We start from the raw sequence: 141,484 nt of genomic DNA, 5'->3' as shown, positions 1-141,484 counted from the left end.
AGATCAGGGTCATCCATTGTGCTAGGCACTGTACAAACACACAGTGACAGTCCCTCCCCAAAAGAGCTTACAATGTAAATTGACATGGCAGACAAAGGGTAGGAGGGGGAACCGAGGCACAGAGAGGTGAAGTGACTTGCCAAGAAGCCGGTCAGTAGCAGAGAAGCAACGGAGTCCAGGTCTTTCAGTGCCTTATCCAGGGCTTAATTTGTGCCCGGGCTTGCCGAGGCTGAGCCCCGGCACCTCTGGGCTTGGCAGGTCATAGCCACAACACCTCTTCACACTAGCCCACACTGCCTCGCATGCTTTTTAAAATTCGACCTAGGATGACTTCCCTTGTTCAAAGAAGAAAAGGAGTACTTGTGGCACCTTAGAGACTAACCAATTTATTTGAGCATAAGCTTTCATGATGAAGTGAGCTGTAGCTCACGAAAGCTCATGCTCAAATAAATTGGTTAGTCTCTAAGGTGCCACAAGTACTCCTTCTCTTTTTGCGGATACAGACTAACACGGCTGTTACTCTGAAACTTGTTCAAAGAGTTTATAATCTGAGGGTTTGTGATACTGAATCAAGGGGCCAGCATGCTGCTAGGAGGTGCCCGGCTGCTCGGAGTGCGTCTTTGGGATGAGAGGTAAGACCAAGATCTGGATTGATTTGTGATCATTAAAGATCTCATGGCACCAGGCAGGACAAGCTGCTGCCACTGGAAAGCCTAGAATACCAGCTCCACAAAGGGATAAAGGCAACAATGTTTCTAGGGATGATGAGCTTCAAGATACCAGCCCATAAATCTGGGACTAGTCCAGGACCGATCTTGAGCCAGTGTGATCTGAGGGTGAGCAGGGACGAAGAAAACATTTTTGTGGCAACCTCTAATGGAAGCCAAAGGGCAAAGTTCTTCTCTCAGTTACACTGGGTGGACTTCAGTGGAGTCACTGTGGATTGACACATGTGTAACTGGCAGCACGCACTAGTACACTTTGTTCCTTCCGCCTACCTCAGGCTATTACCGAACAGGCTAATTTATAGCCAGAGATTAATTGCACTCAGTACATCCACTTCTTGTGCTTGCTCACGAGCTATTTACCCTCTCCTGCCTCTAAGCAATCACTTATGTTCCCGTGTCTTGCGTCTGCTCCCTTTGGAAAGAGGGGTCGTCAGTGCAGGTATTAAATAAATAAATAAAACGAAACAAGGTCTTAATATCGATATGGGCTAAAAAGCCTGGACAGCATGATCTGCTGGCAGGAGGCCTTCTGGGCCAGACGAGGAACCTGCCAAGGCAAGGAGGAACGCGGAGCTGAATTTCACTGTGAGCTTTGCTCACCACAGCCCGAGACCCGCTGTTGAGTCTTCACCGGGTGGGCCGTGGAAGCTGAAATCATCTCAGTTGGGGCTTTGGCCTCTTACTCCTTTTCATCTGAACCCCTCCAAGGATCTCCAAGCCTCACACCATGGGATAGTCAGCCCCATTTCACACAGGGGAAAGTGACGCACAGAGAGGTGATATGACTTGTCCATGGTCGTGCACAGAATCTGTAGCGGAGCCAGGAATAGAACCCAGGAGTCCTGACTCCCAGGACAACGGAATGAGATGACTTGATGCTTGCCACATCTTAGTGCTCAGGATAAATCACTGTCAGCTTCATGTCCGCTGTGACTGAATCCTGGTCCCAGAAGCTCCCCTGTTCTAACTGCTAAGTCACACTCCATTCTGGATCTTTCCCTTGCTCAGCACAAGTGCGACTAGTTGGCTAGAACTAAAAGTCAAAGTCTGGCTCTCCTTACACAGTTCTAGAGAGGAGGTGGAATCTTCATCCTCTCTGGGAAGTTCTGAGGGCCCTTCATTCTCATCGACTCAAGGGGCTAAGTTCTACCCATGAGTGGAGGGGAGATTGTGTTCATGGGTTCCAGGTGGTGGTTCAGAGACAGGAGAGACGCTCCCACAACATGTTCCCCGCAATGCTGATGAACCCCCTCTGCTAGGATCCATGGGGCTGGGGCTGTATTCCCTGGAGGGGGCAGCGCTGGCTGGGAGACACTGCTCTTTGGATGGAAGCTACTCTGGTAAATCACTGACTGTGGACGGCTCATGGAGCCGGGAGGAAGGAATGTCTATTTCCCTTTGATGGCGAGGCACTGGGCGGAGTTGCAACTGAGCTACTGCAATCTGTCCCGGACAGAATTCACCTTGTGCATGGCTTTCTGATTGCAGATCTCTCTCCCTCACACACACACACTCCTAGAAATGATAAGCCCTTTATATTTGAGCCTCTCTTTGGAGCATTTTTAATTCCCCTCTCTTACCTGGGCAGCCTGGATTTAGAGGGAAACTAAAAAATGCAGCAGCATCTCTCCTTGGAGCCCCGTTAAATCGGCCACACAGTATTTCTTGGGCTCCCGATGTGCCATTGCTCCCTGCCCCGACAGACGCTTTAATTGCCCCTCTATATGCCTGCTCCTTGATTGCAGGTCCAGAGCTGTTGCCTCCATTATCTCTGCTTGCGCATCCATTTCCTGCCTATTTTGCAGGAGAAAGGATGAGAGCCAGAATAGTGAACCGTGTGCGTACTCTCTTGCCCAGGTCCGGCCCAAGGTTATCGGACACCATCACAAGCCATTCATACCTGCAGCGCCTGGCCATGGTTCGGACAGATATGTCTCATCCTCGCTCTTGCAGCCTCATTTCCTCTCTGACTGGCCAGTTATCTTTTCTCATTAACATTTCCATTTTCTCCAGGCTTTATTGCCTGTCTCTGGCACAGGCCCTAATGCATGTTGCTGATTCCAGGCCTGCAGGGCACTCTCAGGGGAAACTGAATGGTGGCCTATTTAAAACCAAGCAGGGGTGATGCTGTTTTTCCACAGCACAGTGCAACAAAACGGAGAGACGCAGCGGGAAACACAAGGCTAAAAGTTTATACGATCCCATGTCCGAGACCAGAGATCAAGTTGCAATAATAACATCCCAGTTACTCATTATTTTGGCCTTTGCATATGTTCTTGCAGGTTGGCTTGGGAGGCAAAGGTAAATTCAGGGAGGTGATAATTAATGGCGGGGGCTGTGAGGAGCTGGTTGGATCCCTTACAGTAATATGGTGCTCTCCATGTTATCCCATGATCCCACTTTCTTAGCAGCGGGTGTAAATCCTGCTGTGAGATGTTAAGCAGGCTCTGCTGACTCATTATCCCAGCCAGGAATAAGGAAGATGGGAGTGATTCTCTAGGGAGTGCGAGGATCTAGGGTATGGGCTGAGCTGTCCTGCAGGAGAGGAGCCCTATGAGCAGCCAAGCCTAGGGAGGAGGCCTGAGCTGGACTCTATGTTTAAATTTAATTTCTTTTGGGGTGCATTGCTCAACTGCTCTGATCCAGGAGCAGCTTCAGGAAGGAGTTATGACTCTCAATCACAATTCCTGTCCTGCTCCCTTCTGGTCCAGGGGTGGAAATAAGCTACTGTAGCCCTTGAAAGTGTTGTCTCTCCTCCGTGGTCCCAGGGAGGAGTATTCAGAAACGGGCTGCTCTCTGCCTCAGACAAGTCCTAAGATCTGGTAGGCTGTGCAAGGGGGTACAGGGGCCTTGCTTCCCTTCCTGGTGTAGTAAGACTAGGGCACAATCTAACCCTTTGTGAAAAAGGCCAACACCCCAGGAGGGATGCCTGACCCTACACGGTGGGTGGACAGCGTTTTAGAGCAGGCTGGGAGAGGCTCCAGTTCTGACGCTTTCACTCAGGAAGCCAGATGGCTTTGCACGTTGCTGGTGTCTCTGCAGGAGGATTCAGCTCTGCCTGGTTCAGGTAATTGATGGGACCTGTAACTCTGCTTCACATCCTCTCTCTCCTTCATCAGTCTAACCCTAGTGGGTTTGTTCATGTACTTTTTCGCTCATCAGTAATGTATCCTGGGAGGATTTTTATCTCCTTCCTCTGGAGCATCAGGAATGGCCCCGACTGGAGTTGTGGAGGGGGTGAGCTCTGAGGTGGTATCGAGCAGTGTCTGTCTTGGGTGCTTGTCTGGCTGATGCTTGTTCACATGCTCGGGGCCTGGCTGATGGCCATATGTGGGGTCAGGAAGGAATTGCTCCCCAGGTCAGATGGGCAGTGACCTTGGGGTTTTTCACCATCCTCTGCAGCGTGTGGGTGCGGGTCACTTGCCAGGATTATCTGGGTATATCTCACTTAATCATTTTCCTGTCGCTGCCGGGGCCTCGGGCACTGGTGCACCTCCATCCCTCCTACTCTCTGCCTGTGGCATGTACTAGCCTAGGCTCCGGTGAGTCCCATTTCCTTCACTGGGTTTGGTGCGGGACTGCAGGATGTGTGTGGCTGATATTATAGATAGTCAGACTTGATGATCTAATGGTCATAGAATCATAGAAGAATCATAGAAGATTAGGGTTGGAAGAGACCTCAGGAGGTCATCTAGTCCAACCCCCTGCTCAAAGCAAGACCAACCCCAACTAAATCATCCCAGCCAGGGCTTTGTCCGGCTGGGCCTCAAAAACCTCTAAGGATGGAGATTCCACCACCTCCCTAGGTAACCTATTCCAGTGCTTCACCAGCCTCCTAGTGAAATAGTTTTTCCTAATATCCAACCTAGACCTCCCACACTGCAACTTGAGACCATTACTCCTTGTTCTGCCCTCTGCCACCACTGAGAATAGTCTAGAACCATCCTCTCTGGAACCCCTCTTCAGGTAGTTGAAGGCTGCTATTAAATCCCACCTCGCTCTTCTGTTCTGCAGACTAAATAATCCCAGTTCCCTCAGCCTCTCCTCATAAATCATGTGCCTCAGGCCCCTGATCATTTTCGTTGCTCTTCGCTGGACTCTCTCCAATTTGTCCACATCCTTTCTGTAGTGGGAGGCCCAAAACTGGACGCAATACTCCAGGTGTGGCCTCACCAGTGCCGAATAGAGGGGAATAATCACTTCCCTCGATCTGCTGGCAACGCTCCTACTAATGCAGCCCAGTATGCCGTTAGCCTTCTTGACAACAAGGGCACACTGCTGACTCATATCCAGCTTCTCATCCACTGCAATCCCCAGGTCCTTTTCTGCAGAACGGCTGCTTAGTCAGTCGGTCCCCAGCCTGTAGCAGTGCATGGGATTCTTCCGTCCTAAGTGCAGGACTCTGCACTTGTCCTTGTTGAACCTCATCAAATTTCTTTTGGCCCAATCCCCCAATTTGTCCAGGTCACTCTGGACCTTATCCATACCCTCCAGCGTATCTACCTCTCCCCCCAATGTAGTGTCATCTGCGAACTTGCTGGGGGTGCAATCCACACCATCCTCCAGATCATTAATCAAGATGTTGAACAAAACCGGCCCAAGGACCGACCCCTGGGCACTTGGCTTGATACCGGCTGCCAACTAGACATTGAGCCGTTGATCACTACCGGTTGAACCCGATGATCTAGCCAGCTTTCTGTCCACCTTATAGTCCATTCATCCAATCCATCTGAGGTCCCTTTCGACCTTAAACCCTATGACTGACTCTATGAGTTACAAAAGATTAAAACTGCACAGCGTTTCCATTGCAGGCTCACACAGAGTCACAACCACAAGCATCATGTTCAGTAAGGCCTGGCGATAGCCACAGGACATGGATGGGGGTTTGTTTTGAGGGGGGGGTGGTATTGATACAATGTATGCCCCTTGGGGACCACTGCCAGGAAATGCAAGAGGGACTATTACAGTGGAAATAGGCAGGGGGAGGAGAGATCCTGTCACCTTTCAGAAAAGCAAAACAAAACTTAGGGGAAGAACGGCCAAGCTGGGTCGCATTTACTGGTGTTAGCCACCTTCGCTGCTTTGATTTCATATCAGGCTTTAGCAAACATTAGTTTAAAAAAATGACGCGGAATCCCTGGTATTGTTTATGATTATTTGTATTTCAACAGTGTGTAGAGGCCTCATGGTGCTAGGGGGCCACACAGTGAGAGATAGAGCAAACAACCTAAATAGCCAGGCAAAGGGCAGGAAGCAAACCAGAGGCACAGGGAGGGAGTGACCGAGATCTCTTAATTGCTTGGTGTCTCTCACTGTTTAAAAATACAGAAGACTGGCTAACTAGAGAGATGCAATTAGCCACTGAGTCTTGGCTCCTGGCAGTGCTACGTACATGGCACTTGGCGTTGGTTACTGTATGTTTGTGTCTGGCTCTATACTTAGATTGGAAGCTCTTTGGGGCATTTTGTTCGGGGTTTGTGAAGTGCCTAGTGCAATGGGGTGATGGGCCATGACTGGGACTCCTGGCTAGTGCAATAATACAAATAATTAACAACAATATTAATAACACTTATGTTTCTTTTATCAAGCCACATAACTTACACTCACTCAGTGTCTTGCCAACCAAGTCCCCTTCGTCCCAGGGAGCTGGGACGGAGGGGACTGGGTTGGCAGGACATGGCCCCCTGTCAGTGTGGGGCATTGTGGGACGAAAGCCAGTAACAGTCAGTGTAAGCAATGCAGTGTTGCCCTTGACTCTATGCCACTCATGGAGGTGGAGTTATTAAGTTGGCGTAGCAGGGCAATTACGTCGGCAGGAGTGAATTTTAAGTGTAGACACTTCCAGAGTTAGGATGACATAAGCTGCCTTGTGTTGACCTAGCTCTGTAGTGTAGACTAGGCCTTGGAAAGCCTTGACTGTTCCCTCTGCAAACCGCCCCAAGGCAGCACAAGGACTGCAGCCCCATCTCTTTGTTTTTGGCTCGGCAGGTTGACACGGATGATGTTCTCACCAAGGAAGAGCAGATTTATCTGCTGGGTGAAGCGAAGGAGAAATGTCAAACAAATGTCAACACCCAGCTGGAGAAAATCAAAGGTACCGTCCCAGTTTGTGTCCTTTGTGCTCAGTCAGTGCCGAGAGAGCTGGTTAAACCACACAGAACAAATCCTGCCTTTGTTGAAGTCAGTGGCAAAACTCCTGTTGAAGGCAGGATTTCACCTGGGGGCTTTACTCCAGGCCCTCGGAAGTGAGTGGGAATCTGTCCATCACCTTCAGTGAACACTGGGCCAGATTCTTTAGGCTGCAGGTTCTTTGAGGGCAGGGACCATCTTTTTGTTCTGTTTCTGTACAGCTCTGCAGGGCTCTTAGCCATCACGATGCTACAAATAAATAACAGTAATGCTAGGCTGGCCATCTGTAGCTTGCTGGCCTCATCCTGAAATCACCAGTTGTGATGCCACAAACAAACCCCAGCAGGGGGAGTCCTGCTGGAAGCCTTTCCCTCATCGGAGTGAGACGCTTGTAAGCAGATGTGCTGTGATGCCCCCTGCCTGTAGTAATTGCCTAGAAACCAGTGTTTCTGTATAAGAAACCTACAGCATCTGGAAGTGTCCTGGTCTGGGTCATTTCTAGGCAGCTGATCTATAGCACCGGGTGCCCGGGGCAGTAGCATGTGGAGGCTAGAGTTAGCCAGGTGAATTAGCTTGTGGTGCAAGGGGCTGACATGTGGTGTGTACACTTCAAACACTAACCTCTGCTGGAGGCAAGATGCTGGGCCAGGTGCTCCAGAGGACTAGTCCAGCATGGCAAGTTGCATGTGCTTAGTCAGCTCTGAATAGGAAGGTGGGGCCCCTTGACTTTCTCACGGACACACTAATGCAAAATTAAATAATACATACAGTAAAGGTTTCAGAGTGGTAGCCATGTTAGTCTGTATCAGCAAAAACAATGAGGAGTCCTTGTGGCGCCTTAGAGACTAACAAATTTATTTGGTCATAAGCTTTTGTGGGCACAAACCCACTTCATCAGATGCATGGAGTGAAAATACAGGAGCAGCTTTAAATACATGAAAGGATGGGGGTTGCTTTACCAAGTGTGAGGTCAGTCTAATGAGAGAAATCAATTAACAGCAGGATACCAAGGGAGGAAAAATAACTTTTGAAGTGGTAAGGAGTGGCCCATTACAGACAGCTGACAAGAAGATGTGAGTAACAGTAGGGAGAAATTACTATTGGGGAAATTAAGTTTAGCTTTTGTAAAGACCCAACCCAACTCAATAACAGACCTAAAAGTGGCAATTCTTCAACAACAAAACTTCAAAACCAGACTCCAACATGAAGTTGCAGAACTGGAATTAATTTGCAAACCGGATACCATCTATTAGGCCTGAATAGACACTGGGAGTGGTTGGGTCATTACAAAACCTAAACTTAATTTCCCCAATACTAATTTCTCCCTACTGTTACTCACACCTTCTTGTCAGCTGTCTGTAATGGGCCACTCTCTTACCTCTTCAGAAGTTATTTTTCCTCCCTTGGTATCCTGCTGTTAATTGATTTTTCTCGTTAGACTGACCTCACACTTGGTAAAGCAACCCCCATCCTTTCATGTATTTATACCTGCTCCTGTATTTTCCACTCCATGCATCTGATGAAGTGGGTTCTAGCCCACGAAAGCTTATGCCCAAATAAATATGCTAGTCTTTTAGGTGCCACAAGGACTCCTCGTTGGCTTTACACACAGTAAAGGACAGCCTGCTAATGGGCAGGCAGGAGGTGAGCTGGGATTACTGCTGCTGAGCAGCTAAGAACTGAGGCCATCCCGTTCTATTTATTTGTTATCTTGTCTCTCTCACCCCACCCCAGCCTGCTTGTTTGCCTCATCTAGCTGCTCCAGCTTGTCTAGTTACACCGTAAGGTCTTTGGAGCAGGGATTGCCACTTATTATGTTTGTCCAGCACCTTGCGTCATGGGGTCCAAGCTTGCTGTGGCCAGAGCATGCAACATAAACGTGAAATAATAATGATACCAGTAATGAGCCGGGTCTTTGCTTATTTGGCTAGATGCCAGCTGCTTTCCGGAATGGGATGGAATTATCTGCTGGCCCGAGGGCTCCCCAAGCCAACAGGTGTCTGTCCCATGTCCAGAGTACATCTACGACTTCAACCATAAAGGTACACTTGGAAAACATCCCTGCCTGCCCCAGCTTCACCTCACTGGCTTTGCAAGTTCAACAGATGGTTTTCAAAGACGTCTCAGAGAGAGTAGCTCAAATCACTTCGATTTCACCCCTATGAACATCCCAGACAAGGTGCTTTGATACTGCTATGATGAGCACAACCTAGCTCAGCTGAGGACAGGCTCAGACCAGTCCTAGTTAGTTAACAGGGATGAGCAACACCTAAGCATATTATCCTGGATTAGTGCCCATGAACATGTCTCTCCCTAACACTCAACCCCCAGCCACTGTTGCAGCCTGCTGCCGTCTCTAACAGCTAACGGTGATTGTGGTGTGTGCCTGTGATTGATGGTTTGATCCCACCTGAGGTCTGGAGCCATGGGTTGTTGCAGGAACATGGGATTAAAAGGCTGTTACAAGGAGGAGGGTGAAAAAATTGTTCTCGTTCACCTCTGAGGATAGGACAAGAAGCAATGGGTTTAAATTGCAGAAAGGGAGGTTTAGGCTGGACAGTAGGAAAAACTTCCTGTCAGGGTGGTTAAACCCTGGAATAAATTGCCCAGGGAGGTTGTGGAATCTCTGTCATTGGAGTTTTTGAAGAAGAGGTTAGACAAACCCCTGTCAGGGATGGTCTAGATAATATTTAGTCCTGTCTTGAGTGCAGGGAACTGGACTAAATGATCTATTGTGGTCCCTTCCAGTCCTATGATTTGCTCTGCAATGGCTTGGCCCATTGGGTTTCTTGGAGGTCCAACCGCCCTGACCCTGTCCTTGTTTTCAGGCCATGCCTACAGACACTGTGATGCCTATGGGAATTGGGAGCTAGCGCTCAACATCAACAAGACGTGGGCGAACTACACGGAATGCACTGAGTTTCTCACCCCTGAGCGCCGGAGCCGAGAGAAGGTGAACTACAGCCAGAGGGAAGGGACGTGGGGTGGGGTAACTGAGGAGAGGTGCCGCTGGAGGCTGGGGAAGCCCCTGAGCTCAGAATGACTGCTGGCAGCAAAGCAACCTTCTACTGTAGGGGGATAGAGGCAGCTCCAGACTCTTCACTGGGGGAGGGATAGCTCAGTGGTTTGAGCATTGGCCTGCTAAACCCAGGGTTGTGAGTTCAATCCTTGAGGGGGCCATTTGGGATCTGGGACAAAAATTGGGGATTGGTCCTGCTTTGAGCAGGGGGTGGGATTAGATGACCTCCTGAGGTCCCTTCCAACGCTGATATTCTATGATTCTATGAACCTGGTGCTCATCACATGTCCTGATTAAATGCCTTTGCCACCTTCTCCCGTGTGCTGGTGGGAGCTTCTATTTGCTCATCTTCCTCCAGCGACAGCCAAAGGGATCAGCTTGCTGATTCTACCCCTCCAACTACTCAAAACCAGAGGTGGGGGAAGGTGAAGATTTCCTCCTCTGCCCCCAGTAGTTTGGGGAGGGGTGGAGGGTGGGAAGCGGGCTTGTTGTGTCTGCCCCCTGCTGTCCAGATGCCAGAGCTGATTCAGCAGAATCCCAGGCCTGGCCCGCTGCTTGGCCTCATGTGCATCCTGCTTCTGAGTGCAGTCAAAGCTCCAAGTCTGAAAGCCCATGAGCGGTAGGCAGCAGCCGTGCCCAGGCAGGCAGATGAGAACCTCCCCCTTGGTGGAGTCACACAGGAGCTGAGCTGGGAGCCTCCTCCCATGGTGAGCTGGCCTTGGCTAGAAGTCACCTTTCCATGACTGAGCCGGCAGGAGATGTGCCAGGTTGGTCTCACCTGGTGGCCATCTCCGTTGTCCAAGCTGGTAGGGTACATTAGGGCTCTGCATGTCCTACTTTGCTTCCTGTGATGTAGCTGTGAGCATGGGCCGTCAGGGACCATCCTGTATCCTTCCCTTCCAGGAGGTGTTTGACCGCCTGCACATGATGTACACCATCGGCTACTCCATCTCCCTGGCCTCCCTCATCGTTGCCGTGGGCATCCTCTGCTACTTCAAGTAAGAAGGAGCAATTGACCACTCCCCTTTCATCCTCTAGCCCCTGCACTCACCCTGTGTTCCAGGAGAGCCCCACAGAGTCACCAGCCAGCAGGGATGGGTAGCCAGATTAGATCAAAGAAAGCCCAACCCAAACAGTGGCTCAAGTCTCAGGCCAAACCACAGACCATTTCCTAAAGTCCAGAAACATCCGGATCCATTTTATTCTGCATTTCTCATAGAGCTGGGCCAGATGGCCAGAGCCAAACAGCCCTACTTTCTGGGGGCTTGACATGCAAAGCTCAAGCCAGATCCAGCTTTTTATAAATGGAGCCTTGTCAAGGTTCCTCCCCCACTCTGAACTCTAGGGTACAGATGTGGGGACCTACATGAAAACCTGCTAAGCTTACTTTCACCAGCTTAGGTTAAAACTTCCCCAAGGTACAAATTAATTTTATCCTTTGTCCCTGGATCTCCACTGCCACCACCAAACTCTAACGGGGTTTACTGGGAAACGTAGTTTGGACATGTCTTTCCCCCCAAAATCCTCCCAACCCTTGGACCCCACTTCCTGGGAAAGGTTTGGTAAAGATCCTCACCAATTTGCATAGGTGACCACAGACCCAAACCCTTAGATCTGAGAACAATGAAAAAGCATTCAGTTTTCTTACAAGAAGACTTTTAATAGAAGTAAAGAAATCCCCTCTGTAAAATCAGGATGGTAGATACCTTAAAGGGTAATTAGATTCAAAACATAGAGAATCCCTCTAGGCAAAACCTTAAGTTACAAAAAAGACACACAGACAGGAATAGTCATTCTATTCAGCACAGTTCCTTTCTCAGCCATTTAAAGAAATCATAATCTAACACGTACCTAGCTAGATTACTTACTAAAAGTTCTAAGACTCTATCCCCGGCAAAAGCAGCATACAGACAGACACAGACCCTTTGTTTCTCTCCCTCCTCCCAGCTTTTGAAAGTATCTTGTCTCCTCATTGGTCATTTTGGTCAGGTGCCAGCGAGGTTACCTTTAGCTTCTTAACCCTTTACGGGTGAGAGGATTTTTCCTCTGGCCAGGAGGGATTTTAAAGGGGTTTACCCTTCCCTTTATATTTATGACAAGCCTATATTTACAATGGGCCAGCCCCAAAACCTTGGTTCCGCCCCCCTCTCCATGCCCCCAAACTCACTGAGCCTCATGGCTCCTGGTTCAGTTCCTCAGCTGTTTGTGAGGACAGGCAGGTGTTTGACACTGACGCGTTGCTGACTGGGTGGGTGTTTGTCACTGACGTGCTTCCTCTCCTGGGGGCAGGCACCTGCACTGTACACGGAACTTCATCCACATTCACCTCTTTGCCTCCTTCATCTGCCGGGCCGCCAGCATCTTCGTGAAGGATGTGGTGCTTTACTCCGGCTCGCTGCCAGAGGAGCCGGAGAAGATGCGAGTAGATGATTTAAAGGGCGAGTTGGGCCCCTTTCTGGGACACCGGACCCAGCTGGCAAGTAGCTGAAAAACTCATCTTCCCTCTTCATTTTCCCCAAGCCCACAGGGAATAAAGGGGAGGGAAAGAGGAGTTAGGAATCCTGGAGAAGTGTGAAGAGATGTGGGGGGAGGGAGGGAATTCTGGGCTGCACCTCGTGGAGGAAGGCGCAGACCAGGAAGAGGGTGGGGAGAGGGGGCTTTAAGCTACTTTTGAGCTGTCCAGATTCTGCACAGCCCCCGCTATAAAGTAGAGCAGCCTCTGGGGTCGCTCTAATTTATGGCAGCTTTACCCGGGCTGTGTCATTATGGGCTCTTGCGGGGACAATGTAGGACCACCTGTCACTGCCCTACACTTTGCCTGAGTCTGAGGGAATTTCTCCTCCGCCCATTGCAGTGCCTTGGCCACCCCTGTACGCCACTGAAGCATTGTCTGTACAGAGTCTGGGGTTGCGGGGGGACAATCTCTCCCTGGAAGGCCGAGAAGCAGAGAGATGCAGCTGTGTCTATTATCTTGCAAGAGATGAGTGTGGAGGATTGCAGCTCCCGCTTTAACAAAAGGGTGAATTAATGAGCAAAGAGCTCGTCCAAGGAGAGTGTAGATCAGCACAGCTGCCCGCTGTCATTCACAGTAGTGCTCAGCACAGCTCAGGGAAGCCAGTGCTGTGATATGGCTTAAAAGGCTTCTGTTAATCCTTAAGGGGCTGGGGGGAGGGGGAGGGAAGGGGCAACACCTACACAATTTGGCCCTAGCCTTTCCAGCTAAGAGGAACACAGCACATACCTGTTACCCCAATAAAACCATGAGCTGTGTGACTGAGTGCAGATGACCCTTTGGTTGCTGGATTGCATGCTATTTCACGACACTGGGCATCACACTGGTTTTGTGCCGGCCCTGCCCCCTCCATTCCAACCTCTTAGTGGGTGGGAACTTCCCCCATTCCTACTCCGACAACTTCCTCCCTTACGGGCAGGAGGCAGGTCAAAGCCAGAGTAACCGCTGCCAGGCGGGACCTAAAGGAGAGTAGCGAGGGGGCCTCCCTGTCTAAGATCATGGCCCTGATCTCTCAGGAGGGGGGACGTGTAGAGGAATTGAGGCCCTAATGTGTTTCCCATTTCTCCATGACCACAGGTGGGCTGCAAGGTGGTTGTGACGCTTTTCCTTTATTTCCTGGCCACCAACCACTACTGGATTCTGGTGGAGGGGCTCTACCTGCACAGCTTGATCTTCATGGCCTTCCTCTCCAACAAGAACTACCTGTGGGTCCTCACCATCATTGGCTGGGGTAAGCACAGACACTGCTCCCACCAAAAGCGCATCCACCTGCCATGCTGACTGGGAGCTCCAGAGCATCAAAGCGCACTGTGAAATTTGTAGCGAATGGTAAAGCAGGGTCCAGACGGCTAGTTAGTGCACTGCAAGGGAGTACTCTGTGTTGCGGTCCAAATACAAGACAGAACAAGGCTTTAAGCAAGCAAGCAGGCTGGTCTGCCGACGGGCTGGTCTGCCTGTCAGCTTTCCACCCTCTCTTTTATTTCTCTCTCTCCTCCTGCGCATTACATACTCCAACAGATAAAAGGAATGCACTGGCTTTGTTTAATATTCTTATTTACCAATTTCTATCTACCGCATTCCTTGCTCTCGGGCCTTGAGCCCAGTCCTGGGAGGTTTCCCACGGTTTATATCATCTGGGCAAGTTTCCAAGGTTCATGCCCTTGAGAGGAGCCGTGTGTGCACTGCTCCTACACAACACTCAAGGTGTGCCCTGAATGTTGCCAAGCGCATGAACCCTGTATGAATCCTACAACTCTGTAGAGTCGCACCTTGGTTTGACACACACTAAGTCTCTGTGGAGACCAGCCCTAAAGGAGAATCTATTTTAAGCAGCACAGGGCATATGTCACACAGGTCAGCAGTTCTGATTCCAGCTAGGAGAGGGCAGTGGGACACCTAAATTCCTGGCGTTGGTTCATTTTGCAAACCTGATGCTTCAACCATACTACCTGTTCTGTTTCCCTCCAGGTCTCCCTGCTGTATTTGTGTCTGTTTGGGCCAGTGTCAGGGCCTCCCTGGCGGATACACAGTACGTAGGTTCAACTTCTTTTCCAAAGGACCATTTGGGAGGGTGAGAATTGGCCTGTAGTGCAAATCTCTCTGCCTGATCCTATTGAATTGGGTGGTTGCAATCTGCAGATGACCAAATCTCTGAATTGCTAGACTGAGGCTTTTATGGAGGAGAGGGAGATTAGAACATATACATACCAGAAGGTTAAAAATGCAGGCAATTGATAAGGGAAGCTAAAGGTATCAACAAAAATCTATGGCCAACAGGGTTATGGAGAATAAAAAGGAATTTTTTAAACATATCAGGAACAAAAGGAATCTGAACAAAATTAGGATAAAATTTTCAGTAATGATATAGAAAAGGCAGGTGTTCCATAAATATTTTTGGTTTGTATTTAGAATGAAGCTAGATGATGTTTTCATATCATATAAGGATGATGAAATACAGTAAGGAGGATGTTAAAAGGCATCTACTAAAATTAAACATTTTAAAGTAACCAAATCTAGATAACTTGTACCTAAGAGTTTTAAAAATAAAGAGTTGGCCAAGATGTTCTAAGGACATTAATTTTTAAACTACTTATAAAAAACTGTGAAAACTCCAGATGACTGGAAGAAATTGTGCCAAAATTTACAGAAGGCAAATATAGGGCAGTTTGTCTGACATTGACCGTGGGCAGAATACTGGAACAAGTGATAAGTGAATCAGTTACTAAAGAATTAAAGCCAATCAGCATAATTTTGTGGATTAGGCCTTGTCAAATAAACATGATATTGTTCACTGAGATTAGAAGTTTGATTTATAAAGGTATCTGTTGGTGTAATATTCTTCTGTAAGGTTTTTGACAATGTACAGCATAACATTCTGATAAAAAAATTAGCACTATACAAAGTCAATATGGCCCATATTCAATGTATTAGATTCACACCATAATTGTTAATGGAAAATCATCAGTGAGGGTGTGTGTTTCTGGTGGGGTCCCACAAGGATTGGTTCTGGGCCCAACGCCATTGACTACTTTTCTTAATGATCTGCTAGAAAATATAACGTAATTGCTGATAAGAGTTTGCAGCTGACAGATGGGTGGTGGTGTGTGGGGTAAATAATGAAGACAGGTCACTGATACAAAGCAGTCTTATTATTATGAAAAAGCCCCCTCCTTTTTCCTGCAGCATGCAGAACAGAGTTCTGCCATGGGAGAGATCTGACCCAGGATCTGGATTTTGTTGACTTCTTTTAAAGTAACATATGTGACTCTCATTGGTTATGTTTTGGGGTGCAAATGTGCGTGGCAGAATCACCCCAGCTGTAGGACCAGCCTTCTGCCCACCCAGGCTCAGTCCAAGATGGAAAGGGGGAGCCATCAACGGGCTATATTCCTCACCCCTTATTTCAGGTTTCTCCAAAGCATTTCTTACTGGTCTCCTCAGATGCTGGGACCTCAGCGCTGGGAATATGAAGTGGATTTATCAAGTCCCTATCTTAGCAGCCATCGTGGTAAGAATTCTCTGGTAGACTTGTCCTGATCCCAGTCACCTAAAAAACCCAGCTGGATTCAGTAGATATAGAAATGGGCTAATCTCCTTTCTCCAATCCGTGCATTGTTTGCCATAGTATCTTGGCAATGTCTGCTTTGTCATCTCTTACAGGGCTCAGTCCTGAGAGATGCTGATCCCTGGGGCCTGATTCAACAAAGCATGTAGGGCCAGATTTACAAAGGTTCATAGGAGCTTAACTGCCACTGAAATCAGTGGGAGTTGGGCATCTAAGCAACATTGAGGATCTGAGCCTTACAGTCTAAAGATACAGATACGCACCTAACTTGCTTGGGGACTTTTGTACACCCCGCCCCCCCTTAGCACTTACCTGCATCCTTCAGTGCCTAAAGATCTTTCTAAACCTGACCCTTAATCACACACTTGCTGAAGCCCATCGCCCCTAGCAGGACTAAGCCCATGCTCTCTGTTTAACAGGCAGGTGTCCCACTCTCGTGGTTAGAAGTTGTGCATGCTACAGGTTTACTTACCCTGAGAAAATTCTTATCACCCTTTCATTTATATTTGAAAGAGGCGCTGTTTAGTGCTCTGAGCCACACATGTTGGCTTCGTAACCAGAAGCTTTCACAGACGTATTTTCATAAGCTTAAGAAAAGAGGGTCATTTGAAAGAACGTAATTAGAAAAAGAAAAGGGTCTTAGCACCTAGGCCAGTGGGGCCCTGGGCCAGGACTGGGGCTCCTAGGAACTACCAGGATCAGCGCTAAGTGGAGGCACTGGTGGCCACTTGAGGGCTCACCGTCCCAGCTACGTGACGAACAAGACTATCAAACGAGGATCATTTTCAATGAGGAGGGTTATTAGCCACCCAGACACGGGGTTTATTTTCAAAAACATTGTGGCCTGATTCTTTGTTGCCCCTCTGTGTGTGTGTGTGTAGTCACCTACGTTGGTGCAAAGGGAGTGCAAAATACCACCCTTGCAATTGGGTAGCATTCCGATTTCACTGGTATAAGTGCAGGGCAACAGAGAATCAGGCCCTGAATTTAATCTTGACAGTGTCCCAATATAAGATCCTCCCTGAGGACATTTATATCCAGTCCTTAGCTAGAGGAGATCACTTAGGGTGCGTCTACACAGGGAACTTATTCTGGGTATGAATTCAAAGCACTATAGCTGTTCTGGAATAGCTCCCTATGTGGACACTCAGCTACAATAGTTACGCTGGTCACTTTCCCCTCACGGACAAGCCCTTAGCTGGCCACATTCTGCGTGCATGGCTTGTAAGGTGATTGTGGGTGTGTGTCGGCAGGTGAATTTCGTCCTCTTCCTCAACATTGTGCGGGTTCTGGCGTCGAAGCTCTGGGAGACAAACACGGGGAAGCTAGACCCTCGGCAGCAGTACAGGTGAGCAACAATGTGCAGCTGCCACTTGACTTGATGAACCTTCTGCTTGAGTGGAGATAGCATCTCGGCCCAGACTATGGTGCAGCAGAGGAAACGGTACTAATAGCTGGCTCTTAACATAGCACGTCCCATGCATAGATCTCAAAGTGCTTTCAAAAGGAGGTCAGGATCTCTATTCCCCATTCTACAGAAGGGAATTGACTTGGCCAAGGTCACCCTGCTGGCAAACAGTAGAGGCAAGATCAGAACCTCTGTCTCCCACACACTGTCCTATCCACTGCCATGTAGCATTCAGCCTCCAGCACTGGCCAGTAGACGAGGCCTCTAGAGTGGGGTGGGACATGCCCATTCAGCCACCTGAGCGATGCATTTTTATTCCGGGCAAAGGGAGGTGTGAATTTTTCCCAGCCCCCCACAGCCAATCTGCTTTCCCTTGAAGAACAAAGTGCTTTGTCACTTTTTGCTGTAGCAAATATCACACCCCCAAAAGCTTTTTATTTTGCTCCATATAGTGCCACTTAGGATTTGGGTTAGATGCACATCCTGCCTTGGACTGGAAACTCAGCAGCGCTCCCAAGATAAGTAAGCAATGGGAGATTGTAAGGAAAACCCAATGGTGCTAGTGTTCTCTGACCCTGCTAGGGGGCACTGTGCCATAAATCAGATGCTGAACACTCATGGGCATTAAACATCCCCGAGTCCTCTCTGTGAGATTAGGGGCAGCCTCAGCATCCTAGTCTTCTTTTCGAACCCCACCTCCCTGCAGTTTCACCTGGAGACAGGATTCACTTCCTTTTTTAACCTAAACTGTTGTCTGTTGCTGCTGTGTGTTGTCAATCAGCTGCCATGTTCCACCTGAGAGGTGGCTGCCTTGCAGTGGCAGGTGAAGTACTTGCAAAGAGCATTTGGGGTGGAAAAATGCTATAAGAAATGTAAGGTTGTTACTATTTTATCCAGGGTATTGTAGGATAAATCCTAGGCGGTGGCTGAAAAGCTGAGGACAGAGGGTTAGAGAGAGCAGCTGCAGACAAACCTGTGGAATGGTTTTACCTTTCAGGAAGCTGCTGAAGTCCACCCTGGTGCTGATGCCACTCTTTGGGGTCCATTACGTGGTGTTCATGGCAATGCCCTACACTGAAGTCTCCGGCATCTTATGGCAAATACAGATGCACTACGAGATGCTGTTCAACTCCTCGCAGGTACGTCTGCAGCCCTCCCGCTCTCGCCCAGCTCTCCTCTTGCTGCATGGTCCAGTGCTGGCTCCAAAGGCAGAAAGATGATCTGTGAGGCACTTGGCAGAGGTAGCGGTAGGCATGTTCTGAGGGGCCCTGAAATGCACCTTCGCTTCCCATGTGCTCATGGGTTAAGGGCCCTTTTGAAAGCCCCCCTCAATCCCCTGCTGTGGCTGCCAAGCGGTTCAGTGCGTCTCCTGGAGCCTGTGATAGGAGCATTGCAGGGCGCCTTCCTGTGGAGCAACACAGCCCTGAAGGTGCACTGCCCTCAGCTCCCTCTTCTAGCACTTGTCAGAGCTCCGCCCAATTCCCCCTTTACGGGTCTCTTTTATTAAGTCTCTTACAGTGTATTAACAAAGCTGTTCCTTCACCCCTCAAATCCAACCCTTGTTCTCCTCTTGATTGAGGGGTCCCACAGCCCTCCTCCTAGGGACTGTGCTGATAACTCAGGCTGGCTGTAGCCCTCATTCACCATCTCCAAGCTAGCACCTTGGAAGTCCAGCCATTTGCTCTAGACTGGGAGAAGCAGGCACCTCCCTTCTCTTTCTTTGCATCTCTGGAGGCTTCCCTTTTATCTCCAGCCCTGGACTGAGTTAAGCACATGACCTGCCCATCAGGTGGCTGAATTCATTTTCCCCACCTGGGCAGAGGTGGCACCATTACCCCTTAAAGGGACAGTCACCCCGTGACAGAGTCCCCTCCTGGGACACGCACCACAGTCTGGCTGTAGCTGCCCTGCATAGATGGTGCCCGTGGAAGAGCTGGTCTGTTAAACAAGCTGGGACCAGTGCACGGAGTGGGGAGAAAGCCATGTGGGGGCCAAGTGGGGCTGTTGTCCTGGTGGAATGGCCACAGACATGCATAAAACAAATAGAAATGGGGCCAAGGTGCCTGGAGCCCTGAGCTCTCTGGACCTGCCAGGGAGTGAGCAGCACTGGGCACATGCTGGGAGTTTGTTTCCAGCACCCCCAGGTGAAAACTCGCTCTTTCTTGGTCTCTCGGCAGGGTTTCTTTGTGGCTTTTATCTATTGCTTTTGCAACGGGGAGGTAAGTGAGATGGGCTCAGCCCTGCAGCTTGTCCCTGGCTCTGGTAGGTACATGGGTGCCTTTCCAATCCTGTCATCTTATGTGGGAGCTCAGCCTGGGCTGTGGGAAGCGCAGATCAGAGCTACTATCCTGAGCCCAAGGGGACCCATGGGATTTCTCCCTCTGGGGCTGTTCAGGGGGGAGGCAGCTCCTTTTCCCTCTGACCTTGTGGAACCCCTGTCCTTGGAACAGATTGTGAAATAACCTTTGACTCTTACGTGACTTGGCACAGTCCTCATGGAGCAGGAGGGAAACTGTCCTTGCCTTGCACTGAGGTGCGGAGCACCAGCCTAAGCCCAGGCCCTACTGGGGGTAGTGTGTATGTCACCCTAACTTGGCCCTCATTGGCCCCCTTGCTGATAGTCTCAGGCTAAGGACTGTAGAGGCTGAGTGCCCCCCTCTAGCCCTATAGGAGATCAATCAGGAACAGAGGTGAGTCAAGTCAGCCAGGCAGCCTAAGGACCGTGTTTGCGGCCCCTGCCTATAGGGTGCCTGGTCTGTGGGAGAAGAGGTCTAGTCCCCGGGCCATTAACCGGGGGCCATCCAGCTTCATGCAATTCACTCTCAGTGTGAACGGAAACACCAGACTTGCTGCCTGGCTGGAGAACACTCCTGTGCCCACCCTGGCCCCAATCCTGTGCCCACCCTGGCCCCAATCCTGTGCCCACCCTGGCCCCAATCCTGTGCCCCTGGCCATCACTGGGAGTGAGACTGGACCCACGCTGAGCTCTCTGGATCTGAGTCCCTGCTTTGACCCGAAGCCAAGGGGTGATGAAGGCAGTCGGCTCCTCCTCGGAGATGCTCAGCACCTTGCAGCATTTTCTCTGGCGCTGTGTTGCCTGATGTTCGCTTGCCCAGTGATCCCTAAAGCTGAGCCCGTGTGGAGTGCAGGCTGGACTCTGTGCCGGCTGAGTCCACTGACCAGCCTCCTCCTGGTCACCAGTATGGGAGAGAGATCCCCTGAGTAACCCCCCTCCCTCAATGTAGCTTGGAAGGGAAGGTCAAGGGATGGATGGAGCAGACACTGAGGAGATGGGTGGGGCTGCAGAGAAATGCCCCTTTCCCCACAGCAAACCCCGTCGGGGGGCCCTGGAATCTTATTGCCATCTCTGTACTCAGGCTTGGGGTATTGTGAGGTGTGTGCCGAGAGGCCTGGTGGCTGGCAATGCCTGTGCAATTTTCTTGTTCTATTGCCCTGCCCTGACAGGCCGGCTCTCTCCCTCAGGTGCAGGCGGAGATTAAGAAAGCTCGTTTCCGGAGGAGCCTGGCGCTGGACTTCAAGCAGAAAACACGAGTCACCAGCACAGGGGGGAGCTGCTATTATGGTGGGCTGGTGTCACACACCACCAACAGCGTCAGCATGAGCATCACTGGACGGGGGGCAGCAGGGGCAGGGATGCAGCAGAGTGCCAAGCATCGGGTCCTGCCACTGTCCCCACATACCAGCCTGCTGGGATATATCCCAAGCTCCTCTGCTTCCGACAACTCTGTGCCCTCCCCAACCCAAGAGATTCCCCAGAAGGCCCCTGGGGAGAATGCCAAGGACGTTGTGTGTTTCCCAGACCTGGGTCAAAGTCATTCCAGCCTGAGTAAAGAGGTGGAGACTATGCTATGAAGAGAGCAAGCATGTCTCCAACCAGACCCTCCAGACGGGTCTGGAAAGAGTTTGTAGTGTCATGTGGCTGCCAAAAGGGTGACTGTAGTTTTGGGCTGTCTGTGAACAGGCATTATGCCAAGCAGAATGGTTGCAATGGTCCCTCTGGCTGTAGCTCTGTTGTGACTGAACCTGGAGTACAAGGTTCAGTGCTAGGCAACATGCTACCACATAAAAAAGTGGGGAAATTGGATGGTCAAAGAAGAGCAAGAGAAATGATCAAGGGACTGGCAAAGGAGAAAAGATGTAAAGAGCTCAAACTGGACAGCTTAGCTAAGAGGCAACGTGGGGATGGGAATCTGCTGGTTTGGGGCCATAGGGCCTAAAGAAGTAGTCCTCTTCTGCACTGTACTTTTAACTTTAGGCACAAGCAGGCCCCTTGAAATCCACTGAACTACTGTGATTTTAAAGGGAAGCATGTGTTTAAATGCTTTGCTGGATCAGGGCCTTTGAGAGCAAATTAGTAAAGCTTGGTCATTCCCCACCATGTTGGCTTTCAGAGGAATGATTGACAGGGTGGAGGGTAATCCCAGAACAGTTGGTAGCTAAGTTTCACACTACAAAACTCAAAGAAAGGAGGCGGCAGGCTGTCAGCTCAAGCCCACAAACAAGGGCAGTCAGACAGGTCAGTCCGGTGGAATGGACGTGGCTTGGACCATCGTGCCAGGCCAACGAGCTGTGCACTGTTTCGCTGCAAGCTGGAGCGTGCTTGGGGAGGAGTTCAGTATCAGTCTGTCAGCCAACCCAAGTGAGTACTGGGTTTTGCTGAACGGTGACCCCCCACCCCCCGCTCCTCCAACTGACATGCTAGTAAGGGCAAGTGCTGTGGGCGCTGCTCTGGGGGTGGAAGCCCACAGACATTCTCACCTGGAAGCTTTTATTGAAACCAGGCACAAATAGTGACTCCTTTAGTGCTTTCTATTAGGAAGAGGCAGCGTTGTCTAGTGGGTAGGGCACTGCACTAGGAGTCAAGAGATGTGGTTATGTTCACATCTCGGCCACTGACTTGCTGCTGGGTGATCCTGAGCAAGTCGCTCCCTCGCCCCTGTGCCTTTTCCCCTCTGTCTAGTCTATTTGGACTGCAAAATTGCTGGGGCAGGGAGTCTCTGTGTTTCTACTGTGCCTAGCACAATGGGGCCCTGATCACTGTTGGGGGCTTCTACCTATCACCAACATATAACTACAAAACTGAGCCGGGCCCTCTTCTAATGCAGTTAATTGCCCCGTCTTGCTAAATGACACTTGCTGATTCAATTGGACACAGGAATGTTCTTTCCTTGAGGTGTACGTTGTAAATGTTCCATCCTGCCCGTGGTGGCACATCAGTAGTAATTCCTTACCTGTCTCCTAAGTGATGAGGGGAGGTTCAATTGACAGCAACGGCACATAGTGCTTTGAGATGCTTTGATGAGAGGTGGTCCTTTAATCTGGCTGCACAAGTGGAATGATGGGGCCTATTTTCATGAGTGCTAAGCAACCACAACTGCAGTTAAATGGTCAAAGTTTGCTCAGTACCTCTTAAAATCACGCACATGTGTATCGCCTTCCATAGGAGGATCCAATTGCTATACGAATAGCTGCAGAGCCTTCACATCACATCTAGCAGCTAGAAGAGTTTATCCCCATTTTACAGAAAGGGAAACTGAGGCACAGTGAGGGGAAGTGACTTGCCTGATGTCACAGAGGCAGAAATAGAATCCTAGCACCCTGATTTAGACATCGAACCATGCTCCTAAGCAAGTGTTTTCTTCTAACATGGATCATGCTCCCACTCTCCTGGAAGAAACAAGTTCCTAGAGCGACTCCAGCAAGGCCTCCTGTCTTACACGCACATTCTTTTCTTGACTGGCCAACACGCAACGCACTAAACACACTGACACTTTGTTCTCTGGAGAAGGCACCAGCCCCTTTGTGGATCTAACACAAGCCTGCGAGCTGACTTTTATAGTTCCCTGGCACTGCTCGGTATTTGCTCGTTAAAATCTGAGAGGCCTCTGGTAGCTTAGAGACCACAGTGAGGAATTTCAATAGTGGTATCAAAAAAGCGAAGGGGCAGGATGAAACAGGAGAGAAACAAAAGGCCCTGACAGATCCACGGCTTGGTCCTCCAACCACAAGCTGAGCCAAATGAAGGGACGGTAACAGATCGGGGGGATGCAGATGGAAACTTCATAGCACCGAGCTGCCACGGTTTGTTCAGTACTCCAAAGATGCAGAGTGGGATGAGACGCTGAGTAGCATAAGGGAACGCAAATCATGGCAAGAGCTCCTGCACTCCAGCCATCGTGCCCACCCACCCCTGGAGTGCCAGATCTTCTCATTCTCCATACCGAACCTTTGACATGCCAATTTCCTCCAGGCAGCTGGAACCTGGCAGAGCGCAGCTTGAGACAATGCAAAGCTTTGTGCTTAGATTCATGGTGTGTAGACTTCAGAGATTCCATTTAAGTGGTCTGGGAGACTACCCCCATACTGGTGCTCCCTTTCAACCAGAGCCATCAGCTCCTAGGCAGAGCACCAAAGAGGGGCTCAGCTCAGTGTTTTGGTTGAGTCTGATCTGCTCTTTTAGATGGCAGCTCTGAGGAAAGCTTTGTGAACTCTGCTTGTCTTGATGAAAGAGAACGGTGGTTAGATGACATATCAATCAGAAACTACTCTGAATGCCAGGCCAGACTAAGATACTAAGGTGCCTAGGTAATAAGACAGGTGTCTTAGCTTAAACTGTCTACAAGCTAGAGCAGGGAAGTGGGAGCTAGGATGCTGGTGTTCTGCTCCCAGCTGACTTGATGCATGGCTTGGGCAAGTCAAAGCCACTCCGTGCCTCTATTTCCCCAGCTGTAAAATGGAAACAAGGCCTATCCTAGCTCACAGGCTTTGAATCTTAATTAATGTTTGTAAAGCGATTAGCACCTTTCATCAGAATATTGCAGGAGAAACACAAAAACTCCTCTCACCCTTTACTAAAACCCAGTGGACTTTTGGGGAATAAGGGGGAACATATAAATAGCCATACTGGGTCAGACCAAGGGCCCATCTAGCTCAGTATCTGGTCACCCACAGTGGCCAATGCTAGATACTTCTAAGGGAATGAACAGAACAGGGCAGTTTCAAGTGCTCCATCTCCTATCATCCAGTCCCAACTTCTGGCTGTGGAAGATTTAGGGACACCTCCGCGGAGCATCCCTGACCATCTTAGCTAATAGCCACAGATGAATCTATCCTCTGTGAACTTACCTAATTCTTTTTTTAAGCCATTTATATTTTTGGCCCTCACACCATTCCATGGCAATGAGTTCCACAGGCTGCATGTGTATTGTGTGAAGTACTTCCCTATGCTTGTTTAAAACCTGTTGCCTATTAATTTAATCAGGTGCCACGTAGTTCTCAGGATACCTGAAGGGGTAACCCCTCCCTAGTCACTTTCTCCAGACCATTCTTGATTTTATAGACCTCTATCCCATCCGCCCTTAAATGTCTCTTTTCGAAACTGAACAGATTTCCTTTTAATCTCTCCAGCTATGTTCCATCTTTCTAATGATTTTTGTTGCCCTTCTCTGCATCTTTTCCAATGCAAATCTCTCTTTTTGGGGGAATCAGAACAGAACGCAGTATTCAAGGTGTAGGCGTACCATGGATTTATATAGCAACATTAGGATATTTTCTGCTTTATCATCTATTCCTCTCCTAATAGCTACTAACACTGTTAGCTTTTTGAACTGCTGCTGCACATTGAGTGGATGTTTTCAGAGAACTATCCATGACAATGCCACGATCTGTTTCTTGAGCAGTAACAGCTAATTTAGACCCCATCATTTTGTATTTATCGTCGGGATTCTTTTTTCCCCAACGTGCATTACTTTGCCTTTATCCACACAGACTTTCATCTACCATTTTGTTGCCCCATCACCCAGTTTTATGAGATCCCTTTGCCATCAGCTTTGGACTGAACAATTTTGAGTAATTCTATGTTGTTTGCAAATTTTGCCACCTCACTGCTCACCCCCTTTTCCAGCAAAAAGAAAAGGAGGACTTGTGGCACCTTAGAGCCTAAGAAATGTATTTGAGCATAAGCTTTCGTGAGTAGCTCACGAAAGCTTATGCTCAAATACATTTCTTAGGCTCTAAGGTGCCACAAGTACTCCTTTTCTTTTTGCAGATACAGACTAACACGGCTGCTACTCTGAAACCCCTTTTCCAGATAATTTATAAATACATTGAACAACACAGATCCAAGTACCGATGCTTTGGGGACCCCACTATTTAACTCTCTCCATTGTGAAAACTGACCATTTATTCCGACCCTTTGTTTCCTATCTTTTAACCAGTTCCTGATCTATGAAAGGACCTTCCCTCTTATCCGTTGACTGCTTAGTTTGCCTAAGAGCCTTTGGTGAGGGACCTTGTCAAAGGTTTCTGAAAGTCCAAGAACACTGTATGAACTGGATCACCCTGTTTCACATGCTTGTTGATTTCCTCAAAGAATTCTAGTAGATTGGTGAGATGTGATTTCCCTTTACAAAAGCCATGTTGACTTTCCCAACATACTGTGTTCATCTGTGTGTCTGATAATTTTGTTCTTTACTATAGTTTCAACCAATTTGCCTGGTACTGAAGTTTGGCTTATTAGCCTGTAATTGCCAGGATCACCTCTGAAGCCTTGTTTAAAAATAGCCATTACATTAGCTATGCTCTTGTCACCTGGTACAGAGGCTGATTTAAGCAATAGGTTACATACCAGAGTTAGTAGTCCTGCAATTTCATATCTGAGTTCCTTCAGAACTCTCTGGTGAATGCCATGTGGTCCTAGTGACTTATTACTCTTTAATTTCTCAATTTGTTCCAAAATCTCCTCTACTGACACCTCAGTGTCACTGGGACAGTTCCTCAGATGCGTCACCTAAAAAGAATGGTTGGGTGTGGGGATCTCCCTCCCAACCTCTGCAATGAAGACTGATGCAAAGAATTCATTTAGCTTCTCTGCAAAAGCCTTGTCTGCCTTGAGTGCTCCTTTTGCAGCTTGATGGCCCAGTGGGCTCACTGACCGTTTGGCAGGCTTCCTGCTTCTGGGGTTCTTAAAAAAAATTGCTGTTAGAATTTGAAAATCAACTACTGAAGGACATGAAAACTTTCTTGGCCTGCCTTATTATACTTTTACACCTGACTTGCCAGAGTTTATGCTCCTTTATATTTTCCTCAATATGCTTTGACTTCCAATTTTAAAAGGATGCCTCTGTCTCTAATCAATGTTTACTCTGCTGTTTAGCCATGGTAGCATTCTTTTGGTCCTTTAGTTTTTATTTGGGGTATACATTTAGTTTGAGCCTCTATGATGGTGTTTTTAAATAGTCTCCATGCAGTCTGCAGGCATTTCATCCTTATGACTGGTTCCTTTTAATTTCCATTTAACTAGCTTCCTCATTTTGTGTGTCATTCCCCCTTTTGAAGTTAAATGCTACTGTGATGGTTTTGTGGCATTTTTCCCTCCCCAAGGATGTTAAATTTAATTACATTATGGTTTCTATTACTGAGTGGCTCAGCTTTATTCACTTCCTGGACCAGATCCTGTGTTCCACTTAGGACTAAATCAAGCATTGTCTCCCTTTATGGGTTCCAAGAAAAGCTGCTCCAAGAAGCAGTCATCAATGGTGTCAAGAAATTTTATCTCTGCATCCCTTCCAGATGTGCAGTCAATATGAGGTTAGTTGAAATCCCCTATTATTATTATGTTTTCTGCCTTTGTAGCCTCTCTAATCTCCCTGAGCATTTCACAATCACTATCACCATCCTGGTCAGGTGATTGGTAGTATATTCCTACTGCTATACTCTTATTGTTTAAGCATGAAATTTCTATCCATAGAGACACTGTGGTACAATTTTTAGACTCAGACTTTAAGGTCAGAAAGGACCGCCATGATTATCTAGTCGGATCTCCTGCACATTGCAGGCCACAGAACCTCACCCACCCACTCTTGTAAGAGACCCCTAACCGCTGGCTGAGTTACCGAAGTCCTTAAATCATGATTTAAAGACTTCTAGTTACAGCGAATCCACCATTTAAAACCTGACCCATGGCCCCTGCTGCAGAGGAAGGCAACCCCCTGCCCCAGTTTCTGCCAATCGGACCTGGGGGAAAATTCCTTCCCAAACCCAAATACGGCAATCAGCTAGACCCTAGGTATGTGAGTGAGACCCACCAGCCAGACACCTGAGAAAGAATTTGATTCATTTTGGATTTTGACTTTGACCTTATGCTTTCTACAATGCCACTCCTTCACCAGCGTGACCTACTCTGTCATTTCTATATATTTTGTATCCTGATATTACCCTGTCCCATTGATTATCCTCATGCCACCAAGTTTCTGCGATGCCTATTACATATCAATATCCTCATTTAATGCCAGGCACTCTAGTTCATCCATTTTAGGATTTAGATGAGAAGGGTGTATAGTCTGCAGTTCTGCTAGGTCTCTATCCAAATCCCAAAACAGCTGAAGAGGAACAGATGGGTCGGAGAGAAAAAAAGAGGCACATGCTAGGTATGTATCCCAGTAATAAAACGTTTACTAGAGCAAGCAGAAAGTAAATGAACAGCTGATAAAGAAAATGTCACAATGTCACAAAAACCTGACAGTTTCCGATACTTCTCTTTGTAGAAACAAGATTGAGATGAGAACAGAACTGTTTCAGCAAAAAGGGATTTTTTCTACCATTATGGCAAAAAAAAAAAAAAGAAAAGAAAAAAAAAAGAAAAAGGAAGGAAAAAACCCAGGGAATACACACAACAGCAGTTAAGAGTTAAAATCAGTCAAGCGAGATTTTACATTTTTACTACACGTCTCCGATATTGGGCGATTTTTGACCCATCCCACTTTACTACTTACTATGTTCTTCCTAAAGGCTTATCAGCAGCAGGTCCCTGGATTTAAGAATGAGTTCCCCTCCCCTGTGGTTAGTCTTGTCTCATAAGGGGACACTGGACCATGATTAAAGTGGCATATCTCAAAGGGCTTCCCTTTTCTCTGAGAAAGCATTTAGCCCTCTCACAGTGAGCAAACAGCCACAGCAGAGATATACGCTCGCTATGCAGGCTTCCACCAAGATGAAGGTTGTTACATAAGAGGGGTTCTTTAAAAAAATAAAAGCCAGCTGGTGCAAAGGCAACAGAGTATTTGCTACAAACTGGCTAGGGATTCTGTCCTACATTACACGTAGAATTATGGTAAATTGGACCAGACAAAAATCCCTTGAACTGCTTGATGAAATAAACCTTTTATATCTGGCCATTAGCGACACATGGATACATTCTTAATTGGGGTGTGTGTGTGTGTGATTTTGAGACCAAATTCTGTGGGGGCTCGAAGAGAATATGGGGGAGGAATAGATCGGAGACCTTGGTATCACGCAACTCATTGAAAGATTATGCTTAAACAGGTGGATCCTGAGCATCTCTAGATGGACTGGCTTTTAACATCTACATTGATTAAAGAAAACAGACTACCTTAAACTTTTCTGGACGACAGTTTCTTAATGTTCTCAGTGTGTGGAACAAATGGCCTCTTTCCTCCTAACGAGATCTGTTTTTAAATCCAGCAGAAAGTCACTTGAGTGGACGAATATTTAAATGCAGAACCCAGGAGCTTTATCAAAATGATTTCTCCCTGACAGAAGCATTGTGTTTACACGTCATTAGAGTGAAGCTGTCTGCAGATGTACCAACTCCGACTCATATGGGAAGTTTGCATGTTTCCTTCCCGTCTCCCCACTCCTCAATAACCAGTTATCAAAACCCAAGATCTTCCTTAAAAAGACATCACTGCCTGTGTGGATCCCAGGTTACGATGCATCAGCTTTTAACTGTCCCATCGGCTCTTCTTGCGCTTTGGGGGCTCGGGGACAGCAAAACCATCAGTCTTGCTGTCCCGGTTGCTGCCATCTTTCTTGTTCTCATTGATCCTGCTCTCGTTGTTTCTACCCTCGTTGTTCCTACCGTCACCATTATTGCGGCCGTCACCATTATTGCGGCCGTCACCATGTCGGCTACTGTTGCTTCCACCACTAGAATGGCGGCTTTCACCGTGGCGGTGGCTGTCCCCATGGCGGTTATCTCCCTGGCGGTAGCCATCGCTGTGGCGACCACCACCATCTCCATGGCGCTGACTGTCACCGTGGCGACCACTACCATCTCCATGGCGCGCAGGACTGTCATTGTGGCGGTTGCTTCTGTTGTCACTGTATCGTTCTCTGCCGCCACCACCGCCGCCTCCACCACCACCACCGCCGCCGTTGCCACCTTCTCTGCTGTTGATGCTGGCACTTGTGCTGTTGTATCCCTGAATTCCCATCCCTGGATAGGCAGGCACACTGCTCAGGTTCCCAGCACTGGTAAAGCCTGGGATTCCCTTTACTGCAGCAGCAGCAATCGGACTGTCAGGACTTGCAGCATTCTGCTGTGCTGAATTTGTTGGTACTGAATTCAAGCTCCCAGCGCTGGTCCATCCACTGGCCCCAGCAGCAGAGCTACCAGTCTTCTGGTTGTTTAAGCTGGCAGCAACAAAGTGGCTCTTGTATTGTGACTGCAGGAAATAGAAAAGAGTGTTAGCCAATACACAGCACCAGGGGAACTCGCAAACCAACGCGCACATAGCTCTGGCCTGAACTCTGGGGAGGTCCCATGTGAAAAGGGCTCCTCTAAGAAGCCGGTCTTTGAGAGAGAATATTAGTTCTGTGCTTCTGAACAAGAGTGAATTAAGTACACACCTGTTGGCAGTACATACAAATATACGTTGAGCTAAAGAAGGGGACTCTATTATGGAGTTTGTTTGTATACCCTGTCGCGAAGGGACTGTCTATCTCATTAACTCTTAAAACTCCCAGTACAACACTGGTGCCAAGCAATCTACACAGAAGACAGGAAAGAAAGGGGACTCCTTTAATGATGCAGGACATGTCTGATACTGGGGAACAGAGCCCAGATGGAGAATGGAAAGCAAGGGCCATCCTGTAATGCAGCTGCACTGGTCAGATGACTACTAGCAAACAGGAGATGCATGGCAAAGTTGCTTTGTATAACTTGCCATTCAGAATCCTGAATTAACTCTTCTACTCAGGACTGCAACAGGACGCCAGAGTGTTCCCAAGAATTTAGTTATATGTGGACGATACGCCAAAGACTCCAATTCCCTGACAGCAATCAAACCGCGGGATTGTGCTACTGAGGAATAGTTCCTGAAGGGATGCGAAGAGCACCCACACCACAGAACAAAATGCAGGGAATGGAAGTTTTCACTACACAAGCAATATTAATAAGCTGCAAGAGGAACTGAATTGTAAAAGCATATTTTAAAGTTTCCAGAACAGGTTGCTGGTGAAGTCTCTCAATCCATGATAGCTTCACAATTTTACTGCACAGGGAAACTAGAGCCAAGAAGAGGTCGTGTGAATAGCACAGGACATGTATTCTGTTTGTATGACGGCCAGCGTAGCCACTCAGAATTAAAAACAGAGAAAGGTATGATTTTCAGGTGTTAAAGTACCCAACTCATACTGAAGCCAACAAGGTCTCTGCCCCTCCAGAAAACTAAGCCCATAGCTTTGTCTCTGATCAGTAGTAAAAAGTCCAGTGTTTACTTGATGAGCTCTTCTTTTGATCTAGGGAACACAAGTGATCAAACAAACCTGAAACGCTGCTTTCATTGCAGACAATCTGTCTCCCATTGCCCCAGTGGATGGTTTGTACGCCTCATAGTTACTCATCACATTGCTGCTGCTCCCACGGTCCTGAGGAGAAAGCAAAGGGGAAACTGAACTGATCTCTCTAAACTACACACTTTTCACCTCGTCCTACCTCCAAACTCAGGGACTGGATGCTACTCTGCTGTACTAGAGTGCCTTTTCCCTGAAGATCGCAAAGCCTCACAACAGCCCTGAGACTGTATGCAGTATAGTTGTAGTGGTGTCAGTATATTAGAAAGACAGGGGTGGGGTGGGGTAATACCTTTTATTGGACCAACTTCTGCTCTCTCACCAACAGAAGATGCTCCTATAAAAGATATTACCTCACCCACGATGTCTCCCTAACAGCCGTGAGAGGCAGGGTCATTCCCACTTTACTGATGGGGAAATAGCCAAGATTAGAACTCAGAAGTCTGGTCCCCTGCTCTAACCTCTAGGCAACATTACCCCAGATGCAGCAGTCCATAAAGAAAGAAGAGTTAATAGCGGGGAGGGAAAGAAAAGAAAATTTATATCTGAAGGTGCACCCTTAACTCAGGTAAACAGGCATTTGTGGGATAGTCTCATTTCCACATCTGGAGAGGTGAGCATGAATCCAGAACAGAAGAGTCCCCTTAAAACCGGTCCCTGCCTGTCACATGGACCCTGTCTACAAGCCTACATAAGAACCTAAGAATGGCCATACTGGTTCACACCAAAGGTCCATCTAGCCCAGTATCCTGTCTTCTGACAATGGCCAATGCCAGGTGCCAAAGACGGAATGAACAGAACAGGTCATCATCAAGTGATCCATCCCCTGTCACCCATTCCCAGCTTCTGGAAAACAGAGGCTAGGGACACCATCCCTGCCCATCCTGGCTAATAGCCATCGATGGACCTATCCTCCATGAATTTATCTAGTTCTTTTTTGAACCCTGTTATAGTCTTGGCCTTCACAACATCCTCTGGCAAGGAGTTCCACAGGTTGACTGTGCGTTGTGTGAAGAAATACTTCCTTTTGTTTGTTTTAAGCCTGCTGCCTATAATTTCATTTGGTGACCCCTACTTCTTGTGTTATGAAGAGTAAATAACACTTCCTTATTTACTTTCTCCACACCAGTCATGATTTTATAGACCTCCATCATATCCCCCTTTAGTCGTCTCTTTTCCAAGCTGAAAAGTCCCAGTCTTTTTAATTTTTCTTCACATGGAAGCCGTTCCATACCCCTAATCACTTTTGTTGCCCTTTTCTGAACCTTTTCCAATTCCAATAGATCTTTTCTGAGATGGGGCGACCACATCTGCACACAGTATTCAAGATGTGGGCATACTATGGATTTATATAGAGGCAATATGATACACTCTGTCTTCTTATCTATCCCTTTCTTGATGATTCCCAACATTCTGTTCGCTTTTTTGACTGCTGCTGCCCATTGGGTGGACGTTTTCAGAGAACTGTCCACAATGACTCCAAGATCTCTTTCTTGAGTGGTCACAGCTAATTTAGACCCCATCGTTTTATATGTATAGTTGGGCTTATGTATGCCTGAGCAACAGCTGCAGCTGAACCAGGGCTGAATATGATTTAGCTGGAAGAGCAGACGAAAACAAAAATCTGCAGTAGCTAAGGTTAAATGCTGACCCGGCCTTGACCCTGGTTATTGTACTGGTGCTGCACATGGTACATCATCAATACTTTTCAAGCTAAACTGTGCTCTGTGCCGGCTCAGCTACACTTGTTGCAGACCCTCTGGGCAGCAACGAGTAGTTTTTCTAGCAAAGACAGAGCTCTAATGACTCTTCCCAGCCAGTCTAACTGAATTCCATACATTTTTTGGTGTCAGGAACCAACCTGTGCAGAGCTTCTTGGCTCAACTATATCCTGTTATCGTGGCGCAGTCACCACTCCCAGGACCAGTTAGGATGTACAGGTTTTGTGCTGAATGTCGATTTCAGGAAAAGGCAAGTCGAATTAGAATCACATCCCTCTCAGACCTACTCTGTGGCTCTAAACAAAGTCACCAAGGCTAGCACAAGGAGTTTTCTATGATCCGTTTAAATCTCAAAGATTCTGATCTGTGCAACAGTCTGAAATCAGATAAGCTGAATCCTGTGTAGAGGCCCTGTGGCGTTACGCTCCTATGTTAGCCTGGATTTTCATGGTAAGAGATGCTAATTCTAAGTTTAACGTTTTCAGGGCTCTGAAATTAGCCCCCTAAAGTTCTCTACTTACAGAGCCATCTGAACCCAGGCCAGGCCGCTCACGGTACCCTAAGCCACCACCGCCGATGTTCAGCTTCTTGCCTTTTCCTCCCTTGAAACGGGATTTCCGGAACCAGGCATTCTGTACGAAACAAAGACAACTCCTTGAAATGCAAAAAAACAGCTCAGTAATGCAAGTGTGGGAAGAGAAAGGTTTAGTTTGATCGTTTTGAAAGAAATACAGAGATGTTTTATTTCCTGCCCCAAAACAGACCTTGTCACAAGCTGATGGGATAGGGGAAACAGCGGTACTGAAACTAAACTGCAGATGGACTCATGCCATATTTGTGACTGGATGCTTCCTCTATGTTATGCATCTTGTGAGCACTGGTTTTGTTTATTAAACGCTTATGCCATGTTCACGGTTTGTTTTTTCTCCTGTAAAAATACAGGAACAAAGGCATTCTCTAATGACCTTCATCATGGGAGGTCTATGGCCTTCCACACGTCACTGTTGGGATCCACTGATCCCATCAATTCACCCCAGCAACAGGCTAAGCAGAAACTACGGTCCCGAAGGCAAAAAGATGCTGCCACAGTTACTTGGAACATTCTGAGTTTGCAAAGTTTTACGTCTACACACAAGCACCGTCCCAGGGTTTTATGAGCATTGGTTGCACCTGCCAAATGCCTGGCTTGGTTTGCTCAGATCTGGTGGAATCAGTGAGGTAAAATTTTCAAAAGTGCCTAAGCGATTTAAGAGCCTAAGTCCCATTTTCAAAAGTGATCCCAGGAACCTGAGCCTCATTGAAAGTCAGTGGACTTACTCCCCCTACTCCAGTGGTCCACAAACTGTTGGGGGGGGGGGGGGGAGGAGAAGGGCAGGGGGAGCATAGAGGAACATCCAGGGGGGCATGGCAGGACACAGGCCAACCCCCATGAGGGAGTGGGAAGGGAGCATCACCCGGCCCTGCTCTGCCCCCAGCCCTGCTCCCAGCCCCTGGCTGCAGCTGCAGCCATGGTTCTGCTCTTGGCCCCTACTCCCAGCTGCGACTTGGCTCCTGGCCCCCACTCTTTGCCACTCCCGGACACTGCCTTCAGCCTGGCCACAACTCCGCTCTGGAACTGGGGAGTGGTGGGGCAGGGGCGCCAAGAGAAAAAGATTGGTGACCACTGCCCTACTCTAAGTCACACTGGAAATTGGGCCTTTCAGACATTTCCAAAATATTTACCCATACAATGTGTAACCTATGTAGAGATGAAGTCATGAGAATACTAACTCCATCCCCAAATCTCCTGCTCCCCAGCTGATGTGCTGGGCAGTATGGGAAAAGTACTTAAGGAATCCTAGAATGCGATGGTACAACCCTAACTATCAAGCATGCTTCCTGTGGAAATGCCAGAATAGCTTGGACAGACAGTGTTGCTGAGCAGATACCAGGAACAGGTAAGAACTATTTCACAGAGCAGATGTCTCAGCAATGGCTGCCTTGCACAACTCTCAATTAAGCCACATTTTCTAGGTCCCTGCCATAAAGACAGAAAGTGCGTGAGGATTTGATCGTAATAAGCCTCTTTAAACCCATGCAGTGCTCAGCTGGAATCAGCAGGTCCTAGCTTCCTTGGCACTGTCCGTCTTTTTAGGCCTCACAAACCCCAGAAAGGTGGACAAGTATGAGGTTTACATTTTACAGTACGGAAATTGAAACATAGTGAGACAAAAGATAATAGAGCAAGTTTGTGATGCAGCTAGGACTATATTCCTGAACTCATCTCCCCCTTGCCCAGCTCTACCCACTGAATGACGATGCTCCCCCTAGCCGAGAGATGTTTTTGTTTGTACCTGCATTGCAAGGTCCAAGAGTTCTTTTGAAACATGCTGATTGGCTCCTTCCATATTTCTGACAAGATCACCAGCAAAATTACTATCCTTGGGAGTCAGTAAAGTGTAAGCTATTCCCTTCTCACCAGCCCTGCCCGTACGTCCAATTCTGTGCGTGTGAGTGTCTATGTCACGGGCCACATCGTAATTGACCACGGTCTTAATGGAAGGAATATCCAGACCACGAGCTGTAACATAGAGCAACATGACGATCAGCTTGATTATCTTGAATTAACACGAAGAAATCCCATCCAGATGGACCTGGGCCACTTTACACAGCTCAAACAAGAGAGCGTTTTGCACTAGACAACAACCCATTTAAGCCAACCCTGTTGTAGCTGAAACCACTGGTTAGCTGAAGTTAAATGACAGCCAGTCGGACAACACTGCACATCAGGTTAACAGGATCATGGACATTAGAGATGGAAGAGACCCGTTCAGTCAAGTATGTCCCCTATAAGGGTGGGGAAGAGTGCCTTACTAGAGAATACAGCAGATAAAACAACACGTTGTTTTAGTCAAAAGTCCAGGATCTAAAAACTGTTTTCCTGAAAGTTTCTGATGTCGGTTTCCCCACTCCTAGAAGACTATTTAATGTCCCAACTGATTTTAAGCTACCAGACAGTCAATACTTCATAAGGGAGCAGTTAACCTTTTCTAAGAGCAGCTGGCAAGCAGATCCGTAGTCTAGTATTGCTAGAACTGAAAATAAAATGCCTCTCCTAGTACAGCGTTCTTTTGAAAAAACATCTGACTATTGTTCCTAAGGCTACAGAAGCCAACCCTGCTACCTTTTGTTTACTTCCATTTCTATGCACGGAAAAGTAACATCATCAGCAATGCACATAACTGCAAGGTGCTGTGCTTCCCTCAGTGAAGACTCTGTGTGTGTGTGCGCGTGTGTGTGAGAGAGAGAGAGTTAGTATTAATACTTTGCAGTTTTCTATCCCCCTTCATCGGACTTTCTCAGAGAGCTCACAATCCCGTGACGTGGGCAGTAGCCATTTTATAGATGCAGAAACTGAGGCACAGAAAGGCAAAGTGACTTGCTCAAGGTCACATAAGCCAGTAGATCAGAACCCAAAGCTTGCTGACCTCAGCTTAGTCCAAACTCCCTCTTTAGCTACATCCTGAAACAGAGCAATAGGGAAAGCCTAACAGGTAGCACACATGGATTTGTATGTAGAGGTGGTTGGAGTATTTTTGCCTAAATGAAATTTCGATGAAGCCAAAATGTTTGAGGGATTAGGGTACTGGTCTGGGATGCAGGAGATGTGAGAGACCCAGGTTCAAGTCCCAGCTCAGCCTGATTTGAAGTGATCTGGGATGAAAATCTCTGCTCTGAATTAGGCAGACCAGGGACTTGAATCTGTTTCTCTCATCCCAAGCCAGTGGCCTAACCTCGGGCCTATAACTTGACACCCTTTCCCGCCCCCCGCAACACAATTCATTTTTAAGAAAACACTCCAAAGGTTTTGTTTTCATTAAATGGGGAACAAAAAACAAAAGCTGCTGCAAAAACAGAATGCTAGTACTCTGGTTAACTTGTTTTTCATGTGATCATATTAAAATGTCCATCTTGTGTAAGACACTAGGTGATAGGCTGGAAAAAAAGTCTTTTGTTTAGCTGCAGTATAGTCAGTCAGCTGCCATGCAAGTTTCCCTCATGTTGCTCTCACCAGGGTCAACTGTGCACATGGCAGCATTTAGTTTCTATGCTGATTCATTAGCCTCTCTGTTGAGGCTGCCAGCTTGTATATATTAACTCTAATGAGAAATGTGTTCCCTACCTGCCACATCAGTAGCAACCAGAATTGGGATCCCCTTTTTCTTAAAGTCTGAAATGACTTTATTCCTTTCGCTCTGGTCCATGTCACCATGAAGCAGCCCTAGGTTATGATCCTCCTGCTTAAGGTTATTGGCCAGCTCCTCTGCATTTGCTTTCTTGGTGACAAAGAGAAGAACACTCCCAGAAGAAGTGAACTCCACCAGGTGCCTGGTCAGCCAGTTCCACTTGCTAGGACCAGAGGGGAGAATCTCCACAATTTGTGTAACATCTTCATTTGCCTATTGGAAGGAAAGAGAAGACAACAGTTATAACCTAGAGTGGTAAAGGATGGCACAACAAGTACAAGGCAGACACTGAATGCAGCACAGGGATTCAAATCAGAAGTGTAGAGGCGAGGGGGAGGAGTAGGATGAAATGGGGTGAAGTTCCCCTTTTGAAGAAGTTTCAATTTCAGTTTGTATTTATTCCCTTGCCTTGTCTCTGAATACACTGACCCAATGGGGCACAGAAGGCTGGGACTGGCTGAACCATCAGTGTGGGAGAGGCAAAGCGCAGACCTTGCGAGGATGCTTCTAATGTTCTACAGCACCACATTTACCATTTGAAACAGACAGATTAAGCAAGACAAGGATCAGAGAGCAAGGGAATAATCAGGCCTAAGGACATGAAGAGAGGGGCACTCATCAGAAAAATCACTGGTGCAGGATCTGAGGAAGAAGGTTCCTCTAGGAGTTATGACATTTCACCTGAACCAGGGTAAATCGTGGTGTTGGTGGGGTTCACTGTACAAACTCTACATTGAACCAATAGGAGTGGGGGACATGGCACCTTTTGGGGTGTGTGTGTGTGCTCTGATACAAATTGTCCCAAGGAGGAGAATGTTTTCAAAACAGTCATAATTTTGCCCAAAGAAACCAGAATATCTGCATTGCCCTGCAGCAACAGAAGGGGCACTGTCTGGCTGAGCTAGCAAAGAGGTTCCTTTTCTCAAAGGCAGAACGCTTGACCAGGAAGCTGAAAACCAAAGGGCTTTAATCAGCCATTAATTTTCTTTATTAATAAAACATAAGGCAGGATGTGTTGCCTTAGAAGGCATGTGTACAGATTTCCGTAGGGAAGGATTCTCTTATAAATGTCCTGCTGTACAGTTAGATCTCAGCAATTTGCATATATTACTTGCAAAATTTCTTCAAAGCAGATGTATGCCTGTCACCTGTTTGCACAATTAGCTGACACGTAGCTGTTATGCTGTTGCCAAGCGAGTAAGTAGCCAAAATCCCCACATAAACCAGCTGGAAGCTTTTATATTACTAGTTTCATGAGGAGCCTTACAATTGTAAAACCAGTGCATAGGTTTAATTGATTCTTTACATTTTCAGGGCAAAACACAGGAATTCATCCATATGAGTCTCAGAGTAACAAACTGAAATGCTAAACTGCCATGCACTGTGCTGAAAATGTACTTGTGTTGTGTTGCCAGGATTAGACATATACTAACTTAAGAGAAAGAAAAAAAAAAAGACTTATTAGAACAAAATGTAATGAAGTTCTAAGTTAAAAAAAAGGGGTCTAGATCTTTTCTAGCTGAGTAACAAGGCTAGTAACCTGTTAATCTCCAGGCAATCAGAGGCTACACCAGGAACTAAGGGCCTGAGCCACTGAAGGTAATGGCAGAATTATCAACTTTGATGGAAGCAGTACTGAACCTTAAGACAGTATTGGGATACACCCACAAAGACCAAATACTATCATTTATTTATTACTTGTATTATGTTTTCATTAAACGCCTGTATCTAAACCTTAGGCACCTAGATCTATGATGGTGAATACAATCAATGGCCAAACTGGGAAAGACTTTAACTTAGCAATTTATGAGTTATTTTTTCTCTAGAGTAATTTTCTTAGTATCAGTGTTGCTCCAGGCATTAATAAAAGCTCCTATCACAGTAAGGATGCTTAGTTCTACAGAGAATTACTACAGATAATTCTTTCCCAGTAGTCTGGCTGGTGGGTCTTGCCCACATGCTCAGAATCTAACGCCACCATATTTGAAGTCAGGAAGGAATTTTCCCCCAGGTCAGACTGGTAGAGATCCTGGGGTTTTTTTGCCTTCCTCTGGAGCATGAGTCACTTACTGGTTTGAACTGGAGTAAATGGCTGTAACCTGAACTCTTTAGATCAAGATTTGAGGACTTCAGTAAATGAGCCAGAGGTTACGGGTCTACTACAAGAGTGGGTGGGTGAGATTCTGTGGCCTGCGACATGCAGGAGGTCAGACTAGATGATCATGATGGTCCCTCTGGCCTTAAAGTTTCTGAGTTATCGTAAAATTAGAATATAAGTTTTTTTTAATTACATTACTTATTTTTTCCAGACCTCGTGTTCAAGAATGCAAAATATTTCCTCCTGGCAATCAGTGACCACAGCTGTAGTCTAAGCTTTAATGTAAATAACATAAGACGACAGAATAAGATGGTTTTCTCTACCATCTTTGAATTCTCTTTCAGAAACAATGTTGCAGGATTACCTCTCCAATGTCTCCCTGCACCACTCGAATCGGGTCGATCAGGATATCTCTGGCCAACTTCTCAATCTTTTTACGAAAAGTGGCACTGAACAAGAGAGCTGGAAGGAAAAGTCTATTTGAACTCTCTGAAGAGTACACTCCCTTTCTGTACTATGAAAACACTTCTGTATAGATCTAATTAACAAGCTCTGTACAAAAGAAATAAAAAAACTGTGCTAGGTATTAGGGATTCTGAGTCATAGTCAATCTTTTACCAAGTTTAAGGCAAATTTCCATCAAATCCCTTAGCACAAACAGCGCAGGCTTGTATTAATTTTCCAGAACACTTTAAATACATACACAGGAAAATGGCTAGAATAAGAGCATTTATTCAGTTATCCAAAAACAAGATGTGGAAAGACGGTAATGCCGCATTGTATTCCCATGGCGGCTTCCATCAGAGGATCTCACAGCAAATCAAATATTACGTCTGTCTATCAACTCCTCTCTGAGCTAGGTATTAAACAACACTGAAAACAACTGGAGCTGAACTCTTGAAAGTCTTGCCCCAAGTGACTTATCGAAGGTCAGAGAATGAGTCAGTGGCAAAGCTGGAAATAGAATCCAGGAATCCTGGCTCCAAGACTCTTGCTCTAACTACTAAATATCAACGCCTCTTCCTAGCTTTTACCCTGTGGTAGTTTGTTTTGAAACATGCTTGTACTTACTTTGTCTGTCAGGGCGCACATGGCTGGCAACTGATCTCACTTGGTATTCTGAAAAAGGAAAGAAAAAAACAGCATATAATCAAAACCTAGTACTATTTCACTAGTGAGTGGAAGAAAATCTAGTCAAGCTTTTTGTGCGTTCAACGGATTTAAAAAAAATAAAATAAAGGATCCATAGTACTTTTTATACATACAAACATATTTATCTATTTTGCCCTAGCAAACAAAAATCTGAAGAGGTTTCTTGCTGTTCACACTCACTAATCATTGGTTTATTAGAGGTTTCAGAGTAGCAGCCGTGTTAGTCTGTATCCGTAAAAAGAAAAGGAGTACTTGTGGCACCTTAGAGACTAACAAATTTATTAGAGCATAAGCTTTCGTGAGCTACAGCTCACTTCATCGGATGCATTCAGTGGAAAAATATAGTGGGGAGATTTTATATACACAGAGAACATGAAACAATGGGTGTTACCATACAAACTGTAACAAGAGTGACCAGGAAAGGTGAGCTATTTTCCCCTCCCCTCCCACCCCCGCTCTCCTGCTGGTAATAGCTCACCTTTCCTGGTCACTCTTGTTACAGTCTGTATGGTAACACCCACTGTTTCATGTTCTCTGTGTATATAAAATCTCCCCACTATATTTTCCACTGTATGCATCCGATGAAGTGAGCTGTAGCTCACGAAAGCTTATGCTCTAATAAATTTGTTAGTCTTTAAGGTGCCACAAGTACTCCTTTTCTTTTTATGGTTTATTAGAAGCCAGCTTACTCCACCTGAGACTTCAGTAGGCAAGTGTTTCAGGCCAGCTGATGAAACAGATGAAGATAGCACAGTAAATGGTTTTTGGCAGAAAGATACAGAAAATTGATGCACTTTGCAAAGCAACTTTGGTTGTGAAACAGCATTCATTACAGCTTCTGAGAGGGCTGATTGACTTCCAGGCTAAGTGTTAGTGCCATGACTGTAGAGCTAACCTGAGATACAGACTAAGCAAGGCTGCTTCCCAAAAATGAGGGAACAGTGTGTGTAGTGCTCCAATTCCTTCCACTCCTAACTCTGAATGGCCCTAATACAACAGGCACTGGCTTGGGAAGGTAAGCATTCCAGTTCAATAATCTTTGATGGGGGGCACAAAGCAACAGCAATCCCATGCTTGAAGTTGCAATATAAAAAGAAAAACAAACAAGAACTATCTAGGGCACATTTAAAAAAAAAAGGTAATTCATACTTACCAAATTATCATGGAAATTTACAAGCACAAAACCTTGCCTACTCGTTTCCATGATGATTATCACAGAAAAAAATTAATGACATTGTATTCACCCAGCAAAAAAAACAGTTATTAGTAAAAATGTGAGGCTATCAAAATGCTCTAATTTACTTTATTTGCTCAACAATGAGCAGAACAGCTCAGACAGCAATTCCATAGCAAATTTTATGCCCCATATTTCATATTTAAGTTAAACACATCGAAGAGTTGTTTACTTTATTATTGCTTCCAGGTTGCATTTGTTTGTTGCCAAAATGCTGTTTCATAGCTCCCTTCAATTGTGCTCCTAATTAATCTGAGTGCACATCCCTGCACCTCTTACAGTACACTAGCAAGCCTCTGTCCTCTTTGGTTTGCTTCGGCCACTGGAGAGTCAAAGCTGTGCTACATCAAGGCAAGGACCTTCTTTAACGACACTGCAAAGCTGTACACAAATTCAATGCACTGATCAAGCATGTAACATCTCAGTGAAGTAGGCAGGTGTTACTACAGCATCCCAACTTATCCATGCATAACTGAGGCACGGGGTGAAGGGACTGGCACGACGCCACTCAGAAAGTTGGAGGTAAAAGTCAGGATTAGAACCTAGCAGTTCCTGAATCCCATTCCCATGATCATTTTGCTAGACCTGCCTGGCCCCTTTTCATCAATGCTAAAAGGTCATGCCCTTTAAATGCATACCTAGCCAGGGTTCTGTCCAAACAGACTTTTCTCAATGGATTTCAAAGTTCTGGTAAGCTACAGGAGTTCCATGCAGCCAATTCAGATTGAAAATTGCGTACTCCTACTTTATGCTGTATGGAGGCTTTCATTCAATACATACCAAAACCCATGTCAAACATTCTGTCTGCTTCATCAAACACAAGATAGGAGACTCTTTGAAGATTGGTAGCTTTCTTCTTCACATGATCAATCAAGCGACCCTATGAGAAAACAAAAATTAAAATCCACAAGCCTTTAAGTGTAACGTAGGGGTTCTCAAACTGGGGGCTGGGACCCCTCAGGGGGTCATAGGTTCTTACATGGGGGGGTCGCAAGCTGTAAGCCTCCACCCCAAACCCTGCTTTGCCTCCAGCATTTATAATGGTGTTAAATATATAAAAAGTGTTTTTAATTTACAAGGAGGGGTCGCACTCTGAGGCCTTCTATGCGAAAGGGGTCACTGGTACAAAAGTTTGAGAACCACTGGTGTAACAAGCGGCATCTTTGAGGAAAGTGGCTACTGCTCTGGTATTTAATCCTCACTCAGTATAAATCATCATGATACTAAAAAAGAGACTTGTAATAGAAAATGTCTCAATGCTTCAGTCTATAACAGACCATTGCTATTCATACAGCAGTTCTGTATCAATTATATTTTCAAGTCAGCGGAAGTAAGATTCCAAATACATCCAGTTAGTGTGCCTGGTAGACTAAGTTTTAAGGCCGGGATTTTCAAAAGAGCCTTTGGAATTAGGGACCCAATTCTTTGAAATTCCCATCCCAGCATTTAGGGGCAACAATACAAAATGATCCTCTACTCTTAGTTTCATTCATGTTTGAAGTGAAACATGCACTAGAGACCCCACATCCAACAGACAACCCAGTGTTTAAACTGGTCACTACCTTGTCACTAGACACATACCAGTATAATTTTCTTAGATCTTAAAGGCATAGCTACCTGGAACACTAAATTTTGCTGGGGCCCTGTACAAAATAGGTCTCTTTGGTGGGCAATGCAAAAGTGCTCCCATCCAGTATATTTCAGTACTTTGTACACTCTAGTTTTAAATGACTCATATTAAATGATTTCTACCACTTCCACAATCTAACAGATCTCCCAGTTAGGAAATGTTCCCTGATATTCCACCTACAGTTTCCTTCGCTTAGCTGCCTCTCTTTAGACTTAGTTATACCACCTTGGATCACTGTAGAGTACATTTCTACTCTTCTTACTTTTCAAATTGTAGACATGTAGCTTTATTAGATAGATTAGATAGAGGTCAAATACCCTGTGCTTTTCCTCAATAATTGGTCCAGAAATTTTTCATGTTTTGTTTTCACTCTGGTTGTCCATAACAGATAATCACTAGTGTTTCTTTCAGTTTGTCCTTTCTCATTTACCCACAGAATACTGATCTTAATTATCAAAATGTAAATCACTGGACTTGTGAATATTTTTGACATATAATGGTTACCCACTTATTTCTTTCTCCCAGGAATCAGTGTAAACTATGTGGTGGGTACGCTGCTCAAGTTCTGCCCACAGTTACAAAATAGCTGGCTGTTTCTAACTGGTCAGCAGTGAATCAAAGTTAACAATGTAACTTCAAATTACTATCATTAGATTTCAGAGTTAACACACAAGCAAGGTAATGGACTGTTCACGCCTTTCAGTATTATTGTTGCACGTTGTCTGCTGATTCAGGAACACAACACTGGAGCTGGTCACTTTCAAAAGGTTTTCATCACAATCTCAAGGATAAGAAATCAAGTGCTGGTACCAAGCATGCCTCTTACTGACTCAATCTGACCATGTTCTTTCTCATCTGTCCTATTTAGAGATTACCCCCTCAAAGTTTCCAGATTCAACAATGTTTTCGGCATGTTTGTTAAAGCACCTCCTAAGCTGTTGGTACTAAGGAAAGCTGCAGGGCTTGAATAGTTAAAGAAAGAGTTCCCCATCACCAGGTTTCAAAAATATGTCTCTCAATTTCAACTTAAATGAAAGCCAGGACCCTAAGCCGCAGTGCAGGCAAAAGAGAAAGGTTCCATCATCGTTAAGATATACTTACTGGTGTACAGACGACTATCTCTGCCCCTTCCTGCAGAGCTTTGGCTTGTTCCCACATACTTCCTCCTCCATACACAGCTACCGAGCGCAGGTTATACGCTTTACCAAAGCGTTTACATTCAGCATGGATCTGAAAGTTGCAAAGAAAGCAAAGCACAGCTCAGATTAGACACTCAAACGAAAGGCCTCTCACTCTTGGAAATATCATCTAATTCTTAAATCCCACCATCTCAAATTTGGGCTTAATGTAACTCAAGGGAACATATTACAAATCCTCAAGCTTGAATTCTGAGCTCAAATACATATGTGAAGCTTCCATTAACTTTACTTGGAAACCTATCCATGCATCCAGCTGCAGAATTTGGACCATAGCATTTAAACAGAACTTTTCGACTTCAGATAATTTTACAAACATTAACTAACCTCAGCAATGTCCATTTGAGGCATATATTGCTATATTGTATATTTAGCATTCAGGAAAAACATAGCTAACATTATTATTAGTTATTATGACATTAGTAGTATTAGGGCATGCCAATATCAATATGATACAGCATAGGTCAGCATTGTACCAATCCGTAATTAACATACACGTTTTTTTATAGATTTGACGCCTGCTTCCTGGGGCTACTCACTCCAAAATACTGCAAACAAATATTTCCATGACAAGAAGAGTGCTGTCTAGATATGAGAGTTCAGAGCTCAGATTCCCACGTTCTAGTCCTAGCTTTCACTGACTTGGGTGACCTCAAGCAAGTAATTTTACCTCTTTATACTTGTTTCCTCTTCTGTAAAAGAGAGGTAATATCAACCCACTTCATAGGTATATTAGATAATTAGTTAATATCTATAAAGTTGGTTGAGATCCCAGGATGAAAGGAGTTACAAGTGTAGAGCATTATCTTAAATTATAAACTAGTTATAACACACAGTTCCATCTTTTTCAACAGACTATTGCAGTTTATCTGCTAATTTCTCTTGCACAGAGATCTGCCATGTTCTATGAGGAAACAGTGCTAACAAACATACTATGTACCTACCTGTTGGCAAAGCTCTCTGGTTGGGCACACGATCACTGCAATGGGACCATCCCCTGGCTCCAGCTCCTTTTGATCCATGATGTGGATCAACATTGGCCAGATGAAGGCTGCGGTTTTCCCACTGCCAGTCTTAGCTATGCCAATCATGTCTCTGCCACTTAATGCAACTGGAACACCCTGAAAATAAAAACACATTCTAAGCCCATGTGTCAGCTAACACATATATAGCCTGATAAAGCAGAAAGATTGAAAGCCCATACAATCAGGGGGACAAGATGGCACAAGGGATTGGTAACAGGCTATACACACTTCCATATCTAGGTTGCCAAGTTCAGTCTGGATGAACTTGTTAGAGGACTGAAGTCATTAGCACTTCAGGGCTGTTTTGGCCTATGTGAAATAAATGGCAAGGGTTCAGTACAGTACACAGTGCATAAATATGCATATCACAAACACAACTGAAATTCCTTTTGAATCGTAGCAGAGGGGTCAAGAGACTGAACAACGCTCTCTAGGATGTGTCCCCTCCCTCTTGGTCCAGATGTAGGCACACTGGTGGGGTGGTGAAGAGAAACTTTCACTGCTCCTGACCATACTACACCAGTACTAATCTTTGATGTACTCACTTTACCCCTAAGCGCTGCCAATCCAGCATTTTTCAGCAGCAGAGACTTTTATACGCCGCAATATAGACTAATCTGGCATACACCAACTCCTAAACACAGCAAAGTCTGAGGAATTTTATCAATGTTAGACATAACTTTAAAAAAATCCCATATATTTACTAAAAAAGGAACAGGAGGACTTGTGGCACCTTAGACACTAACAAATTTATTAGAGCATAAGCTTTCATGGGCTACAGCCCACTTCATCGGATCTATCTATGCTCTAATAAATTTGTTAGTCTCTAAGGTGCCACAAGTACTCCTGTTCTTTTTGCGGATACAGACTAACACGGCTGCTACTCTGAAACCATATATTTACTGCGTTCTTAAAATATAAAAAAATGCAACCACAGCAAGGTTCGCTATAACCTTACACTACTGACTCACAGTCTCGCTCTCCTGTTCTAACCGGCTGTGTATGCAGTAGAATCCCTTGCACATGCACTGCAATACAGGTGGGCCCACTTCACTGAGGCAATGAGATACAATTTCAATAGCCAAAAAACCCAAAACAAAACCAAAAAACCCACTTGTCATGTAGCCTACCAATCCTGCTCATGGTGCTAGTTAGGTGTGAACTGTTCGCTAGTATGAGGTTCTCCATGTGCTGTTCTTTGTTCATTTTGTGCAACACTTATTTTTAAAGCAACATAGTAAATATAAAAAGGGAACATCTGGCAGTGCTATATATTCCCCTGAGCAACAGGATAATGGCTCACACCTGCTACAAATCCTCCTGGGGGGGCCAATTAAAAAAAAGACTGGGGACTTTATTTACAGTTGATATTTAAAGTAACAGGTAAACCTATTTTTAAAAATAAGATTAAAGTGACTTGCAAGGATGTACGTGAATTATTCCTTAGGATAGCTTAATATAGGTGATCACAATTGCTCACAGCTTCATGTGGACTAAGGGTCATTTTTGCCCACATCTCTTCTGCTTTTAATGCTAGAGGAATAGGAAGTAACAGTACTCACCTGACATTGTATAGGAGTGGGCTGGGTATACTCAGATTTCCGAATTTGATGCATAAGCTGTTCATCAAATCCAAAATGAGCAAAACTACTGCCAGGTCTGGGGGGAGCGGCACCAGAGACCTAGAAATAAAGAGATAAATGTACAATACAAAATAAAAACTAGGAATTGGAAAGAAAAAATCAGAGAAGTCTTTACACAAAATTAACATAACATTTTTGTATCAGAAGGTGGCACATTTTCATTTTGACAGACATAAGGTTAATGCAGTGTAAAAGCCATAAGATACAAGTTTGGAGCACTGTGGACTACAGGAACATGAATAGCAGCGTACACCAAAGCTTTGTCTTGTAACTCTTCCAGGTAGATGTTGCAGGAGCAAAGTACAAGATTTCCTAAGTTTGCACTAAAGTGTCCACTGGAGGAGTTACAGCGCAGCACTTTGGTGGTATGCTGCTATGCACAACCCCATAGTCCAGAACCGAGGGGCAGCACAGACAAGCCCCGAGACTCTCAAACCCCTGTGTGGTAGCTGGATAATACAACTTTTTTACAAACGGGGAAACTAATGAGAAAGAGAAACTAATAAATAGTCTGCCTAACTCATACAGTGATTTACTTGGGACTCATATCCAGGCATTCTGACTCTCAGAGGTAGATCATCTCAGTTATTTTTTATTTACTGCATAGGATAAAAAACTGCGGAACTGGGCATACACAGCATGAAAAAGATTACTGCTCTGGATTCAACACAGAACTATTATTGCATAATGAAGGAATGAGTTTGAACAATTAAATTAGGTTTGAAATGGTTAATTGTATTTAAAATTTTACCATTACAAAAAAAACCAAACCTCAAAATAAATGACAGTGAGCATCTGAATTCCAAAGGTGTCCCAGGACAGAGCACGGATTCCCTTATCAAACATTACTATAGTTTCACTTCTCCACAACACAATACCTTAGTCTAATTGTACTACTACTGTTTTTGTTTTCTATGGCAAGCAAACTGCTTCCTCGGGAACCAGAGTTATTAAATTCCCAGATTTATAAACACAAAGCAACATCCCTAAACTTAACTATGACACTAAACTAGTGTGGAACTTCTGAAAGCATATACTAATACATTTTACTTTATTCCTCTATGCATAGGTTGAGTGAGCTAGACAGAGTTTTAATGTTGTTAGATAAATGAGATGGGTTTTTTATAATGTGCCTAGACCAATGGGCAAGCATGTTTAATATAAATGAAGGACACTGTTTTCCTCGTATTTGCAGACATGTACCATATCCATACTGAGTACATACAAACCCTTTAGGAAATGTAAACTGCACTTGAAATACATTGGCTAAGATTTTCAGATGTAACTGATGGTCTTGGGTGTCCAAAGGGCCCTAACTTTCAGGAAGTGCTGAGCACCTGCTCTCTGAAAATCAGACCCCGTTAGGTTCTCAAGTGGTCTCAAAATCACTGTCCTTTGTGAAAGTCTTGGGCATAACAACTACTAAAGTAATCCCAAAGGGTGAAAGTGAGGGGCCCTGGGAATATGGTCTTGTTTCCAGCTTACCCGTAGATTCAATTTATGTCGTAGTTCCACTATCTGCTGTGGGGTGAGGCTGCTGATTTCTTCGTGCTCCTCGTAGAAGTTTTTCTCAAATGGAGGGTATTCAATCTGCAGGTTCAAATACTCACAGTTAGTCAAGAATCCATTCTGTACACTAGATTTTGGCAGGAAGGTTTGTCCTTTTCTGAGCAAAGTCTTAATCATCCCTGAAGTTAGCCCACAGCTGGGCTGGGAGGATGACTGTTTATTTGAATTAATTTCAAATTCTTGACTCCACTACTGCCCTGGACATCCCTGCCACTTATTCATCATTCTGTAAAATACTACCTTAATTTCTTACCACTCTGTTCCTTTTAACTCTCACCGGTAATCCCCTAGTTCTTTTCTGCTCAATTACCTCAAACAGATCAAGATGAATTTTATAATAACTGTTAGCTAACTTAAACCTTTCAATCAGGTAGCTATTTTGAGGTGCTCCACAAATCTGGCTCATTAGGCTGAGGAACACACAAATTCCTTAAGTTAAAACCCAGTAGAAGAAACTCCATCCCTACCTCTGAATGATCAATAGGTGGAAGAGGATCTATGACTTTTTTGGATGGCGCAATTGGATTCCCATCACTATCATATTCCAAGTTATCCTCTTCCTCTTCTGGGACCACACCAGCAGTAGGATTTTCTGCCATGTAGCGAAAATAAGCTTCCTGCAGCAAAACACATCAGTAAAATCACACCCAAATACAATGGGAGAAATACTACTGTATTTTTGCTTAACTGGTGCATATATTAGATGGTCGCTCACTTTAACACCTACCATTGAAGAACAACATGTTCACTAGAACTGGCTCTTCTAGTAAACAGCAATAGTAGTAAAATCCAGAGGAAAGAATCAGAAGAAATGAAGAAAGCTGCTATAATGTTCACTTAGTACCACAAAATGCTTTAAAAACTTTTTTCTTCTTCAAAAGACTGATTAAGAACTGTTTGTACCAAGAACTGTCATGCGTTATGCTTTATTAAATGGCAGGGTCTATTCTTACATCCATAAAGACTACAGAACAAATGCTGCCGCCTTTTAAACATGGAATTTTGAACAAAAAGTCACTATACGTTCAATTATTTTTTTTAAACACCCCCCCTAAAATGCCTCAAATGTTTATTTTTCACCTCCCCCAACCATCCTCTGAGTGAGGAAAAGGTGTTTTGCTTCAATGTACTAATGGACCGTCAACACCCCATTTAAATGGGAAAGAAACAATTCCAAAAGAGAGGCACAAACTGGAATTCACTGAAGGCACTGGAAGATCCCACCCTACACATCTAACAAAGATGCACATCTACTGTAGAGACTCATTTAGCTCTCACTGTTAATCTGCAAACCAAAACATTCTCATGGGGAAATGAGCGTCTCATCTGACTTCTCAGCAAAGATTCAGGGGCCAGATTTCCAAAGTCCAGTGCATGTACCTGCGTGCAAATGTTTGCACTTGTCTAACTTTCGCATGTGCATTCAACAGGCCAGTTAGCTGCTTAACTAACCATCTGTGCATATAATTTGCATAGTCTCAGGTATTTGCATGCATAAATTAGCTTCACTCAAATGTATATAGTTACAGCACATTGGTGTGGTCCTACATTACTGAAACTAACAGAATAGTTACTAACAAATCACAAAGTATCAAATAATTAGGACATGTCAAATAAATGAATAAAGTACATTTTGAAATCAAGTCTCTTTTCTTCATTTATTATCTGTGTTAGGGCACATCTACAAGTACACTTACTGTACGGCAAGCTAGGGTGTAAAACTGCAGCAGTCCCAGCATGCTGCACAGTAAGTGTCCATGTCGACCCTACTGCAAAGCATAGCAGGGAACTTTTAGGACATTCCAGCAGAGTTCACCCAAAGACTTAGTAAGCAGCATGCTGGTGTGTTGTTGACTCAAACTCCAGCTTGCTGCACAGTAAGCGTAAGTGTAGACATGACCTTATTGTATTGCCTAATTCGGGACTGGGGCCCTAATTATGCATAAAGAGGAAAAGATGATCTCTGCCCCCAAAGAGTGACAAAATTTGGCTGACAAGTCATCAGAGTGACTTCCCATGATTCCACTGTAGCTCTGTATTAGATGACTATGATCTAGATGGAAGAACAAACTGCCTCCAGGCATAGAAGCTCAGCACAGCAACTTGGCTGACCTAGCAGCTGATGAGTGGGTAATGTTTCTGGGAAGAGGGATCTCAGACAAATTGAAAAAGATTTGGTCTAACTTTCTAGAAACCTTTCATTTATTCCTAACAGATGGAAACCGAGACATCACTCTCCTCTCCCTCCCATTTCTTTTCCTTTCTGTTCTTCTCTTTTTTGGGGGGGGGCGGGGGGAGGTTGTGGAACCAATATAAATAAAAGATATTACTATAACCAGTTTAGATGAGGCCCAGAGGTATTGAAAACTATGTGTATTTTAAACCATATCAGCTGAAAGATCCTCTCACATACAAGTTAAGGAACTGTGAGATTTTTCTCCCAATATTCTTTATTTCTTTTCTAAAGCATCTGGAAAGGCAGGGACAACAGGGAAACTAGTAGACTCTCTCGATGAACTTCCAAGTTTGTTTCAAATGGTATTCAAGTTTTGCTTGTACCTAAGTAGTTAGATTTTGGGGGGATAAAATAGATAGAAAGACTGCATAGGAACTCACTTGGTCATCTTCCTCTTCAATGTCATCTCGAATACCCCTGGAAAAACAAGCGGAGAAACAAACTTCCCTGCAAATGTTCCACATACCCAGCTCTGTATTGTCACTTGAGTAGTGATGAGCTCCATGCTTTAGTGGAAGACACAACACTAACAATATCAAGCAGCAATTAAATCAGTGTATAATCCCAACCCACAGGAGCTTTCATAATACATAATCCTGCACAAGCGTCTTTTACTTCCACTAGCATGGCTGAAGATTAGGAATTCTTTGATGTGGATTCTACTGTGAAAGTTTTTGAAAAGTGAGCATTTTGGTTTAAGTCCCTGGCATTACCAAAAGATGTTATTACAAGCCCATAACTAGAGAGGGACAGGAACCAGGAAGTTTGAATCCAGTTCAGGGCTTCCCCAAAGTCGGTGGTGATTTGGATCCAGTGTTCTGTTTCAGGCCTATGAACAACCTGATCAACGCCATGCAATATAGACTATATTAACACATCTGATGTTCACAACAAGTATCAATGGTACATAGTTATTTCACTTGATCAAGACAGACAAGCAATCTCCCCCCTTGTAAATCTGCTTCTGAGCTCAAAATTTCCCAACTGTGGGGAGCAGCATGTGGCACTGTTCTTAACCTCTGAACTAGGTTTAGAAGAATCACAGTATTTACTGCAAAATTGTGTTTATTTCTAAATTTGTCTGTGCTGCAATGGTTCTTTCACCAGATGATCCCAAAGGAGCCATCTATTCTAATAAATATGGTTTTAGGCAAAACCAAACATTCCTAATCACTGGGGAACAAATAGCTTCATCTGGGCCAGTCTGGCAAGCTAGTAGCAATGAAATGCATTGACATGCAAGGATCTCAGTTTAATCCCTCAGTCTCTAGGTTTGCCTGGCCTGGGATTGCTGGGCAAAGAGTACCTGAATCATACTTGGGAACAATGTCCTTTGGATATTGCTCAGGAAGGCAGCGACTGGTTTGTAGGGAGCTATACCCAGTTTTCCTTGGCTTGTGTAGATGGTTGCTGCAATGTAGGGACTTTGAGTACAGGGAGGGAAGAAAAGGCGTTGGTGATCCTTCCCAAATAAAATAAAAGCCTGGTTTGTTTTCTTATAAGTGAATCTTCCAGTATGTTTTGTTTTGGGGTGCCTCAAAGGATTCTGCTAATCTATCATCTGATGCTATTTTACTGTACAAAAATTTACAGCCACTGGAAGGGATTCTATGCTCTGGTTATTCACTATATTTACATGACATGGATCTAAAGAACCAATTAAGTTTAATGTAAAATGGAGAAGATGGTTTTTATAAGCCTTGAAATGCTCTAAACACCCTTACAAGGCAGGATCTGAGAGATACAGAAGAGAGCTTACTTTGTATTCTTTCTTTCCTTGTCTTTCTCTTCAAGTCTCTTCATGTCTCGGGCTGCTTGATCCTAAGAGGACACAGAATTGTATCACATAACAACCACAAGGATAAAGCTTGGAAAGGAAAAATCCTTATTGCAATGTTGTTTATACAAAGTGATGAATGACCTTGCAAAACATGATGATAAATCTGAAGCGGGAAACAGGAGTCAGTCATATTGTAATAGGACCGAAGTAATCAGAGCTAGGTTATTCCATCATGCCACAGGAACAGCACTTTTGGGATTCAACAGTCTCTCATTCCATGTCCTATTATGCTAACCATATCATGCCACTGACTAATCCTTTGGGAGTTCTCAGGCCAACGTTTTCCAATGCTGTTCTTAAAAACAGTTTTCTTCGCACATCGATCAGGAAAGCTGTGCCAGCACCAATTGTCTTTAAACATAATTGCAGCTAGCAGAGTTGATGCCAAGGCATAAGTCATTAAGATCAAAGTAACAAAAAAGCTTAAAATACTATCTTTATTATGAATGGCGTTGTACTGCCTGGTTAGATCTTTGGCGATGTTATAGTTCATCTGAAGGTTGAAGGCAATTTGGGTGAAAGTAATCATGAAATGATAGATTCCATGATTCTAAGGAAAGGAAGGACAGGAGCAGAATAAAGACAATGGATTTCAAAAAAGCAGATGTTAAACTCAGAGAATTGGTAGGTAAGGTCCCATGGGAAGAAAATCTAAGGGAAAAAGGAGTTCATGAGAGCTGGCAGTTTCTCAAAGAGAGAATATTAAAGGTGCAACAGCAAGCTACCCTGATGCAAAGAAAAGACTGGAAGAATAGAAGGGAAAGATAGGAAGAAGGAAAGAAGACGCCAATATGGCTCCAATCAGAAGCTCTTTAATGCCTGAAAATCAAAAAGGAATCCTACAAAAAGTGGAAACATGGACAAATTGCTAAAGAGGCGTACAAAAGAACAGCATAAGCACGTATGGGACAAAATCATAAAGGCTAGGGCACAAAAAGAATTACACTCAGCAAAGGACATAAAAGGCAATAAGAAGAGGTTCTATAACTACATTAACAGCAAGAGAAGGATGAAGAAAAGTAGAGGTCCTCTACTTAGAGGGGAAGGAGAACAAACAACTTGTGACATCAAGAAGGCTATGATGTTTAATGCCTATTTTGCTTCAGTCTTCACTATAAGAGGTTAATTGTGATCAGAAACGTAACAATTAATATTAACAACAAGGACGACGGAATGGAAGCCAAAATAGGGAAAGATCATGCTAAAGAATATTTAAAGAAGTTAGATGTATTTAAGTCAGCAGGAGTTGATGAAATTCACCCTAGGGTACTTAAGGAACTAGCTAAAGCTTTCTCAGAACCTATAGCGATTACTTTTGAAAACCCTTACAGGGCAGGTGAAATCACAGAGGCCTGGAGAATTGCAAACAATCTACCTATCTTTAAAAAGGGGAACAAAAAGGACTCAAGGCATGACAGACCAGTCAGCCCTAACTTCAATACCTGGAAAGATACTGGAACAAATTATTAAACAATTCATTTGTAAATACCAAGAGGATAATAGGGTTACAAATAACCACCAAGATAGATTTGTCAAGAACAAATCATGCCAAACCAGCCTAATTTCCTTCTTTGACACAGTAACTGTTCTAGTGGGGGGCCTATAGACATGATGTCTTGATTTTAGTAAGGTTTCTGACACAGGTTTTAGTAAGGTTTTTTACATGACATTCTCATAAGCAAAATAGGGAAATGTGATCTAAATGAAATTACTGTAAGGTGGGTGCAGAACTGGCTGAAAGGCTGTACTCAAAGAGTAGTCATCAATGGTCCACTGTCAAATTGGGGGGACATATTTAGTGGGATCCTGCAGGGGACTGTCCTGAGTTCAGCACTATTCAGCATTTTTATTAATGACTTGGATAATAGAGTGGAAAGTATGCTTATAAAATTTGCAGATAGCAGCAAGCCGGAAGGGGTTGCTAACACTTTGGAGGACAGGATTAGAATTCAGACTGCCCTTGACAAATTGGAGAACAGGTCTGAATTCAACAAGATGATTTTCAATAAACACAAGCGTAAAAAACTCAGGAAGAAAAAAATCAGATGCGCAACTACAAAATGGGGATAAACTGGCTAGGAGGTAGTGAAAAAGTTGTGAAAAAGGCTCATATTTTTCTGGGATGCATTAAGAGGAATGTCATACATAAGACATAGAAAGTAACTGTCCTGCTCTACTCAGCACTGGTGAGACCTCCATTGGAGTACTGTAACCAGTACTTGGTGCAACACTTCAGGAAAGATTGACAGATTGGAGAGAGTCCAGAAGAGAGAACAAAAATGATAAAAGGTATAGAAAACTTCACCTATGAAGAAAGATTGAAAAAAAACAGGGCATGTTTAGTCTTGAGAAAAGAAAATTGTGGGGGGACCTGATAACAGTGTTCATATATGTTAAGGGCTGTTACAAAGAGAACAGGAATGAACTGTTCTCTATGTCCACTGAAGGTAGGACAAGAAGTAATGCACTTAATCTGCAGCAAGAGAGATTTAGGTTAGATATTAGGAAAAACGTTCTAACTATAAGGGTAGTTAATCTCTGAAATAGGTTTCCAAGGGAGGTTGTGGAATCCGCACCATTGGAAGTTTCTAAGAACAGGCTGGACAAACACCTGTCAGGGATGATACGCTAGGTATACTTTTGACCTTCCTCAGTGCAGCGGGCTGGACTAGATGTCCTCTCAAGTTCCCTTCCAGAATTACATGTCTATGATTCTTTCGGTAATTTTTTTTGGCTTTACTCACTCTTAAATGGTTTTTACACATATTGGGATTTTTAAAAAATTCTCATGAAGATAATAGACAAGGACTCCGATATACAAAGTACAGCCTTATCCATGTCAACAGGTAATAATATTATTGTAAACAGCACCTTGAAGAGCACTAATATAACCCTTAACCTTTTGTATATTTATCTATGTTTCCTGCTCTTAAAAGAGGAGTTTAACACCTAAATTCATAAACACTTAATGAGCTGGGGCTTGCCTCCACTTCAGCCATGAATGCTTCCAAGGGATCATCTTCACTGTCAGAGTCTCCGGATTTGGAATTAAACTGCTGGCGCGTGGGGGAATTCTCTGCAGGAATGTATGGCAAATCAACATTGCTGGAATCTTCCTCTTCATCCTCAAAGTATCTGACAGGTAAGAGAGAGTAGTTTATAGCACAGTAATGGGCCAGGTCAGCACACAGCTATAACAAGTCATGCAGTGGGTCTATCTGTTTGTAGAGCCATTGGTTTGAGTCTCTGTATAACTGACTGGAGTGAATAACAAAACTTTGTATTCATCTAGTTTTTTCCATTGAAGGACATTGAGGTGTGATATGGGTACAAATGCATTAAGCTAGTAACTGAAGTAAGGCAGGCAGCTATGGACAACTGTTCCTCTTCCCAAGCCCTCTCCAGAGTCAGGTTCTGCTACAAAGCAGTATTCTTTTACCTCCTCAATGTGTGTATAGGACTATAAGAAGGGTTAGTAAGGAGGCCAATGTTTTCAGGATGCTGGCAACACCCAACTGTATCTTGTTCGACTTGGATGATGCTGATCAGTGCCTCAGCCAGTGTCTAGCTGAGACTGAAGTATAGATGAAAGTGAGCTAGTTGAAACTCAACCCAAACAAGATAGGAGCAAGGGGAAGCAAGTGGTGATCCATCTATCAATCACTGTCGCGTCTGACAGCCTCACAATCTTTTTAATATGTTTAAATACGTTCTACAAACAACAAACTGCAGCACAGAGATTAAATGACTTGCCAAAGGTCACATAGGACGTCTGTGGCAGAGCAGGGAATTGAACCTGGGTCGCCAAAGTCCCAGACTAGTGCCCTAAGGAATGGACCACCCTCTCTCTTTATAGACGAGGCAACTTCAGATCATTTGACAGAAGGAGTATATCTTGCTAGGGTTTGTAACATAGGGGTAATTTTAGACTCCCAGCTGCTATTTGACAATTGTGCGACAGAAGTATTCCAGTCAGTTTTTTACCATGTGTATATGGCTAAGAGGTTGTGACTTTTCATTCTGGATGGAGACTTTGCCACTGTTATCTATGCTGTTATTACCTCAGTTTAGACTACTGCGAGTGCTCAACATGGAGCCACACCTTAAAACCATTGAGAGATGCCGTAGGTGCAGAATGCAGTGGCTTCCTTACTGAATGGGGCATCTTGCTGGGAACATGTGATAGCGGTGCTGCAGGAGCTGCACTGTCTGACTGGAATTTTGGGTGCTGGTTATGATCTATAAAGCCCTGTATGGCCTGTGACTGGCCTACTGGAGGAATCGCCTCTCTCCCCATGCCATTCTGCCATACCTGAAGTCAGCACGGATGCTCAAGCTGGATTCCCCTCACTGTAAAAAATAGAGGGGGAAGCTGGCAGGACACGGGAGCTCCAAGACTTTGGAACTTGGTCCCCCTGTTGGTCTAAAATAGCCTGAATTTGGTGACCTTTTGAACATGCTGCAAAAGACGTTCAATTTGGGCTTTTGGAGGAGGCGACAGGCATACTTCCCACAATGATGAAAGGATGGAAAGGAGTTTTTGTAGGTGGCTGGTTGACTCAGTTCCTACTGAAATGATTACTTAAAATGTACTGGGATTTTATTATATCCACTAATGACGTGTTACTGTGCCTAGATCCTTGAATAGGCATCTTCTTATTATTTTAAATCTAAATAATTAAAATAAGCTTCACAAACAACTCTCAACATAGACAAGGGTATTATTCCCCTTTCACTGAGAAGAAAACCCAGGCTCAGACAGTTTAAACTATTTCTCTGCTTGTTAGTTTCAATCAATGAAATTTGCTCCTTGAAACCTGTAAAACAACCAAATCTAAAACAGGACACACAAAAAAAAAGTAGCACAGCTTACGCATTCTCCTCATCAAAGTTTGCTCGCTTTGATCCAATTTTATAGAAAGAAGGGAGCTGAGGCGGTGCTGACTTCCCAAACGCAGCTGAAGAGCCAGGTGTTCCAAAAGCACTATGGGACTGTGAAGGGAGTTTTGGTTCCTCTTTCTTTCCAGGGGCTATGGCAAATCCTCCAAAACCAAAGCCTCTTTTGGTGCCAGGCCCACCTTTGTTCCAGTTCATGATGTCAGCAATCTCTCTGTTACGGTCAGAATATACAAGTTAACATCCCCTCTGTTATAGTTTGCCAGATACAAAAGGCACAAATTCCTTTGACCAGGGCTTCCTACAGTCATCTGGAGATGGATGTTTGAGAAGATAACCCCAACTAGGATTTTGGCTTTGTTCCTCTACTGAAAATTTTAATATATTCACTTTTCATTAAAGAAAAATGAACAGGTTGCTGTCCAAAATATTACATCGCTCAAAAAGTTCCATCAATCAAAAAGAAATACATGTTACCAGGTTTATAGATAGAAAAGCCTATCACCCGTTAACACAATGCTTAACAAACATTCCTGTCCTGTAGATTTTACAATCCAAGATAGACAAATAAACCCAAGGCGAGGTCCCTGAACACAAGAACCGATATGGGAGAAGAAGTGGAAAGTCAACTGAATAAATATTTTGCATTTTTATACAGTCCCATCCCTGAATGTGTTATAGCTTTGTAAATACTGCACAGCTGAAATCCAGCCACCTTTAGAGAGGAGGGCAGATAGCACATAGCAAACCACACAACCGTAGGGGGAGGGGAAATGTTGGTCAAGAACAAAAAGTCAAGCCTCACTTAAGAGGTGTGCCTTAGGATATTTAAGATACACACAGAGTAGACAGCACCTCAGTTCTTGAGGTCACATTTGAAAGACTCCCACCCAATCTGTTTGCACAGAACTCACTTTTCCATGTCAGGAGGATGAAGGGCTCAGTTGTTGATGCTGCTAGGATTTGACCCTGATTCCATGAAGTTTAGTATTTTCCCAATGCTTGGGCAACTAAAGTCATACCTTCAAGGCACAAAAAAAAAAGGGGGGGGGGCATGATGCACAGCCCTTTCAAGTGTGTTACAGTCAGAAGGCTCCTAGTTTAGCAGTCTTATTAGACAATTCTCTGCATTCACTGGGACCCCTTCAATGACATTAAGGTGCATAGCTAAGAGAAATAACTGGCAAATCTGAGAGTAAATTCTGTACACTACCTCCTACACAAAGCATTTACCAATTTGGAATCTGCTCAACAAATCTAAAAGTCTAGAATATGGAGCTCTCTAGGTCATTTTTGGAAAAAAATCATTCCTCTGCTCTCCATGGTAGAAGCTTGACTCCAATAATCTGTTCTTCCCACTTGCACCAACACAGTTCTCAAGCTTCAAACCTGCTGATATGTGACAAACGCCTGAATTGTGGAACACTGGGCTCTTGTTGCTTGTGCTGTACTTCATGAATTGTAATATTTTTTAATATTAAATCAGTTTGTAAGGCTGTTTTCTCACTGTGTGAATAAAAGAAAACTGGAAAAGCATATATCAAGTACAATCAGAAACACAACACTCTGCAGAACAATCTGCTACACTTGATTATGAAGTCTACTCAAGTCTTTGCTATTGATTTTTTTATGTGGATGGTGCTCAGACATCACAGTGACAAGCTGCAGTAGAAAACCCTAAAGATAGACAGAGGTGTGTGCAGATTTCCCCAGTTAACATAATTTTGGGAAAAGAGACGCTGATGACCACATCTTCTCTGGAGGCCACCTTGCCTTTAAGAGCAGGAACACCACAGCAGTCTCCACACCCCCAGTTCACCACACTTTAGAAAATGTACTGGTTAAGAGAAGAGAGGGTGAAACTTTGTCCCTTTGGGATTATATGCCTTGAGGATTGGGAAGGGGACAGACACTCTGGCCTCCTAACTCCTAAGATCATTTTGCCTTGTGAAAGATCCCACACTGGGTGGGTGGACAGAGAATGGGATTGCAGCAGTATCCCCCCGCCAGATCATTCTGCCTTGAAAAGACAGGAAGGAAGGAACACTGCAGCCTTCCTTCTCATGGATCATCCTAAATTTGAGGAAGGAGTGGGACAACAAACTGCACCCACCTGTTCTCCCTGTCATCCAGTTTGGGATGGTGTGTACATGGGGAAAGAGAGGAAAACCACACTGCAGTCTCCTTCTGCCAGAAATCACCCAATTGGGGATGGTGTCTGTATGGGGGGAGGGTCAAAAAAGAGAAGAGAACCACACTGCACCCCTCCACCTCCCCGCAGTAAAGATTGCCCAGTCAGGTACTGGGTGTGGATGGGGGAGAAATAGGATGGGGGAAGAGAGCAAAACTACACTTGCAGCATCCTTTCCCACAGTGGGGAAGGCTAAACGCATCACCTGTCTCCCCCTCCCTACCCCATGATCCAAGCTTGTGGGGCAAGCGAGTGAGAATATCCTACATCCCCCCCACCTAAGCGATCATGCTGCCCTGCATGGGGTCTGTTGGACATTGTAGCTTGGTTTGGGGAGGAGATCCACGCTATTCTGGGAGAAAGGGGGACATTGTAGCTCGATTTGGCATGAGGTAGGTACTGTTCAGGAGGGAGAGGGCTGCTGTAGCTCCGTGTGGGGGTGAGATCCATGCCGCCCTGGGTGGGAGAAGGGCTGCCCTAGCTCAAGCTGGGGATGAGACCTGCACTGCCCTGGGGGATAAAGGGCACAGCTATAGCTCATAAAAAGAAAAGGAGGACTTGTGGCACCTTAGAGACTACTAACTAATTTATCAGAGCATAAGCTTTCGTGAGCTACAGCTCACTTCATTGGATCTGATGAAGTGAGCTCTATCGCTCAGGAAAGCTTATGCTCTGATAAATTTGTTAGTCTCTAAGGTGCCGCAAGTCCTCCTTTTCTTTTTGCAGATATAGACTAACACGGCTGCTACTCTGAAACCCACTATAGGTCAATGCGGGGGGGGGGGTGAGACCCGCGCTGCCCTGGGAGGGAGGAGGTGGCCACTGTAGCTCGGTGCGGGGGGGGGGCGGGGAGGAAGGTGAGACCCGCGCTGCCCGGGGGGGGGGGGGAGCGGCCGCTGTAGCTCGGGGCGGGGGGGTGTGAGACCCGCGCTGCCCCGGGGGGGGGGGAGCGGCCGCTGTAGCTCGGGGCGGGGGGGTGTGAGACCCGCGCTGCCCCGGGGGGGGGGGGGGAGCGGCCGCTGTAGCTCGGGGCGGGGGGGTGTGAGACCCGCGCTGCCCCGGGGGGGGGGGGGAGCGGCCGCTGTAGCTCGGGGCGGGGGGGTGTGAGACCCGCGCTGCCCCGGGGGGGGGGGGGAGCGGCCGCTGTAGCTCGGGGCGGGGGGGGTGTGAGACCCGCGCTGCCCCGGGGGGGGGGAGCGGCCGCTGTAGCTCGGGGCGGGGGGGGGTGAGACCCGCGCTGCCCCGGGGGGGGGGAGCGGCCGCTGTAGCTCGGGGCGGGGGGGTGAGTCCCGCGCTGCCCCGGGGGGGCGCTGTAGCTCGGTACGGGGGTGGCGGGACAGGGAGGGGGCCGCTATAGCTCGGGGTGGGAGGGGGAGGGAGGAGGCCGCTATAGCTCACGGGGGGGGGGGGGGAAGAGACCCGCGCTGCCCCGGGGGGGGGTGGCTGAGCTGAAGCAGCAGCAGGAGGCCCCGCCCCCTCTCCTGGGGGCCCTGCGCCCGGGGGCAGAGGGGGCAGCTCACCCCCACACGCCGCCCGCCAAGGCTGAGGGACGCGGGGAGCCTCGAGCAGGGGGCGGGCCCTTTGTCCGGGGCAGGCCCGGGCGCCGCCAGCCGCCCTAGGCCGCGGCCCCCCACCCGCCAGAAGCAGGCCCCGCTCGCCGGGCCCCGCGGGGAAACGCGACGTGGGGCCGCCCCGCGGCTCTCCCCTCCCCCCGACTCACTCGCCGCTCGGGCTCCGCCGGCTCCAGCCGCCTCTTCCCCCGTTACCGGGAGGGGGAGGGGAACGTGCGTGCGGATGGGACGGGATGACGTCACCGCGCTGCTGCGTGGCATGCGCACTGGGGTCGGCTGAGGCTGCGCGAGAGGATGGGCGGAGGTGACCTCGGACTCAGTGGAGCCACCCAGCCCCCATGGACGCTCTCCAGGGGTTCTCAAAGTGGGGGTCGGGACCCCTCGGGGATCACAAGGTTCTTACATGGGGGGGGGGGGTCGTGAGTTGTCAGCCTCCACCCCAAACCCTGCTTTGCCGCCAGCATTTACAATGGTGTTAACACATAAAAAGTGTGTTTAATGTTAAGGGGGGGGGGGGTCACACGCAGAGGCTCGCTATGTGACAGGGGCCACCAGCAACCGGCCGTCGAATATTTGACAGGCCGTGTGCGCAAAAAATTTCTTCTGTTCAAATTTCTGAAGCAGAGTTCAAAGTTGTGCGCCATGAGGCAAATGTGCCCAAGCGAGTAAAATGCTTATACATTTAAAAAGTTTTAATTTGCAATTTGTGTCAATTTACATGGGTTTTCAGATAGAGACATCATAAGGAAAAGAAAAACAAGTTTGTGTTTTAAATTTAAAATTTTCCTAAAACATATCAATAAATGATTATCCGCCAAGAATAAGATATGTAATTACACATGCATTTTAATTTCCTTATTGGTCGAAATGTCAAAGACTGCTGAACTAACCTTACTGTTTTTCCCTGCGATCTTTTTCATTTGCCCATTCAATAGAAACTCTGTCCAGATCTATCAGTCCTCCATCCAGCTGGTAACTCTTAATACACATCAGCATGTCCAAATGATCTACTTGTAAACGATTCCATAGTTTGTTTTTTAGAGTGTTCATTAAGCTAAAGCCACACTCACAGTCTGCACTTGATGCTAGGAATGTTCCTCCAATATCCATCAACTTTGCAAGATCCTGAAACTGTTAGTTCTGGTGAGCAAATGTCACCATATCCGGTAAACTTAAAACCAACTGGCTTTTGATTCTTTGGGCTACTGCAAACTTGAAGGCATTGTACTGACTGACTATAACAATCTCTTCAGCAAGAAAGTCTTTGTATTTTGAACATAAGGATTTGGCCTGATGAGTTCCAAAACTGAAGTCACACTTAACTATTGCTGCACAATCAAAAGCGGACCACTCCTGGCCTTCATCCTCTGGAAATCTGTCTGCCAAATGTGCTCACAAGATGTTTATGAAAGTTATTATGGAACTGGTATCAATTTCATTATTTTTTTGAGAGCTTATATCCAAGAGAGCCTTAACTTTGTCATTCCATAAGACTGAATCTCCAAGGTACTGTCTTCTGATCTTGTTCAGTTTACCTTGGCAAGGTGAAATGCTTCAAGAGGTGTAAGGCCCCGTTTCTGGAACAGCGTGGATAGTGAAGCCAGCTCCGACAAAACATCATTCAAAACTTCTAATGTTATTTGGTATTCCATGGTATTCAGCTTTTTGTGGCAGTATTTAGAAACTGGATCAGTATCTTTGTCTTGCTCAAAATATTCCAGAAGAGGATTATAGCTGTGAATAATTGCTCAAAGTGCAAAGTGCCTAGATAACCAGCACACTTCATTGAGTGGCCTGAAAGCCACTGACTCACATTCAGAAGCATCCTAAATTTTTTTCTGAAATTTGCATTTTCTCCTGGATGACTGACAGAACACCATGTTGACAGTTCTCATTAAGGTTTCGATGTTTCTTATCATCTTGACCTCTTTCAATGCATCGGAAATCCCCAAGTCTTCCCGGTGTGCAACTCAATGTTGCTGGACTAAGTGTGGAATATCACATTTCAGCTGAGCCGCCACACCATTGAGTTTGCCCAACATCACAGAGGCACCATCAGATGTGAACACCACCATTTTCATTAGATCAAGTTGTTTTTTATAAAACTCTTTGACTGCAGACACTATTGAAACAGCCTCACATTCTTGCAATCGTAATAGTCCACCAAACAAAGTTTTATAGTCTGCAGAATTTATGGATCTATATTTAAAGTAGAGTATCAAGTATCTGCTAATGGATATATCAGTGCTTTCATCAACAGATAGAGTATGAAACATTGCCAATGCTATTTCATGCATGAGGTCATTTTGAACAATGCAGTTGATAATTTCAAGAAATTCAAAAGCATAATTTTTACTTCTCCAGCTTGCTGGTATGTGCACATACTTTTCCATATGGTCATTAATATCCTGAACAGAAAGCTTTGAGCTGTTCATTTTAATAGCCAACAACACACTGTCAATAAGTACTTTGATTTCTTCTGGGTTTGAGGGCTTGTGTTCAAGATTAATTTGCCTCCTCTGCTTTTCAGCTGGACTTTCAAGAATCATGCTAAGCAATCCGCTCCATAATGAAGGGTTTTTGTTTCTAAGTCTTGTTACACCATCCCCGTCAGCGATTCAGAGCCCTAAGGTGGAAACCAGATGTGTCATTTACCCGATATGCCTACCACATTGTGAAACATTGAGATGCCTGGATATCAGGAGCAAGTGTTGAATCTCCAGTAGATTTGCCCTTCCTAATGCAAATGGAACAGTTCTTAGAGGGTGTTCCTGAGGAGATAGAAAGATAAATCCTAGTTGGGAAACCCAAAACTGTAATCGAGGCGGGGGAGATTGGAGCCAAATGGGTGGAGGTGGCAGAGAAGAAAAAAACTGGTCGCAGTTGGAGCGGATACCAGAAGGGACAACCTCAGACCACACCCTACTACCGGGGGCCGCCCAAGGCCCCACCTACCCCCCAAGGAACCCTCCAGCCACCTTATCGTCCCGCCACACCATTCTCCAGCAACCCACCTCACCCCAGTGACCCGTCAGCTGGACGATGTTTTAAATGTAACGAGCCGGGGCATGTAAAGACCAACTGCCCCAAGAACCCCAACAGATTACAGTTCATTGCACCGGAATCACACCAGAGGTCCTCAGGCCCAGATACCTCCCAGATACCCTCGGAGCGGAGGGAAACTGTGAGTGTGGGCGGGAAGAAGGTCACCGCATGGAGGGACACTGGAGCACAAGTGTCGGCTATCCATGCTTCCTTAGTGGACCCCAATTTAATCAACCCGGAGAGCCAAGTGACGATTCAACCCTTCAAATCCAACTCTTTCAATTTGCCTACTGCCAAGTTGCCTGTCCAGTACCGGGGCTGGTCAGGAACGTGGACTTTTGCAGTCTCTGATGATTATCCCGTCCCCATGCTGCTGGGGGAAGACTTGGCCAGTCATATGAAGTCAGCCAAGGGGGTGGGAATGGTCACCCGCAGCGAGACTAAACCAACCATCACGCCTAGCGCTGTTCTGGAAACTTCTACCAGGACCTGGTCAGAGGTGATGGACCCGGACCCCGGGCCAATGTCTGCAACAGCAGTAGTGGATAGTGAGCTGTAGCTCACGAAAGCTTATGCTCAAATAAATTGGTTAGTTTCTAAGGTGCCACTAGTACTCCTTTTCTTTTTGCGAATACAGACTAACACGGCTGCTACTCTGAAACCCATCTATATGAGACTTACTTGACAGATGACACTTTAAGAAATCCAACTTCCATATATCATTCCACATTCTTCCTGTTGAAAATTCTCCCGAAGCTCTGGCATCTCGACAATATACACAAACCACTCTGTTGTCCTCATCATATGTGAATATTTCATGAAGTTTAACAAGCATTACACTATGTGACCTCGGTGTAACTATCTCTATAGTCTCATCCAGCCATCCAGATTTAAATGAAGTCGCGGTTCTTTTACGCTTTAGACCTCTAGACAGTGACATTTTGGGATTGATTTTTTACCAGATTGGTTTATTTAAAATTAATACTTTTATTATATGGCTACTATTTCAATGCGCTTAACAGCGCGACTCGACAAAAGGGCAAACGGGAAGTTTGTGCATAGCTCCGATCATGTCCATGCATCTGTGGCAAAAAACCACGGGAAAATGGTAAAACATCATGAGTAAATGTATGAAGTCCAATGCCTTTGAAAGATTTCAATCACGAAAACAATGTTTACCTTTGTTCATTTCTGGGAAATCTTTGCAATTCCTTGGCCTGAGTCTGTGGACCCATGCTGAGAGACTTGCTGCTGCCCTTACTGCCCTGGCCCAAAATAGGGCAGTAACATAGTGTGTCCAAATCTCAATTTATCTTGAAAAAAGAAAAGGAGTACTTGTGGCACCTTAGAGACTAACCAATTTATTTGAGCATGAGCTTTTGTGAGAAGTGAGCTGTAGCTCACGAAAGCTCATGCTCAAATAAATTGGTTAGTCTCTAAGGTGCCACAGGTACTCCTTTTCTTTTTGCGAATACAGACTAACACGGCTGTTACTCTGAAATTTATCTTGAGTGTCACGAGATTTAGCATTTTTCTCACAGCCCCAGATCCTGAAATTACGCAAATATGTGACCAAGTATCAGAGGGGTAGCCGTGTTAGTCTGTATCCACAAAAACAACGAGGAGTCCGGTGGCACCTTAAAGACTAACAGGTTTATTTGGGTATAAGCTTTCATGGGTAAAAAACCCACTTCTCCATGCACCTGAAGAAGTGGGTTTTTTTACCCACGAAAGCTTATGCCCAAATAAATCTGTTAGTCTTTAAGGTGCCACTGGACTCCTCGTTGTTTTTGTAAATATGTGAGAATCTCAGCTTTTGTTTTAAAGATGTTCTTATCCCTCATGGTTGCAAAGAAATGTGAACCCTAAAGGATTAAAACTAGAAGACAAATAAAAAGACACAAAAGCGATTAAAAAAAATTCTTGATTTTTGAGGCCTGACTCATGATATTTGACAGGTAGGCAATACTGAATACCGTTGTTTTTTACAGAATGAGAGTAGGAGAACCACAAGACTCTATGTCATTCAGCCTTGACTTAAATAATAATAATAATAATATTAACTTCCCTTTATGGCCCGATATGATTATCGCAGGGCAAGCCAACAATATTAATAAATAATGAATTAATTAGAATAAACAATAAAAATTAACACCTAGCTGTTATAGTCAGGTTAGGATCCCTACACACACAAAGACACTCCTAACCAAAAATAGGAGTGATGAGGAGCAATTATGTTGCAGGAATAAATTCTGCCTGGCTGTACCACAAAAACCAGTGAAAATAAATTAAAATCATATTGATTTATTATGCTGTCCTATAGATTTTCAAAGTGTTTTTACAAACTTTACTTAATTAATCTGAACAGAAAATGTAACTGTGAGATTTTAATACATGATGAGCAGGATTCTGCATGGTAAGGCTACCACCTATCTTTGCTGCTGGTGGGTGTCATCATTCTTCTCCCTGGGGATATATCACATTCCCTGATCAATGAGAGAGTCAACAAGCATGTGGACAAGGGTGATCCAGTTGATATAGTGTATTTGGACTTTCAGAAAGCCTAACTAAGCAGTCATGAGTCAAAAGGTTGTTACAAGGAGGAGGGAGAAAAATTGTTTTTCTTAACCTCCAAGGATAGGACAAGAAGCAATGGGCTTAAATTGCAGCAAGGGAGATTTAGGTTGGACGTTAGGAAAAACTTTCTGTCAGGGTGGTTAAGCACTGGAATAAATTGCCTAGGGAGGTCATAGAATCCCCATCATTAGAGATTTTTAAGAGCAGGTTAGACAAACACCTGTCAGGAATGGTCTAGATAATACTTAGTCCTGCCGTGAGTGCAGGGGACTGGACTAAATGACCTCTCAAGGTCCCTTTCAGTCCTCCAATTCTATGAGATAGGAGGGAAGGTCCTGTTATGAATTAGTAACTGGTTACAAGATAGGAAACAAAGGTCAATAAGGGAAATAAAGGGTCAGTTTTCACAAGGAAAGAAAGTAAATAGTAGGGTCCCTCAAGGATCTTCAGAGATGACTAAGTGGGGGTGTAACAGGGTGCTGGCCAGGAGGTCCTGAGCCAGGCCCCTGTTAGCCCAGCTCCAATTAATAAGCATTAATTGGGCCTGGCTGAGTATGCCACACCTAATTGCTAGAAGAGAAGCACCTGCGGGCCTTATTAGCCAGGGGGCTATATAAGGCAGGCAGGCAGGGGGAGGAGAGGAGCATCACATCCCTGCCCTGCAGGCTGGAGATGCTAGCTGTCCCCCAGGTTGCTGGTTTGGAGCAGACTGTAAATAGAAGAAGGTGGTGGGAGCTGACACTGAAAATAAAAAGCACTGGTGATTGCACTCAGAAGGGGTCTCTGGCTGATTTGTTGTAAGGGCAAGTGAACACCTCGTTACACGTGGGGGCTTGTCCAGGATCCAAGAGCCAGCGAACTTGGTTGGCAGCCCGGATATGGAGGAGACACTGCAATGGCTGGTCAAACAGCAGGAGCAGATGCAGCAGGTCCTGCAAAGTTTTCAGCAGTCCCACCAGGCTGAGAGACAGGCCTTACTGACCTGGTAAATTGAGCAACAGCAGAGTCTGCGAGAATTCATACAGCAGACCGGCGTACAACAACAGCTTCTACAACGAGTGGTGAGTCCTGCGGGAGGGGATGGCACCCGGCTGCCGGGCTGGGGACTTTGTAAAATGAGCCCAGCAGATGATCCAGACGCCTTTCTCAGGACCTTCGAGCAGCTAGCCACAGGCACCAGGTGAGAGAAGGCAACCTGGGCCCTCTGACTGGCTCCATACCTGACAGGAGAGGCTCAAGTGGCCTATATGGCCTTGAGCGATGAGCAAGCCCAGAACTATGAGGTGGTGCGGGGGGCCATTCTAGACTGGGTGGGCCTGTCGACGGAGCGGTACCGCCAAAAGTTCCGGGCCGCCCAATGAACGGCGGCAGTGTGGCCCCAGGTGTACGCCCAGAGACTAATTGACTGGGCCGCACGCTGGCTGAGGCCAGAAATGCGCACGGTGGGAGAAATGATGGACACATTGGTCCCAGAACAATTGCTGCAGAGCTTCCCCGAGAACATACGCGTCTGGGTGAGGCGTCACCAGCCTGTCACCGTTGACGCAGCCGTCAGGTTGACCGAGGAATATATCGAGGCAGAGGGTCCCCGGAGGGAGGACCGACCCCAGAAAGACAAGGAGTCGGGGAAGAAACTGGCGGAACCCTTTTCCCGGAAAGGCCCAGAGAGAAAGGGGGAGCCCCAAAAAGCACCTGAGAGGTCCGCCAAGCTTGTTTGCTGGCAGTGTGGGAGACCTGGACACACAAAACATGACTGCCTTGATATGGAGTGTGGGTGGGCTGAGTTTTGTGGCTGGACTCAAGTTGGGGAGCGAAAAGGGGGGCAGAAACTGTACACCATCCCAGTGAGGATTGGGTAGAACCCCCAAACAGGCCCCAAGCGTCAGCCTGTTCGCTTGTACAGAGGGAGCTGGTGAAGCCGCACTGGCTGAGTGTGGGGGCAAGGATGGCCCTTGAGTGTATCCATGGGGACAAGAGGTCCTCCTCGGGCCGAAGTGAGGGGCCACTTCAAATGGAAGTGGTTTGTGGTGCTGGAGGGGCTACCATACTCAGTGGTATTAGGTAAGGACTGGGCCCCACTACCTAGAAAGAAGTGGAGGGGTGCCCTGAAGGAGGGGGCAGATATCCCTAAATCAAGGATCCCAAGTGGGGAAGACGAGCAAAGTCCCAGAAATAACAAAGAAGTGAACCCTAGACAACAGAGCCCAGAGCAAGCAGACCCACGGGAAGGGTGTACGGGGGTGCAACTGGTGTGACATCCTGCAGGCAGAGGTGGAACCAGGGGGGCAGCCACTCCCCGAGCAGTATACGTTTTGCGGGAGGGGGACGGAGAAAACCGCAGGAGAGGATGCCGGGGATCACCTGGCCAAGAGTGGGGAACTTCCCTGGAGGAGCCCCCCGGGCAGAGGGGCCCCCCAGGCAGAGGGGCCGAGGTCAGCCGGACCTTGTGGCTCTTAAGTGGGGAGGCGGGTATCAGGGTGCTGGCCAGGAAGTCCTGAACCAGGCCCGTTAGCCCAGCTCCAAATAAGAAGGCAAGCGAACGCCTCGTTACAGGGGGTTACGATAAAAGGCCTACAGAATCATAAACAGTACGGAGAAAGTGAACAGGGAAGTGTTCTTTCCCCTTCACATAACAGCTGGTCCTGGATGACAGGGCATGGCTCACACGCTCTTGCCCTGTTCTGTTTGTTCCCTGTGATGCATCTGGCACTGGCCAATGTCGGAGCCAAGACAGCAGGACCAACAGTCTGACCCACCCAGTATCTTCTGAATGGGTTCACGTGCGACAAAGCCAGCGTGGGGCCTACGACCTCTCACCAGGCCGTGAGGCTGCATCACCGTGTGACACTGCTGCCCTGCAACCTGGTGACCTCTCAAAGTGACATCACGCCACTGATGGGACGTCACCGCATTCCCTTACGTCACAGCCCTGCCTTGACGTGACGTCACAGCGCCACGGGGATTGCGCAGCGTGGGGATTGGGGGTTGCCCTGATACCAAGGGGCCGCGCCGTTGCTTGGCAACCTGAAGGGGGGGGTCTGAAGAGGAGGGGGCAGCGCGCGTGGTGGTTTGTGTGCGGGGCCGGCAGGAGCTGGGGTCACCCGGCCCCAGGCACCATCCCCCGCTCCCTCGAGGCAGCTGTTCCCCGGCCGCGGGGCAGGGCGGGAGCGGCGGCGGACCCGGAACCCCGCCTCCCCGCTCGCACTGCGCCTGCGCTCACTTACGCAAAGCGCGCAGGGTGCGCGGCTGGCGGAGTGGGGAGCTGAGTGGCGGGTTGCACTGGATTCAGGTAAAGGCGGCGGCGGGGACTGGCTGACGCGGCTTCCCCGCCCCCGGGACCCCTCCCCCCGCCCCGCGTTGGGACTCGGCCCCGGGGGTTCACCCCGGAGCGGCTCTGGGCCCCCCCTCCCTGCGGGGGGAGCCCTTTGGACTTGCATCAGGCCTGTGGGGTCCAGTGGGGACCCCCCAGCCCCGCCCCTGGCGCGGTCTCCCGGCGAGGCGGGGTCGACAGGCCCCATGTTGACCCCCGTTGCGCTCTCCTCGGGAGCAGGTGGTTTTCAGAACTTGTTTTCTGGGGACCCAGTTGAAGAAAATGGTTGATGCCCGCGACCCAACGGAGCTGGGGCTGAGGGGCTCGGGGTGCGGGAGGGGGCTCCGGGCCGGGGCTGAGGGGCTCGGGGTGCGGGAGGGGGTGTAGGCTGGGGGTGCAGCCTTGGCTGGGGCTGGGGGGGGGTTGGGTTGCAGGAAGGGGTTCTGGGTTTGGGGGGGTGCCTAGGGCTGAGGCAGGAGGATAGGGTGCGGGAGGGGGTCTGGGCTGGGGGTCCAGACTCTGGGGTGGAGGGTTTGGGGTACAGGAGGGGGTTCCAGCTTGGGGGGGCTGGGGCAGGGGATTGGGGCATGGACTTACTTCCGGCAGCTCCCGGTCAGCGGCGCAGCTAGGGTGCAAAGGCAGGCTTCCCGCCTGTCCTGGCACCGTGGACCGCACTGCGCCCCGGAAGCGGCCAGCAACAGGTCCAGCTCCTAGGTGGAGGCACGCAAGTGGCTTCATGTAACTCTCACCTGCAAGTACTGCTCTCTTCCACTCCCATTGGCCGGTTTCCAGCCAGTGGGAGTGTGGAGCCAGTACTCAGGGCGCGGGCAGCGTGTGGAGCCCTGTGGCCCTCCTGCCGAGAGGCTGGACCTGCTGTTGGCTGCTTCCGGGGCGCAGTGCGGTGTCCGAACAGGTAGGCATTAGCCTACCTTAGCTGGGCAGCACGGCCGATGGGACTTTTAACGTCCCAGTTGGCGGTGCTGACTAGGGCAAGGCGACCTAGTGCCTTACAGAACTGGGTCGTGACCCACATTTTGAAAAACACTGCTCTGGAGAAATCTCTTCTCCTCCCCCCACCACTTCCAATGATGCTGACTTCCAAACTCCTGATTTCTCTTGCTGGGCCGTGTGTGGCAGTGCCGCCCCCCACCCAACTTAAGAGTGCTGGGGGTTCTGAGCCATGGTGGGTGTGCCCTGGGCATGTGGAGCCTTGCTCTGCCCAGCTGCTCCATTGGGGTGAGCCAACAATGTCTTTTGGGACCCTGCCTGCTCCCAAGAACAGAGCTGACAGGTGGAGCAGAGTGTGATGTGCATCTAAGAACTAGGGCACAGCTAATTTTAGGTACTCTAACCTTGACTGTGTGCCTTTAGGGACTTGTCATGAGATCCTGGAAACTCGTCTTGTTTGGAAGGGAAAAGATTTAATATCGGAGCAGTAAGCGCTCCCTACAAGAAACAGTGCCACCCCATAATATATGGTCCTAAATTCCAAATAGCACTGTGGCTTTGTGCCCTGTGGAGCAGGGCATTGCTATGAGTCATTTTTCAGTGGTGGAAGCTGTGAGTTACTGCCACCTCTGTTCTTTCTACCAGAGGCAGATCAACTGGTGAATTGCCCCCTCTGAAGGGGGAAACTGTGCACCATGTGAATTGTGGTGACCACACAGGACGCACTATGAAGTACAGCGCTTCAAGCAGTTTTGTGCTTAGGCCTCCATTGCTGAAAATGTATTCACTGTGACACCCAAATCTGTAAAGCCATATGAAAAATGGATTATGACTGTGATTCCCAAGAGTATCTAACTTAACAGAAGTGGCAGGGTACTTGGTAATTGGATCTGCTTTAGTAGTCTCAGGATTCATTATTCCAAAGGAATGGGGGATGTTCAGCTGATCATATAGCCCGGCTGAGTTAATGTTTCTACCCTTATAATGCTCGTATTCTCTTCATAAGTGGTATCACCTTTTTCATTCAATTCACATAAAATTTGTGGAGCTCCTAAGGAATATTCTAAACTTCAGTGCTTTATCTAGTTGCATTGTATCTTGCTCATGCGCACCCTTGTACACTTCGTATTTAGGCTGTCTATCTAGAATGGAAGGCCTTCAAGAAAGGGACTCATTTGTTATCTCTAAAATACTTGGAATGCTCTGGGTGCCATACAAGTAGTACTCAAAGGTATATCACATTATGGTAACAAAAAATGGTTTCTGTTAGTTTCGGGTAACTAAAACAAAAGTCAACATTCAAGTCAGCGCCACAGTGAGAATGAGAAGATGAGCTTTACTTCCATCAAACTCGGTGGTAATTCTCCACAAGTGTCTGTGAAGTGCTATGGTTGACTTAGTATTGCTCTTAGAGGCCCCAGTTGAAACCTCATTATGCTAGGCACTGTACTATTTTAAGAGTTTATGATCAGTAGACAAAACAAAGTGGAGACCGGGGAAACTGAGAGTGAAGTGACTTGCCCATGGTCACACCACAGGCTAGTGGCAGAGCTGGGAACAAAACTCAAGTTTCCTGAGTCCCAGTCCAGTCTTCTATACAATGGCCCACATTGTCTCCCAGTGAAACAGCCATACTCTTCCCAGTTTTCTTTGTTAAACACATAACAAATGGGTCCAGAATAAAAGCAGAAACTGCTCAGCAGGACCGATTCCTGAACGCACATCTTAGAATGATCAAGGATATGTTGTTTGAAAGTAACAGAACACAATTGCTGCTCTGCTGTTTCAAATGATTAGATCAAGTGTATTTTGTGATATTGATGGTGCTATTGCTACCTAATTTTTCCATTTAGTGACCTGAATACATGGGTAATAACCATCGCAGGTGCAGTCTCTTATGTTCTTTAAAACGAACAAAAAATGGAGAGAGTTGATCACTTGGACATTTGATGAGTGATACTATTGTAGAGAGAGTCTTATTGGGAGTCCATCTTTTTATCCGGACATGGGTAAAGTGATAGCTATCTAACTTACATATTGTATATGTTCCCAAGGACACCGTGACAGGCAAATTTGCTAAATAAACAGTAGCAAATACTCCACCTTTAGCTTCAATGATCTGTGTTGATTTCTCTATTATTTAATTTTAATGTGCACATTCCCTTGCTGTGTGTCTTTTAGATCAGGAATCTGGTGCGGGAAGGTTTTTCAGTATAAGTCACCACTGTTAGTAAGCAAACTGACTTGATTAAGGTCAGACTATGCTTCCCAATTGGCTAGGCATTGTTTGTACAACTGTTTTTATTTCTTTATCAGATGTGTATTTAAATGATGTACCATACCAACGCAGAGAGGGAACCCATACTTGGTTGTTAAGCAAACACTTGATAAAAGTACCAGAAGCATGCATACTCGGGTCAGACACCTGTACATCCTCCATTCCATTATTCAACCCTTTGTCTGAGGGATATGTGTGTGTGTGTATATGAAGATAAAAAGGAATTTTGCCTCCTCTTTGAACACTTGGTGAGAGACTTTAGCAGGAGAAGCCAGACTGTGGTCTGTGGGACCACAGTTCTCTGAATTCAGTGCTCTGTCAGTCCTAGTTACTTGCTATGATTGTCTGGGAGGGAATCTCTGCAATCTGCACTTCCATATTAAGCAAGAGGGTCTGCTACATGCCATGCAAATTGGATGCAGCCTTCAGGCTCATGGTAAGTTGCTAATGTGATCCATTGTATACTTTTTAAGTGCCTTTAGTATATAGGGACTAGGATGTCAGTGTCATTTGTCCTGAACTGCAAAGACCCCTGTCTCAAACCTGAGAGGTGTGAGTTGCATGTTGGAAAACTTGAGTAGAGAAAGAATTGCGTTGTTGTTGTTGTTGTTGTTATTTTTTTTAAGAAAAGCTGGGGGGGGGGATCTCTAGAACTCCTCTTAGTTGTGGGGAGGAATAGGAGTATGAGAATGTCTCTCTTTCCTTGGCGCTAATGCCTCTTAATTTAAGACTTGGCAGTTCTATAGTGTTATTTCATGCCAGGATCTCAAAGCATTTTACAAATGAGCCTCTATGTGATGTAAGTATAATATGAGGTACCTTCTGTAAGCCTCAGTTCACCCATCTTTGATAGATAAGTAACTTACCCCAAAATCTTTGATAGAGCTGGGAAAGAACCCAGGAGTCCTGTCTCTGTCTGTCTCTTGTGCTAATCATTAGATATATTTTCACAATCCACCCCCCTCTTTGCCTTTTAGGGAGCCTGAGCTCAGAAATTGATTAGACAATGTCTTATAATTGTACCCTCCTTGTTCTGCTTTCCCATAATTGGGCAGATGTTTAATGCATTAGGACCTTAGGAGAACTAAATAAATTCCCCCTTTTAACCTGTTTTGTATTTGAATTTTTTGCAGTGACAATGAAGAGCTTGTGGATCTTCCTTGCAGTTTTATTCGTCCCATGGGGCTTTTCTTTGGCCAAGTTCGATGAATTTGAGGACGGAGATGACATTATGGAGTACGATGATAATGACTTTGCTGAGTTTGAAGATGTTACTGAAGATGTAACCACAGAATCTCCCCAGAGGATCATAACTACAGAAGATGATGAGGAGGAGGCTACTGTAGAGCTTGAAGGTCAAGATGAAAATCAGGAGGACTTTGATGATGCAGATGCACAAGTAATGTCAAATTCATGCCTTTGCCCCTTTTAGCCTCTCATTTGAAATGCTCTTTCAGTTATCAAACCAAGATCCATGATTGTTCTTGTACTATACCCCACTGCAGTACTTATGCTGTGAGCCCATCAGATCTTCCAAGCTATGTGGAGTCTGGCAGGGTCGATATTTAGATGGAATATTTCAAAGGAGCACCTAAGGTCTTCAGACAGTGGTACTCTTCCTTTAGAGTAGATAGTGAACCCATTGTGGTGCTAGGGAGAGCTCTGCTGCTGGATGTAACATCTTCCTAGTGAACTGTAAAACAGAGATCCAACCAGTTGCAGTCATTAAAGATCCCATGGCACTTCTGCAGAAGTAAAGATGTTAACTTCTGCGTCCTGGTCTAACTTGGGAGGCAATATATAATCACCCTAAATGTCCCATACAGTTTCAGTTGCATGTAGTCATCTTCTCTTCCCATCATAAACTTTGTAAGGCTTTGCTGTGTCCTATTGAGAGGTTGCTATGATTCACTGCAGAGGTAGGTGCATTTCAGTGATAAATATAACAGTCTCTTGAGAATCATTTGGGTATTGGTTTATAAAGCACTTTGATATCCTTGGGGTTGAAATGGCTGTTAAATCTTCATAAAATTGCGAATAAACATTTTATTTCAGAAATGTCCCAAATTAAAAACAAAACACTTGTACCCCAGCAATTTTCATTTATCTTAACTTTAAAATCTCAGCTGTAACATTGTAAAAGAGACTGCTGCTTTAGAGAGATGATGCATATCCCTTTATTTTCTGTCCCACCTCTGTTGTGTTTGCCGCTTGCTTATCAGGCTTGAGATGCTGAGGCTGCTTGTGCTCTTATCCCTTAGGAAGGAGATACTGAGAGTGAGCCATATGATGATGAGGAATTTGAAGGCTATGAAGAAAAAACAGATGCATCTCCCAGCAAAAGCAAAGACCCCATAACAATTGTTGATGTAGGTATAAATGTCTGAGTGTCTTTCCATTCAGCACCCTGATTTATTTGTAGTATTGTAGTGCCTAGAGGGCCCTGCAGAGAGCAAGGCATTATTGTTTTAGCTGCTGTACAGACATAGTTAAAGTTAAAGGTAGTCTTTTGTCCTGAAAAAATTACAATCTGAATTGACAAGAAAAAGGGTGGAAAGGAAACTGCTCAGAGATGTTACGTCACATAGCCAGTTAGTAGCAGAATTGGAATCAGGTCTCCTGAGTTCCATTCCAGGGCTCCTATGCACTGGATTATGCTGATTCACAGATTGTAATATCATGACATTTGAAACTGACGTATTCAACTGTAGATGGCTTGTTCCTTAATGTGTTAATAACTATGTAAAACTGCTAGTACTTCTCACTCGTGTGCACTCAAACTGAATTGGTGTCATCTTCTGGTGTAGTTTATTATCACATGGAATAAGATTGCCTTAATATTATGCCCGTGATCAGCAAATGTCTCTGCAACAAAAGTAACCGTGTTTTAAACATGGGTTTTGACCAAAGCATTTTTGAATATGGTTTATCCTTACGTTAGAGAGAACATGCTATAACCATAGTAACAAATCATGTTTTAGTTAGTGTGTACCACAGCTAAAACATGGTTCTCTAACATGTTTGTGTATCTTGATTACACAGGCAACAAAAGAACATGTTCTAATGATAGTTATAACAACTGTATTTAAATTGTTGGGTGTTTTAAGCGTAACAGGGGTTGAACATTGCAGATTTGAAATATACAATATTGAGTCCTCTTGATTCCAAAAAAACCTGAGGCTTTTATAAAGCAGTTAAGAGACAAAAAGGGGGGCAGAGTTACATTTTTTTAAAATGTTGTAATCAAATGTGCCAGTGGGAAATACCTCATCTCTTTTGACTGAGGGGCAATATCTTGGCAGTAAAACTAATAACCACCCTCTAATGACTTCAAAAAGAGAACTCCACAGAGAGACAGCAGGATCTTCCTATTAGATTTTGGTTACTATTTGTACTAGAATTCCTAACTGTGTTCTGAAAACACTTTCAAAAGTTGGTTACAGCACAGTTGTAATGCATCTTTCAGTCACACCTTTGGTGGTGCTCAGATAATGAAGTGATGGGCATGGTGTAAGAACCTGAACAGAGTAGTGTTACAATTGCGATGAGGTGTTAGGCTGACTACACTGGAGATTATTAGTTAGCACAGTCTGGCTCTTGGAAAAGAAATCTTTTCTTCACACTGGTCAGGGAACCTGTGTTAGGCATATGCTATGTTCTAGACTGCAATTCAGACCGGCGAGACATTGTCACCGCTTGTCTTGTAATCCTGCATGCCTTAAAATGGTCTGCTTCTGTAGCTCCCTGTCTAGACACTTCCAGCCAGTGTACAAGCTTGCACTGAGTGTCTGTGTGTTGAGCAGTTCTTGTTCAGCAACTCTGATATCAGCAGCCTGGTTGTTATACCAAAGTCACACTCTGATCTCCACTAGCTTTGGTTGCTACTAGCCAAATGACCCCAAAACTGTGTGCCCAGAAATGTCCAGCCCTCTTCTGGAATATTCAAAGGAGTAATAAGGTCCATTGCTCCTCTAAAGAGACCAAAGCACAGCAGCTTGTTGCTTTAACTGGAGTTAATAATCACTTCAAATCAAACATAGTACTCGGTAGATTAGAATAAAAGTAAAACAGGTTTATTTAATCAGGGAGAGATTTCACGTGAGGTCAGGTATAAAGGATAACGTCAGATATGGTTACAAACAAAAGTAAAAACACTTTCTAGTGAATAAACTTAACAGGCTACAGTCTTGGTTCAAGGTAAGGTTCTTACCACACTTCCTTCCAGCAAGATGGCTGATCATCAGCTTGGTCAGGATCTCCCACAAAATACAGTGTGCTCAATTCCTTTGTCTGAGTTGAAAGATAATTTGGGGTTCTTTGCCCCTCTCTTTTATTGTCCGGTGAACTTTTGAAATGTGTCCTTCTCAAAGTTCAGTGCCCCTCCTTTGACGAAAAGTGCAATGGAGTCTGATGGAGAACTTTCCATGCTGGTTTCTTGCCCAGAGGTACTTTCTGCAATGTAAATTGATCTGTCCCTTCAGCTTCCAATATGCTAATGGAGGATCACTTGACTGTGATGGCCAATTGTCTATGATTGCACCTGGATTGAGGCTTTTCTTTTGGTGGAAAAACCTGTTTACCTGTTCCCCAGTCTTGTCTGGTTCAAACACATTTTAGAAACTTCATACAGAGGGAATTCGTAACTTCACATATAACATTATAGCGTTTTACAATTATATTAATAACCAGAATGGTGTTAGCTTTCATATGGTACCACACAAGGCATATTTTGTACAAATATTATTGCAATAGTGTTTATAGAGTGTGAATGCTTGGAGCCTAAGGTCACAGAATACTGTATCCACTATCTTCCAGCATGATTGCTGCTAGTACAAAATAAGCCATGTGTCACTAACGAAATTGGCCCTAAGCAGGCTCTGGTCTATAGCAAAGCTTTAGCAAAGCTTATCACTGTCATTCAGGGATGAAGCTTCTCTGGTAACTTACGTGTTTCAAAACACATGATTGTGCAGAATCCATTACATCCCGTAATAAAACTACTTCATTCGCTCACCACAGGTCCCTGCACATCTTCAAAACAGTTGGGAGAGTTACTACATGGAGATCTTGATGGTAACTGGTCTTCTTGCTTACATCATGAACTACATCATTGGGAAGAATAAAAACAACCGGCTAGCTCAGGCCTGGTTCAACACTCACAGGGAGTTGCTGGAAAGTAACTTCGCCCTTGTTGGTAAGTATTTGCAGTTGCTATGCCCAACTGTTCGCTGCTTTGAATGTGACTGGTTTATATTACTGATGAGAATGGGCTGGGGAGAGGAATAGCCTTTCCTCTGGCAGCACTTGTTAATATTAATGGCAGTTCTGCATGTTGTGAAGTAATATACCACCCCTCCAATGCTGAAATGCTATCTAAATGCAGCGACCATAATGGTGTAGAATAAGTTGCATAAGCGAGCATTAAGATGGCACTGTAGTCCAATAGAATAACCCAGGAATACATAAATTCTAATCCTAATGATGCCATTTCACTACTTGTCACCGACCATTAGATTACACTTCCTTTTATTAACTAATATATTCTTACTTTCAGGGGATGATGGGACAAATAAAGAAGCCACAAGCACAGGGAAGCTCAACCAAGAAAACGAACACATATATAACTTATGGTGCTCTGGCAGGGTGTGCTGTGAGGGAATGCTTATTCAGCTAAAGGTAAGGGTGGGGGAATCTTGCAGTATTGTTCCATTAACTAACATGTGGAAGTTCAAATTTTGGCCAGGTGGCTGCGCCCCTCCCCCCACCCGGTTGGGTAGCCAGAGGCCTCGGTACAGCTTTTTCTTTTTAATCATTCAGGTCAGCAGACTGGATTCTGAATACACTCAGAAAGCAGATATGCTGAATGAGTAGTGGCCATTTTTACATAGTCACTTTTATTATTATACCAGCATTTTAAGATTTCTCCAATGTTCAATCTGTCATGATCTGAGAAGAGTACCAATGAATACTTCTGGAAAGTGGAGAACTCCCACTGTCTGGTGCTGTGGGGCAATTGTTCCTGGTCATGATGGTGGATAAGAGATTGGACTGTAAAACTGTGAGTGGTCCTTCAGTCTAGTAGTGCTTTTTTTGGTCACTGAATATATCAAGTCCTGGGTTTTGAACCAGTGGAATACTCATCACCTGGGGAGGGGAGAACTTGTCTTTTTCCTATTAGTTTGGCAGAGCCAGTCCAACCTAAGATCAATAGAAATATTTCCATGATTTTTTCCCCTATTTCAATGAAAAGTTTTGTGCTTGGATGTAAATATTTCCCTGCAGTGTTTACAGGCTGAACACTACAGATTTGAGCTAGCACGTGAGAACCAAAAAATGAAACCATGAGACTAATAATAAGCACCCCAGTAGTAAGTGTTTGCAGCATTTATATTTAGCTTGGAGAATGAAAATGGTCCAAAAAATAGCATAAAATGGTCAAAAGTAAACTGGATATTTAAAATTTTCCATTTTAATTGCCTTTGCCAATTTTTTTTTTTTAACCTTTGAACTTCTAACTAATACCTCCACAAACTTCCCATCAGACGCTACAGGATAGCCAGTCCCAAATTATCTGTCCCTTTGCAACTTTGACAACTAGATTTATTTATCTTAATGTCCATTTACTTCCATCTTAGCAGAAGGAGCTCTTAGTATTATAGAAACAGATTCCAATGAGAAATGAAGAAACTCAGATGTCTTCCATATTAAAAAGCTGAATATTTGATTCATGTATGTAGTGCTAAATACATGCTTTTTGTGATTACTGGAGCAAATGGAGAGTGGAAAGCTTTGTAGGTTTCTAAGATCTGGTCTCTGCACAAAGTGGTGCCAGTTTAATTAAAGCTGATTTTTATACCAATTAGTTAAACTGGTGCAACTTTGTGTGGCTCAAGCTAAACTGATATAACCAGTTTTAAACCAACAGTCCACACAAAGTGGCACCAGTTTAACTAAGCAAATTTAAGTTAATCTAGTGAATCTTTGTGTATGCAGACAAGACCTTAGCCTGCCTGTAGATGCTACTACGCTCCAGTAAATTGCTAAATATGCAAAAACGGCAGCACTGTCTACTGTACTAAAACATTCTCTCTTTCAGTTTCTCAAGAGGCAAGACCTTCTGAATGTACTTGCTCGTATGATGAGGCCAGCCTGTGACCAAGTGGTATGCACTCAGTTCTTTAGATTTACTGTGCATAGTTCCTGTTGCATTCCTCCAACTCCACTAGGCTTTTGGTCTTTCCCACAACTAGCCGGACAGTGGCTTCATAGAGAAACGCAGCTTTCTTCCATCTTCCTTCAAACAAAGTAACTCTGTGAAATGACCTGCAAACACCATTCACGTTCTTTTTCTCTCTTTCTCTTTTTTTTCATGATACACCAAACTTCTGATGACTGGTGACTTGTCTGTGTATCTGTGGGTTTTATTGTTCATGTGGTTTTGTGAAGCAAGTCTGTCATGCTTCAACTTCATCATGACAAAACTTGCTTTTGTGACTTGCTCTCTTGAACAGTTGTTCTGTCTTTTGAACCCTTTTATGAGTGCAGCCTAATCACATTCGGTAATCTGTTATCTGCCCGGTATTGTGCATCTTGTAAAGCTAATTGATGTTGAACAGCTGTTAGTGTTAGGGACAATGGGAGCCTATATCACCATATCACCATGTCAAAGTATAAATGCCAGTATCCACACAGTGGACACAGTATCCATGAGGCATGCTGTAAGGAAAAATGGGGGGGGGGGTATGCTCTGCTAGTACTTACTAGGTTTTACTTTTTCATATATTTTCTATTATATTTTAGTTTTTATATTGTTGATGTATTCTTTATTCTGTCTCATTTAGAAGTGGCAAATGCATGCAAACAGTCTGCTATTGGCTATCTAGTATGCGCTCAAATTGAGTCCTCCTTCAGCTCTGCTATGTTGCCCATTGCCAATAAACCCTGAGATTGGGAACTCTGCTTTCTAATTTTGTTGGACAGTTACTGTATGGTTTTAGAAGTGAGAAAAGAAGCCATTAAGTCCAGACATAAACAGAATAGCTTTATCCCTGTTGAAATAACACCTGGATATTTCAAAAGAAAATGTACAGCTAACTTTTTGTAGTGAAAACATTTGTTCCACAATAAGACTTGGATCTGTCCATTGCAAGTGCTCCATGGCTGGGGGAGTCTATTGTCAGGGCCTAGTCCATGATTATGGCTCCTAGGTGCCATGCTAATACAAATAATAATAGTATAAATCCAGTCACTACTGGTTTCTCTTTTTTTTTTTCTCAGCAAATAAAAGTAACAATGAATGATGAAGATATGGATACCTATGTGTTTGCTGTTGGAACAAGAAAAGCCTTAGTGCGACTTCAGAAGGAAATGCAGGACCTGGTATGTGTGTGTTCAAGTTGGAAGTAAATGGATAGTTCAGGCGATTGGTAATGAGGTATAAAGTCTTTCATCTCTAGGTTGCTTGTTCAAGTCCAGGGCCAGTTCGGAATAACTGAAAGTTGTTACTATCTGAAGGCTAAGTGGCCTATTAGAATTAATTTGGGAAGTGCATTCTTAGTCCTGTTCCCAGTGGACAAGTATCCACATCCTAAAACTGGCACTGATTTGCTTCTATATTGGCAATTTTAGCAGAAGGGAAAGGAAACTTTTGTCACCTTTACAAGGGGTCTCTCGAAATCGAGTTTTAGATATGTTGACAGGTGCTCTAAATTTTTGCTTGATCTCTCTTAATCCAGCACCAATTACTTTGTCCGATTTCGAAAAATCTACTCACTAGTGATGAATGGGGAACTTTCTCTGGCAAGTCAGCTAGCCTAAGCCATTAATTTCTGCAGAATTTAAATTTTCACTAACAATCCCCTCTTTTAAAAAAAAATCCACTCTCAAGTCTCGATACTTTCAAAGAATCTTTCCTGATGTGACCAACTCTCTAGACTACTCTAGAGCCACTGCTGCTGCTTTTAACTTTCCCCAAACAGCAGCAGCAAAGTGAAATTGCAAGATGTGGGTCAGTTTTTCTGCTGCACTTCATTGTACAGGCTTTGCTATATTGCCAAAACCAATGTAAGATGCATCAGTTCCCTGATATATCCATGTCAGCATGTCCCTACAGTCAGTTTTCATCTCATCTGTAAAAATCAACTGCAAGTAACCTCTCAAAACTTAAAGATACTAAATTAAGAATACAATATATATGTTAGCGTCTGGGATGTTATGGTATTATGGGAGTGTACTTCATGCTGAAAATGTCTGTCCTCAGTCAGATGTAATTAAGAAACAGTAAATCATGTTTATTTGTATTTCAGTACTGTCCAGGATCCCCATTGTGCTAGGCACTGTTCAAACCCAATAAAAGAGATGCTTTTTTTCTCTTCTCCTTCCAATAGAGTGAGTTCTGTAGTGACAAACCCAAGTCTGGGGCAAAGTATGGGCTTCCAGAGTCGCTGGCTATCCTGTCAGAGATGGGAGAGATCACAGAGGGAATGATGGACACAAAGGTAACTTTGAAAGAACCAGTAGAAACTCTCAGGCATTTTCTTGATGGGCTTGGCCATTTTAAGGCTGGAATTCAGTGTGGAATCTCTCACAGATGATACAGCAGGGAATTGAATGCCACATAGTTCTCTCCCTTAGAAACAAAGATCCCAAAGCAAATGCAAGAGACAGAAAATGGATACTGTTGTCAATGGAGAAAATATCCGTATTAAATTTTATATATTAGCATATCCATTGTAAACTTGGGACTTAAGCTGTCATTTGCAATGCTGAAGTAGGCAGAGAAGTGTTGCCAAAGTGGTGGAGTGTTAAAGACTTTCAGTATACACCTTTGAAGTTTCAGAGTAACAGCCGTGTTAGTCTGTATTCGCAAAAAGAAAAGGAGTACTTGTGGCACCTTAGAGACTAACCAATTTATTTGAGCTGTGGCTGATCATGGGATGAAATGTCACGCCCCAATTGAGAACTCTCCATCTTACATCCTTGAGTTGCTAACATTCACTCAGGACTGGGATGTAGTTTATCCGCATGGAGCTCTTCTCTAGCAAGAGTCACTAAGTCATGGTGGTAACTTGAGCACAAGAATTGTCAAAAAGCAGGACGCAGAGACGCTATAAGCAAACCATTTCAGGAGATAGGTCAGAGATTAATTGGTTATACGAAAAACTAACCTCTATTTCTCTTTCAGATGGTACATTTCCTCACACACTATGCTGACAAGATCGAGTCCGTCCATTTTTCAGACCAGTTCTCCGGTCCAAAACTTATGCAAGAGTATGTATGAAACTAGACATCTTCTAATAGCTTTATAACAGAGCAGCAGACAAAGTATAGACTGACATACTTGTGAGTATTCTAGCAGGCTACCTGTTGCACTGGGGGAGACGTATAGAAATAGGACGTAAAGGTGAAGTAGGTAACCAGAAGTTCCCAACATTTTCAGATGCTTTACTAGTTTTCTAAGATCGGGGTGTCTGTTGCCCTCCATTCAGTTGTGTGATCTGACTTCACTGGAACTTGGACTGCTCCACCCAGTTTAACAATTGCCAGGTATAGCATGCACCGCTGCTTGGGAAGTGACCAGCTGCCAGCAAAGGGTCTCGGTCAAGTAGAGATGAAGAACCTAGAAATACAATCACAAACCATGTACACCGTGGCTGGAAAACCATGGTTTGTATGCATTGTGGATCCTAGAAATGATATTGCATCTCTGTTTCATTGAGGTTGACAATTCTAAGAAAACCAAGGGACACTTACCCTTTCTCACGTGAAGCTGTCTTTACTGTTCTGCCCTTGGTTTCTTATCTTAGCTTTGTCTTTCCTCCATGGTTCTCACCTGTGTTGTAGAAGTACAGACTCGCTGACTTTTTCATGGCGTCAGGCCTCCTTTTTCAAAGTGATGTCACTTGGGGCACCTGCTAACAATATATCCAATAATCTGAAGCAAATGCTGCACCAATACACGGGCCCGATATGCTGTGAATAATTTATTATGAAGCCCATATAATTCCCACATTGCAATGAGAGAACAAACAACTTTATCTGATTCAGATATAAATCAGCATGTGTGCAAAATACTGAAAGCACTAGGCTCCTGAGTGTCCTGCAGAAATTTAGGGACTTGGTTTCCATAGTATCACGGGGTGTATGTACTCGATAAATATGAAGACAAGCTCCCTGTGCCCAGGGGCTACCAAGCTAAAGTTAGGCTGCTGATACCACAAAAAGGCATGAGGTGAGGAATACACAGATGGAATGCCCTTTGGAGGTACAGTATTCCATACAGGAATGAAGTATTTTTCTGTGGTAAATATATTTTCTGTGATAGGTATGAATCTTCTCGGTAGTACATCAGATCTTGGATTGCCTCTATCAGTTACTGAATGGGTGGTGCTGCCTACCTACTTAAACATTAACACTTATTTTATGAATGTCTTTTGGATGGGGGAAAAAATTAACTTCAGGGAAACTATTGTTTTGAAACCTTGTTTGTGTCAATGAAAAAATAATTGAATATCAATTATATTGTTTTTAAATGCTACCAGCCGTTTGCAAGTGGCTATCAGTTCTGCAGTAGTCAAGTGTGTGTTAAGAAATACACAGTATAATGTTATGTCTGTATTTTGTGTTCTCTTATTCCAACTACTCCTTTATTTCCTCTCTTCTGCCAGGGAGGGTCAGCCTTTAAAACTGCCCGACACTAAAAGGACACTATTGTTTACATTTAATGGTAAGGAAAGGTTTCCAATAACTTATCTGTGCAAAGTCTGATCACAGTGCCCAAAGCATGTCACTTTTGGGATAGTAGACAGTATTTCTAGTGACTTAAATGCAAGTAGATAAAGGTACAGGATCCCTGAGTAACAAGTACAAGGGATGCAATAATGCACTGTAAGGGACTGAGTGGTATATGACATTGATAATGGAGCTTCAGTTCTCTAGGTCACCAGTTCAAATTCAGCCCAGGTCAATAATGATCAAAAGTCATTCTGGTCTGACTGCAGTTTTATGGTATTTGGGGAAGGAATTTGTTTTCTGTCCACTTTTTGTGGGCAGATGTCCATATTCCACAACCCATCACCACAAGTGGCGATGAAGGCTAAAATTCCATTCTTGACTTTTGGCAAGTTGGTTGGTCATCCCTAATGGTGATCCCAGTAGGTCAGTATTAGGACAGTGGGGGACAGCTTATGGTCATGCCTGTTGCTATCTGTGCTGTGCTCGTTTTTTTTGGATTAATAGAAGCTGTCAGGGCTGCCAGGCTTAGCACTTTTTAAATTTTAAAAAGTGCTAACCCACAAGGCTTCCAGTTATTTTCAGCAAAGACCACATTTTTCCTACAAATGCATATACACACCTCCCATTAACTACAAAGGAAGCTGTGGGCATGTCAGAGGGCAAAGCCGTGGCCTTTAAATTGTATTTTGCAATGGTCAGAGCAGGAACTTGATACCAGTATAAAAACATGGTTGCAGCCTGTATTCTTAATCAATCTGGAAGTATAGTATGAGAGAAATGTGCCTGCTGCCATCTGAAAAATCTGAATTTAATCTCCAAAGCAAATACTTCTGTTAATTAACTCATTTTTAAAGGGAGGATTAGAGCATCTTTCTTTGCAGACTTTTATAAGCAGGCTGAGCAATGTGGAGAGGACGTTCTAATTAATAGCAAAAGCCTTGCCAATGTCCGTGAATTAATCTGATGAAAATGTCTTTGCTTTTACAGTGCCTGGTTCAGGCAACACTTCCCCAAAGGATATGGAGGCTTTGCTGCCTTTGATGAACATGGTTATTTATTCTATTGACAAAGCGAAAAAGTTCCGTCTAAATAGAGAAGTAAGTCACATGCTCCTGTATGCGTTGCTGTCAGATAAGATATAAAACTACTTATGGTTAAAGGTCCCATGGTAACTTTTGTAATGTGAGGAGCCTTAAAATTCAACTGTAACATCTATGGTGATTACATTCTGCTTGCCTTAAAACATATGGGGAATATCAGTTGGATTTGGTATTCTCTGCTACCTGTTGCATAAGAAAAGCATTCAAACTATTGCACACTTAACTCAAGGAAGCTGATACAGCCACAGTCTTATTTGGCCATGGGGGGCAGGGAGGGGTGATTAGAGACGGCAACAGTTATGTACAGTTGAGTATCTGCAAAAAAAGAGGTAGTTCGGTCTGAAGAGAAGGTGATGAGTTCAGATGATCAAGAACCAATGCACACAAAGACCATAGGAAAGGTTATTTGCAAATAACTTTAAGAGGTAATTAGACGTAAGGCGGTATATAAGGATCTTACATTTATTGCCTTTAGATGATAAACCTCCATACCTGGGATGCATAGTGGTAAGGAAAATTCCTCTTAAACTTTTTAAAGCTTTCTTGAAGTAAAAGAGACAATATACTTGCCCATATCTTACTAATGTGTGATTCCACTCTGAAAAGTTACTATATTTAAAAAAAAAAAGAAAAGTAGCCCCATTTTATTCAGCAGCAGATCTGCTCCATACATGTATTAGTCAGACCCACTTGCTTTAGTAACAAAATTTTTGTAATTGCTTTTCACACTTGTTAGCTCTGCAAAGCCAGTACAGCTGAGAGTTAACTGGCTTCTCTTCCTCCATGTATAAGGCACACAGAACTAGGTTCCAGTCAATTACACCAGTGCAATGGGACTGTATTTGTGTGACTGTGGGCCTAACCTGACTTGCAGAATCTTTACTGCTGTTGAAATAATGAGGAAAGAATCCAGTTTAATACTTAGGTCCTGAGTTTGTACAGCTGACCAATATTGGAGAAGGGTGGGGGAACACATAAACACATAGGTTTAATCTGGAGGCGATACATGTGGAATCACTCTTTCAGAGTAGAACTGCCATTTAAATACTGAGAGGAGCTATTTTTAGTGTCTGTAGCTATTCCAGACACTGTCCCTCTTTTTGCTTGTTGGAACATTGCCTTAGTGCCAATCATTTATCTGTATTAACTGTTTTTATTTCTGTCTCTTGGGGGAAAGGGTAAACAAAAAGCTGATAAGAACAGGGCCAGAGTAGAAGAGAACTTCCTTAAATTGACTCACGTGCAAAGGCAGGAGGCTGCCCAGTCCCGCCGGGAAGAGAAGAAACGGGCAGAGAAGGAGCGAATTATGAATGAGGAAGATCCGGAGAAACAGCGCCGGTTGGAGGTATAATGGATTTTCAGAACAGCTAAAGAAGTAACAGCAAGTGTCTCCCATACATTGAGGCTCACTTGTAGGTATTCCAGAAGCATGGTAGTGTATTATCTTCTGTCCTGCTGGAGATCTGGCATAAAAGTGGAGCTGGTTTTCACTTATTTATTGATTTGTTAATTGTTTGCCAGTCTGTCTCTCTAGAGGAGACTGCATCCTGAACACAATACCTTAATTAGCTGTGTTATCTTGACCTTCTCACATTGTCAGCTTGCTTTTTCAGTGAGAGTATTGATGTTCATTCAGTTCTCTGTATCCTTTTCTCCAGGAAGCTGCTTTGCGACGTGAGCAGAAAAAACTTGAGAAGAAGCAGATGAAGATGAAGCAAATAAAAGTGAAAGCCATGTGAAACCATTGTGGGAAACTCGATCTCAGTGCCATGTGCAGACTTTTAATTCACAGGGTACAAAGAACTAGTTAATTTCATAACCTTACACTTCTTCAAACGCTATTGGCCATTAAGAGAAATGCTCTTTGCATCCACACTACTTAACAATTAATTTGGGTATTACAGCAACATACAGATATGTATAGAGGGTGTTTTGTCTCTGCAACTTTCTTCCAGGTGGTTTGATTATTTTGCTACTTCTGATGCTTTAAAAAAATACAAAACTCAAACTTGCAATATCCCTTGACCACCATTTGTGATTTTTAAAACAAAAAAAAGATTATAAAACTTTTTTAATCTTTACCAGTAACTTTACATCAGTGCTTTGATTTAGATTTTTAATGTTACAGGTAATTTTTTCCACTTAATTTAGGGGGAGGAAAATAGCCCCCCCCATGTTAGTGAAATTGCACAATAAACATTGGTGTGTTTCTATATCTGCATCAAGCTTGTAAAGATGCAAAACATAGAGCCTTCCAAAAATGGTATGGATATTTCAGGGATTTAAAACCAGTATAGTTTAGAAAGATAACTTTTTTTTTTTTTTCCCAAACACAGGGCACTGAAACAGTATTGCACAATCTGTGCTATGGTTGGCATAAAGATAAAAGCTGTAGATCGGTTAGATATCAGGGAATGGCATACATGAGTACTGTTTCTTATCTGTAGTTGTGAATGTTGAAAGTGTAATACAATGTGAATTCTGTACTTTGTGTTTCTTCTTCAGAAGCGAATGCATGGTGAGTTGGCAACTTCATCTAGATTTGAATACTCTTAACTGTACAAAGTTGCCTCTTAAATATTTTCCTCTTTTTGATAGCAGCTGCCGCCTATTTAATGTTCAGCAAGAGGCTAGATTTGCAATTAAATATCTGTGCAACTTCCCTTTTCCCTAAGCAAGGAAAAAAAATATTTAGAGGTTATATAGTTTTTTGATCTGTTGAAATAGTTATTTATTTCAGGATTTTAAGATTGAGGTGGGGAAAGAGATGCATGTGGAGGTAGGGGGAAGAAATGGACACAATTATACAAGTACGCTGCTGTCTGCTGCATTTTATTGATGTTTCCTACCTAGAAAGCATTTTATTTTTTTTTGTAACCTACTTTCTGCAGTTGTTTTTTTGGGGAAATAATTTGGATGTCTTTCTCTTGTGTTTTCTTGTTTGATGCTTTGTGTAAATTTTGTTCTGAGGCAATAACAATGAGCTGCTGTTGAAACAGCATGTGCTAAAAGCCTTTGTTACAGCATGAGACATTTTACACTGATTTGAGAGCAAAAATCTGTAATGTGATACATACAAATCATTTTATAACAGCTAATGAAAAGTAATTTAAAGCCAAAAATAGCATAAAATTATGTGTAATTTTACTCTTTTAGCTCTGTTTAGCTTGAGAGGGTGCAAGTCATACAATTTCACAAAATTCTTTTTAAAGAAAGTATTTGTGCTCTTTTGAGTAAATACAATGCTTTGCTGAAGTTCCATACGCTTTTGGGCCATGGCAGCTAATTTTGTAATATGAAATTCATACGAACTATCTATGAAAAGAGTAAAATATAACTGAAACATTCTAACTGCCTTCTTTACTTTGGTGGACTCCTTGTTCCTTTTGAGTATAGCCTCTATTAAACCCTTGTATCTTCTATGAGTACTCCTGTTTATGTTAAAAAATTTACATTGAACCAGCTCATTAGAGTTCTGGTTTTCCACTCTGCTCCAGTAAACTTGTCATTGTCAAGAGTGCTGTCTCCTAACAGAAGCTATTACCTTTTTGTCAGCCTTACAGTATATAACCCTGCTTGCCATAGATGAAATACCAGTGTCCTAGCCCTTTCCACTTGGTCGTGCTGAGACCTTGCGGGGGAAAATGAGATTCTAGAATATAGAGCATTAGGCAACAGCCCATCTTTGGATGACAAGGGCATGGGTGAAATCTACAACAGTATTAATATTTTGGGAGGTAAGACTAGTCACAGGATAGTTTAATGTATCTCTCTTCAGTCACTAGATACCTTAAATCTTTCCAGTTTCATTAGTCATAGAGTATTGATCTTGGAAGAAATAACAGTATTTTATTAAAGAAATAGACGTAGCATCCCAAGAGGTTGTGTCTAAACTTTCAGGAAGTTTGAGTAGTTCTGAGGATAGGCCAGAACACTGCAAAATGAAGGGTTGATGACCCCAAATCTAAAATCCATTTGCATTAAATTCAAAATGGTGCTAGTACTCCCACAGTAGGGAGGGGAGGGATCCAGGGAAGGTGGTTCATATTCTGTTTAAGTTGAACTCCTCCCCCCCCCCCCAAAAAAAAAAATTTGGGGGGGGGGGTTCACAATTGAGTATTTGAGTGAGGGAATTCATCTCAGCTGAGATTCTGACACCAGTTTAACTCTGCTTCCCATACCCAATCCCACCCTCCATATGTAGGCCCACCCACACCTCTTAAGATTTATCTATTGTGATTTTAAAATCCTCAGGCAGGTGGAGTATCTTGCATGCCCTCTAAACACAGGTTCAATTCTCCTCTTCTCCAGATGTGGGGAAGAGAACGTAAGCTGTAGCCTTTCAAACATCAGGAGCTTTAGGACCTTGTAAGAAGCCAAGAATCAAAGGCCTAAAATTAGACATACCCCCATGTGCTGGTCTCTGGGTGCAAACCAGGCTATTCTTGTAAATAGGCAGAGAATTGGAGGATTTGAATTTCCTGCTTCTTGGAATATTTTTGTATATTTCAATATTCAATTTGTATATTCAATATTCAATAATAAGCAAACTAAGGCAATGTGGTCTATATGAAATTACTATAAGGTGGGTGCACAACTGGGTGAAAGATGGTATTCAAAGAGTAGTTACCAATATTTTGATGTCAAACTGGGAGAACATAGCTAGTGGGGTCCCACAGGGGTCAGTCCTGGGTCTGGTTCTATTCAGTATTTTCATTAAGGGCTTGGATAATAAAGTGGAGAGTATGCTGATGAAATTTGCAAATGACACCAAGTTGGGAGGGGGGTTGCAAGTACTTTGGAAGACAAGATTAGAATTCAAAATGACCTTGACAAGTTGGAGAATTGGTCTGAATTCAACCAGATGAAATTAATTAAGGACAAGTGCAAAATACTTAGGGAGAAAAAATCAAATGTACAACTACATGATGGCTGAGTACTGGTGAAAAGGATCTGGGGGTTATAGTAGATCACAAATTGAATGAGTCAGCAATGTGATGCTGCTGTGAAAAAGGCTACACCCATTCTGGGGTTTATTAACGGGAATGTTGTATGTAAAACTTGGGAGATAATTGTCCTGTTCCATTCGGTACTGGTTAGGCCTCAGCTGGAGTACTGTGCCTATTTCTGGGCACCAGACTTTAGGAAAGATGGGGATAAACTGGACAGTCCAGAGGAGAACAATAAAAATGATAAAATGTTTAGAATACCTGATCTATGAGGAAAGGATAAAAAAAACTGGTCATGTTTAGTCTTGAGAAAAGACAATTGGTGGGGGGCAGGGGAACATAAGAACTGGCGGGGGCATTTGGGCTTGGACTGGAGCCTAAGCTCTGGGACCCTGCGAAGGTGGGGTGATTTTTCTGCCCCAGAACTTGAGCCCTGTGAGCCTAACAGCTGACCTGCGCCAACTGTAGCTGTCCCACAGGTCTTTTATCCCTTTTATGCCCTCAACCCATACCTAGGGGTTGAGGGCATGTCTTTCATGTACTGTGTCCCTACCAGCTTTTTGGAAGAGAGAGCTGCAGTAAGTTGATGGTTCTTGAATCACAGAGGGGCTCTCCTGCGTTACGAACCTCTACAGTCACATTGCTGTCTTGCTGTTTTTATTCTTTTCTGAGTGCTTTGGTTTGCAGTCAGTTGCATTTTCTCTACATCTTTCCTCTAAAAGATGCTTGCAGCCCTTTACAAACTTTACTGTTAACATGAAGGAGAGCCTGTGCTGAAGAAAGGGGACTAGGAGGCAGGAGCCCTGGATACAGACCATGTAATAATCTTGGATAAGAAATTTAATCTCTCTGTAAAATTGGGCTAACTTTTACCTTGTCCTCTTGGTTGTAAAGTACATTGAGATCCTTCAATGGAATGTGCTATGAGGGTATAAAGGTCATTGCCTGGTTCCATAACACCACCCCCTCTAGTGAATGTGGCAGCTGTTGAGGTATTTAATGACTCATAGCATCAAGAATACAGTTTGAGGGGAAGGGAATAATACTGAATACTGTAAATCGGGGGTGGGCAAACTTTTTGGCCTGAGGGCCACATCTGGGTATGGAAATTGTATGGTGGGCCATGAATGCTCACAAAATTGGGAGTTAGGGAGTGAGGGCTCCAGCTGGGGATACGGGCTGTGAGGTGGGTCCAGAAATGAGTTCAGGGTATGTGGGGGGGCTCCGGGCTGGGGCAGCGGGTTGGGGTGCGGGTAGGGGGGTGAGGGCTCCGGCTGGGGGTGGAGGCTCTGGGGTGCAGGAGGGTGGGACCAAGGGGTGTGAAGGGCAGGAGGAGGTCAGGTGTGCAGGCTCTGGCGGTGCTTACCTCAAGCAGCTCCTGGAAGCAGCAGCATGTCCTTCCTCTGGCTCCTACATGGAGGCACAGCCAGGTGGCTCTGCACTGCCCTGTCCGCAGGTCCATTTGCTGGCCAATGGGAGCTGCAGGGGCGGCGCTTGGGGCGGGGGCAACATAGGAGCTGGAGGTGGGACGTGACACTGCTTCCGGGAGCCGTGCAGAGCAAGCCTCTGACCAACGTTCCCTCTAATTTTTGACAGGCTGCGTGTGCAAAAAATTTCTTCTGCAAATTTTTGTGCGTGTGGTGTTTCGTCGTGTGCGCGGGGTTTGGGATCTGTATACACGCGCACAGCTTAGAGGGAACAGTGCCTCCGACGCCACTCCTGGGCAGGAGCTCGAGCGGCCAGATTAAAACGTCTGAAGGGCCCGATGCGGCCTCCAGGCTGTAGGTTGCCCACCCCTGCTGTAAATCAAAAACTGCCAGGGTACTACTATAGGAAATAACTACTCAAGTTGGAATTTTGACCGCAGCATGGAGTGTTCATCTATGTACTTTTGAAGTATGAGATTTTAATAATCCCAACTAGCCAATGCTCATTTTCTTATCCACAATTATTATTTTGAATAATATTTTGTATATTTGAAACTTACGTCCATGAACATGATTTTGTAAATTATTGCTATCTCTTTTACAAAAGTTCCTAGCATGCTCTGATGTCATAGTCTACACCTTCAAAAGCATGCATCAGGCCACCCAAAATCATGGTTGGCTTGAACATCACAAGATTAAAAATAATAGGTTGGGGGTTCTTTTTACGTGCTTTTAGGTAGACTCAATGAACTCACATTTTCCAGTTTTTTGTTTATTCTGCCCTCAGCTGGGCTGGAAATTTATTTTAAAGGGAAACTGAAATTCTCCCATACGCCGCTAGAAGCTAGGGGTATAAGAAAAGTTGGTAATACTGAAAAACATTAGCTTTGCAGTTATTGCATTATTTTGGACTACTACTATACAAAAGTGTGCAGAGAAAGTTTATTATCCCATCCATACAAACCTGAGATGGCTTTGAGCCGTAGCTCACGAAAGCTTATGCTCAAATAAATTGGTTAGTTTCCAAGGTGCCATAAGTACTCCTTTTCTTTTCAACCTTGGGTGGCTGCAATATTTGGTTTCAGAGATAGGAGGCTGGACAATCCTGCAATCCTTTCTGAGGCAAAATGCCAGATCTCCCTTGGAGCTTCACCTAAAGGATTCCACAATCAGGGGTGAAGCTTGGGTTTCTTCCTTTCAGTCCACTGGAGCATGGAGACCATAGACCATCGGGGTTGGAAGGGACCTCAGGAGGTCATCTGGTCCAACAGGCCCCTGCTCAAAGCAGGACCACTCCTGCCCCAGATTTGCCCCAGATCCCTAAATGGCCCCCTCAAGGATTGAACTCACAACCCTGGGTTTAGCAGGCCAATGCTCAAACCACAATGGGGGTGGAGTTATTTAACTGGCTCAGGGGTTCTCTCCACCCCCTTCCTTGAGGACTTTTCACCCCTCCCCTCCCCATTCAGCCTGAGTGTGGGCACGAGTGTTATGGGGCTAGCTCAGAGACTGCCCCCCCATTTACCCACTGTCTGTGTGTGGGGGGCGTTCCTATAGGGCTGGCTCAAGGATTGTGTCCCCCCCCCGCATTTCCCCACGGGGGGTTAGTTATGTGGCTGGTTCAGAGAGTGCACCCCTCCCCCCATACACCCTGTGTAGGAGGGGGCGCCTATGGACCTGGCTCAGGGATTGCGCCCCCCCCCTATTTACCCGGGGGGCGGGGATTGGGGAGCGTTCCCCCCCCCATTCACCCTCTGGGTGGGTCAGAGGCCCAGTGCGCAGGCCACGCAGCAGCGCGGTGACGTCATCGCGTCACGCACCCAGCGTCTCCCCTTCGCCAGGTAACCGGGGATTCGGGGAAGCGGCAGCGGCGCCTGGAGCCGGAGGAGAGAGAGAGTGAGAGTGAGTGAGTGAGTGAGTGGGGCGGGGGGGTCTCCGTACAGCCCCCCCCCCCCCGCCGCCTGCGCTTCATCTCCGACCCCCTTGTCCCTGCTCAGCCCGCTGGGTGCCCGCCCCCCCGTTGTGCGCCCCCTTGTCCCCGCCCCTCAGCGCGCTGGGTGCCCCGCCCCCCCGTTGTGGGCCCCCTTGTCCCCGCCCCCCCCCGGTTGTGTGCCTCCCTGTCCTTTCCCTGCCCCTTTCCTTTCTCCTCCTCAGCGTGCTGGGTGCCCCCTCACCCCTTATCTCTACCCCTCCCCCGCGTACTGGGTGCCCTCTGCCCTTTCCCTGCCCATAGCTGTCCCTGCCTCTCTCCCCGCAGCTTGTTGTGTGCACCTTCCCCCTGTTCTTTCCCTGCCCACAACTGTCCCTTCTCCCGTGCACTGGGTGCCCCCTGCCCCCTATACCTCTCCTGCCCACCGCTGCCCCTTCCCCAGAGCGCATGGTGCATCCCGCTCAGTGCTGTCCCCCTGGGCTCCTACCCCTGCTTGGAGCCCAGCTTGCTTTTGCAGGGTTGGACAGTGTGAGCCACTGCTGTCATGGGCCTCTCACTCCATCTTGCTCTTTTTGATTGAGGGAAGCTTCTGCCTGTCCCCTTTTATTCTAGAGAGACAAGGCAAGTGAGGTAATCCCTTCTATTGGACCAACTTCTGTTGGTGGAAGGGACAAGCTTTTGCGCCTCATAGAGCTCTTGTTTAGGGCTGGAAAAGGTAGCCACAATGTCTAAGGGCATGTCTTCACTAGCAATGTTAAAGCGCTGCCGCGGCAGCTCTTCAGCGTGGCTTGTGTAGTTGCAGCTACCAGCGTTGGGAGCGCTGTTACACTGCCACTTTACAGCCCTGAAACATGTAGCGCTCAGGGGGGTGTTTTTTCACACCCCTGAGCGAGAAAGTTGCAGCACTGTAAAGTGGCAGTGTAGTCAAGCCCTAAGCTAAATATAAGGTGGGACAGGTTGCGAAGCATAGGAGATTCACAGGTGGTGTAGGAGACTACTTAAAGTGAAGTGGGTAATTAACATCTTTGCAGTTATAGGACAAAGGAGGGTTAGTAGGCGGCACAGCGTGTTACAAATTGTTGTAATGGGCCATAACACCAATGTTTCTGGTCTGTCCAGGGTTTTTAAGTGTCCAGCAGAGTTATGAATTTAAGTTCCCAGGCTCATCTTGTGAAGTTGTTGTGCGGGTTTCCTTAAAGGATGAGGACTGAGAGAGCTGATATCGCATGATCACTTTGTGAAAAGTGTTTGCCTGTGGGTGATGGGGTGTTATTGTCTTTTATCATTTTTCTGTGTGAGTTCATGTGAGAGCAAAGTCTCTTTTCACCCACGTTGCTGATGGGGCATTTGGTGCACTGGGTAAGGTATACAACACAGGCCTATCACAGCATGTGGGACTCATGGGTCCTGAAAGGTGTGTTTTGGCAGGGGGGTTGATCATCATAGCAGTGAAGATATGTCTGTAGGTTTTGCATATGTTCTGGCAGGGTCTGGTGCTGTTTTTAGTTGGTGTGTTCTGGTCTGTGAGGAGCTTGCTTCTGATGGGTGAGCTTAGCAAGACTGGGGGGTTGTTTGAAGGCCAGAAGAGGGGGTTTGGGAAAGATTTCATGCAGGATGTGGCCTCCATCAAGTATACATTGTAGTTATTTGATGATACCCTGTATCTCGCGTGGGGTGGTAGGTGACAGCTAGGAGTGTGTGATCAGTGGAGGGTTTTTTTTCCCCCGAGTTTGAAGCAGGTTCTCCCTGGTATTTGGACGGCCCATTCCATGATGTCATCTGCTTCTCTGGTGGAGTGTCCTTGTTTAGTGAGGGCTGTTTTAAGTGTGTTAAGGCAAGGATTCTCAACCTTTTTCTTTCAGAGACACCTCCCCCCCCCAAACATGCCAAAAAAACCTCCATGGCCCACCTGTGCCACAACAACTATTTTTCTGCATCTAAAAGCCAGGGCCAGTGTTAGGAGGTAGCAAGAAGGGCAGTTTCCAAGAGCCCCATGACACAGGGGGCTCCACAAAGCTAAGTTGCTCAGGCTTTGGCTTCAGCCCTGGTGGCAGGGCTTGAAGCCCCAGGCTTCAGCCCCCTTCGGTGGGTTTCGGCTTTCTGCCTTGAGACCCCGCAAGTCTAATGCAGACCCTCCTTGGTGGACCCTCTGAAACCTGCTCATGGCTCCACAGGGGGCCCCGGACCACTGGTTGAGAACCACTGTGTTAAGATATATATTCTGGACTTTGGTGCATATTCTATGGTATCTGGGTGCCTGGCTGTAGATAACAAATTTCTTGTTGTGTCTGGGATGATAACTGAATCTGTGGAGGTAAGTGTGGTGATCTGTGGGAGTCTTGTATATAGTTTTCTGTAGGTTTCCATTGTTGAAGCTGATCATAGTGTTCAGAAAGTTGATGCTGGCATGTTCTAGAGAGAGTCTGGTGGTTGGGTGTTGGTTGTTGAAGTGGTGGTAGAAATCTATGAGGGAGTTTAGGCCATCTGTCCAGAGGATGAAATATCATCAATGTATATTAGATATAGCATTAGTTTTGCAGTGAATTTTTCCAGAAATTCTTCCTCAATGTGGCCCAGGAGAGCGATGTGGAGAGCCATCCTAGTACCCATGGCTGCTCCCATGGTTTCGCCAAAGTGTTAATGTAAAGGTGTTATGGATGAGGATGAAATGGATTTCAGAGAGTGTATAGCTATCCTCTCGGTGGTGAAGAGATTGTGATGGATGTCATGTTTAAGGATTTCACTTCGTTTTTTTTTCCCCCTGGAGCAGTCGATGTTATGATTAAGTAAGTTTGTGTGGGTTTGTCCACTGGGGAGCGGCCAGACTTTTTTCTTGTAACTGTCAGTAGGGACGATATATGCTGTATTCTGGACGCTCAGACACTGCAGCAGTTCTATTTTTATAAAGCTTCTTTTGTGTATCCCCTGCAAGATAATGATACTTATACAGCATCTTTAATCTGAGGGGCCTTACAAAGGGGGGTGAGTGTTTTTATCCCCATTTTACTGATGGGAAAACTGAGGAGCAGGGCAAGTGAGTGAGTTGCCCAAGGTCATGCACCAAATCAGTAGCAGAATTAGGACTCAATCAGAAGAATTAGGACTCAGATATTCCTATTCCCAGCTACTTGCTTAACAGTTGTGTAACATGCTGTGTACCTTTCTGTTGCTATTCTCTCTGGGAAATTATTAAACATTTGTATTATGGTAGGACCTAGACACACTAAACAGCATTGGGGCCCCATTATGTGAGGTTCTGTACAGCTAGAACTGGATGAAGTATTTGAACAAAACTGGTGAAAAATGCAGGTTACATAGAAACATTTTGCAAATTTATGTGGATTTCACTTACTTGTTTCAGTGGCGGTTTGTGGGAAGCCTTTAAAAAAAAAACACCTCAAAATCAGAATGTTTTGTTTTGACATTTTTTAAATGAAATGTTTTGGTTTTTTATTTAAAATGACTTTCCTTTTAGAAATTTCCTCTAGTTTTATTTTTTTTTTAATTTAAAAGCTTCAAAGCAAAACTAACTGTTTTGTTTGGCCAGAAATGATTTTTCCCTATTTTTTTTGAATCGCCAGAGAACAGTAATCTGTTGTTTGTACAGCTGTAGTACTGCTGTAGGGTAAGGGTCCTTGCCCTGTGGAATGTGTAGTCCACCAAATATTGTACTGCATATCCACCTCTGTGAAATATCTTTTCTACAGATTTTTTTAAATGGTTTGTTCAGGTATTTCTGAACCTGTTTGGGAAAATTCACCTTGCAAAACTTGCTGTCACTGTGGCGGAGCTTCTTAAAGTTAATTTATACAAAACCTTTGTGCTCTAATCTTTCAGCAGTCAGCAGAGCGACCTAGGTTTTGATGTGTGCAACTGGAGACATGCTGTATAGAATGGAACAAGAGCAGTAACTCATTTGCGGGAAAGGCTTATTGTGGAGACAACTCATTTGCTTTGCCTTCTTAAAACAATTGTCTTGCTCTCATTTTCAGGATATTTTTAATTTCACGAACTTGGAGTAGCATTACAAATCTGGATTCCATGTCTTTTCTTGTAAGTAACCCAGAACGAATTAGGGTGAGTGTTAGCTTCTAGCGTTATTCCAAAAAGCAACTGATTTTGTAAATCTTTCCATACACACGGAGATAAGCTCTGATTCTGCAACAGTTTGTGTGGGGTGGAGCCCATCCCTTTGACTTCCTTGGAGCTCCAAAGGGGCCTGCCTGCACAGTTCTTGTTGCAGGATTGGGACCATACTCTATCTTGTTGCTGGAGAACTAGATTTTTAATTAAATACAATTATTTTGATTTGGGACCATACTCTATCTTGTTGCTGGAGAACTAGATTTTTAATTAAATACAATTATTTTGATTTATGAGAGAGAGTTACTTTTAAAAGGTATGTATCTGTGAGCTAGATGTGTTGCCAAATGCTTATTATGTGCATTTTGCTCAGTGTTCATTCTCTTTAGATAGTGCTAATTGTTGAATACATCTTTTTTCTGTTTATGTATTATACAAAATGATTTTATCACTTATTGTTTTATAATGTACAGAAATTGCAGAAAAAACAAATGCTGAAACTTAACTGAGTTGATGGTACCTTTGAAAGAGGGATGGAGGAAATGTCTTGAAACTTAACTAAATTGACAGTGTCTTTTAATTTATATTTTGTATATATTAAAGTGTCTTTTAAACTTAAAATGAAGTCCTTTTTTTTTTTTAATGTTTCCTTTTAAATGCTGGAATTCCATAACAAAGCTGTTGTGTATAGCACTTAAACAGGAAGTAAACTAAGTAGTGAAGATACATTGTTGAGAATGAAATGTGCAGAGGATGACAATACACTTTAAAAAGGCTTTTTAATATAAAGCAACAGTAACGCAGTTAAGGAAATGTATTTATTTATGATTGGAAACCTGGTGTCCCTTAAGGTTCATAAGTCAGCAGCAAAGTGTGTGTGTGTGTGACAGAAGAGAATCTCTGACGTGATCACTGTGAATGGTGTAAAAACGACCCTTTTGAAATTTTAACATCATTCACATTGTGCTAAATACTGATACAATGAAATCCTGCTTACTTTTCAATTGAATGTGGACTCTTTTTCATACCAGCCTGCTTCAAATAGAGGTAGTTTAACATAAATGTAAGTAAACTTGTTGATTGCTTCAGCAAGCTGACCAAGATTTTTGCCATAAATGAGTAGTAAAATGACTAATATTTACTGAGCGTTAACAGTGTACTCAGTACTATACAAGCTTATGATGACATAGTCCGTGCCCCCAGGATTTTAGTTTATTTCTAATATCTAATCTATCTTGATGCGAATCGAAAATTGAACTGAGTGGATAGAGATCATGTCACTAGCAGCCTTTATGGTGCTCTGAGTTTTAAACATTGTTTAACTTAGTTTCTTCCAGAACATGAAAGAATAACAGTTTATCAGTTGTCTGTTACTGTTTAAATATTAATATTTACAGCTGCTGAATGAATTTTAGCTCATTTCCCCTCATTGCAAAGGAGACACATGTTAGAATGGTCGGAGTGATCTTTATGATTCTGTTTTGGTTGACATAAAATAAAAATGGATCAGCTGTGGAATATGTCTAGAGGAAATAACTAATTGGCTTTGGACTTTCTTCTCTAGCGGTGGGTGTCCGAAAAGTTCATTGTAGAAGGCTTGAGAGAATTTGAACTGTTTGGAGGTAAGTACTCCATTCTTTAGACGCTTCAGTAGAAATCTTTTACTTTAAACTTGAAAGCACCCATCAGTGTGGTATAAGTAAATGTGCTACATGAATGAAGAAATCAGTTTGTAGCACTGTCTTCAAATTGGCCAACAAAAGTAAACTTAGAAGAAAAAACTTAGATTTTGTACAGCAGTTCATTTTAAAGTCAGTAGTAGTACAAACTTCAGAACCTTGTAATGCAGTAAATTAGTGCAGTCTGGCCTTTCCTGAATAACCATTTTTTTCCTCTGTTAAATAGATTTTGAACTAGAAAAAGATAATTACAGAAATTGAAAATTTTCCAAATGTTTTGTTGCTGAGTCTAGTTAAAATAAAGTATTAAAGCTGATAGAAGAGAAGCCTTTAAGTGTAACTGTGGTCAGTAAAGTAACTATGTAAATATGGTGCTACCTTATACAATAGATCTGCTCCTTGAGTATCTTTGAATTGGGCCTGCTGACTTCACTGGCAAAAAAAAAGTTTTAAAACAGTAACACTTTAGCTTTCCAGGGTTGAGACAACAGTGTAAACTGGATTTTAATCTGCTACTTTCATCATTTGCAAAATTGTCAGCTAAATTCTGATGGCAGAATCTTTGTGACAGACGATGTAAAGGAAGCTAGCTAGAGGATTAGATCCCAGGTGGAATTAGTAGTTAGCAAAATCTTCCATTTGACTTGTAAATTCTGCAGATTTGCCTTTCCACATTGAGTTTTGTAGTTATGTTGAACCCCATTTCAGATTAAAGAAAAGGAGTACTTGTGGCACCTGAGAGACTAACAAATTTATTTGAGCATAAGCTTTCGTGAACTATCCTCAAATAAATTTGTTAGTCTCTGTCTGTTCTCACCATGGTTACAAACTTAGTCTCTAAGGTGCCACAAGTACTCCTTTTCTTATTACCATGTTTGGAAGCTATGCATGGTTTTGGCTAGCACTGTTTTTTAAAATTAATCCCTGCCTAAAACCAGTCACTGAAAACAGTTTTCAGACATGTTTAAGGATGGGTCTACCAGAATCTTTTTTTCAAACCTAGCTGTAGCTAGTATCTTTTTGCTCCTGATGTGGATGGTGGTTTTTTGCAGTGGCTTTTCTGACTTAACTGCACTTCTAGGAAGAAAATACATTTAAAAAATATCTGTCATGTTTTAATGTACAAATCTGATTAGAAACTTTGCCCTGAAATGAAGCTGTTAAACTAAAATTCATCCCAATATTAAGAGCACTGTTTCATTTGATTTCAGTGTGAATTGTACTTGCTTATACCACGGCTAAATTTGGACCATTTTATCTAAGCCCCTAGTTACACAGAAATCTTGTTATAAGTGTCCTTGTCGAAATGTGGATTTTTGTTACCTCGGGAAATTTGGAATTATGTAGAATTTAACTGCCACTTTCTACACAGGTTGCATTCCTCATTAAACTTCCAAAATAGCTTATCCCAAATATTTAAATCCATCAGATGTATTAATCTGTTTCTTTTTAAACAATGAGTTTAAGTTCACAATCTAAAAACAAAACAAATCTCCCTAACCTGAGGCTAATTGAATCTGTGTAACTTTTAGAATTGGGTTTCTTGATATGTTTTCTAATGTCTGTTACTTACTGTTATGATGTTAATTGTAAGTTAAAGATTTTGCCTGGGAATATATCCTTACACCTATCCAGTACCTAAACTATGCTTTGAGGGTATTTAATTTATTTATTTTCATGAATATATATATTCAAACTATGTTTTGAATGGGTATTTGTTGAAGAAAACATGGTGAACAATTAATTTCTTTACTCCAGAGCAGCCTCCGGGTGACTCTCGGAGAAAAGTAAGTGATTTTTGCAGGCTGTGGTGCTGTGGTCCATTGCATGGAGATTATTCCTTGTGGAAGTTTGATTTTCTTTCTACCTTATTTATACTTCATCTGTATATTTAGCTTTACATGTGTGAAAACAAGTTTCACCCTGGAAAAGAGATTTTGGTGTGTGGTTTTGAAGCTGTTGCATGTGACGTTTTAGCTGTAAATCTGAGATTTAATTCCTTACGCTCACGTTTTCAAAAGTGGTTCTGAAAACAGGGCCCAAATTGTCTCAGGTTAGGCATTCAAAACCAGTGTCCAGTTTTTTTAATAATTTGATTTCCTTTCTCTTCCCTATGCCACATCTGCAAAAGAGACCCCAGCATCAAACTGAGAATTAGATAATCTTCAGTTTCAAATGGGACTTCACCTTCTGCTGAAAACCCATTGGCATAGCTGTTTGACTTCCTTCAGAGCTCACAGGAACAGTCTTAAGCCTTCAACAGGTGCTGCTATCTGCTTAGAGAAATCTTTTCTGCTTGAGGACTAATTCCCTACAGAGCTATGAAATGGCCATCTAAAAATACATAGTGTAGTCCAAAATAGGACAGTTTGAATCTTTACCTGTAATCTGAGTCATATTCATGGTTCCGATTAAAGTGCCAGTGGTGTACAGTGTAGACGTAGCCTAAATGGGAGGCTGTTCTGGGCTTTTAGACATCTTTGCGGTGTTGATGCTGACTTTCTTTCATTTAAAACAAATCTTATTCCCCTAGATAGTTGTAGAAACAAGGCAATAGTTAGTTAGTTAATCAGGGAAAGGAAATTTTTGTAGTTTGAGTCAAAAGTGAGCAAGAGAAACTTAGGTAGTTTTGTTTTGTTTTTTTACTTCCCATCTTCCACCAGGCATTGAATCCAAAATATAATCCACCGGAGTTAGATTCGGCAAATGCAAATCACTGCTGGCATTGCATAGCTCTGGTTTCCTAATGGCATTGACAGTACAATTATCTTTCAAAAACTAATTTCCTTAAACATACGTCCAATCTAAAACCTAACCAAAAGGCCTGAAATGTTAGCCCTTAGTGAATGTCATACTTCATGCAGCTAATCCCACGTTTCTTCGTTTTACAGCTTTCATGATTTTTAACTGTACACCAAAAGTTATCCTGTGTGAAACTCTCGAGGAGCTTTTTTGCAATATTTCATAAATAACATTTCAGTTTAACTTCTTTTTAAATTTTTTTTTAATCTCATACAGTGTTTAACTTTTGAGTGGAGACCCTTCTGCATAATGTGGTTAGTTGTAGAGTTTTCAAACTCAATGTTTATCTGCAGAGAGGTGAATCAAGGTCTCTAATGTACTGAATTATTGCTAAAGGGGAGCAGATGATATGTTCTATTTTGGTTGAAACAGCCTGCACCATAGTTAAAAAATAACGTGTTAGATTTATTTCATTTTTTTGCATGTGTTGGCTTCTGCTAAATTTGGAGTGCATTGTATTAAAGCAAACCACCTACATAATGCACAGTTTCAGAGCAGCTGTCATTGCTGCAGAATAATTTTCATTTTCTTGGTGGTGCCTTTCTGCTTTACAGGACCCCATGTGCCTCTGTTTCTTTCCTGTCAGTCCTGCCATTGACAGGGGTGGGTGGAGATGATGGAAAATGTAATGATCTGGGCATTAACTGTGAAAGTCAGAATTGGTAGGAATATTTAATGGAAATCTAGAAATAAGAATGGGTAGCAGCCTTCAATTCATAGCCAGATGATAATGTTGTGTGACATAGTGGGTAGAGCAAAAGATTTGGAACTGTTGGGATTCTAGATTCCAATCATGGCTGAGCCAGAGATTAGCTTTTACCTCTTTGTGCTTCAGTTGCACGAGCTGAAATAATATAGTGCCTTTCACTGAGGTTATTACAAAAATTAAACCTTGTCCTCTCTCTCATTGGGGTAGGCATTATCCCCATTTTACAGATGGGAAAAGGGAGGTATAGTGTGTCTGTATTACAGAGCTTGGATTAGAACCCAGGGGTCTTGACTCCCAGTTCCATTCAGGAGAAAAGTAGAAAGTTTATAGAAAACTGAATGCTTCATCTGAACTGAGGCTAATTTATGGTAGGAAACAAACTTTCAGTGGCCAAGGATAGTGGACTCAGTAACCTGATGGATCTTTCCCATCTACAATTCCTGACACAGGGGAAATCTTCCATCATTTTGATGCATTAATTCAGTACTGATTGCCCTAGACACCGAGGATAAGAGATTTTAAGAATACTTTTTTAATTTTTCAAGGTTAAAATGATCTAAGGGTTACATGCCCCAAATAATAATTTGTATTTTGATAACTCTAGTTAGGTTACATTTTAAAATGTGCAGATAATTTGAACAACTCAGATTCCTCAGTTTCTATTAGTGACGGTCACTCTTGGGCTGTTCATTGATGTAAGGTTTTGAGTTCCAAGCAGGTGTTGGATCGAGCTAGTATTTGGTGGTGCCATTAGTTTCTTCAGTATTTCAGCTTTTTTTAATTTTAAACTAAGCTTCCAGACCTTTGATACAATGTTGTCTTGAGTATGTAGGCTGACTGAAACGATAGGTCTCTGAGGTTTATACTCTCCCCTTCCCCTCAAACAGAGTGTTGACTCTGATATCCAATAATGCCATTGTTGTCTACTGGTTCACTGTCAATCATCTTAGCAGAAACAACCAGCCATTCTGGAATTATGAGCAGAGCTTGAATACCGTACTACCATCCTTTTTTTTTTCTTTTTTTTTTCCTTCATCTGATTCCTGATATCAAGTCAACTTCCACCACTGATCTCTTTACTCTAATTTGAAGTGTCAAATCTGTTTGGTTCTAGTTTGGTTGAAACACGACTTTAACCTTTGAAACGTTTTAGTCCCAATTTGTTTTTCCTGTTCGAATGGCAGGTGTGAAATTGCCCATTCTGTAGCTTCCCCTCTTGACCATTAGTTTATCAGCAGCTGGAAGTATAATCTCATATAGACCTAGTGGCCCAGTGTCTGATCTCACACAGGGTATATAATCTATACAATCAGCCTACATCTTGTGAATGCATTGCAGTAGGTTTTACAAGCTACAGCCTATTCACCCATGTTCCTAAAATTAGAATTGGAGCCCTTAGCATTTCTCTTGTAAGAGTGTATTTACATATAAATGTACTGCCTTGCCATGTGGCCAAAACACAGATGAGTGAGTGCACAGTAGATGCGTTCTTTTTCATTTCTCTTCAATGCCCTTGGAGACTTCTGGCAAACTTTTACCCTTTGCTAAACTGTCTCTTCCCGCTTAAGAGTAAACTGCTGGTTTCCTTGACTCCCAGTGCTTTAATTGTGGTAGAAAAATTGGGATCATATGTTCATGTAACTAACATAATCATCAAAGAATGTTGAAGTTTTCCAAAAGCTGTGTTGTTGCCTGCAACTTTCTAGGGATTCTGCCTTTCTAGCCAGCATAATTGTTTCAGAAGCTGTCAGTTAGTCTCTAGTTTGTCCCAGCCAAGTTTTTGTGCCAAATCGGATTTTCTTAAGACTTCTTCAGACTCGAGTCTAAAACTGCGTTAAGCCACAAATGAAGATAAGTTTGGTCTAAACCTAATTCCTAGTGGACACTTATCCATCTTGCCAAAGCTTCAGTCAGTTTGCCACAGGTTCTAGCTATCTGCTTAAGAGAGCCCCACAACTGGAACACGAGCACTGCAGATTTAATAGAATTGTGAGCCGGAGTCTCCAGAACTGGAATAGGTGATGGAGCTTTGGCTCGGGATGGAGGCGCATTAACAGAGCCTAGAACTGTAATATTAGAGAATGCGGCACTCAGTAATGAGGTGGCCTTGTAGCTCTGTGGGAAGTGAGGCCAGGACTGGAATAACAGAGGGCATTGCGGGTTAGAACTAAGGTATGTGGATGGAGTTAGGAAGCTTATGTATCCAGTTTCATAACATTAAAATCATTTGCCAAATTCATGCATAACATTTTAAAGAGAACTCCATTTTCTAATGCATAAGTGGTGTCAGCTGTTAATGTTAGGGTGTTGAAAAAAACTTTGGTTTTGTCTTTAGAACCAGTGGATTCAGGATGCTTCTAGGACCCCTTTACTTCTCAGTAGTGTACTTATCAGCTGTTGCTTAAAGAAGCAAGTATTTAATATTTGCATCAAGAATGCTTTAAAAACAGTCATTAGGAGATGGAGTAGGTTTTGTTTTAAATAAGTTATAACTAAAGTGTTCCGAATATATTTTAGCAGCGGTTCTCTAACTTTAGCAACCCAAGGACCCCCATTTTGATTTAAAATTTTTTGCGGACCCTGAAGCCTCCCGTTGAGCCCCAGGCCCCACCCCCACCCCACCTCTTCCCGCCCCTGCTCCACCACTGCCCCTCCTCTTCCCCACCTCTTTCTGCCCCCTCCCCGGAGCACACCCCATCCCCACTCCTCCCCCTCCCTCCCAGCGCTTCCTGCACTCCGCTGAACAGCTGTTCCCTGGTGTACAGGAGGCACTGGGAGAGAGGGGGAGGAATTGATCAGTGGGCTGGCGGCCCTGGATATGATTCTGCCCCCCTCCCCCAAGCGTGCTCCATCCCTGCTCCTCCCTCCCAGCACCTCCTGCATCCCGCTGAACAGCTGCTCCCGGTGTGCAGGCAGTGCGGGGAGGGTGGGGGAGGAGTTGAGTTGATCAGCGGGGCCTGCAGACCCCCTGGAGTACCCTTGCAGGCCCCCAGGGGTTCGCAGACCCCAGTTGGAGAAACAGTTAGGGCTTGTCTACATTATGGAGCTTTTTTGTCAGAATAGCTACAGTATGCTTGCAAAAGCCCCCTAGTGGAGATGCAGCATATACCAGCCAAAGGAGTTCTGCCAGGGTAGCTGCATCGTTTCCCCAAAGGACGTTAACTATGCCGACCAAAAGTACGCTTCTGCCAAGGTAATTGCATCTACACCAGGGGCTTTGCCGGCACAGGTGTATTGACTAGGGTGTGAGATTTTTTTCACACTCCTAGCTGACGTAGTTATGCCAACAGAACTTTGTAGTGTAGACCAAGCCATAGTGTGGGTATGGTTAGAATAGCCTCTTGTTACTTAATAGCTCTTTGTCATTGCATCATACCTCCTTCCTTCAATGACCGAGACAGGTGTGTGTTTCCACTTCCATTGCAGCTACGAGAAAGTGAGTTGTGTTTTGTTTTTTGTTTTTTTTCCCTGCTGCATGCATCAATAGCAAAATTGTTAGGAAAGTCTGATTGTAGAATATTTATGGCTGGTGATCTGAGACAGAAAGAACAGACCTGGGTTTCCAGTTCCCAGGTGGAGTTAGTGTTTCTGGCAGATTAGGAAAAATTCACCTAATTCAAAGTTGACATAAAATGAACAGATTTGGTCTGTCTGTTGGAGAGAGAGAAATCTGGAGCCTCCCTGTGTCACTCATCTAACTATAAGCGTAACTGAAGGACAAAATGCACTGCAATAATGGAACATGCCTGAACACTGTGTATAGACTTTTCTTGCTCCTCTGAAACCCCCCACCAAGGAGAATTAGAATTCAACTGTACTGCTAACGCTGCCAGAGATTGCGGCCTCTTTTTGTGCATATCAAATCATCTGTCAGTTTTTGTGACAGGCTCCTGTAATGCAACTTGGACTGTAATGCCTGTGTATTGAATTGCACAGCTTGTTTTTAATCAGTTTTAAGCATGAGTCAGCATGAACAGAGAAGAACATTTCTCTTTTCAGCTTGTGCATGTGGATATAGCAGGGAGCTCTCTCAGTTGTAGTGAAAAGATGCAGCCTCTCTCAAGCAGGCTGGCAGACGTGGGAGTGCTGCTCCTGTGTTCATTTGTACTAGCTCTTTGCTGCAGCTAAACTCTTGCTCCCATTTGGAGCTTCTTTCCATGTGTGTCTGATCTATACATCTTGGGCTTTTCTTAGTTGGTTCATCGCTTCTTCCTGCAGCAAAACAAGTTCAACTTTGTCAGCCTTTGCCACAGAGAGAGCATGAATGGATAAGTGGCTGAAAAGTAGCAACCTCAGCCAGGAAAAGCTTATTGCCAGAGTGCAAAAAAACCCACCATAGACAGGTCTTCAGTCTGTCACTGCTGCACAAGCAAACAGATTATGATGCAGAAGTTTGTAAAGAGTGGGAGAAAGGTGGCTGTTGCAAAGGGGTGGAGTAGTGCTGTCATGTGTCTTAAAAAAGACCATCTGGTTTATAGTAGATGGTAAATTATGTTGTTTGGTTACATGTCATAGAAAGCAGATACCTCGTTCCAGAAAATCCAGACATCTCCTGGGTTTCAGTTTGTATTAAGATATTTACAGCAGACACAGCTAGCTTTTATACTCAGATATGTCCTGATATTATGAGCATGTGCAAAAATATAATGTGGAACAGATGATCTCTCTACTAGATGTAATTAATATCCGTTTCTGATTTTTATCTTGCTTTTCTAGACCAATGATGCAAGCTCCGAGTCGATAGCATCTTCCCCTAAAAGGGACACCATGAGCAGCTTTTTACCAGACAGCAGCTGTTATGAGTTGCTCACCGTAATAGGTAATGTTCCCAGAAAAACACCTAATTTTCATTCTCCATGTATGCTTCCTTTGTAAGGTACTGAATTTTTCTTGTCTGGTGGTTTTCTGAAATGTAAAATGCAAAATATCCTTTCTTTCTTGTTTTGTTTTAGTAGTAGTAAAATTACTGTCTAAAAAGTAAATTAAGGTGGGTTTCTTGTCCTGAAGCTCTTACAATCCAAGTAAAAGATAAATACTAGATGAGAGGAGGCGTGGTTTTGAGCTTGAAGCAAAAGGGTATCAGCTAGGACTCTTGAGTCTCATACCTGGCTTTGCCATTTGTTCCCTGTATGGCTCTTGGCAGGTCACTGCATCTCTCTGGGCCTCAGTTTGCAAATCTGTAAAATAGGAATATTACTGACCTATCTCCCAGCAGGTTTTTAAGTAATTGGTTTTGTATGTAGAGTACTTGAAATTGGAAGGTGATGTAGAACAGGCAAATTTTTATATTAGACAAGACCATCAACAACAGTTAAGGTGAGAGAGGGAATGAGGGTAATTGCTAAGGAGGAAGTGTTGATGGAAGCTCTCCCACAACACATAGTTAATTGTATTCGCGCTTATGGGGTTAATCTCACTCTCTCTTTTCAGGTCATGGCTTTGAGGAGCTGATGACTGTGAACCTGGCCAGGTATAAACCATCAGGAGAGTATGTCACAGTCAGAAGGATTAACTTGGAAGCTTGCACCAATGAGATGGTGACATTCTTGCAGGTGATGCTACAATCTTTAGAATGGGGCACAGCATCTTTCATGTATATTGAAAGAACAAGACTCCTAGGATCTCAGCTTCAGGTTATTTAATGTTTTCTAAGGTGCCCATTGCTAAGCATCTGGATGCTGTACAACTTTAACATAGTAGTTGCATTACTGGCCCACAAAGACCAATTATCCTAATGAAGAAATGGTCAAATTAAAAAATAAAACATTATACGGTGCTGGTAGTAGATACTCCTTCAGACTGAGTTATAGTTTTGTAAATGTTAGTTGGCTGATACGTCTAAAATTATTTTGAAGCTGATGGTGGAGTGTCTAGGGATTAGTGCACTGGACTGAGTTTCTAGTGTTCTGGGTTCTCTGGAACCAGCTCAGCCGCTGTCTGGTCATGAGCAAGTCACTTCTCTGTGCCTGGTTTTTGAACTGTGAAATGGGGATCTTTGCCCACCTCATGAGCATGTTGTGAGGTGATTCATGTTTGTAAAGTACTTTGAGGTCCGAGGTGGAAGGTGCTATGAAAGCTGAGTGTTATTCTAAGGCGGTGGCTCTCAACCTTTCCAGACTATTCTACCCCTTTCAGGAGTCTGATTTGTCTTGCATACCCCCAAGTTTCACCTCACTTAAACTACTTGCTTACAAAATCAAACATAAAAACACAAAAGTGTAACAGCGCACTGTTACTGAAAAATTGCTTATGTTCTCATTTTTACCATAGAATTATAAATCAATTGGAATATATATATGTGTATAGTATATCGAGCAGTATAAACAGATCATTATCTGTATGAAATTTTAGTTTGTACTGACTTCGCTAGTGCTTTTTATGTAGCCTGTTATAAAACTCTGCAAATATCTAGATGAGTTGATGTACCCCCTGGAAGACCTCTCCGTTCCCCCTGGGGTATGTGTACCCCTGACTGAGAACCACTGTTCTAAGGGGATTGTTCTTCTGGTTAAAATCAAGACTTGCATCTAATCCTTTCTCTTCTAAAGGATGCACTTGAAGAGGAAGAACCCAATGATCTTTCCATACCAAACTGCTGTAATAGCATCCTATGAGCTCCTCAGTTTCAAAATAAGATTAGTGCAAGGAAATACTGTATCAAGTTCCAAACACAGACGCTCTGATGCCATAATTTGTTTATCCTTCTCCAGCAAATTCATTCAAATAGGTATTAACGTTGACACATCATGATGTAAACACCAACTAGCCCTTGTGCAGAGATTGTCAGAACAGCTGTTTGGGGTGGGGGTTTAGTATGTGTGTTCTTTGAATTTATGTAAAATGTCCCTGTATGACCATTCCTTTTTGCTGGAAGTTGGGATTGCCAGACATGTTGCACTGACATAGGAGCTCCTGAATTCAGTGCTAAGCAACTATTGCCTATGCACAGACCTCATGCCAGGAAAATCTAACTCTGGTGAGAGATTATTTTAGCTGTCATATCTTCCCATTTTATCTGCAAAAGGAGAGACAGGAACTTCTCAGGTGAAGAGAAGGTTCAAGTCAGTGTTTTGGCAGACAATCCTTAAAGTGCTACCTTTTGTCCAGTCTAACCTTCCTAGAGCACTGACCCTCTGTACCATATCTGGAGTTTTGTATTTATTTATTTTGTATTGATTTGAAATATCCTTTTGCTTTTAGGGTGAACTTCATGTGTCCAAACTCTTCAACCACCCCAACATTGTGCCATATAAAGCAACCTTCATAGCTGACAATGAGCTATGGGTAGTGACCTCCTTCATGGCTTATGGTAGGTGGAGAGGAGAATACATCTGCTATCTGACCAGGCTGCTTTAGCTTCTGTTAAATCATCTTTATTTAGGTGAAGTGTCCTCTGTTTTTCCTGCTCCATCAAAAAACGTTTCTTTGTCTCTTTAGGTTCTGCAAAGGATTTAATCTGTACCCATTTCATGGATGGAATGAGTGAACTGGCTATTGCTTATATCCTCCAGGGTGTTCTGAAGGCTCTTGACTACATTCACCATATGGGCTATGTACATAGGTAAAAAGGAAATCACTCTCTTTATCACTTATCCTACTTTCTGTAGGAAATGCTTACAAACAATATTCATCCAGCTGGGACTAGGTATTTCAAGGGATTTGGAATAAGAATATGGCTTGCATCTAGCTTGCTCTGCTGCTGCTGTAGAGAGCTTCATTGTCCATGCCCTTGGTCCTGGACTTCTCATTACCACAGAAGTAGTACTTTAAAAAGAGCAAATCGCAAAATGTTCCTGAGGCAAAGTGTAGTAGTAACTTAGGGCTAGGTTAAGCTTTTGCTGAAGTAAATCCTTCCATGGGGTCCCCAAGGTGGGAAGATGAGAGGAGGGAGGTTGTGACGGCAGAAAACAGCTGCATCTTCCTTTTTGCCAGGGAAGTTGGAAGGGGCTGGGAAGAGGGCATACTCAAGGGATATACTAACTTCCATGGAGCCCCAGATTGGAATTAAAGCTGCCCCTTCCAGTGGATAGGCAACCGTCTGCCCTCCCTTGGGTGAATATTCTTCTGTATCCCTGGCATGCAGAGGGGTCTTTCTGATGTAGTTTACACCTCTTTGTTGAGGCTTCAGTGAAGCAGGTCCATCTGTATCTTATGGTGGTTGTAATGACATCACACAATATCCAAGCGCAACCTCTAAGGGAATGAGCAGGTTGCATTATTCCTATCCTTCCGTCATTGTTCGCTGTACAGTCCCAGTGTCATGTTAGGGAGGTGATAGCCTATTCCTTCATCCAGTGAATTACATGTTTCGTGCTTTCCAGGTACTTTCACTTTTAGTTCTCTCTCCTAGCTTTTTTAGATTAATGGTACAAAGTTGCATTTATTTTTTTTAAGAGGTGAGGCTTTATTTATGCTTATGCAAATATCACTTGGCCAAGCAGCAGATATTTATCTCTTTTAATCTCTCCTCTTAAATCAGTGCCTCCAGACCCTTAATCAGATTTATGTTTTTCCTGATAAACACTAACATGGCTGCCACACATACTTGGACGTAAGTTTCAAAACCTGATTATTCTAGGCTATTGGTACTCACTCTGTCACATATTTTCACTGGATGCTCAATGTGCCTAGGCTTCAGAATATGCCTTCCTTAAATCCTGTACAGGATCCCTATAGAATAATCTTCTCACATGGATGCTGGGAAGGAATTTAAAGTCCTTCTAAGGTAGATGATCCTTGACCATGTGTTGACCTCCTACTTCTGATCCCCTTTGCTTTAAGGAGTGTGAAAGCCAGCCACATCCTGATCTCTGTGGATGGGAAGGTGTACCTCTCAGGCCTGCGCAGTAACCTAAGCATGATCAACCACGGGCAGCGGCTCAGAGTTGTCCACGACTTCCCCAAGTATAGTATCAAGGTCCTACCATGGCTCAGTCCTGAAGTCTTACAGCAGGTATGGGATAGAACTACTGTCATTTTATGGGTCACTCTCCTCTTCTTCCTCATTGTTGACTTTCTTACTTTTGTGGACAGAGACCCCCCCCTCCTTCACTGTTGCTGGAATTTCTTGCCAAGAAGCAAGGAACTATTTTCAGGCTAATTTTGTAGCCTGAGGAGAGCATCTGATCGTGTAACAAAATCATGGTTCTTGGAAAAGGCAGCACAGACCTTCTTGGAGCCTGATTCTCCCGCACCATGGGTTTCAATGGGAGCTACTCTGATTCGGCAAGCAGGATAATTGGGTCTTTGGCATTTTAATGACAAAACTGGCCTATTGTCCTGAGTGGGTCATACTGCTCTGGACCCTCATGCCAGACACCCATTCATGTCAACTTAACATTTCATATTCTGGTGGCAAGCGCAGCCCGTTAGCCGTACTGCCCCCATAACACTGAACGTGAGCCTTCTGAGTTGCACTCAGAGGCATCTTTTCATTCTATAGGGCAGTGGTTCTCAACCAGGGGTCTGGGGCCCCCTGGGGGGGCAGTGAGCAGGTTTCAGGGTGTCTGCCAAGCAGGGCTAGTGTTAGACTCGCTGGGGCCCAGGGAAAAAAGCCAAAGCCCCACCACATAGGGCTGAAGTCTGGGGTCCTGAGTCTCGCCACCCGAGGCTGAAGCCGAACGTAGCTTGGCGGGGGCCCCTGTGGCATGGGGCTCTAGGCAATTGCCCTGCTTGCGACCCCCTAATGCTGGCTCTGGATTTTATATGCAGAAAGCCAGTTGTTGTGGCATGGATGGACCACAGAGTTTTTATAGCCATTGCGGGGGCCTCAAAAGGAAAAAGGGTGAGAAGCCCTGCCGTAGGACATTGTATTCAGTGGTCTCTCCATGGCAACTGGGAGGAAGACGGTTTATTCGCCCACAGATAGGCACCTGGGGTGGAAGGAGAGCAGCTAAAACAGACTTCTTAAAGCTGGGTGGAATCTTGAATGCCAGGTCTGTCGCTGAGGCCTTGCTAACAGCACTCATGCTGTCACCGTAGCATGTTAACGAGTGTAATAATGCTAGTCTCTGATCTCGTTATACGCATTCCCTTATGTTGTCAGTCTGTTCCCATGGCTCTCTGTGACACTGCTCAGTGATAAGTGGGTTTCTAGCTGCTCACTGTTTAAAGCTGCTGTGCGAAGTTAAACCCGTAGAGACTTTTAGCATCATTTTTCCTCCTGATGAGTTTTCATTCATTCTCTTCACTCTTTTTTTTTTTGTTTAAAAATAGCAGCAGTGTAATCAGCCCGGCCTGAGGGGGACGTGGGTGTTCAATGGGGGCAAAATAAGCCTTCAGAAAGGTCCGTACTAGAGCGCCGGGTATGGAGTTTTGCACCAGTGCAGGGGCTAAGCTCCAGAGGGGAGTCTGCATAGTTGTGTGAAATGGAGGGGAACTGCATGGAGCTCTCCCCAAATACTAGTTTCTGTGTTACGGATTACATTAAATGGTCATTCTCTTTGTGTATCTAATAGAATGTATCTTGGGTGTTTATCTGGCCCCCATTACCAAGTACCCAAGCACCTCACAGTCTAATTGTCCTTGCAAACTCCTTGTGAGGTAGGGCAGTGCTATTATCCCCATTTTACAGATGGGGAGCTAAAGCATGGAAAGATTAAGTAACTTGCCCCAGCTCACACATGAAGTCAGTGGAAGAGCAGGGAACTAAACGTGGATCTCCCGAGTTGCAGGCTAGTGCCCTAACCACTGGGCAGTCCTTCTGTCTCCTTTCAAAGAAACTGATCACCAACACTGAGACAGATGCATTTTCTTTTAAAAACAAACAACCTCAAACCTTGTTGCCTTGGTAGTGAAACCTCTACAAATACTAGGGCACTTTGGTTTAATTGTTTGGTTTTTGTCCTTCCCCTTCAGGTACCTGATTAGATTCCCGCAAGGATAAGCATAACACATAACTGACTTTATAGCTAATTCTCTCCATCCCACTCTTTGGTTCTAGAATCTCCAGGGTTATGATGCAAAATCCGACATTTACAGTGTGGGGATAACGGCCTGTGAACTGGCAAATGGACACGTCCCATTCAAGGATATGCCTGCTACTCAGGTAGGGTTTACAAGCTGCTTGGGCGCTCCTTCCACCCCAGCCTTATAACTGCATGCTGTGGAGTTAGGAAATTGAGTTCTGTATCTGTCAATAATACTTAAATGCAAGGAACCGAGTTATTGGCGGCAGCTGTGTTTGTAATGAGATGTGACATATTCTGAGCTCTTGAGGTCATGAAAGATCTCTAATGGCACTCTTTGCACAAAAGTAAGGGTAATAACCCTCGCCTCTTTTCTTTCCTTTCTTACCTGTTAAACTACTGCTGACTTCCACTCTACCAGAGGCTGCATCTCTGAGGTCCATAAAGGCATACATAGAAATTAGCATTGGAAAAGATCTATTAGGTTATCTCCTCACCAGCGCAGAATTGTTCCCTACAGTAAATTTTCTAGCGCTCTGTCTCCAGTCTTCTTTTAAATGTTTCAAAATATGGAGTTTCTTCTGAAGGCCTCTGTTGTAGGATTATTATTGATTGACTTGACACCTTTTGGAGTTTTTTAATGTGTAATAAAACCTTCCCTTTTTTCCCCTCTTGGGGCTGCCTTTCTTCCTACAGCCATTCCGTTAATCTTAATCAAATCCATAACTCGAAGGGATACCTCTCTCCGCATGTTGTGTGGATTTCTATAAAACCTGAGAATCTGATATTACAAACAGTGCAGTAGACAGAATTGAAGATCATTACAGTTAGTCTCCTCCAATACCAATCAAGACCCTGCTCCCATTGATGTCTCTATCAAATCTCTTGCTGGTTTCAGTGGGAGCAGGAGCAGGTCCATTCAGTTCAAAATAAGTCAGTCCTCCTTTGCAGATTGACCGGAGCATCTTGATGTCACCCTCCCAGGGAAACATTTAACACTAGTAGGGTTCTGGGGCACACCTTGAAAGACAGATTAGAAATGTAGATACACTGGAGGGTAGGGATAGGATACAGAGGGCCCTAGACAAATTAGAGGATTGGGCCAAAAGAAATCTGATGAGGTTCAACAAGGACAAGTGCAGAGTCCTGCACTTAGGACGGAAGAATCCCATGCACCGCTACAGACTAGGGACCAAATGGCTCGGCAGCAGTTCTGCAGAAAAGGACCTAGGGGTTACAGTGGACGAGAACCTGGATATGAGTCAACAGTGTGCCATTGTTGCCAAGAAGGCCAATGGCATTTTGGGATGTATAAGTAGGGCCATAGCCAGCAGATCGAGGGACGTGATCATTCCCCTCTATTCGACATTGGTGAGGCCTAATCTGGAGTAATGTGTCCAGTTTTGGGCCCCACACTACAAGAAGGATGTGGAAAAATTGGAAAGAGTCCAGCGGAGGGCAACAAAAATGATTAGGGGACTGGAACACATGAGTTATGAGGAGAGGCTGAAGGAACTGGGATTGTTTAGTCTGCAGAGGGGAAGAATGAGGGGGGATTTGATAGCTGCTTTCAACTACCTGAAAGGGGGTTCCAAAGAGGATGGCTCTAGACTGTTCTCAGTGGTAGCAGATGACAGAACAAGGAGTAATGGTCTCAAGTTGCAGTGGGGGAGGTTTAGGTTGGATATTAGGAAAAACTTTTTCACTAGGAGGGTGGTGAAACACTGGAATGCATTACCTAGGAAGGTGGTGGAATCTCCTTCCTTAGAAGTTTTTAAGGTCAGGCTTGACAAAGCCCTGGCTGGGATGATTTAGTTGGGGATTGGTCCTGCTTTGAGCAGGGGGTTGGACTAGATGACCTCCTGAGGTCCCTTCTAACCCTGATATTCTATGATTCTAATGTACCATCCTACCGCTAGAAAAGTCCAGGTACAGAACTTGATTAACATTTTATAACAACCTTCTGCACACAGGTTACTGAGAGCAGTGGTACATGGGTTGCTACATGTCACCTGTGCCAAGTTAGAGCATTCATGCTTCCTGAGCTCTGCTGTCCAGTCCAGATTATAACATCACTCTCAAACAGAAAGCATTGTTCTGTGCATTCCTAGATAAGTGTAGGGTTATTGGAGGTTTGTTATGTAAAGGGGGCCTGGGCATGCTGCTTCCACCTGATCTACTCTCCCCTTTCTGCTTTTTAACCCAAATCAACTTTCACATTGAGCCACTTCATGAAACCTTGGTGCAGGAATGAAGGGGTCTAAATGCTGCTGAGGGAACCAGGACCCAACAGGTGCTCCGGGAGAACAACTATCCAAAATCAGGAGAAGCTAATATGAAAGTAGAGGTTTCAGAGTAACAGCCGTGTTAGTCTGTATTCGCAAAAAGAAAAGGAGTCCTTGTGGCACCTTAGAGACTAACCAATTTATTTGAGCATGAGCTTTCGTGAGCTACAGCTCACTTCATCAGATGCATACCGTGGAAACTGTTTCCACGGTATGCATCTGATGAAGTGAGCTGTAGCTCACGAAAGCTCATGCTCAAATAAATTGGTTAGTCTCTAAGGTGCCACAAGGACTCCTTTTCTTTTTATGAAAGTAGAGGTGCCCTGATCTCCCTACAGCCACCTCAGCCCTTGCCCTGACCAACTGGATGTGGCGTCATTCCAGGTTATAACAAAGAATTAAGAACTTTGCCTGCCAATTGGATTAGGAGACCTACAGACTTGTCATCAAATATGACTGCTGCAAGGGGCCAAATGCTGCACTGTAACGTGTGTGTAACTGCTGTGACTTAATGTAACCACGCAGCAGTTAAAGGCCTGATACTGTGAATTGCTGACAAGTTGAGAGCGCTCTGGAACGTTAACGATCGGGCCCTGTGTGAGAAGGGAATTTGGCCCATAGAGTTCACGTAATACAATCTATGTTAGAATAGCAACTAAGGACACTGGTGTCTAAGTCCTGCAGCAAGAGTAATGCTGAATGAACATACAACACATGCAGACCCTGGACCACTTGCAGGACACAACTGAAGATTGTTGCATAGAGTATCTGAAGTTTAAATACATTTGTTGTAGAGAGTCCTGCCTGCTCTCTTAAATGTGTCTACTCTGTATCATGCATGTGAGTCGTTTCATCCAATTCCATTTCAGATGCTGTTGGAGAAGCTGAACGGAACTGTTCCATGCCTGCTAGACACCACCACGATCCCGGCTGAGGAGCTGACCATGAAAACATCCCGCTCATGTGCTAACTCCGGGATTGGTGAAGGGATGGCAGTTAGCAACGTGAGGGCAGCCAATGGGGAGTCAACACTGCACCCTTACCATCGGACCTTCTCACCCCACTTCCATCACTTCGTGGAGCAGTGCCTGCAGCGTAATTCCGACTTGCGGTACAGCCATAATGGGAATGCTTGGTTACAGATCTGCTCTAAACACCATTTGGGGCCTGGGTACTGTAACTGTGGACTCTGTGTGGTTTAAAGATTGTTTTAATCCCGATCTCTCACCATGGCTTTTGAGTTGAGTCTCAGTATTGGCGTTTTGTTCAGTGATCTCTGATTAAAAGCATGGCTGTGTGAAGAGGTGCCCCATATGTACGGCAAAAGAGCTGTCCACAATAGCTATAAATATATAGCCTGAAAGCCGTAAGAATATGTAGCATTTTGATAGGACCTTGCATCAGAGAACCCAAAGAATTTCAGTTATTAAGCCTCACAAGCTTCTTGGGAGGTGTTATCCTCATTTTACAGGTGGAGAAACTGAGGCAGAGAGGTTAAATGTCTTCCCCAGTGCCACACGTCGAGTCCGTGGCATGTTGGGGAAACTAACTCAGGACTGGCAACTCCCATTCTCACTAGACCTCATTGTCCCAGAAGCAGTTTCATTCTCCAGCCAGGAGAGCTCATCTTGAGACTTCAGTGAATAAATGCTGAGAACAGAGCAAGAACAGCATTTCCTTTTCTAGTTCACCAGGACCATGTATTGTCATCTTACTCTGTGGCAAACGTCTCTGTACCTATAATAGGCTATTCATAATTTGGCTAGCAGAAGTTTTTGCTGTGTCCCCGTGTATAGCTTCTTTCACTGTCCAGGGGAGAGGAGTATACAGGGCAATGATTGTCCCTGTGATAACTGCATCACATGGCTTTTCAGTTAATTGATTGCGCTATCTTCAATCATGCTGGGATGCCCTGGCTGGGATGATTTAGTTGGGGATTGGTCCTGCTTTGAGCAGGGGGTTGGACTAAATGACCTCCTGAGGTCCCTTCCAACCCTGATCTTCTATGATTCATGCTGCTGTCTCACGAAAGGAGCTACAGATCCCATGGCACTTTGAGAAATCTTTGGGGGATAACCTCGTCATTCTGGCCAACAACTTTGCCTCTTGTGAAGCAGATTCTAATGGCAAAGGCGCTTAACTCCTTCCTTTGTCAACCCCCCCGGGGATGCCTAGAGGATAAAAGTTTCTACTACTGTGTATAAAAGGGTGAGGCCCGTGGCTGAGGTCCAGTCCTGAGTCAGGAGACCGGGATTCTGTTCCCACCTTCACTCATTTGCTATGTGACCTTGGTTAAGTCGCTTCCCCATCTGTGCCTCAGTTTCCCCCCTCAGTAAAATAAGAATCATCTTGACCTATATCTCACAGGGTGGTGAGTGTTTGTAAAGAGCTTGTAAAGACACAGGAAAGCTGTTAGAAAGTCAGTGTCGTTTACGCTAATCACACTCAGGTCTCCTGTATGATGATTCATTCCCTTCTCATTCTCTTTTGTACAGGCCAAGTGCAAGCACCCTGCTGAATCATTCCTTTTTCAAGCAGGTAAAGTGGTTCATTTAATCTTCTGGTAGAGGGCAGTGGCCTTCCCATGGTAACCCCCTTGCTGCTGCCTCAGCTGTGGGGAGCAGAGTTCTGAGGACGGGGTTGGGAAGATGTTGCTGTTGACTCCTCACCTCTGGATAGCTCAGCACTGAAAGCACCATTTAGACTGGGGGTTCTGGCTAAATGCCTATAGCCAGGAAGGACCAAGTTTCAAAGAGCTTGGCTTGCATGGGTATGTTTGGGGACAGCCTACTATTGCACAAAATCTTCTTAGCTTTTTTCTCCAGTTATAATCTGTACTCAAAAGAAATCTCATTGGATTTCCCTTCTTCCCCCCACCCCCACTTTCCTAATGACTTTTTTCGATTTCATTAAGTCCTGGGGTCAGTGGAGGACGGGGTATTCTGGCAGCAGTGCCAAAGATCTTGCCCTCCCCCAAACTCTGCCAGCCTCTCCTAGTGGCAGAGTGCCACCAGCACTGTTTCTGAATTGGCAGGGACGTGTCACTAGACTAAGACTGAGGAGGTTTATCTCCAAGTTTAGAGGGCACAGTGTCCAACCCTGCAGCACTCCTAACTCGGACAACAGAAGATTGGGTTAGACTGACTGACGTCCCGGGCCTGCTGGTATGTTATGCTGCCCCTATTAGCTCAGTCTGTATTGTGATGTCCTACGTGTGGTCGAATGTTACTAATGCCATAAAACCTCCCCAAGTGAGAATAGCTCAAACTAACTCTCCCTCTGCCCCCAGATCAAACGCCGTGCATCCGAAGCACTTCCTGAACTACTGCGCCCTGTCACGCCAATCACCAACTTTGAAGGTACGCGGCCACAGGATCCCAGTGGCATTTTTGGACTGGTATCCAGTCTGGAACAGCTAGAGGTGGATGACTGGGAATTCTAGAGCAATGTGGCAAATATACGGTTCTAAAGCCCTTGATGGAGCTTTCTGGACATAGTAATTTATTGGCCCCTCTCAAATGAAGCCTGGATGAGTGTTACATGCAGAAGAGTTTATATGACTGTAGTAAGGAACTTCACCTGGTCGTTTACTTGAGCAGAGCCTGGAATCACCCTTGGACAGAAATTAGCTGGAAAAAGGGATCTGTTTGTAGGAAATGCTGAATGTTTCCTCCTTGGTGCCAGGAGCCCCCCAGCTCTTGCTGTTGAGCATCAGGGATAGGCTGTATTAGGAGTTTTGTTCGCCAGAGCTGAGGCTGAGTCAATCCCGATTTGTTGGTCTCCATACACATCGTTTTCCCCTGTTACTGACTCTCTAATGTCCCTAGTTCAGAGGTTTCTGTGTATCTTTAGCCTATCTTTAGATAAACCCTTTGTTTTGTTCCTTTACAAGGGTGCCTTTGAGACAAGTGTAAAGGAGGGGAGAAGGAATGCAACTCTTCTTAGACTTGGACATTCTCTTCTAGACCGCCAGGTTCTCACTGTGGCATTCTTCTCATGGGGTCACTCTTTTGGCAATAACAAATTTAGCCTGCTGCTTTATTGAGAGGAAAATGGAAGATCAGACAGCTCTGGAAAAAGGGGTCCCCTTCTATTCCAGCCATGCTCAGAGGTTAGGAGATTCCTCTGCAAGGCTGCATTCATCTCTTCAAGGAGACCCGTAGATCTTTGTTTTTTTAAAACTCTTGCCATGTGGTGCTGAATGCCCTGAAGTGCAGGTCAGAAGGGCACCCCAATTTTCTGGAACTAACCAGCTGTTCCTGTCTCTTCATGTAGCCACCTCAGCCACCAGCTGCATTTTTTAAAAGTAAGATGTAGTTTTGAAAGTCTTTGAAACTGCACCATACTATATTTTACAATAAATGCCATTTATCTGGCTGGTCCCATCCTGCAGCAAGGCTAATGTCACTGCATGAAAGGTGCTGGCCAGTTTCTGTTTCTGAGAACCTACCATGGGAGGAAGAAAGGTAAGTTTGGAGCTCGCGCTTTCTCTGTGCCTGCCATTGGCAGACCTCTCTGCTGCTGTGGCAGCTCTCCCTTCACTGTGGCGTTCAGGTTCTCCAGACTGCATTTTAAGGCCTTTTGTTCATCCTTTCTAAGCACCATGTGCATCATCGATCTTCCTTCTCAATGAAGCACTGAGAATCCGGTCCTGTACTGGTGGTCACCGAGAGCAGTGGTGCTGGCAACAGGTCCTTTTTGTGTGTATAAACTGTACTTGAACCCAAATAAAGTTTGTTACTCTAGTTTTGTTGCCAAAACAAATAAAAATGTAAGTATTTCTGAAGTGTTTCTTTTATTTTCCTAGCTCTGTGGAGGTGCTGAAGGGTCCCTATCCTCCTTGACCAGCCCAGCTTGGCCTGTGTTATGCAGGTCGTCACACAAGATGATCAAATGGTCCCTTCTGGCCCTAATCTGTGAATTGTGTTGGTCTGAAGGAGCAAGTCGCAATGAAATGCGGTGGGTGATGGTGGGCGGATATTGCCATTATACGTGGCAACATATTAAAATGAGGACCATGACACTGACCTTCCTTTGCAAAGCGCTGAGAGAGACTGATAAGTGCTATAAAAGAGCTAGGTTTCAGAGTATCAGCCAGGTTAGTTTGTATTCGCAAAAAGAAAAGGAGTACTTGTGGCACCTTAGAGACTAACCAATTTATTTGAGCATGAGCTTTCGTGAGCTACAGCTCACTTCATCGGATGCATCCGATGCACCTTAGAGACTAACCAATTTATTTGAGAATGAGCTTTCGTGAGCTACAGCTCACTTCATCGGATGCATCCGATGAAGTGAGCTGTAGCTCACGAAAGCTCATGCTCAAATAAATTGGTTAGTCTCTAAGGTGCCACAAGTACTCTTTTTCTTTTTATAAAAGAGCTAGAGATTTTCGTTTTTGTTGGGTACTGTACATATACTAAACACCTCACTTTTGCTGGGTAAAGTACAAGGAAAGGCTAACTTTGCCCACCACTGAAATGCAGTCATTTAACAACATAGCAGTGTGAAGGACAGGAAACAAATACAGTACTGTTAGGCAAAAAGATTCTTTTCCTGATTCCTTTGTTCTCCAACCCTTTAGCTATCACCTTGCAGGGAGGAAGGGCCCAGGCCATCAGTTGCCAGGAGACAGAGTGTCGGCCATTTATGTACACTGGCCCTTTGCAACAATTACACCCCCTGCCTTATCCCACCACCTAGAGACTTAAGAAATGCATAGGGGAAACCGAGGCACCCCTACAGTATTCAGAGGAAACATTAAGAACAGCCCCGCTTCGTCACAGATGCATTACGAATAGGATCTTTCGGTGGGGTGATGGTTTGATTGGAGAGCTGGACTTGAATGCTGCCTTTGGTGACGTGATTATGAACGGTGGTAAACGAAGACACAGCAGCCAGGACCACTTTGAGGAGTAGCTTCTTGGGCAGTTGAACCGGTGTATTGTCCAGGTATAGATTGTTTTGCCACCGAGGAGCTGTTGTCATTCCAGTGACACACAGCCAGGGAAGTGCACATCACCTAGGGTCAATGAGTCAGTAATCTGCAGGCACATGGAAGCGTTTGCCTGGCACTGTAATAAGGGTCCGTACATGTAATAAGATGCAGCGGTGAGGAAACACCACTGAGTAGCGGGTACTCCTATAGCAACTTCACCATCTGCAAGAGGAAGGACATTCACAACCACAGAAGAGGACAAGGGCAAAGGGTAGAAGAGGAGCCCATGATGTAATTGTCTGTTTCTGTGCAACAGTCCGAGGTTGTCATCAGTGTAGTGTTGTCAGGGGATGGTGTCCAGTATCCAGACAGCCCTACTTTATATAGCATATTATAGGCCACATATCCAACAGCCTTAAAACAAAACGAAGAAGGAAACACGTGAGTAGGAACAACAGAAGGATACGCAAGAAGGAAATTGAAGGTGAAGGGTGAGTCTGGAGAAAGTAGAGAGGCTACTATTGGGTAGGAATACCTGCAATGTGGGTAAGAGTGGGGGAGGAAAGGGTAGGGGATGGAGGAAAACCCAGGCATACATCTAACGTATCTTCTTTTGCAATGTTAAGCAAATCACAAGCACGACCTTTAGCCTGTGACTTGGCCAGGTTGACTATTGCGTGTGAGGTTTTCTCAGTGATTTCGTAAAAATCCTCTCTTGCAGTCAGAGCATAAGACAACCCAGTGTTGGTATGTCTAAGGGCTTGGGTGGCTTGGCCCTAGAGTTGTATGATCTCTCAGAATTTAAATTAATTGTATTAATTATAGAGTTGAAGCTTCCAAAAAGTCCTCCAACATCCCCTAGAATGCTACGTTTCAGCCTTTTGGCTGTATGGGCTCAAATGGTGCATTAAAAACCGTAGTTGGTCCTGCAGCCATTGCAGCGAGCTAGGGTGATCTGAACATACATTTTGCAAGCGTGCCGAAAAATTGGACAAATCATATATAACTGGAACAGAGACCATGAGAACATCATGCAGAAGTGTTTTGTTGGGGCCTACTTGAATAATGCCGTCTGAGGGGGTAGGGTACAATATCGGACAGGTAGTAGGTGGGGAGTATCCACAAGTGGCCAGACTATAACATCGTATATCAGGACAACGTAAACGTCTAACAGGGTGTACACAGTATTCCTGACAGTAGTGCCCCTCCATCCCAGGCTCCCATAACAGAGGGGGCATGTCCATCCATCCTGCATGTACAGACACTGTCATACTATTAGGGCTATAGTGGTTGTCATGCCATTGATAACCACGTTCTCTTGCTCACATTGACACCTATGTTCTCCCAACCCATTCGCGGCCTCATAAATATTGTGTATTTCAACTGATCTATCCAAGGCCCTGGAAATAGAATAATTTGTTAAGTATTCTAGCGGGGTGTTCTCAAACTGACACTGTGTCCCATGGTCCTGTTCCCAACACTCTGTGCTAGGGTACCCTGGAATTGGGGGTCCTATGTGTGTGGGCCCACATCCCGTAAGGCCAAAAACCCAGTTACAGTCCCAATTTGGCGAAATGCATGGGGGGAGCCGAAGGCTGCTCCCGGCTGCGGTAGTTGGATCGAGGTTTTGGAGCCTGGGTGTTTCTGAAGGTGAGATGTAACCACGATAGATCACAGGTGGTCCGGTCTGGAGGTAAGCCAAATATCTGGTTTCTTTACTCATTCGCTGCTGCCTCCTGCAGGAAATTGCACATACTGGCCATCTTTGAAGCAGGTATCTTGTGTGATATGCACCAAGGGCGAGTCCCAGGAGGCTGCATCAGGTATGTTTGCCAGGAGGATTAACATGGGGAGTCACAGTTGTTACAATATAAACAAAATTAATTTATTTATACATTTTAATTCTGGTTTTATGGACCCATGTTGGAATTCCTTGCACTTTCACAGAGGTATTTGTATGGGCCAATACCATGTGCGGGCCGGAGTATTTTGACAGAAGTACCCCGGGGTTGTATGTTCTTACCATGACCTGATCTCCCTCCTGTACGTCCGCCCAAGAGGGGATCTCTGGAGGGTCCTGGGCTTAAGAGGGTGCACTTCCATAAGGAACCAGTATGCCTTGCTGAAGTAAAGAGTAAATACTGTTACCTACCGCATCCACGGCCTCAGGTTTGAGAGGGTATTGCTCAGTAGGTGGAGGGAGCTGACTGGTAACCTGGATGGGTGGGCAAAGATGACCAGGCATCGAACTGCAAGGCAGCTTATTTTCTGCCCAAACCGAGGGAAATCTGGAACATAAGGTCTTGAAAAGGGTTAGGTGTATCCCAAGTAAGAGCCACAGATTTGGCAGTTGCAACTGAAGAGAGGGATGGATCCTTGCGGCGGGGAATGGTCTGAGTATGCATAAGTTTATCAGTAAATGTCACTACTTTGAGCAAGATTGAGAATTGCTGCAAGGTCGCAGGGGAAATTCAGGCCCAAAACAATCCCCTCTGCATTTGGAGCTACATAAAAGGATTGGGTCCAAAAGAATAGATTAGATTCTACAAGAACAGGATAGCTTTTGTAAGCCGTGAGTTGTGCACCTCCTACCCCTGAAATAGTATATTTAGTAGTGGGGAGGGAGAGGTCAGTAATGGAAACAGATGCTTCTGTGTCCACAAGAACTGTGCATGGCTGGCCCCTTATCTATGCCTGTAAGTGTGGCCTCAAGGGATTTATATCTGTATCATCGGTACTGACAGGCAAGGGGGGGCCGCTGGATCCTAGCGGGTTATGGAATTTAAAAGCCTGGCCATTTCCTCTTTGCTTAGGTGTGAGTAAGGGTTGGCAGCTGGTTGAGATACCAGTTGAGGCCACTTGCCCAGGGCTCCTCGGCTTTGGCATCCAGCTGCCCCACGTTCAGTTTCCCCACATACAGAACACTGTGAGGTAGGGGGAGGGTGGGACGGGACCAGGACCAGATTGAAAGGGCAGGGAGGTACCGCAGGGATTCAACTGGCCGTGATTCTGCCCCTGACTTGGCTTTTTATCTCTTTGGCCTGTCTGGCTTCATACAGATGGATTCATAATCAGAGCCTGGGTTCACTCCCAAAGCAAGGGCTGTTTGCAGGTGGGAGTTAAAACCTTCCTTTAACATCTTTAAAAATGCCTGATCTGTTTTCTTTGGGCCTGCAGTCCCTGCATTGCTGGAATACATCTCCCACTTTCTTTCCCAATATTGAGAGGCAGGCTCGTCCTTGCCTTGTACGCAGCCCACGATCAGTCCCCAACTACCGGCTCCGTTCCCCAAGGCTTCTTGGACAGCTTCCTTAAACTCAGTGCAGGCACAGGTCATGTCATATTTTCAGATTCAAATTTAACAGAGGCCCAAATGCCTTTTCGGTGTCCTCCTGCAGGGATCTTGGCCCATGATAGGTCGGGGCATTTAGCTTTTGTTAAGAAATGAAGATCCATGGGATGTTACGTATAGGTGGTAATCGTCTGGTTTATTCTTTTCCAGAATATCAGATTTGGGTCTTTGGGCTTTAAATCAGGGAGATCTTTTAGTAAGCCCCTCATTTCCTCTGCGCTGAGAGGAGTGTGCTTATAAGTATTATGAGCCACTCTGTTTTCACCTGTCCCTGACCACCGAGTGGTCACTTGGAGAGGGGCCAAGGGAGCACTGGCACTTAATTTTGGGTTGTGGGGGGACAATTATCTTGATCTTCCCCCATGTGTGCCAGGTCCCAATTTTGAATTGGTTCCTCAAGGCGTTTCCAATTCATTTCATTTTGGTCTTTATCAGTATCACTGCTTGAGTCAGGGTCAGTAAAATCACCCTTCTGTTGTGTGCTCGCAACAATACACGTGCAGAGGAGTTGGTTTGTTTTAGTTTTGCTGTTAAAGCCTTGTTCTCTGCTTCAAGCTCACTCAGCTTGCGGCTGCAATCTGCCTTTTGATTCAGCGCTGATGTAAAGTGTTTCCAATTCTTGTAATTTCCTTTCATATTCGCAGTACATTATTACGATCCCTTTCCCTAACCTTCCTTTCGGCTGACCAGACCACCACATGCTATCCATTGCACTCGTACCCTCATTCCAGCCAGCTTTTGCCATCATCTTTTGAACCTTCTCATGTTTCCCTTTCAAAAACTCAACGAGCCTCCCTCCCGTGGAGGGTATCGTTGACACATTCTGGGTTCATAAGACATCGTATCCCAGCTTCCTGAAACCCACTTAAGCAGCGCTTCAGGGGAGGCTGACTGAGCACCCCCTTGTCCTCAGTTTACTGCACCACACGCTCTGGGGCTCAGTCCTTGGCGATGCAGCCTTCGCCTCCAGCGATCCCTGGTGCTCGGTGTCTGGACACAAACACAGACCCATTCAGTCCTCTTGCCTGTGCATCCTATATGTGGTTCGTATTAAAAAGGGGTGCGGAGGGGTGCCTCAGGGAGTCCCCAACCAAGGTGTGCGCTAGAGGTGGGAAGTAGAAAGGTACTCACCTCTATCCCTGGTTGTGAGAAACTCTCCGAGGATTCCCAATCGCACCCTGCTCTCTGCGCCAACACTGTTCGGCAAAAAGATTCTTTTCCCCAAGAATCAGGCAAGCACGGACAATACCGAAGGGGGTTTATTCATGGTACCGGGAAGACTACAAGCAGCTTCAAAGATATGGTGCCACAGTGGCCAGTTATATACATTCTCTGATCAATTCATTTGCATTTATCTGCACATACAGAGACAGGCATTGTTACAAGTCCAGAGAGAACCCTAAACAAAGATAAAACTAAGAACAGTACATATGTAGAGAGGTCATCCTATTGCATCAAGCATCTATGGCTACCTTGCAGGGGAAGGAGGCAGGGGAGGGATGAGTGCTTACAGATATCCAGTGGATTGTGAAGGGAGGGTTAGCATTGTTCTAAGAACTGAGTTTTTTCTTTTTTTCAGAATACTGCATTTTAATAGAATTCTCGCACTGAAGTGGAGTTTAAGATACATAATGTCTTTACAAGAGGCACTTACATTTGAAATTGCCCCTTCAAGCTTAGCTTTGTTTACTATCTAGCATTTGAAAAATAATTGTAAATGCAGTTTCAAACAGACCCGGACTTTTATAATACATGCTAATCGCTACAGAATAATGTGGCCTGTGATCTCCATTTGTATTACTGGGCAGGCATAAGCTTATCAGCTGTTTACAATGGTCAGTGCCTTTCCAGCTACTAAAATCATTCCTGCTTGTTCTGCAGATTTTGTCTTTGCTTTTAGCTAAATTGTAACTCTTTCCTGACAGCACCACTCAACCTGCAGCAGAGCGAGGGGGAGTTTAGAGGCAGAACATAATTTCATGAATTGGAACATGCCCAGGACACAGTCCAGAGCCCCCCTTTCTGCAAAGAGCAAGGGGACGTGGCTGAGCACAGACTTGGCCAGAGGTCAGTTTAGTATTGCCTGAAATGATGGCCGTTTCAGTAGCACGGCCCCCTCCTTCTCCAACGCCAGCCTGGAAGCACTTGCTAGAGGAGGAAAGCAGTGCAGCTCTAACCTCAAGGACTAGCCTAGCTTGTGACATCTGCCAGGGGCACAGTACAGTGCAGGAAGGGAGGTGGTTTATTTGAAGCTGTGTGGAACCCAAAGGGCTGAGTTTTCCCACAGCGGCAATGGGCCTTGTACAGATGCAGCAGTCAGAAGTAGGCAGACCTAAAACTTCCAGCTAATGACCAACAGTGGGACCCTTGTTACTGTATCATCATGGGGCTTTCTTGAAGGGGAAAAATCAAGACCCTGCCTTGGGACTCTTAAGAGGTTTAGGAATTAGGGGGGAAAGGGCTCTTCAACTCACATATCGAACCAGCCTGTGATGATATCTCAGGGAACAAAAGAGCACCAGGAAATTACACTGATTAAACTTATTTTAGAAAATGCCAGAAATAATCCTTTGTGCATGACAAATCCAGCCTGCTTCCCCCTCCCTCAGTGTATGGCATCACTTCCATAGTCCAAGTGAAAACCTTAGGATACCCAACCCCTATTCTCAGAGGCATAAAGCTCCCCAAACCTGTGAGCTGAAGTTTCTCTGGCTTGGGTGTGGTGGTGACAGCCCGTCTAGCTGAAGAAGATTGATCGGATGCCCTTTTACTCTTGTAATTGAGTTTAGATTTTAAATGCTCAAAGAAATTGTAGCGGGGGGAGGCGGGGAGAGCGCTAAGCAATCAGATTAAATTCAGTGGGAGGCTCCAGCCTGAGCTCCCTTTCACTGCACTTAGGACAATGAAGAGTGGAGTGCTGGGATGTTTTCTTATAGCGTTGTGAGGAACATGTAGGAGGTTGCTGTGGAAAGCTAAACCCCTGACTCATGCTGTGGAGGGTTTAAAGGCAGGTACACCGAGGGCAAAGCCCAGAGGCTGTAGGATATGACCGAGTATAGGGGTGGTTGCTAACAGGCACAATCAATGCTACACACACAGCAGAGCAGGGTGAATAAATAAACGTGAGACTGGCACCTCTTTTTAAAGCAAGATGGGAAAGAGAAATGGACACAGTAAAATCCTTTAGACATCCCTCACAGTAATGCCAGAAAGGGGGGGAATATCTGAAATTTCAAGGGGTTGAGGTTTTTGAAAGTTTCATTTTGAACCCGGGGAACTGGAAACATCTTCACATTTGTGAAATTCTTCCCATCCTTCAGCCTGCTCTACTCGACCTGTTTAGCATCCTCCCCCTGCTCTAAAAGAGCTCGAGAACTTCTCGCTCCAGGGCTGTCACTCACCCCAGCGGCATCACCCTTTAAAGAAATCTCACTGGGACCAGCTGGGGCAGAAGCGTCTCTGGGTTCATGCTTGGCAGGGAGCAGAGACCACGAGTGTCTCATGCTCACTGGGCAAATCAAGGCTTCCTTGTAAAGTGAGGGTCTCATTGTGTGATTTAAAATGCAGTTTGCTCCAGCCTGGAGATGACAGAGCCTCACCGTGGTCCTGCAGCCATGGAGGGTGGGGGGAATGCTGCAGCCCAGCATGCAGGAGCCCACCCACCACCACCTTCTAGCACAGGAAAGTTGCCACTTGAGTCCTGGCAGTACAGCAAGGGCTTTGCTGGTACGTTTTCTCTAGCAGCTGACTGGAGGCTGTGTTGTGCATTAGCCTGGCTGGGAGACCCTCCTCACCTTAGTCTCCCACTTTGAGACCACTGGGGCGCTGACAGCTAAAGGACCTAGTCTGGCAGCTCAGCGCAAGGGGGCGTCCTGGTGATCCTTGCGGCTGGGTTAACAAGCTAATAACCTGCTTGTGACAGTCTCCTCCAAGCAAAATCCGAAGTAGACAGGTCTTTTCTATAAACTTTTATTGGGATAATTACAAACCCTGAGGGGTGGGGGTGGGAGGAAGAACAGGGGAGAGAGTTGTGCTACTATGGCTCATCTCCATGCTCCGAGGGATCCGACTCCTCACCCTTGTGCTTTTCTAGCTTTGCCATTAACTCTGCAAAAGACAAGAGGAGCAGGGGTGAGGCTCTGAACAGGCCCTGTGCATCCCAAGGGCTGCTTCTCCCCAGAGAACTGTAAATAGTTCTCAGTCCCAGCTAAGGCCCTCACCGGGCCAGCAGCAGCCATGGAAGGTAGATTTGGCTGTTGGGAGGTGCAGCTGGGTTGAAACGAGCCCTGGAACTGCAGCTCTGCTCTCAGGCAAGGATCCAGTAAGGTGAAGGGGCTATCAAGGTGTCGGGCATGGGAAGAGCCAGCTGGGAGAGGGGCTGGGGCCTCCAAGAGGCGGGCTCGGGCAGACAGCTGCGATCGCTCAGGCAGGGCTAGAGGTGGGAGCAGTCGCCTCATGGCTCCTGGGTAATCCCCAGCAGACAGAGGGAAACGTGATTTCTAGGACGTTCCACCACCTCCTGCCGCAAGGTGATCCAAAGGCATGTACAGCACTGACCCTCTGGATGCTCTTGGTTACTGTGTCCAGTCAGGCTGCTCCCCTGCCCAGCATGTCCCACCCAAGGCAGAAGAGGAAAACTGGATCCGGCCCATCAGAAGGTCTTCCCGGCCCTCTCTGTTGCTGGCTTCACTTGGCCAGCTATTCGCAGGGGAAGAGCATGCAGCTCTTGGTGCTTCAAGATGGAGGCTGGAGACCAGCTCAGAGCTTTAACCCAACTCACTAGGGCATCTGTATTTTCCGATCTGTTTAGCAAGGGGAGTGATCCAGCCTGTGCTAAGCCAAGCCACGCCACCTGGAGAGAAGGAGGCGGCTCTCCCTACTCAGTGCAGCAACATCCACCCCGGCTGGCATTAAAGAAAGGCCTGTGATCCCAGAAGGGGGCAGGGCGGGAGGGGTGAGGCACCTTTGGCTGGGTTGAAGACACCATTGGTTTGCTGGTCACACACGTAGCAGCGCTTGGATTTGCGATAGTGCTCCAGGGCGCAGCTCTCGCAGAAGTAGTGTCTGCACCTGCCGGGAGGGGACAAGGGGGCCAGGGTAAGTCTCCCACAAAGGAGTGGCTGCAGGGGACAGACCCAAAGTCACCATCTCTGGGAGGCACCTGGAGACAGGAGGGCGCTGACGGCTCACTCCCTTGGGACCCAGGGGGGAATCGAGCAGCTAGCCTTCTCCCTGCCCCGTAGCAGCAAGCCGGCACCTGCAAAGGGCATTATGGCAAGGCCTGGCCTGAGGGGTTGTTACAGTACAAATGCAGCAGAGGAAACGTCCCACAGCCTTAGGACCAGCTGCAGACCCTCCCGCACGAGAACAAGGCACAAGGTGCTATACCCAAGAGATCTGCCCCTGCTCCCAAGAACTGGGTTTGCTGCTTCTGCAGCGATCCCAGGCCAGGGAGCATGACTGAGAAGTGTATCCAGGAGTCCTACACGGAAGCTGGGCTGATGCTCCAGAGACCAAACCCCTGGACATACTCACAGGACCTTGTCAAATCAGAGGAGAGGCTCCCAATTGAGGCACAAAGATCTCCCAGCTCACCACTGCTGGGATGGTAGGGTGGGATGCCCATCATGACGCTTGGATTCTATTTCCAGCTCTGCCACCAAATCACTCTTTGACCTTGGGCAAGTCCCTTCACTGCCCTGTGCTTCAGTTTCCCCATGTGTACAGCAGGGATAATGATGCTTATGAAGCACTGGTAAAGCATTGGGATGAAAAAAAATCTCAAGGCTGGTGATAAAAGCCAGAATAAAACAGCTGCTGTCACAATGGGAAGTGCTTTACAATGGACAATGAATGCATTTTGGGAGCCTTGGAGGGAAAGTGCTGGAAAAACACCAGGGAAGGGTCCAGGCAGCTAGAAACGGAAAGGCCCAGATGCAGTGTCACCCTGAGGAGGGCAATAACACTGGCCACGGAGAGCGAGGGATGGACTCAGTAAGTGATCTAAAAGCCAGATCACTGTGTCCCCATCCCAGCACCAGAGGCGGCTGCTTACTTGGTAATCACAGGGTTCTTGAAGGAGCTTCTGCAGATGAAACACTTGAAGGGCAGGTCCTCGTCATCGCTGCTCACCTCATAGTTTTCCTCGTCTGCGGGAGAGAGGACAATTGACCACAGTCAGGCGGCAAGAGAGGGGCATCCCAGTCAGCCCGCCAGAGCCCGGCGCACGCACAACCCCCAGTGCAGGAAGCCCTCAGCAGGTGGGCCTGGTCCTTGGCCAGAAATAACCCAGCTCTGGCAGCTAGGCGTCTCGGATGTCAGCAGCTTGCGTGGTAAGGAGATATAATTAGGTCTAATGAGCGAACATGCTCGCTGCTCATCCCCCAAGGAGCTCCTCTGCCTCGCCCACTCACTGCTATAAGCAGACACCAGCGAGGCTGCCTTCCGAGTGTTCCTCCCAGACTAGCTGCCACTGAACCACTCGGCTCCAAACCCAACCGCTGAACACACAGCCTGGCCCCTGGAATTTTCTGCCACGGGTCAGAAGCGCCACGCAGCCCGTGGCCTGGAGACGCAGCAACTGCGCGGCGTAGCGGCAAGGAATAGCCCTGTTTCACGAGGGGAAATACATGTGAACGTGCAGCAGCCAGAGTGCAGCTGAAAGGCAGGGAGATGTCCCACCCAGCCCCACCCATAGCTCGCTCCTGGGCCGTGAGCAACAGCAGATCACTACCCCTTTAGGGGTAAGACTACCTGGGGTGAAGTTTTCAGAAAGCCGATCAGGCCATTAATTCTTCTTGGCCACAGTCTGCCTCTGGCACTAGGGCATACCTGATACTTCAAAGAAAGCCTAATTCCTCTGCCCCCATCCCCCGGGAGATGAACCTGGCCCACTGGGCAATGCTGCTCATGGAAGGGGTATTCATCCCAGCCCCCGTGGCGACCAGCCATCATCCTGAAGCAGCAGAGTTGTTCAGTGCTTTCTTAGTTCTCGGAACAGCAGCAATTATTGGACACAGCGATCCAGCTGCAGGATTGGGTTCTACAATCCTGCAACAGGGAGTTCCACAGTTTTGAGACCCGCTGCAATGAAGGACTGTCCTTTTTATCTTTAACTTAAACCTGTGACCCACCACTTAGCATGTCATTTGAGACAGGGAAGGAGTCACTGGTCACTTCTCCTTTACCCGTCATCCCCTAAGAGCCCTCAGTCTAGCCCATTCTAAAATACCAACGCTGCAAGACCTCATGAGAATGGAATTGAGGGAGAGAAGGGAGAGGACTACTATTGTACCGTTGACTCCATAGCGTCCTTCGTCCAGTTCCCGTTCAATCTGCCAGCCGTGTTTATAGTCAGAGCGGTCGTGGAGGAACTTACAACTGTCTGCAGCAGGACAAACAGACAAGGAGTTAGCATTCCCTCCCACCACTCTTCAGTTACCGCCTTTTGCAAGTGGTTTATAAACGGCTGCTGTACTGCAGGGGCTACTGTGCTTTGCCCAAGAGAGGTGCAACTTATCAGCGTGCAATCCCCCCCTCCTGTTTAATGCAGGGGTGTGGCTCATGGAGACTACAGAGCCCAGTTTACATCTTGATCTGATCAATGGGGCTCCCAAGCACTGAAGTGTCACATCCAACATGTAACCCTCACCCCGTCATGGCAGAACAAGGCCACAAATGGGACACACAAACACTAAGGAATGGGCGGAGCACATCCCCTCACACCTTCTCTTATTTCCCTGCCAGAGGGAGGCATGCCCAAGGTTACAAAGGGACACTCAGCGGTAGAGTCGGAAATAGACTCTAGACCTCCGACTCCCAGTCCAAAGCTGTAACCACACACCCATGCTCCGTCACCCCAGTCAATAATACCCACTGAATGGACAGGTTCATCTTCTTTTTAAAGCTCATCTTACAATCATGCGGAGATCCTCTGGCTAAGATCCACCTTGTCAGGTGATTACTGTATTTCTAGTTGTAGAAATCAATTGCCTTTGACTCAGTGCCTTGTGCATTTACGGCACTATATAAACAAAGAGACAGGCTGTCTGAAGTCTGTGGCCATCCTCCAGAAATGTCCTGCTTAGATCCGTAGACATCCTCTACTCATGGACTGCAAGTTCAGGTCATTAGCCATCTAAATGCTGCCGTTTGCCTCTACAAGCGTTTGGCTGGGTTGACACCACTTTGTGAGTCTGGCACAGTGTCTGGAGAACTTGTGCCGGCCTGGATGTTCTTTTTAAAAAGGGACTAGCTAGTGAGTTTGGAACTCAGGATGGGATTGGGGTGCTGCGGAAAGGGAAAGGTCCATTCACCTCCAAAGCCACAGAAGCCCGTTTCCTTGTAGTCTTTACAGATGTCGGGCTGATAGTCCCATCGCACAGTGGCCCTCAGGTGCTCCGGCGCTCGGATCGGGCCTTTCCTGAAAGGGGCAGAAGAATGCTTAGAACGGGTGCATCTGACACGCCGACAGTCAGGTTCCGGTTTGAATCAGTCTTCAAAAGGAGGGTAGCATTGGTGAAAGGGGCCAGCTTGCTACACTGGAAACTGACGCCCTGTCCCCAGAACAGACACATGTCTGCTGCCCATGCTGCAAGCTTCTCCACATGCTGCCCGGACTGCATGGCTCCCGATCTAAAAAGTCAGGCCACCTACCTGACCATTCCCGAGGAGGCGTTCCCCATCGACGTATCTTTGGGCTTCACGTACTTCTGATAGTTATTGATCCCCCGGTAAATTTTATCGTCCTCCTTCCCTCGTAGCTCCTACATAGGGAGAGCAAGAAAACAGGGAAGAAAGCTCCATTTCCCAGTCTCCTAGATCTGCTTCCTGGCCCCGCCAGCCCCCAACCTTCTCTGCTATCCATCCTCCCCCGCAACTCCCTTCTCAGAGCATGAGGGATGGCCATGAAAGCCAGGAGGTGCCCACTGTAACCAGGGAAAGGGATTTATACTTGGCTTGTCAAACTTAGGGAAATAAAGCTTCCCCCAACTTCCATTTTTCAAAATCAGTGGGCGAATTTGGTGCTCCTGGAAGAAAGGCGTGGAACAGGACTGGCTGCCCACCACAGCTCTGCCAATGCACCTCAATCCTGACCCGCAGCCCCCTGCTATCCCAGGCCTGGGCTCCCCATACCCAGCTCTGCCAGTGTGCCTCACTCCTGACCTGCAGCCCCCACTGCTATCTCAGTCCTGCTCCACCAACACATTCTCACACACCCCTCTGCCAGCACACCCGCAGAACCCTGTTATTCCAGTCAGTTCTGCCAAAGCTGCTTCGGCCTGATTTGCAGCATCCCTTGTTCCATGCTTAGACCTCTCAACCACAGGTCCCATGTAAATGACCAGGCACCAGTGGCTAAACTGCTTCCGACTGCTTGCACTAAGCAGGTTGATTTGAACCCAAGCTCTTCTCCCCTACTAACCCCTTACCCCCACCCCACACACACTTCAACTGGGAAGCAGCCCCTCGGCCAACCCTGGACAATGAGAAGACAAGGTAAAGTGCCTGACTAAACAGACGAACATATCATCTCCCCCCGCAGAGCTCTGGCTTTACACGTCACGGCTGACTGACCTCCTGGATTTTCTGGCTGCGCTCAAAGATGGCCTGGGCATCTCTCTCCTTCTCAGTGTCCAGCTCATACACAGCCGTCGCTCCCATGTCCTCCGGACCTACAGGTTTCTGAAATGCAAGAAGCACATTTCCCCATTCACAGTCAAGAGAAGACTCCCCCGGTGAAGAAAGCTGCTCAGATCCTGCCGTCAGGAGCACAGGATAAATGCACGGTGCTGAAGGAATGGGGCCTCTCTCAAAACTGGGTGACTGGGCAACAAAATGGCAGATGAAATTTAATGATGATAAATGCGAAGTAATGCACATTGGAAAACATAATCCCAACCATACATATACAATGATGGGGTCTAAATTAGCCGGTACCACTCAAGAAAGAGATCTTCGAGTCATTGAGAATAGTTCTCTGAAAACACCCACTCAATGTGCAGCTGCAGTCAAAAAAGCGAACAGAATGCTGGGAATAATTAAGAAAGGGATAGATAATAGGGCAGAAAATATCATGCTGCCTCTATATAAATCCATGGTACGCCCACATCTTGAATACTGTGTGCGGATGTGGTCGCCCCATCTCAAAAAAGATCTATTGGAATTGGAAAAGGTTCAGAAAAGGGCAACAAAAATGATTAGGGGTATGGAACAGCTTCCATGTGAGGAGAGAGTAATAAGACTGGGACTTTTCACCTTGGAAAAGAGATGGCTAAGGGGAGATATGATTGAGGTCTATAAAATCATGATTGGTATAGAGAAAGTAGATAAGGAAGTGTTGTTTACTACTTCTCATAACACAAGAACTAGGGATCACCAAATGAAATTAATAGGCAGCAGGTTTAAAACAAACAAAAGGAAGTATTTCTTCACACAATGCACAGTCAACCTATGGAATTCCTTGCCAGAGGATGTTGTGAAGGCCAAGACTACAACAGGGTTCAAAAAAGAACTAGATAAATTCATGGAAGATAGGTCTATCAGTGGCATCTCTAGCCTCTGTTTGCCAGAGGCTGGGAATGGGTGACAGGGGACGGATCACTTGATGATGACCTGTTCTGTTCATTCCCTCTGGGGCATCTGGCATCGGCCACAGTTGGAAGACAGGATACTGGGCTAGACGGATCCTTGGTCTGACCCAGTAGGGCCATTCTTAAGTTCTTATGACAGTCACTTTCCACTGATACCAGTTGGTTGCTTGTTGCACTTCACTCTGGTACCTTGACAATGCACCTAACCAGGCAGGAGTCACTTTGTGTTTACAGCCCATTTCACTTCCTGCTTCTTTAACATCTCGGTCCTTCTATCACACCTCGCACTCATTCATGGATTTTATTCCCAAAGATAGGGAAGCATTTACCCCTATTTTGCAGGGAATTGCCCAACGAGGCCGATGGCAGAGCTAGGAATTGAACCTAGATCTCTTAATTTAGTGCCCTAACCACTAAACCACTCTTCCTACAAAGGCTGTTGTCTGGATTTCTAACCCAGCTGTGGGAGGTTTACCATTTAATTTAGTTAATACATCTGTTTTTTAATATCGTGAAAACATTTCTATTAATACTGGGCTTCATCAACCCTTTAGCAACAGTCCCACAGTGCAGAGACTTAAGTACAATTATATCCAGGTGGGAGCTTCCCGGCCTCTGATTACAAATAAACCGAGCTCTGGAGTTTCCGGCAGATGAACATAAAGCCACATTCTTCTCCAGCACCTCCCACTTTCTGCTGGGGGATGTGAAACTGACAGCCACAGACCTTTCCCTGACACCCAAGTGGTGAATAATAATCGCAGCCCTGAGCTCGTCACAAGGCACTGTACAAACATGAACTAATAGATCCTTGCAACCCCTGTGGGAGGCAGCTCAGCGCTATCGCTGTTTTACAGAGGAGGAAATGGGGGCACAGAGAGGGGAAGTGAGCGGGAATGCGTGTCAAAGCCCAGATCTGTACCACTTCTTGCCTTGAAGAAGAGCTCTGTGTAGCTCGAAAGCCTGTCACTTTCACCAATGGAAGCTGGTCCAATGAAAACTATTACCTCGTCCTCCTTGTCGCTCTAAGATCCTGGGACCAACTCAGCTTCCACAACATGGCAAGCATTAAAAAAGTCTGTTTCCATTACTAGCACCTCCTCAGATTAGTGAAACTCGATCCAATTGATTTCCCATCCGAGTAGACTGTTCCTTTTAGGCTTTTGTTCAGCTCAGGGCAGTTAAACTAGATAGGGCAGTGTCTGCTTCTCCTGCACTAAACCACGCTGTTTGGATCTCCAACACTGGAGAAGAGTCTATGTTACTAGCAAAAAGGCCTTTAGTGATGTTTATTTGGGAAGACAGTCAAAATTTCTACACCAATAAGGATTTGTAGTCACATACACATCTCTTTTTGTAATTGCATGGTTAGGGCATTGGACTGAGCATCAGGACTCCTGGGTTCTGTTTCCCACTCTGCCACTGACTTGCTGTGTGACCCTAGGAAAGTTACTTCTCCTCTCTGTTCCTCACTTTCCCAATCAGCAGAATGGGGATAAAGTTACTGACCTTCTTGTAAAGTTCTTTGAGTTCCTTGCTCCAGCGATTGGGGTGTTAGCCTAGGACAATGAAGACCTGGGTTCAATTCCCTGCTCCACCACAGACTTCCTGTGTGACCTTGGGCAAGTCACTTAGCCACCTTGTGCCTCAGCTCCCCATCTGTACAATGGGGATAATAGCACTGCTCTTCCTCATGGGAGTGTTGTAAAGATAGATCCATTAAAGACTGGGAGGCGCTCAAATACTATGGTGATGGGGGCCAGATAAGATAGACATTAGAGAGAGAGAAAAGCACCAGATAGACACTAAATGGAGTTTCAAAAACAAAACCTGATCCTGGGGCCAATCATAAAACCAACCAAACACACTCTCTGGCCTCTGTTATGCAGACTAAGTGATCTAATTTTCCCTTCTGGCCCCTTTCAAAGCCACGTGCTGCACTGTGCTTACCGCTGATCTCGTTGATTTGTAAGCGACCCCGATTCCTTGTGACTTTCCTTCATCATCACTGCTGCTTGCCCCATACGAGGTCTTCTCTTTACCACTTTTCCTGGTCTGAAAGATGGGAGGGCAAATATCTGAAGAACCGAGAAAGATCCACCACCAGCAACACCCGGACACGTTCCCCATCACATGTTGGCCAGAGATAGTGCTGCAGCCCAGGAAGGCAACCAGTGGAGTTGTCGAAATCAGGGCCCATATAGACACAGCACTGGTTTAATGCAGCCACCTCTGGGCTGGAAGGAAGACGGAGCAAAACACCTTTGGTTCTCCTAGACCAAGAGAGGGGCACCACAAAGTTAAATTCTTGTGTTAAGAGAGCAAAGTGATAGATTTAATTTGGATCTGTGGGCCTGCAATGTTAGAACCACTCATTTCCCTCAATCTACAGTGCATCTCCAATAGGTAACAATAGGAGGTCTGTGAAAAGATCAAGCGAGCCATAGCACCCATACACAATAACTAAAGCTGTACGTACATTACAGACTTCTGCCACCATGCCTCTGTCTATCAAGGGTGTGATCCCTGACCCTTATAGCAGTGCCGGCAGAAGCCCCTAGTGTAGATGCCGCTATTCAGGTATAACTTTTTTTCAGTTGGAGTGGGGTGGGGGTGAAATAAGCTATACTGGTAAAAGAGCGAGCTGTGTTGATATAAACTGCAAATAACTAGAAGCACTTTGCTGGTATAGTATACCAGTATAGTTATACTGGCAAAGCACTACCGGTTTAGTCCTGGCCTAAATTTTCAGTTACTAAAGTTACTGTGGCATACTGCATCCCTCTGGGTAAAAGTCACATGGGGCACTTTTAGATCTCCCAGTTACTGCCCTTTGCTGGTCATTTTCATATGCATCTACCCAATCTGTGCATTTGCACACCTAGATTTGTAAAATCAGGTCCTTTAGGTGTCCTCATTAGGCTTTAAAAGATATTACGCCCTAGAGAGAAGACAGAAAGTTCTCCTCTCTCACAGCGGGGCATTGGCCGAGGATGCCTGCAGACCCCGAAAGACAATTCTGCACGAGTTACTGACTGGTCACATTTGAAAAGATTTTTCCACAACCAGAAGGGCCCAAAACATAGGGTTGTTTTTTTTTTTTTAAGTGAGAATCTGAATCCTGCATAATCTGAATCTGTCATGGGCCCAGATAAATCTTATAAACTGGCTGGATCCACTCCAGAGGAGCTTATGGCACCGCCATGGCTAGGCGAGGATGCTGGTGGGCAGTCTCGTGGTGCTGGTGCACAGCACCTTCTGAAGATCTCCCCCAAGGATTTCCTGGGTCCGAACATGGGACCCCATCCCACCCCGCACTCCACGGGGAGGCCTGTTACACAGGGAGTGGGATGCAGTGACTGGACAATGCGTGGAGCTGGCCATCTCTGCGATGAGCTCTGTCACCTTCTGGATCATGGGGTTGTGGGCTTCCCGCCGCCTCTCCTTCCTGACCACCGTGCTCCCCTCATCACTGCTGCTCTCTGCAGAGGAAAAGAGGCTGTCAACTGGAGGGGCAGGAGTAGCCAGGCCAGGTCTTCAGCCCCCAGAGTGGGGCCCCATTCCCTCACCCCAAGGAGTGCTCCCCACATGCCAGGCCCTGGGCACAGGGCTCTTGGGGGCCACTCAGCCTGTATGGGGGCTGGGCACCAGGCTGCAGGGGGATCCGGCCCCTTCTCGGGGCAAAGCTAGCTCAGCTCCCATCTTGGGGCTACGCACAGAGCGGGGCCCCCCCAAGGCCCATCCAGTCTGTCAGGGCTCCCCCACCTGCCAGGAGAGTGGCACGGTACAGACCCCTTCCCCACCCCCATAATATTCGGACAACCCAGAACCATTCCCCAGTGATAATGGGACAGTCCAGAAATCCTCCCCCCTTATAATGGGACAACCCCTCCCCCCGTCATATTGGTCCTGCCCAGAAACCGTCCCCCCCCCTTCCCCAGTGATAATGGGACAGTCCAGAAATCCTCCCCCCCGATAATGAGACAACCCCTCCCCCCGTCATATTGGGCCTGCCCAGAAACCCTCCCCGAAGGTAATGGGCCAGCCCAGCGCCCACCCCCGCGGTACAAATGGTATGGCCCGGAATCCATCAGTGATGAGGGCTTAGCAGGAAACACACACTCCCCCCACCCCCCGAACAATGGCACGGTCCGGAGCGGGGCTCGGCCCCTCCCCCATCCTCACCCTGCTCCTGGTCGCTGCCCGGGCGTTTGCGCCGCCCCCTGCCGGCCGCCGGGCCCCGCTTCTTGAACAGGAAGCTGCAGACGGGGGTCTCCTCCGCCATCTTCCGCCGTCAACGAGACGGGCCGGGCCGGGCAGCGGAGAGAGGGACCCACCGGCGCCAACGAGATTGGCCGGGCTGGAGGAAAGGGAGCGGCCGGCAGCAGCGCCGCGCGGCGCCCCCTCGCGGCGGGGAGGAGCAACCGCAACCTCCGCCTCCCGCTCGCCTGGTCTGGGAGCGGAGCAGTGCCCGCAGGGAGGGGGGAGCGGAGCAGGAGCAAGCAGCTCCCGGGGGGGCAGGAGCTGCCCACGGAGGGGAGCTGGGGCCCCGGGGAGGGCAGGGCAGGGCAGGAACTCCCCAGGGAGGGGGCAGCTGGGGCCCCGGGGAGGGGGCAGGAGCTCCCCAGGGACGGGAGGGG

At 45.4% G+C, this 141,484-nt stretch overlaps 5 protein-coding genes across 14 annotated transcripts; 3 read left to right on the top strand and 2 right to left on the bottom strand.

Annotated features, from left to right (window-relative positions):
• The first annotated feature begins 582 nt into the window (after window positions 1-582).
• LOC144257834 (parathyroid hormone/parathyroid hormone-related peptide receptor-like) lies at window positions 583-21,234 on the top strand. The gene is made up of 14 exons (XM_077806003.1): window positions 583-632; window positions 2,586-2,646; window positions 6,717-6,822; window positions 8,789-8,899; window positions 9,686-9,810; window positions 10,780-10,874; window positions 12,166-12,352; window positions 13,466-13,619; window positions 14,357-14,417; window positions 15,830-15,896; window positions 17,207-17,301; window positions 18,359-18,500; window positions 19,539-19,580; window positions 20,845-21,234. Exons 1-14 carry the CDS (start codon window positions 583-585, stop codon window positions 21,232-21,234), a joined length of 1,686 nt encoding a protein of 561 aa, XP_077662129.1.
• Window positions 21,235-27,816: 6,582 nt separating this feature from the next.
• DDX42 (DEAD-box helicase 42) lies at window positions 27,817-61,456 on the bottom strand. Of its 4 annotated transcripts, none has more exons than XM_077806091.1 (19): window positions 61,353-61,437; window positions 58,356-58,463; window positions 57,419-57,655; window positions 55,530-55,680; window positions 52,465-52,526; window positions 51,086-51,122; window positions 48,937-49,086; window positions 48,386-48,490; window positions 46,820-46,939; window positions 45,177-45,353; window positions 44,138-44,266; window positions 42,187-42,286; window positions 40,092-40,139; window positions 39,385-39,482; window positions 36,859-37,135; window positions 35,030-35,256; window positions 33,218-33,328; window positions 30,949-31,050; window positions 27,817-29,846 (listed from the first exon to the last, which is right to left on the bottom strand). In XM_077806091.1, exons 2-19 carry the CDS (start codon window positions 58,361-58,363, stop codon window positions 29,124-29,126), a joined length of 2,862 nt encoding a protein of 953 aa, XP_077662217.1. In that variant the 5' UTR covers window positions 58,364-58,463; window positions 61,353-61,437; the 3' UTR covers window positions 27,817-29,123. The 4 variants fall into 4 exon arrangements, with proteins under 4 accessions (XP_077662217.1, XP_077662218.1, XP_077662215.1 ...); XM_077806092.1 differs by lacking the exon at window positions 58,356-58,463 and adding an exon at window positions 59,555-59,659 and having other exon boundaries at window positions 61,353-61,375; XM_077806089.1 differs by lacking the exon at window positions 61,353-61,437 and adding an exon at window positions 59,555-59,657.
• Window positions 61,457-70,046: 8,590 nt separating this feature from the next.
• On the top strand, window positions 70,047-89,614 carry CCDC47 (coiled-coil domain containing 47). Of its 4 annotated transcripts, none has more exons than XM_077806266.1 (13): window positions 70,047-70,114; window positions 74,495-74,760; window positions 75,623-75,730; window positions 78,381-78,555; window positions 78,916-79,037; window positions 80,458-80,523; window positions 81,639-81,740; window positions 82,748-82,858; window positions 83,545-83,630; window positions 85,028-85,086; window positions 86,082-86,191; window positions 87,372-87,539; window positions 87,853-89,614. In XM_077806266.1, exons 2-13 carry the CDS (start codon window positions 74,500-74,502, stop codon window positions 87,931-87,933), a joined length of 1,449 nt encoding a protein of 482 aa, XP_077662392.1. In that variant the 5' UTR covers window positions 70,047-70,114; window positions 74,495-74,499; the 3' UTR covers window positions 87,934-89,614. The 4 variants fall into 4 exon arrangements, 3 of the variants coding, with proteins under 3 accessions (XP_077662392.1, XP_077662394.1, XP_077662391.1); XM_077806268.1 differs by lacking the exons at window positions 70,047-70,114; window positions 87,853-89,614 and adding exons at window positions 72,931-73,797; window positions 86,670-86,701 and having other exon boundaries at window positions 87,372-87,505; XR_013344623.1 differs by lacking the exon at window positions 70,047-70,114 and adding an exon at window positions 72,938-73,797 and having other exon boundaries at window positions 87,372-87,606.
• Window positions 89,615-94,398: 4,784 nt separating this feature from the next.
• On the top strand, window positions 94,399-121,745 carry STRADA (STE20 related adaptor alpha). Of its 3 annotated transcripts, none has more exons than XM_077806385.1 (13): window positions 94,399-94,411; window positions 98,493-98,553; window positions 100,148-100,205; window positions 102,021-102,049; window positions 108,490-108,592; window positions 109,204-109,325; window positions 110,974-111,082; window positions 111,211-111,334; window positions 112,555-112,726; window positions 114,716-114,820; window positions 117,835-118,076; window positions 119,461-119,503; window positions 120,255-121,745. In XM_077806385.1, exons 2-13 carry the CDS (start codon window positions 98,542-98,544, stop codon window positions 120,405-120,407), a joined length of 1,272 nt encoding a protein of 423 aa, XP_077662511.1. In that variant the 5' UTR covers window positions 94,399-94,411; window positions 98,493-98,541; the 3' UTR covers window positions 120,408-121,745. The 3 variants fall into 3 exon arrangements, with proteins under 3 accessions (XP_077662511.1, XP_077662510.1, XP_077662512.1); XM_077806384.1 differs by having other exon boundaries at window positions 94,404-94,411; window positions 98,493-98,577; XM_077806386.1 differs by lacking the exons at window positions 94,399-94,411; window positions 102,021-102,049 and having other exon boundaries at window positions 98,490-98,553.
• Window positions 121,746-130,205: 8,460 nt separating this feature from the next.
• LOC144258024 (E3 ubiquitin-protein ligase RNF113A-like) lies at window positions 130,206-141,200 on the bottom strand. 2 transcript variants are annotated; one of them, XM_077806333.1, is made up of 10 exons: window positions 141,030-141,200; window positions 140,250-140,326; window positions 138,795-138,899; window positions 135,829-135,936; window positions 134,908-135,017; window positions 134,568-134,674; window positions 133,547-133,636; window positions 132,308-132,401; window positions 131,216-131,322; window positions 130,206-130,359 (listed from the first exon to the last, which is right to left on the bottom strand). In XM_077806333.1, the coding sequence occupies exons 1-10, from the start codon at window positions 141,127-141,129 to the stop codon at window positions 130,289-130,291; spliced, it is 969 nt and encodes a 322-aa protein (XP_077662459.1). In that variant the 5' UTR covers window positions 141,130-141,200; the 3' UTR covers window positions 130,206-130,288. The 2 variants fall into 2 exon arrangements, with proteins under 2 accessions (XP_077662459.1, XP_077662460.1); XM_077806334.1 differs by having other exon boundaries at window positions 138,795-139,117; window positions 141,030-141,046.
• Window positions 141,201-141,484: the final 284 nt, after the last annotated feature.

This window comes from Eretmochelys imbricata, chromosome 27 (genome assembly GCF_965152235.1).
Source record: "Eretmochelys imbricata isolate rEreImb1 chromosome 27, rEreImb1.hap1, whole genome shotgun sequence".
In the NCBI taxonomy this organism is placed as follows: Eukaryota; Metazoa; Chordata; order Testudines; family Cheloniidae; genus Eretmochelys; species Eretmochelys imbricata.
Note: the sequence above shows the minus strand (reverse complement) of the source record. Positions and strands in the feature narration are given on the sequence as shown.

Excerpts from the sequence above, each read along its gene's own strand:
- LOC144257834 (XM_077806003.1), top strand. The coding sequence starts at position 583 with ATGCTGCTAGGAGGTGCCCGGCTGCTCGGAGTGCGTCTTTGGGATGAG. Across the intron at positions 9,811-10,779 it reads AGCGCCGGAGCCGAGAGAAG|GAGGTGTTTGACCGCCTGCA; the intron begins GTGAACTACAGC and ends CTTCCCTTCCAG. Across the intron at positions 13,620-14,356 it reads CCTCACCATCATTGGCTGGG|GTCTCCCTGCTGTATTTGTG; the intron begins GTAAGCACAGAC and ends GTTTCCCTCCAG.
- DDX42 (XM_077806091.1), bottom strand. Across the intron at positions 52,527-55,529 it reads CATTCATGGCTGAAGTGGAG|GATCAAGCAGCCCGAGACAT; the intron begins GCAAGCCCCAGC and ends GTGTCCTCTTAG. Across the intron at positions 40,140-42,186 it reads AATGTTTGACATGGGTTTTG|AATACCAAGTGAGATCAGTT; the intron begins GTATGTATTGAA and ends TTCCTTTTTCAG.
- CCDC47 (XM_077806265.1), top strand. The coding sequence starts at position 73,767 with ATGCAAATTGGATGCAGCCTTCAGGCTCATG. Across the intron at positions 78,556-78,915 it reads AAGTAACTTCGCCCTTGTTG|GGGATGATGGGACAAATAAA; the intron begins GTAAGTATTTGC and ends TCTTACTTTCAG. Across the intron at positions 85,087-86,081 it reads ACTATTGTTTACATTTAATG|TGCCTGGTTCAGGCAACACT; the intron begins GTAAGGAAAGGT and ends TTGCTTTTACAG.
- STRADA (XM_077806384.1), top strand. The coding sequence starts at position 98,542 with ATGTCTTTTCTTGTAAGTAACCCAGAACGAATTAGG. Across the intron at positions 102,050-108,489 it reads CGGGTGACTCTCGGAGAAAA|ACCAATGATGCAAGCTCCGA; the intron begins GTAAGTGATTTT and ends TTGCTTTTCTAG. Across the intron at positions 118,077-119,460 it reads CAGCGTAATTCCGACTTGCG|GCCAAGTGCAAGCACCCTGC; the intron begins GTACAGCCATAA and ends TCTTTTGTACAG.
- LOC144258024 (XM_077806333.1), bottom strand. The coding sequence starts at position 141,129 with ATGGCGGAGGAGACCCCCGTCTGCAGCTTCCTGTTCAAGAAGCGGGGC. Across the intron at positions 135,937-138,794 it reads ACAAATCAACGAGATCAGCG|AAACCTGTAGGTCCGGAGGA; the intron begins GTAAGCACAGTG and ends CTTGCATTTCAG. Across the intron at positions 131,323-132,307 it reads AAGAACCCTGTGATTACCAA|GTGCAGACACTACTTCTGCG; the intron begins GTAAGCAGCCGC and ends CCCTCCCGGCAG.